This window comes from Bidens hawaiensis, unplaced genomic scaffold (assembly GCF_021521415.1).
Source record: "Bidens hawaiensis isolate Kalapana, Puna unplaced genomic scaffold, B.hawaiensis_p1.1 tig00001412_1, whole genome shotgun sequence".
NCBI lineage: Eukaryota > Viridiplantae > Streptophyta > Magnoliopsida > Asterales > Asteraceae > Bidens > Bidens hawaiensis.
Window position 1 is genome coordinate 3,676,426 of NW_027491079.1, and position 144,179 is coordinate 3,820,604.

The window sequence follows — 144,179 nt, forward strand, 5'->3', positions numbered from 1 at the left end:
ATGTAAACTCGGCTCCGCGCTTGGACTCCCAACGAACTTTCACGATAGGGATACGACTGCGCTTGGTTTGCTTAACCTCGCGATCCATAATCTCAACAGGCTTCTCAACGAAATGCATAGATTCATCAATTTGAACTTCATCAAGTGGAATGTGAAGGTTCTCGTCAGCTAAACACTTCTTGAGATTGGATACATGGAACGTTGGATGCACATTACTGAGCGCGGGCGGCAGGTCAAGTCTGTAGGCAACTTTTCCCACACGCGCGAGAATCTTGAATGGACCAACATAACGAGGAGCAAGCTTACCCTTCTTCCCAAAGCGGACAACACCTTTCCAAGGCGACACCTTGAGGAGAACAAGATCACCAACTTGAAATTCGAGAGGCTTTCGCCTACGATCTGCGTAACTCTTCTGTCGGCTTCGGGCAGTCAGCAGATGATCACGGATCTTGGCGATTTTATCGGTTGTCTCTTGAACAAGTTCGGGTCCTGTGATTTGAGTTTCACCCACTTCGCTCCAACAGATCGGGGAGCGGCACTTACGACCGTAAAGTGCTTCAAATGGGGCCATACCAATACTGGAATGATAGCTGTTATTATAAGAGAACTCGATCAAAGGCAGGTGCGAATCCCAATTACCTCCAAAATCAAGAACACAAGATCGGAGCATATCCTCAAGAGTTTGAATAGTTCGCTCAGACTGACCGTCAGTCTGAGGATGATATGCCGTACTCATGTCCAAGCGAGTTCCTAGCGCAGATTGGAGAGATTTCCAAAAGCGAGATATAAAACGGCCATCGCGATCGGATATGATGCTCAAAGGAGTACCATGGCGGCAGACAATATCCTTGACATAAAGCTGCGCGAGTTGCTCAACACGGTAGTTTTCACGAATGGGCAGGAAGTGAGCAGACTTAGTCAATCGATCCACTATTACCCAAATGCTATCATGTTTGCTTGCTGTCAAAGGTAACTTGGTAATAAAGTCCATCGCTACACATTCCCATTTCCACGTAGGAATTTCTGGTTGTTCGAGCAAACCAGATGGGCGTTGGTGTTCAGCTTTAACTTTAGAACAAGTCAGGCACTTAGCTACGAACACAGCAATATCCTTTTTCATACCGGGCCACCAATAAGTTATGCGCAAATCCTTGTACATCTTATCAGCGCCGGGATGAATAGAATACCGAGATTTGTGCGCTTCACACAGGATATCAGCGCGAAGATTCTCATCAAAGGGAATCCAGATGCGATTAAGATAGCAGAGAATTCCACTCAGATTAGGGACAAAGAGTGCTTCCGCGCCACACGCTAACTCGGCGCGAAGATTACCATTACTGATGGATGCGCGCTGCGCGTCACGAATACGCGATTCAAGGTTGCTTTGAATCGGCGCGAAGTGAAGATGCGTGCGCGGCAAAATACAGTTAAGCTGGCAGGGTTTTCGGCTGAGCGCATCGGCTACCACATTAGCCTTACCAGGATGATACCGGATCTCACAATCGTAATCGCTGATGAGTTCGTTCCATCGGCGTTGCCTCATGTTAAGTTCCTTCTGATCAAAGATGTGCTGAAGGCTTTTATGGTCAGTGTAGAGGATACACTTAGTACCATAAAGGTAGTGTCTCCAGATCTTCAAGGCAAAAACAACTGCACCAAGTTCGAGGTCGTGAGTTGTATAATTCTTTTCATGAACCTTAAGTTGCCTCGATGCGTAAGCGATAACCTTGCCTCGTTGCATAAGAACACAACCGAGACCTTGGTTGGAGGCATCGCAGTACACGACAAAATCATCATTACCCTCAGGTAGTGCAAGAACAGGAGCTTCACACAACAAACGCTTGAGCGTTAGAAAGGCTTCTTCTTGCTTCGAGCCCCAAATATACGGTTTACCTTTGTGCGTCAGAGCTGTTAAAGGCAAAGCGATCTTCGAGAAGTTCGAAATGAAGCGCCGGTAATAACCAGCTAAGCCCAGAAAGGAACGGATCTCAGAAGGAGAGGATGGCGTAATCCAGTTCTTGATTGCTTCAATTTTGGATGGGTCAACATGAATACCCATCTTGTTAACAACATGGCCAAGAAACTGTACTTCATCCGACCAAAATTCACACTTGGAAAGCTTAGCATAGAGCTGCTCGGTTCGGAGCTTTTGCAACACCAACCGAAGATGTTGCTCGTGCTCGGCCTTGGTCTTAGAATACACCAGAACATCATCGATAAACACGATCACGAATTTATCCAAGAAAGGCCTACACACCCGATTCATAAGATCCATGAAAACGGCGGGTGCGTTGGTTAGACCGAAGGACATGACCAAGAATTCAAAATGGCCATAACGAGTTCGAAAAGCAGTTTTCGGAACATCTTCATCGCGGATGCGCAACTGATGATAGCCAGAGCGGAGATCAATCTTCGAGAAACAAGAGGCACCTTGGAGTTGATCAAAGAGGTCGTCAATACGCGGTAAGGGATACCGGTTTTTAATGGTGAGTTTGTTCAACTCGCGGTAATCAATACACATGCGAAACGATCCATCTTTCTTTTTAACGAACAACACCGGAGCACCCCAGGGCGAAGAGCTAGGGCGAATGAATCCTTTAGCAGTCAACTCTTGAAGTTGGCTTGCCAATTCTTGCATCTCAGCGGGTGCAAGACGATAAGGAGATTTAACCACGGGGGAAGCGCCAGGGACAAGATCAATACGAAACTCGACTTCACGAGCGGGAGGGATACCAGGAAGATCATCAGGAAAAACTTCAGGGAAATCACGCACAACAGGGATATCGCGAAGCTTCCTTTCTTCAGCAGGATTAACCACATGGGCTAGAAATGCAATACACTTCTTCCGCAAGAGTCTTTGGGCTTCGGCGCAAGACATAAGTTTAAGACCACTGGAGGGTTTTTCGCCGTAGATGTGAAGGTCACCATTTTCTCGAGGAATGCGAATCAACTTCTTGGCGCAATTAACTTCGGCGCGATTCTTCGAGAGCCAGTCCATACCAATAATAACATCAAAGCTTCCAAGAGGCACAGGGATGAGGTCGATCAGAAAATCGTTTTCGTTAAGATTAAGCGTACAATCTTTAATCACCGAGTTAATTAAAACAGTTTCACCGTTAGCCAATTCAACTGAAAAATCTTCTTTTAAATCGTTGCGCGGTCGCGCAAGCTTCTGCTCGAAGGCGCGAGAGATAAAGCTTCGATCGGCGCCAGTATCAAAAAGTACAGAAGCATAAAATCCGTTAAGTAAAAATGTACCATTAACTACGTCATTATTCGCTTGCGCTTGGTGCGCGGTTATGTTAAAAGCTCGTCCACGCGTCACTTGGTTCGAAATCTGGTTCACCGGATTTGCTTGTGTGATTTGCACTTGCAGTCTCGGGCACGCGTTCCGGAAATGACTGGGATCACCGCAGTTAAAGCACGATCTGGGTCGTGGGTTTTGGTAGGTTGGTTGTGGGTTCTGCGGGTAGACTGGTGGTGTTGGCGCAATCGGATTGGCGAGAAGGACTCTACAGTTCTCAGCAGTGTGACCAGTACGGCCACATCGGTTACAAAGTCGACACGGGGTTTGGGTTGGGTGGTGAAATCTACAGGTTGGGCAAAAGGGATGGTTTCCTGTGTAAGGTTTCTTAGGAGGCGGGGCAGGGAGTGCTGGATTGGTTAGGGCATAGTTGTGAACTACAGGGGGAGTTGGGTAGGCTGACAGAGGGTTAGGCGCGTAAACTGGGGGTTGGTATGCGGGTTGCTGGACAATGGGCGGGTTGGTAAGCGCATAGGCCTTGCGCCTGCGCTTGAGGTTGTTACGGTTTGAGGGTTCAGGTTTGGTTTCTGCGGGTTCAGGGGCAGTTTTGGTGGGTTTGGTCTTCTCAGATCCCCGCAGGAACAGGGTTCCTGCTCTGACATGGTTGTCGCTGAGCACAGCGGCCAACTCAATGGCGTCAGAGAGGGTAACTGGGTTTCTGGCCCATACAGAATCTTGAATTTCCATGGGGAGACCCCCAAGGAATTTCTCGATTGCTCGGCGTGAAGGGGTAACAAGGTGAGGGACCAGTAAGCTTAGCTCGTGGAAGCGCGTCGCGTACTCGCGCGCTTCACCGCTGTATTGCTTCAAGTTCCAGAATTCTTCCTCCAGGCGCTTAATTTCGTTGGGAGGGCAGAATTCTCGCGTAAGAATTTCCTTGAATTCCTCCCATGTCATGCTAGAAGCAGCTTCTGCGCCACGCGCATGGGCTACTCCATTCCACCATGTAAGCGCTCTGGATTCCAGGACACTGGAAGCATATAGGGTTCGTCTTTCTGAGGGGCATTGGGTGTGAAGGAAAGTGTTTTCTATCTTCTCGAGCCACTGGAGCATCACGGTGGCTCCTTCGAGACCTGTGAACTTTGGAGGGTTACCCGCGTTGAAGGATTTAATGTTATAACTGGAGGTATTGGTATTGTTTTGGCTCAAGGCTTGGGCTATTGCGGCGGCCATTTCCTGGGAACGTTGCTGTCTACGCATGCGCGAGGCTTCTCTTCTCTGAAATCGGCGAGATAGCGGAGGCATTCTATAAAAATTTTAATTTTAGTTAATATCTTAGTTTTAGCACAAAGTTTAACCTCGAAAAGCTTGGTTTCACGGAGTTAGATACTATCAAAAGTTAAAGTAAAATAAATGACCCTAAATGCAGACTTAATAAAGGTAACAAATTCGAATCAGAAATCGACAATTCATGTATCACCATGACTTTCCGAATTCCCAATTTAAAATATACGAGTAAACGAGTATTGGAGATTGACGATTCATGTATCACCATGACTTTCCAATCTTCAATATAAAATATACAAGAAAATGAGTATTGGAGGGTGACAATTCATGTATCACCATGACTTTTCAAGTCTCCAACCTCAGAACATAATCGTAAATGGAAATTGAAAATCAACTATTCATGTATCACCATGACTTTTCGGATTTTCAATCCCAACAAACGAATATGTAAGTAAAATCAATAAAAATCGAAATTCACAAAAATCGAAATATCGCGGAATAAAACATAAAATCATATACTGCGCAAGTGCGAGCATATTCATAAATAACGAGTAATTAACAATAAGCGCGCAAACATGAGATTTCTCTCATGCGCGAGAAGGGACTCTTAGGTATTCTAGGCCGTTACGTCTAACCACCTATCCTAAAGTCAACGAGCTCTGATACCAATCTGTAACACCCCGACCAAAGGCGGATTATACATCGGGGCGCCACATATTGTTTCATTACTCGTGACACTATTGGTGTCAATATTTATTAATACACATTTTATCGCGCACGCGCAGCGGGGAAAATAAAGAACATAAATCAAACATAAATCAATATATTATAAATTATAACATTCAAACAACATTAACTTGTCTTGATACATTTTAATTCTAGGTCCAAAAGTAAAAACGTCCTACGTGTCCACAAGCTCCAAAACAGCTACTGCAAACCTGAACATGTGTTAAAATAAACGTCAAACACTTGCGTGTTGGTGAGAAATCAAGTTTAATACAATACATAGATAACAATAAATCTGCGCGCAACATGTGTATGTCTGGTTTTCAACAAGGGTGTAATCTGATCGGGACCAACTCTAAGAGACAAGACTGCCAGTGCTCACAATTGAGCTCACAAACAAGACTAACTGTGCATGTGTATACAAAAGAGAAAATCATAAACGATAGTTCTCCCGTGTTCATCTAATGGTACCATGAAAACTGCGGAATAGACCGTCAATACGGTTAATGATCCACACATACAAATAAACAGCCAAGTCTACGTCCTCAACACATGGGATACTGCGCGACTAAAGTTCATAAACAGTTTAAGACTCAAGTTTTGTATGAACACATGAACATCCCAAAGCATTTAAAATAAAAAGGGATTAGATACGAGATAACTCACTTGATAAACGATGCGGTGTAAGATAAAGCAAGAACCAACTTTAAACAAGCACAAGTTAACCTATAAATAAGATTGTTGTTTTAATGATCTGTTTTAAGTCTAGATAATAAGTTAGCATAATTAATAAGTAAATTATTATATAATATATATATATTACCGGAAAAGCAGGGAAGAACAGGGAGGAAGACGGAGGCAAGAGAGGAGACGGCAGGAGGACAACGGCAGAGAGCAAAAAGGGAGGAAGAGATAATAAGAGAGATTAAGTGTTTGTGTGTGATGTGTTATGAAAATATTATTATTATTTATAGGAAAACCCTAGGAGACATAAACCCTAGAAAAAGGGGAAAAGATTTCAAAAAGTAAAAGAAAAGATATAAACGGTAAAAAGTTCTGAAAAGTAAAGATATCAAAAGATATGGCAGCTGCAGAGGGCAAGATAAAGCTGACAGCGAACAGTAAAAAGGCATGGGCAGGTCAGATAAAGGTACTGGTCAAGCATGGCAAAAGCAGATCTCAAAAGATAATGTCAGTCACTTTATCTGCCAACCAATGGGGTTGGTGCGCATGCTGCGCCGAAAGTAACTATTCAGACATAAAGCAGATTAGGTCAACAACACAAAAGATAAGACAACACAAAAGCAAACGGCTAGATTAAACAGAAGAAAAACTCAAAGGGTTAAGCGCGGGAAGGCTGAGTGCGCGAGCGCGAAGGCTGGCACAACAATCCTTAGCGCACTGCGGGAAGAATCACAAATCCTTCGCGTGCTGCGTGAAGAACAAGAATTCTAAGCGCATCGCGGGAAGAACATACATTCTTAGCGCATTGCGGGAAGAACATGCATTCTTAGCGCGCTGCGAGAAGAGTTCTCTTCACGCATCGCAGGAACAAGATGTCTTCACGCAGGCTTCCTATGTAAGGAGTCTGGCGCGTGGAGCTGCAGACATCCTTAGGCGGGAAGAACCAAAGGACAAGCAAAGAGTTAGAAGAAAAAGAGGAAACAAGGCTTAAGGGCGGGACAGCGACAAGAGGGAACAGAAGGCGGAAAGAGAGAAGAGGGATGGGACGGCGGAAAGAAAGAGAGAGAGAGGCGGGAAGGAAAATATATATATATTATTATTAAAAGTAAAATATAAGTATAAATAAATATTAAATCATAAAAGAAAGAGATCGGATAAGAGAAACGGGTACCTGGGTCGGGTCGGATCAGGGCAGATGTCACAAATGTGTCTTGTGTAGCAGCTGGTGATGTAAATGGTGGTGAATGTGGGACGGTTAACCTAGGTTGTAAGCTAAAAAGAAAGTTAGAACCACGTTTTGAATCATGTGTGGATCTAACCAAAACTATTAACAATCCAGTTTGTAATAAAGTTTGTGAATCCATGTTGGGATGTTTGATGTCGGAATCAAAAACTGTATTTTGCGAAACCACTAGTGAAGACAGTTGTAATGATGTACGTAATGAAAGTGAATGTTCTTCTTTTGACTCAGCTTATGAAACCGTTTGTGATGAAACTTTTGTTGAAAAATGTGTCAACGAAAGTAGGCCTGTTGAGGTGAACATATCAAGTTGTTCATCATCAAGTTGTGAGACTGAGGATAATTCATGTAAAAGCAAAGTTTTTGAAAATGAAAAGACAAGTACGTCGTGTAAATATGTTTCACCAAATAAACGATCATTTTCTCAAACAACCAATCAATCAAGAAACCCTCAGTCATACAACTTCTGTGATAACAACTACTATGGTCATTATCAACAAAATTTTGTTGATCCATATTATACAAATGTGTTTTATAATCATGTTCCTTTCCATGGATCACCTTTCCCACCACACCAACCACATTACAGTTCAGATGAGCTCTTTGGCACTCCCAGGAGAAAGTGTTGTTTTGTGTGTTGTCACTCTTCTCACCTTGCAAGACATTGCAAGCACTGGTTCAAGCAACAGCTTGATATTCAAAGGCGGCTTAGTCAGTCCCCAAAATGAGCTTTTAGTAGCCCTGATTCAAGAACTGATCAAGCTGATAGTGAACCTAGTGAAATGGATGTGAGATCCAAAGTAAATAAATTAAAACACAAAAAGAAACCTTTTTGGAAAACCAAGAAGGATAAAATCAAAAAGGATCCAAAGACTGTAAAGTCTGAGGATTTACCAAAAACAGTTTCAAAAGCAAGAAAAGAGAAGTCCAAAATTGCCAAAACCAAGGAATAAGTTTTTGCTTAGATTCCTAAGGACCGCTCTTCATCAAGTGAGGCTCCAACAAAAAATAAATGGTTTTCAGGAAATAAAATCAAGTTTGGTCGATTTACGGTTGACCTTCCCAGGACAAAAGTATCCCGGGAACCCATGTCTATTTGAAAGCTTAGTGCATGCATGGTCAATCAAGGAGGACTATCAATAGTATTAGGTACTCAGATAGTGATTGCACCCGGCATATGATGGGAGACGAACTCTTGCTATTTGATGTTAAACAATTTGATGGCGGATTCGAGTCTTTCATAAGTGACATGGGAGGACAAACTTCATGGAAGGGAAGCCTTGTTTAAATGGTTCAACAACTTTTCGAGCGTTTCTCAAACCAACCTCGTCCAACTGCTTCTCTCAAGTGATGGATCCAGCATCAGCTGTTGGATCTCGGTTTGAATCTCTTCAACTTTGTCATACAATGTGATAATGCATGCTTAAGATAGTCCATCTGACAACAACTTTGCTGACCTTTTCGCTAAAACCATCGATCATGCTCGATTTGAATTTCGGGTCGAATAGATCAGCATGATCAATTTTGATTAAAACAAACTATCTATCATTTTGTATATAAAATTGTAAATATTTTTCAAATATGTCACAATTTTAGAGGGAGAAAATGAGTTAAGTTTAACTCACCAAAAAGATTTTCAATTCATCTTAAGAAAAGCGAAAACAAATCATTCGATTTACCAAAAAGATTTTATCTTACTTTTAAGAAAATCTAAAATGAATTGTCCCGTTTAGAGGGAGCTCCTGCTTAGAAGGAGTCGGATATTTACCAAAAAGATTTTATCTTACTTTTAAGAAAATCTAAAAGGAATTGTCCCGTTTAGAGGGAGCTCCTGCTTAGAGGGAGTCGGATATTTAAAATTTTTAAAATTTTGAGAAATTGATCCGACCATTGGAATATGATAAGAAATTATCTCTAACGATTCTAGCACATGAAAAGAGTAGATAAAAAGCCAACAAGATAATTGCGTGATATGTAGATAGGCTTGACAAATGAATAAGTGTCATATTGATATAAACTTAAATATCTGCCTATGCTAGTGATTACACGTTATGAAGCGGTTGCCGACTCCAACTAAAGTCATATTAATGAAGGCTGAAATGAAATCAAACATGTCATACCCAAGCCTCTCTTTATCTTATCATAGTTGTCTTATGAAAAATCAGTGTCATTTTTAATTTTTATTGAGTCTAATTTTTATTGAGTCAAGAAAAGAGTCAAGTAAAGTGTTAAGAAAAGCAAGAAAAAGAAAAACAAAAGAGTCAGAAAAGAAAAAGGAAAAGAGTCAGAAAAAGAGTCAGTTCTAGGAATTTTAACTTATGCGTTATTTCTTCATTTATTTTGATTCAAGCCTTGGACTTTCTCCTGCGCGATAATATGGTATTATCCGACCTGATTGTTAAGGCCCTGAATCTTCTGCTTTGTTTTATTTTCTTTCTTTTGTTCAAGCCTTGGACTTTCTCTGCGCGATAATATGGTATTATCCGACCTGATTGTTATGGCCTGAACTTCTGCTTTATTTTAACCTTTCTTTCTAGATCGAGTTAAGTGCACAAAGTTTCAAGTGCACAAAGTCAAAGTGTCAAGTGTGTTAATAAGATTATTGTGATCAACTAAGAAAGGTTTAAGTCAAGTTGAGGTGACATGTGAAAGCAAATTAAGCCCGAGGTATGATGGAGTCTGTAATTTGTCGGATTAAATGGGGACCACACAAGCATTGTGCCTAATTGTACCTTAACGTATCATGTTGACATCAAAATACTTGTTAAGTTTAAAGTGGACAAATTATATCTACAATCGACTTTGGGTTCTTGGCATAATAATGTCCAAATAGAAGTGTGATCTAGAACGTTAACAGATAATGTGATTCCATGTTGTGATCTTTCTCAGAAAAATAATTTAGTAAACGTTTTCTGTAAATATTATTGATATATAATATTAATTTCATATTTACTTCTATCTTTTATTGTTTATTTGGATTTTGTTTTATTTTAGTTTTAACTTCAAAATGTTATCTATGTATTTTCATTATATTTAAAATATATGAAAATGCCAAAAAGATTTTAAGTTTTTATTATGTTCGTACATATTTTGTTAAACTTTGTTTCATTCAAAATCATGTGTTTTGTTGTCAAGGTCGTTCATGCAAAGTTCGTTAGAAATCTGGGACTTAAACAAATCATTTACAAGTTGAGGGATTGAAATTGGGAGGGCCTATGAACGATTTCTTCTTGACCCTCGAGAGGGTCTGTGAGCGAATCTTATCGTTCTAAGGTTTGTGCAGCTATACATGGACAGGTAGATCAAGATCAAGTCTGCTTGGAGTTGCAGATGTTGAAGCACTTAAAAAGAAAACGAGAACGTGAAAGTTGGTGGTTGAACCTAAAAAAGAACTGATTGTATCTGAAGACAAAGAAAGAAACCAGTCGGCTCAAGAAAGTCAACAAGAGAAAATTAGATGTCGAGCCTCCCGCATCTGATGTTTCTAAAATTTGCTGTTGCCGATCCTTCCCAGAAAATAAGATTGAAGTTCAAGTCTATAAGACTGGAAAATAAAGAACTGTTCAAGATCCAATCTGGTTCAAGATACTGGATCAAGACAAGTACTAAGTTTCAAGAGGTTCCTCGACATACTCAATCCTAGAGGGAGATTATAGGGCCAATATTCTATATTGTTTTTAGGATTGTATATGTTGTTTTAGTTTGCTTTTAGTCGGTGTAGTACGTACTCGGTACGTTTAGTTTGTATGTTTATTTTGTAAGTTTTGGATAAATGGGGACCCTATAAAAGGGCCACTTAACCCATTTATCCAACTAACTCCAACCCCTTTTCACAACTCTTGGAAATAAAGAAGTTTCTTTCTCTCATCCACTTCTCTCATTTTCTCTCTTTCAAGCAAATAAACCAAACAAACTAAGATCCGAGTGTCGTTGGTGATTTCCGCTAACCAACAACACGGATTGATCCGAGTCAAGTCTTGAGATCCATTTAGAGGACCTACAATATAAACGTAGAAAAGCCAGAAGAAATAAACGTCGGCTACCCTACTATATGATATATCACAAGAGGATTGATAAACTAACAAGAAACAAGTATCGTGTTGAAAGTTATCGGCGCCGTCGCATCACGTGAGTTTTCTACTAGTAGATAATTAAAAGCTGCTATATTAATTACCAAAACATGCTATTTTATTATAATAACAAAGTGAAACAAAAACCTGGGATATTAATTACTATAAAATTTCCGACCAAAAATATATAAATTTTCCGAATTCAATAATACGAATGTTATACAAATTATTCACATTCAACAATATCAAAATACATAAATCTAATTTAGCGTGGGCATTATTCTCACTACTGTATCGTCGATCTCCATGATCGCAGCAAATCCCGGTCATGCTAAATCTAACTGACAAATAAATAAAGTTAGAATAACCCGAGCAAACCACAATCTTATATCTAAGAAGCCGACAAACCTCAACAAAATAACTCAAACAAACCACAATCTTATATCTAAGAACCCAACAAACCTCAACAAAATAACACAAACAAGCCGACTAGTAGAAAAATCTCGGAACAAAAACTAGAACCTTTTATACTTTTCCTTTTACCTCTAAAACCGAATCCAACTCAACATTTACTGTGGTTTTGACTAAACAAGCATAAATATTTACATGGGTAATGTAATTGAAAATTTAAAGCTGACTACTTTAGTTTATTGTGGTTTTGACCATAGTTACGTAAATCGCTCATCAAGCCACGATTTTTGTATTGATACAAAATGTACCAAAATGAATACGCTAGCGTACCAATTTGTTCCAAATTATGATTTCAATCGCCTGGTACGTATCGCACCTATGAAACAGGAGATATGAGTGCAGCTCTTGGTAAGTTTTAATCAAGAGAACTAGAATCTACACTTCTACGATTCTATAAATTCTAGATAAAACAAAGTAATTAAAAATCTTTTATTTAATTCAGTCTAAACTTCAAATCCCACATCATGCCACACTGCCTCTTCCCCAACTAAGGATATAAGGTCCATGTAACAATGGGAACTCTTAAGGTACTAGTTTCGCAATAGCGAGTAAAAAAACAGTAAAGACTCATAATATTCTAACCCGCTTAACACATTCTATTCAAAAAACAATCTAAAAACCATCAGGATTCCGGTAATAGAGGTTAGTGCATGTGATGATCTGATACAAAAACTCGATCTACTAAACGTCACATAAACACCTAAAAGACTAATTAGATAAAGTTACAATTAAACATGCAAGTAAACTTCTCTTAACTTAATACCCATAACAATATCCCAAAAACAAAAGCAAAATCATCCCAAATCTACAAGTAAACCAGCTGATTTTGGCAATTAAGCGTCGTACGCGTAATTATATATATGCCAACAATTTGCTCCAACAACAAAAATCCCCAGTCACATGCTAATCTTTCTGTTCAAAACTTTGATTTGGAAGAGGAATAATAAGAAAAGCCTTATGCTTTATTTATTTGTTTTCCCATAATATACGTAGATTGTTCACTACACTAAAACCACCACCATGCACTAGGTGTGTTTGCCGCAAATGCAAACGAATTCGTCGCTAACTACCCCAAGCACCTTCATCTCCGCTCGTCCAACCACCTAACCACATACTGCTGCTCACCTAGTCGAACAACCGCCGCTGCATGTTGGCCGGAGGGGCACTGGTTCCAATCTCATCTCACTCTCTTTCTTAGGCAGGTGGTGGTGGCTGGCTGCAGTGGTGGTCCACGTAATCATTTTTGTCCCATTAGCATGCCATATCATTAAAAAAAACAAAGAAAACAAACTTACAGGGTTAATTTTCAGTTAGTGTGGGCCTGTTACAAGAAAATAAGTTGAAAATTGGAACTGTGACAGAAGATACCGACGTTACAATACCGAAGGCCAGTTCAATACCGACGTTTCAGGTGACCCTCCATTTCACTCTGGCTACTTCATTGCTAAATTGCCGTTACAGCCCTTTCAATATCGGCTTCATTGTGCATAGTCAAATTGAATCTGATAAGAGGATTAAGGCAGTGTTACTCAAATTCAATGATATAAACTATTCTCCAATCCACTTGGCCATGGACACAAACGTACGTCTGGAGTTTAATTATCTATTTTATTTATTCCTTCTAGTTCGTTAGCGTTCTTGTTCGTCTCTTTGATTTGGCTGAAATTAGGGCTTGTAATTTTCTTTTGAGTTTCTTGTAATAACGGTCTCATACAGAGTTTTATATCTGTATATAGAGAGAGGTTTTGACAACCATGGTTTAGGAGGATGCTTACAAACTAGCATATCAAAGTGAGTCATCTACAACATTTGTAAGTTTAATGGGTCCATCTATGGTTCAAATGCAACATAATATGCTAGACGTTACAATGTTATTTTGTGCATTTGAAAGAACTTGATTGAAACTAGCACCAAGGGGTAGGGTAAATTTGTTTTTACCTAAATTAGTAAATGCTCAACCTACATGCATACAATTTCTTTAATGGATCTCATAAGTTTATAGTATTGCGATGTGAATACTATATATCAGGTTAAGCATGGAGCCAATCGGGATAGTATATGGCTGCAATGCGACTTTGGTATATACATTTATTTATATTTGATACTTGACAAGTTATCATTTATAATTTTATTTCATATTGATTATACTTAATTTGATTGTGAATTTCGAATTGTATAGGCTTTAAAGGTTTTGAATCTGGAGAGAAATCCCTTAAGTACCTATTGAGTACACTAATAAAGAGTACGCTTCCTTTGTCCAATTTTACACATACTAACGCATAACATATATTTCATTATATTTTATTAAATTGAATTTTCTATTTCTTTATAGATACCAAAATGCAAACTGGCGATTGCAACCATTAATTGATTTAATGTTGAGGTAATAGTTGCTTTACATGAATTTACTCTTTTTTTTCCCTTTTCATTACAATTTTCTTCATACATATACGCGCCTTTTATTTTTAATTTAGTAAATATGCTAGAGACACACACATTACCTTATATACATCGTCAACTGATCCAAACTGCTCCTCTTTGTACGTTATTTATGTTTATTTCTTGCATTTGTATCCGTCTTGTATTCCAGATTTGTTATCTGAAAACATGTTAATCATATTGGGTCATTAACAAGGAAAATTCCCTGAATTTGTGAAAGCTAGAGGCTTACAGGCGGATCTAGATACTTATGTGATCGATAAAAGGTAAAATATCTAACTTGAGCGTTTTAATATTGAGTTTATACTTTTTAATTCATCTTTTTAAATATTTTGCATTTTAATCCAAACTGACGTAAAAGTTCAATAATTTATTGAATCGTGTTTGAGGTCACGTTATGTTTCCATTTGTAGGTACGTGCTAGGATGGAGGTGGATATACTCACTGCACATGCATTGTTAGACCACAATACACATACTGAAGACAATGTTTCATTATTCTTTCTTGATATCTATTCACACTATATTGAAATTTGACCATTTCAAACCTATTTAATTGATAACGAGTCAAACGGGTTCAGGGTGCCTAGAAGTTGCTTTGCTCTAAACTGGTTTGTGCAAAAAAAATTGTGTTATTTTTTTTTAAATCAGTAATGTAGTTTCATTAGTCATAGTAAATAAACTAAACATATATAAAAAATGAAAATTCACGTGTATACACACACAAACATAAAATAAGTTACCATACATTTTTAGCCATGTTATCAAGCTTCACGTGAAAAAAACAAAAGATTGTTATAAAAGAAGGGTTGACATCTTTTCAGATTCAGCATTATCTTCACTTACAACTTTTTTTGACAATAGGAGCAAAACCAGAAGATATCACCTAGTATTCACCTAAGTCCCCTTGTGCTTGTAGCTTACCATCATCTAAATTTGTTAAATTCAAACATAAATAATAATCAAATTAAATAAATATACCCAACATATGTTACTAGAGGTGGGGCCCCACATTACACGGGTCGGGTCCCAGGACCCCGATGTTTTTTTAAAAATTTCATAGAAACAATATGTTACATTTTTAAGGATCCCATAAAAATTCCATATACCTGAGTTTAGACACATGTATTTAGAATTTGTGACTTAGTTTTGTCAAAAGTTAAATTTTAGGACTAATTATTCAAAGATCATTGAAAATAAAGTTCGAGTCCTTTATTATAATATTGAATTTTATTATGTTTCTCGCCCCAACCCAACCTGAACGGTGACATGCCCGAAAATTATAATGTTTGATTGTAAAAAGCTTGAACACCGAAAAGATGGACCTCATTGGGAAAAAAATTATGGGTCTACCACTTTATTTTACCAACAATTGTGACATCACATGTCCCCTCATGATATTTTTCTTTAAAAACTAAAAAACTACCAACGCTTTAGCCGTTCTTGTATGTTTGAGTTCGCTTGGTTAAACTGTAAAGAACACATTAGAATTTCATTTTAAATATGTTAAAAATATATGTGGGTCGGGCGAGTCAGGTAATATATCATAACATATAACTTATTTATAGGTAAAATAGATTATTGATGGCAGATTAGCTAAATATAGCTGGCCTATTTCACCCATAAATAAGTTATATGCTGACATATAAACTTTTCATCTTTTGTAAATACTTGTAGAAACCTGAGTCTTTTGTAAGGTGGATTTGGGACGCTTAGTGATATTAATTATAGGTGGTTTCTTTTTGAAATGATATAAACAACTATATTAGATGCTATCATAGTCATACTATACATGGTTTCCTTCTAAATTATGCATGATTTGCTTCTTATTAAAATCATATTTTTCGTCATTAAGACATTTTTTATTTTTTTAATATACACAATTTGTTTACATATATCACTACAAGAAAATTGCTCTGATAAGACCGCCTTTACCGACCACATGTGGTCGGTACAGGTTGGCCACTAGAAAACGGTCGCAACAAGTCAAATTTGTGGCGGTATACGTATACCTTTCCCGACCACAAGTGGTCGCAAAAAAATCTGTCGCAATTTTTTTTCTTATTTAAAAATAAATGTAAAATAAAAAATTAAAAACCTATTTCCGACAACATGTGGTCGGCATAGTTTTTTTTTTAAATACTTTTACTAACAACATGTGGTCATTATAGGTATTATAAATTTTCAATTTTTTTTTAAATTTATAATTTTTCCAAATTTTTACCAATTAAAACCTAATCGTAAAGCTGTAAATTTTCTAGATATTTTAACAAATAAAACCATAAACCGTCAAATTACAAAACGTTAAACTAAATAGTTTAAAAAATTGTCATACAAACCGGCAAAATATTATAACTAATAATTCACTATATCTTCATCCATTGATATCGGTTTCTTCATCATCTCGACTCGGCCTTCCTTTGTTTTGTCATTCACTTGATTTCATCAACCTTAGCGTGCAATTGTGTAAATTGTTCTTGCATGACGTTTCATTGTGATGGTATTGGTTGTTGGACGCATGCCACATTGGTGGTTGTATTTTCACCTTTTGCCGAATATCCCGTTCCCAACCACGGCGTACGTAGACCGAGTAAACGTCTAAGACGACCGACCACATCAACCGAACAAATCACCCTCTTCACTTTGCATCCGAGTGAGCTCGTCTTGAATTTTATTCTGTATTAAAGATACAAAAAAACATGTCAGGTCAAAGGGCCGTGATTATAATATTAACATAAATATGCATAAATGAATTATAAATGAACTCTGTGCGTGGGACCTTTCATACCTTGGATGGATAAGAACATAGACGGGGATTAAATAGAAGATTGATATGTAAAAACAACCTGCATATGAACAGCAAATAAAAAACATAAATCAACTCTACATAACAGGTTATCTATTACACACACACATCCTTATTCATTCATGATGACTATATCATTTTTTGACATTCAAGATCAAACCTAACACTTTAAACATAGTTATGAATAAAAATGTTTAATTGTTAGGTTGTAAATGAGCCGAGGCGGGGTGAGTTCGGGCTCGGTTCATTTAAAAACCAGGTCGAGCAACTGGCTCGTTTATCTTAACGAGTTCAAAATGTGGGCTAGATTCAACTCGTTAATAAACGAGCCTAGCTCGAGCCGCCTCACAAGCCAACTTCTTTATTAAAAAAGGAATATATGTCACCATCTTCTCTCGTTGATGGATGACCTGCATAACACTAAGTGTGAAGTTTAATATTACTTCATTAAAACTCTTATGAAAGCCAAATTCAAAATGAAGGACATATACAATAGACTATGGTAAAGTAAAATCAACACGTATAACAATACCTCCGGTAAATATGAGTTGCAAAAGAAATGGCAGGTATAGGCGCTATATTCTTTACTGAAAGCCCATTTGCGTGCTGCATATTTGATGTTATTTCCAGTTCTGCCCCTCTGTTAGCAATTGTTGGAGGTTGCTTTTCTTGTTTATTGATGAAGTAGCAGGATTCATATCTGTTTTAGGGGAGCAGTCGGGACTATTTCTATTGCAGATGCAACACCAAACGGTATTCCCACATGCAACAAATAGAACCTGGACCGTCTTAGAATCTTAATTAGAAATAAGCTTAATCATTAATAGCAACACAGATGATAAAAATGACATTATTTTACAAAGATGGTAATTGAAATACTAGTCAAATAAATCAACACGATCAACAACTTTTGTATGTTTTAAATAATACTATTAACCTTTTTTAATCAGCAAATGATGTTAACTAATAATTTGAGAAAAAATATTCACACTGAAGTTACCATATTGACTTGTAGGGGTCGACAAGTAACATCAGTACATTCTACAAATGAAAAAACTAAAGGTATCTAATCATCCTATGAATCAAAGAATTACACAACAAGCCAAAGTATTTAAGACAATGTAAATATAAAACAACTAAAGGTATCTAACATCGGTACAATGTTAAAAATTGTCCGAGTTTCTTACCAACAAAAGAAAAGCTCAACTTTGGCGCGAAAAGTACCTGCAAATGTCTGGACTGCAACACCAAAACTACCTGAACTGAACAAAGATTATAAGAGGTTAATACATGAAATAAATAACTATTGTAAGGTATAACTCAATTCAGAATTGACCCACAACGCAATGTCGTTTAGTGAATACACTGAAACAAAGGTATATTCTTAACATATGCTTTAGATTTACACATCCTCTAAGTTGAGACCCTTAATTAAACAAAGCCTAAACCAATCCAATGCCTAGTCTAAACATACATCAAACAATAAGCAAAACACAAAGAGCACAATGTAGTTCAGCGTGATCTTTTCTTAACAAAATAAGCAGGTAAATACATTAAATTAGCATAAGTATTTAACCTCTGGTTCAGCAAACCATGTCATGAACTTGAGTGTAGCAAATCCAAATTTGCACATGAATCACGAACCTACAAAATCCCAAAGAAACAGAAACCAACAGAAATTAATCAATTTTACTTAGGAACAAAGATGTTAGCATATACCTAATCGATGGTGGTGATAGCATGACCCAAGACGGTGGATGCGGCTTGTGGCAGTGGAAAACGGTGGTTGGTGGTGGCTAAAATCAAAAACTGGTCGGAGGGGTGCTGCAATCAGTGAGATATGTGAAATGAGGAAGAAAGGGGACGACGGCGCTCAAAATTTGAACACTCCCGCCTAGGTTAAAATATATAAAAATCAAAACCAACCTGTCCAAACCACATGTCTTCGGTATAGGGTTTCACAAACTACGTAGTGCCATTTCATAGATAACAAAAAATTTTCAAAAAAAAAAAGAAAAAAAGTAATAACCTTATCCCAACCACTAAGTGATCGGTATAGGTTAGGGGTGTGTTTTTTAACCATACCCGAATAATGAACTCGACCCGAATTCACCCGAACCAATTAAGCTCCTAACCCGAACCCGAGATAAAATATTTGGGTTGGTATTTAGGTTGAAATACCCAATTTCGGGTTAACCCGAATAACCCGAAGTATGATACATTGGAATGCATGCATCCCTAATTTTTATAAGTAGTTTAGCGGTAAAGTAACACAGTGACCTTATGTATTCTTGTTCGGCTGTTCTCAAGGCTCCAATTAATATTGGATCTATCACATCCCAATGTATTAATTACCATAAAGCATGCTGAGAATGTATCTTCAATTCAAAAACCTAAATAGTATAGTATTTAAACCAATATGTATTGAGCATGTTTCTTCAATCTACACAAATATTGATTTATAGGATACAACACTCCTTCATCCCGTCTAATGCATGCTTGTATGATAAATTTTATTTTTTGCTAAATAATATATGTTATTGTTGAATATGGCTCTATATTATGGTTTTATAACGGCTTGGAATATGGTTTTTTAATTTATGATATCGTTAAAGGTGGAAATTTTTTTTAATTTGTTAAACCCGAACAAACCGAACTTATTTGGGTCGGCTCTTGGGTCAATTTGTTTTGAGCTCAAACCCGAACAACCCGACCTGAACATCCTGAAGAACACCCCTAGTTTAGGTGAGCCTTTCTGATACAGAATGTTAACTGCCCATACCTGAGTGAGTCTTCCTGAAACGTGATATCAAGTGTCCATACTGATTTTGACGCCCTTGTTGGTGCATAATGTCAGTAGTTCATAGTCTAGTGTCTGTAATCGAGTCTGTAATGATTAATTATGTTTTATATGTCTTAAGCGAAGTTACTAACAAGTTTGCTGTTTAGGCGAACTTGTTAGTCAAGCGAAGTTATGGACAACTTCGCCTGAACATGCCAGGCGAAGTTGTCGTGAATATATATGCTAGGTTACGGCTGGTTTGAGAATATTAGACATAGATCGTGATATCGTGTGTAACGTGTAAACCAGAGAGTTTCTTGTAGTTAGTGATTCATATCACGTGTTTCGGTTATAATATAACGTGTTTGTTTATCGTATCGTGTTTGATCTATTCGTGTCTTCTACGCTCGTAACGACCTACGCAGGGATTCCGCACCTGGAAAAATTATAGATGCTATGAAGGAGTTCTTGGCATCTCACGGGGAGACGAGCTGTAAAGGCGACGAGCTCAGGACAAAGAAGAAGAACGACAGAGACGATAATCCCAATGCATCAAAAGGTGCAGGTGGTGAGTTGCCAAGAACTACTCAAGCTCTTGGGACTTCCACAGCTCAGGGGGAGTCTGCAGGTGCAGCTGGCGGTTCTGGTGATGATGAGGTGGTGATGGTAGATGACGAGGAGATGGGAGATGATGTGATCGATGCCTTGAAGGAGTTGGATGATGATATGTTGAATGATGAGTTTATGTGTGAAGATGATGTTCTACCAGTCGAAGAGATTGAAAAGGTTGGTGCAGAAATTGTGATAGAAGATGATTTTGAAGAAGGTGAAATAGTTGAGGAGAATGTTGAACACGAGATCCCTGAAGTTGAAAAGTCAGATGTATGTCAAGATACAGTAGATGATGATACAGAATGGGAGGAACAGCCTTGATGGAAGGAAGGCTATGCTCATTGGTTTATCAAAACGAAGAAGCCTGCTGTTCCAACCATGTTCAAGAAAAGTTATAATATCAAAGGCTATGCTGAATCAAAGAAAGGAATTATCTGTTGGCTATATGATGAACAGTTAAAAGTGTTCGTGGTGAAAAGATATGATGGGATCCAATACTTTAAGAGGACGTTGAGATCTCTCAATACATTGCCTGAATGTGAGGTGAAGGATTTGGCTAGATTGGGGTTGATTAATAGAAGCGACGACAACATGGCCAGAGTTATTGGGAAGATCGTGTGGAAAGAAAGTATTAAAGAAAAGAAGTTTGAGTTATTAAAGCCACAGAAGGGAAAGCTAGTGGAAGATAAGGAAAGAGGAATGAGAGCAGATGGCAAGCCATGGATGGTAATGAAGTACAAACCGATTCGATGCATGAAAGAGGTTCCAATGAAGACTATGCCTCAAGATGTGTTGAAAGATCTTAAATGGTGGTATGTTGATTGCCAGACTGCTGAAGCCGTGATGGAAGACGAAGACGAACAAGAAGTGCTAAGAGTGTATGATCCGATGCATCTTGTTAATTTATCGAAAGCTGATCTGCAAGTGTTAAACGAGAAGAAGATATTTTATATTCCTGCTTGGAAAGACGAAGCGAGGAAATATCAGCGAGTAGTCACGGTATGCGTGAGAGAAGGAGTACATGCATGAAGACCAAGAGCATGAAGATTACAAGACAAGTACCTAAAGATAAAGACATGAAGCTACTGCCAAGGGGGAGTCTGTTGGTGCATAATGTCAGTAGTTCATAGTCTAGTGTCTGTAATCGAGTCTGTAATGATTAATTATGTTTTATATGTCTTAAGCGAAGTTACTAACAAGTTCGCTGTTTAGGCGAACTTGTTAGTCAAGCGAAGTTATGGACAACTTCGCCTGAACATGCCAGGCGAAGTTGTCGTGAATATATATGCTAGGTTACGGCTGGTTTGAGAATATTAGACATAGATCGTGATATCGTGTGTAACGTGTAAACCAGAGAGTTTCTTGTAGTCAGTGATTCATATCACGTGTTTCGGTTATAATATAACGTGTTTGTTTATCGTATCGTGTTTGATCTATTCGTGTCTTCTACGCTCGTAACGACCTACGCAGGGATCCCGCACCTACGTAGATCGAGATATCTCGTGTTGATCCATCCATGGAACCTACAGCCCTGTGTCTGAATCACTCATAAACACCAAAAAAAAAAAAAGAAACCCATCATTGCGGGACCCCTCAGGTGTCAGGTTTCAAACCTAAGACCTCAACATTCCCAACCATTAACCATCACCCCCATGCCATTGACCCAAATTGCCTGTTACACACACATATACGTATACTCATACAAATACATTCTTATGCATATACACATAAACATAAGCATACGTCTATGTATATGTATATGTATATGTGTATGTGTATATGCATAAGAATGTATATGTATCAGTATATGTATATGTGTGTGTGTAATGACATGGGGTTATACATAATACATATACATGCACACATATGCATATACACATACACACACGTATCAATACATGTATCCATACAAATGCAAATACATAGTTTTACATAATACACATACATATGCGTACACTTATACATATACATTCATATCCATAGACACATACACATATCAATACGCGTATCCATACACATACAAATACAAATACATAGTTATACATATTACACATACATATGCATATACACACAAATATGCACACATACAGATACATTCATACGTATATACGAGCACATATGCATATACTCATACATACGCATAAATACACATACATACATGCACATATGCATATACTCATACATACACATTCATATATGCACACCCTTAAACACACGCACACATACACTTATCAATACGTGCATGTATCCATACACATACAAATACATAGTTATACACAATACACATACATATGTATATAGGACGATGGAGGTGGCTCCATGAAGGATGGCGTGTTCTCCGGCGAAGATGATCTTGTCCCTCTATGCGGCCGAGTCTAAGTTAATGCAGGGCCACCGCCACTCAAAAAGATATAAAACTGCTTGTTGCGGCAAAGTCGATACCGGCGGTTGCGTTGCTGCTTGTTATGAAGGATCGTACTATGGTAGTTGCAAACATGGTGGTGGTTTCAGGTGTTGGAGGTTGCAACAATCATGGTGGTGTAGGCTTATAGGACCTCTCGTCGAAAAACAGGTTTTGGTGATGATGATGAAGATGATGGGGGAGGGGATGGTAACAGTGGATGGCAGAGGTGGGTAGGAAACATTTTCGTTTCGTTTAATTGCAAATATATAAAAGAACTTTTCCTAGTCAACATGTCTTCGGGGAAACGGATAGCCAAATTGTCGTCATTTTATTTAATTTATATAAAGAAAATCAAAATAAAAAAACCTTGATAATATGTCGTTGGGATAGAAGCTATTAAAACAATCTCGTTTATTGCTTTCAATAGTTCATGATACAATAAAATCCAAATTAAAATAACAAGCAACCTATCCCAACCACATGTGGTCGGGAAAAGGTTTTCAGATGGCCCCCAAAAATTTGGCGATCTAGTTACTGAAAATAAAATCAAATTAAAATAGAAAACCTATCCCGATCACATGTGGTCGGGAAAATATTTTTAGATGGCGCTCAATTATTTAGTGTTCCCGCTAACTTAAAATAAAAGAAAATTAAAATAAAAAACGAATCCATCTCGACCACATGTGGTCGGTATAGGGTTGCCAAACTGCGTCATGCCACTTCATAACTAAGAAAATTAAAAAAAAAACAAATATTACCAACCCTATCCCGACCACATGTGGTCGGTATAGGTGTCGCGAAAACATCTTCACACGGTCAAGGATTTAAAAAATTTCAAAAATAAAATATATTTATTTTTTCTGACCACATGTGGTCAGGATAAATTTTCATGCGGCGCCAATATTCCCGCTAAATCTATCCCGACCACCTGTGGTCGGTAAAGGGTTGGTAATGAGTAAAGTCTGGTCAAACCCTATACCGACCAAATGTGGTCAGTACATGTGTTTTATAGCGACCACAATTGTGATCGGTATAGGGGTGGTCCTGTCAGGTGAGTTTTCTTGTAGTGTATAATAAAACCGTTAAACTTCATACCGACTAAATCATATATGATTGACGTAGGGAGCCCAATAATGGATGGAATTAACGTACCAGACATACACTCATACGCATCATACAAACTACTACACATATTTTTAGATAAACGGATAAAATGTTTAAAACCATGAATGATTTAACCGGGTGATACACAACAAAATTGAATCTAACATCAGTTGGGACCCCGTGTATGTCATAATACACGGACTCTTCTACTAGTCTTATATTATTATGTTTTATATATGAGAGCATCCACAATATCGTTGTTTTCTAATGTGTTTTTAATAGCGCAGCATGACACCTTAACTCCCACCAATTCAAATTTTTCTCTAACCTGTCCCACTCACAACCTTATAAGCGTTACTCTCACAAATATGTTTTTAAGTGTTTATATGGAAAAACAAAATTCTCATCTCTCACCTTCACATCATCATCTATTTCTTCCACCTCGCCTCGCCCTCTCTCTTCTCTGAAAAAAAATCCTATTATGATGCTCTGGCATTACTTTACTTCTATTTTAGTACTAACTAGTTTTTTACCCGACGCGTTGCGCCGGGCAAGTCGTTAAAACTCAAATGGTGGTAAAACTCAAATATTGAGCTAGTAAGTTGACGCGTATTCAGTCGGTTTTGGCAACGTGCGTTATTGTACCGAAATTAAAACCAAATATAAAACAAAAAATATAAAAATTGAGGTTGACCAATGTGGTGGTGTCGGTCGGTAAAACTCGAGCGTTGATAAAACTCAACTGTTGTTGATCTCAGGCGTTGATGCGATGAGTCTACAGGAATTCGGTCGGTTTCCTTCACGTTTGTTATGATACTTGAACTAAAAAATAAATAAACTGTCGTTCGGTCGATTTCCGTTACATTTGTTACAGTTACTAAACTAAAAAAAACAAAAACAAATTTACGGACCAGTTTGATACCGCCAAATGGCCTAATAGCACACTTGCAGCACCAAACGTGTTATTAGTTATATAGTAATAATAAATGTTAGATTGTTGCATTATATTTTGTTGATGTTTGAAACACCTATGTTATCCCATTTATGAAGTTATATATTCTTACTTTGTTGTCCCTATATGAAAACCAATAATATTAGTACGTAGTCTACTTAGGTCATTAATGATTGATCAAATAATTGAGGAGTGATTGCTTCATGCATGAAGCTTAAAAGCGGCGTGATTTTTGGGTCATACTGTCATTTCCTTGACTTATACTTCTTGACCAAAATACTTTATATAAAAAGAAAATTCTATATTTACCTTTTTTTTTCCTTTTGTTACATGAAAATATTTATAAATATATTTTTACAAAACTACAATGCAACATGGTTTCATATGCTTTGTTCTTTTAGTTTTCGAACTTCAAATCCATCATGGATATTCCATTATCATACTAACCAAACAAACATATATACATTTATATCCATATTAATTGTTTCGTTAGTGATGTATTTCTACATCCATATTAATATTTAATAAAACATTCTGCCTAAAGAACCTCAAGTTTTATATCTAAATCGAAGTGTCAGATGCCTAAAAATTTATACGCCTACAATCGGCAAGGTCGGCTAGCTTCGTGAATTGAAAATTTATACATCAATTTACAAGGTTGGCGAGCTTCATGATCGAAGTGTACAGCAAGCTGCTCCTTTTTATGCTTCCTTCCCTTTTCTTCTTCATTTTTAGTTTCAAGCTGATGGTATGCACCCGCCTTTACCACTGGCGTCACACGGCGCCACGATTGTTTTGAAGACAAAGGCAGTGTGGATATTTATTACAAAATTGGGGAATTTTCATTTCAACAAAATAATGAGGTTGATGAATAGATTGTAAATGGCACTAGTATTTGACCATTTTCTTGTTCCATAATTTTGTAAATAACTTTTTTCTAAACATAAGTATTTTTTTTTAACAAAAACTAGCTAGTACTATTAAATCAAGAATTTTTTATATTTAATATGAATATAGTCCTACAATATTAAAAAAAAAAACTTTCTTAATATCTTAAAACTTGGTGCGTATAAAGTGACATCATGCTTTTTTTAAATTGTGTGACAGGATTTTACAACGGTTTGTTTGGATGGTACACTGGTTTTTACTTAGTTTTTTTTAGAAAACCAATATATATATATATATATAAATAGTGAAATATATTATTAAAATAAAAAACATTATATAAAGGAGATTTAATAATTGGTTGGAAACCTAAGAAGGTGATTTAGCATGAGAAGGGTAGTGTGCCAGGCTTGCACTCCAAACCTGGAAAAGGAATCCTCCAACTCCTCAATTAGGTTAGATTAGGTTGGGTTTGCTTCAAAGCCAACCTGATTCCCTCCCTTCACTTCTTACTTGCATCCATGCACATGGAATATATATCATAACACATATATAATATTATTTATTAATCATCATAAAGCATTTATACATTTATATATACACATATATTCCTAAATCAGACTTTTTCTTGAAAAATGGTTAATAATTCATACATATAATTTCAAAGCTATATAAGTTTCCAACATATTTTATAACTAATTTACATGAAATCTAATGCTATACACATACATGTGTAGTTGGTTGTTTTTTAATATAGTAACTTCCAAGGTTGGAAAGGCAAAGCTCAATCGGTGGACATACTCAATAACTCACGGGGGCGGCTTTTCTTTCTTATTCTTAACACCTTCACACAACTAGACATATATACATATATATAATATATAATGCAACATATGCATACACATATGCATATATTATTCTTATTCTTATATTTTTTTTTTTTTTTTTTTTTTTTTTTTTTTTTTTTTTTTTTTTTTTTTGCCATTCAAAAAAAAATATAACTGTAACCCTAAACTCTAACTTGACAACCCACCCTCCCCTAAAATATGGACACTCATGATGGTGGTGATATTATGATCATAAAGGGAAAGCGTACGAAACGCCGGAGACCGTCATCGGCACTTACACTAACCCTTGCCTCCACATCCACCTCCTCCTCCACCACAGCCACCACCACCACAAGCGACACAAGTGCTCCGGTGAACCACGGTGGGTTCTTCCAACTGCCACCCACAACCTCCATTGAGTTCACCAACATTCTTGATCAAGATAACCATGCCAACAATGACCAAGACATAGCCAACTGCCTCATGCTTTTGGCACATGGGCATCATGATCTACCTCCACCTTATCCATTAACCAAGGTGGCGCCACCTCGATCATATGTTTACGAATGTAAAACATGTGATCGTGGTTTTTCCTCGTTTCAAGCCCTTGGTGGCCATAGAGCCAGCCATAACAAGCCTCACAAGGATGTGCATGAGGATTCTAAAAATAGATCATTTAGTTTGGTTAGTCCAAACAAGAGTAATGTGTCATGTAACACTAGTGGTTCCACCAAAAGGCCTAAGGTTCATGAATGTTCAATATGTGGTTCGGAGTTTACATCTGGCCAAGCACTTGGTGGTCACATGAGGCGACACCGGTCCATGACCATGGCTGCAACAAGTTCTAATACATCAAATGGCCATCATGAATCCAAGAGGCACAAAACTGTGCTAACGTTGGATCTAAATCTTCCGGCTCCTATCGAGGCTGATTACAAGGAAACCGATAATTCTTTTGGATCAAGCAACCAGATCATAGTCTTTTCTGCACCTAATTTGGTTGATTGTCATTTCTAATCAGACCATCTATTATTTTTAACCATTTGTTATTGAAAAACTCATGTACCGTCAAGACCCGGCTAACCAATGGGATCTGGTATAGATTATAGCAATCACGCGATCTATCAGGGTATGCTAACACCGTTATTCATTGTAATTTGATTCTTTGAAATTCTTTTAATTTGTTCATATGAATATACGATTCATGATGATTGTAACATTAGATTGTTTGACAAGGTGGCATGATGATTGTAACATTAGATTGAAATTTGTTTATTAACACAATCAACACAATTAGGTCAAGGAGGCTTTTGTATCGGTTTTGTCGGGTCTTCTTTTTAGTTGTGGTTTGTTTTATCTGCCTTTGTGTAGTCCTTTCTTTCGTTGTGTTTTTAAACGTCAGTTTGTATTGATATGTACTGTCGTACCCAGTTTCTTATAGTTTTTTACAACATAGTTACGAAAAAAAAAACACACACACACAATTTCACCCATTGGCCATTGGATTCATTGAAACCTTGAAAGAACCTTGATGATGTTTCATTATTTACAACAAATATGTAAATGCTTACTGATTAGATACGGCATACCTTGTGGCATTACTTAGGCAGGCTACCGGATTCTCTACGTTCGTTAAAAGTCAAGGTTCAACACCAAATGGTTTGTAATGCTTTTTTTTTTAATTATGTTGAAAATTTGAAATTGAACCAAACCAAAACAAATCCTCCCGACTATGTTTTTCCTTCACAATCATGAGTTTTAGCACCAAAGGGTTTGACGTAAAACTTATAGGAATACATACAACTACTAGTTTATTACCCAGCGCGTTGAGTCGATGCAGTTAAATATGTTTATGTACCTATCACGTTGGTACCGACACAAATTAAAAAAAAACAAATTAAGCTGTTAACACAGAAAATAGTAACAATGCTCGTATAACTTATAATAAAAAATTAACATATTAAAAAGTCCATAATAGTAACGATGGATAATTCGTTCGGTAAAACCCGGTGTTGCAGCGGCAAGTCAACGCCAATTTGGTCGTTATTAGCTACGTTCATTACGGTAACCACCTAGAAAATAAATTTGTTAAATTAGTATATTTAAAATAAAAAAATGTAGTGGCATTCATATAAGATACTGTAAAAAGAATTAATATATTTAAAACAATGTTTATTTGATCAGTAAAACCTGCGTGTTAGGTTACGCCCGAGCGTTACAGCGGCGAGTCGATGCATATTCGCTCGGTATTGGTTACGTTCGTAATGGTACCAGAACTAAGCCCAAAAAATAAATTCCTCAAATTAACACATAAAAAAAAGTTAAAACGAATTAAATTCGGCCAATAAAACCCGAGCATTGTAGGTCCCCGGGCTTTGTTTGGTATAAGTCGGGTGTTGGTAACCTGAGCGTTGTTGGTCTCTAGAGTTGAGATGGTGAGTCGACGCGAATTCTGTCTGTTACGTTCATTATTGTACCATAAATGAAATAAAAAGGTCAGCAAAACGCAACCATTGGTAAAACCTGAGTGTTTTCGGCCCCGGGCGTTGAGATGGTGAATGTACGCGAATTCGGTCGGTTTCTGTCATCTTCGTTATAGTACTGGAAATAAAACAAAAAAATAAAAAAAAAACAAGGTAGACAAACAGAGTGGGGCCAGTTGGTAAACTCGGGCTTTGTTGGTGCCGAGCGTTGGGGCGGTGAGTCTACCTGAATTTGGTTGGTTTCCCTCACATTTGTTATGGTATTGAAACTAAAAAAAAATGGCGTTCGATTAGTTTCCGTTACGTTCATTTCGTGGTAACTGAATTAAAAAACAAAATTTGCTTACAAATACGGTGCCGCCAAGTAGCCTAATAGGAGCCTTGGCGGCACCAAAGTTCTTAATATTATATAGTAATAATATAAGAGTTAATTGCAGTTATGTTTTATGTGGTAAAACCCAAAACGCATCTTTCAATTCTGTGGTGGCCATTTCACAGATATAGATCTTGTGGTGGTCCTTTTTTTTGCAATCGGACCACACCGTGAACCCAAAGTTTGTTTTTCTATAAAAAGACCATTATACCCTTGCAACCTTGTGGTTTTAAATACATGCAATTTGGACCATCAATCTGTTAAAATATTTTCCCTCAAGCAGGTTCAACCAATCGAATATTGACTTTTTATGGTTGACTATATGTGACCCGTTGACTTTTATTATAAGCTGTTTATTACAATCTGCTTAATATAAACAAATCATAATCTTGAATATCTAAACTGATTATTTGTATAATACTAACCAAATTGGCATGAAATCAAAAATTTACATAGTTTAACAATATACATACACACTACACAGATATGCACACACAGTCACAGTCATACAATCTACTTAGCATAAATCGCGGCTATAAAACCAAATACAGAGCATCGACCTAAACTAAATTTAATCAAACAAATGAATTAACACGTAAATGTGAATTTCGATACATGTGAAAACATAGCATTAAGGTTTACATAAAAATCCAAGCCATTGTTACGATCGCTGGGAAGGCGATGAAGACGGGTGACAATGAAGATATGACGACGGGGTGATGTTAGGGTTGTAAGTCGCAGGGGGGGGGGGTTATATTGTGTCAGAGTTTCTTTTGTGTGTGAAAATACTTTGTTGCCCCTAAAAAACTAATGGCTGGTCCTGATTACAAAAAAAAAATGACCACCGTGGGGTTGAAAGCTGCATTTTAGGTTTCACCACAGAGACCATAACTGCAATTAACTCTATAATATAATGTTTCAACATATGATAGAAAATTACGCTTTTGGTCTTACGATTTGGTATGTTTACCCCTTTTCAGTTCAAAAATGAATCTTTTGACATACCATGGTCTCACGTATGAATTCTATAATCCTTTCGGTCTCTTATGCAAGAGACTAAGCCCGTCCATTTGTTAAATAAAAAAACGATTAAGCCATTTTACACCTAAACACTATTTATGTAATTTATAAAGATCATTTTATAGTGAAAGGACTTAGTTCGGTATCATGAATAGAGAGGCATCACGGTTAACTTGTTAGTTTTCAATGGTGATCAGCCAAACTTTATTTTCAAACACCGGTTTCGATAAAAGTTAGTAAATTAATTAATCTGGTTAATTAATATAAAACACGACAAAATAAAGTAATCAACACCAAAACAAGAACCCGACAAAATCCGGTTACAGACAATACGAGCATGAAAAAATAAACAATTTATAATTTAACTACCGATGAGATAAATTATACCACGGTTAATGAATAACCGGTTGAGATACCGAGGCTAAAAAGCTTTGCTAGGTAATGATATGAACGAGACCCGATGGTTGTGGTGCGCGGAGGGAGCCGACAACAGTGGTTTTTAGCAGCGGCAACGGCGGAGCGTGGCTATGCAGCGGGGGCAAGGCAGCGGCGGTAGTTCTCCGGTGGGCAGCGGGTGACCGACGGCGGTGGTAATGTGTGACAAGAGATGGAGAACTTTGGTGGCTAGGTTAATCTCTTGATTTTTTTTAGGGTTTCACTAAGGTGTTGTTTGTTTTTACTTAAAATGTCTGCAAAGGGCTTACGTCTGCAGGCGCGCAGTCATAAGCTTCTGAAGACTGTTTGTTTTTTAAAAAAAAAAATATTTGAAAAATGCTTTTATGGTCTTAAAAAATAAGCTATTATTCAACTTCTTCACACTTCTTCACTCCTATCAACACCTAATGTCCAACACCACCACCACCCACTGTGCACCACCACCATCACCATCCACCACCACCACCCACCACCACCGTCCGCCACCACCACCACCCACCACCACCAATACTGTCCATCACCACCACCCACCGTTGGCCACCACCACTGTCCACTACCACCACCCACCGTTCGCTACCACCATCGTCCACCACCCACCACCCACCGTCACCGACCACCACCACCGTCCACCACCCACCACCACCACCGTCCACCACCCACCACCACCACCACCGTCCATCACCACCACCACCACCCACCGTCGGCCACAACCATCGTCCACTACCACCACCCACTGTCCGCCACCACCACTCACCACCACCTTCCATCACCACCACCACCTACTGTCAGCCGCTACCACCGTCCACTACCACCAGCCACCACAACCGTCCATCACCACCACCCACCGTTCGCCACCACCACCGTCCACCACCCACCCACCACCACCACCGTCCACCTCCCACCACAACCATCACCACCACCCCCCACCGTCTGTCACCACCACCACCCACCACCAATGTCCATCACCACCACCACCCACCACAACTGTCCATCACCACTGCCCACCGTCCACCACCACCGTTCACTGCCTACCACAATTGTCTGCCGCCAATCGTCCACCACCACCAACTTCCACATTTCGTACACCACCACCAATTTATTTTAGCAGTCTACAGACGTTAAATAAATTCTATCTACTGTGATATGTATGATAGGCAACTAATTTTCAGCTTAGGCTGACGATATCCAGTTTATAAAACAAACAGTATTATATTTTCAGATTGCATACCTTCAGACCACATCTTCAGTTGCAGACATCAAATCAGATGAAATCAGATTGCAGACAGTTTTTGTCTTCAAAAAGAAACAGCACCTAACTAGATAATAATATACTAGTTAGTTTAACCGGGGCCCAAGTCCATTAAAGTCCATCTCATCCTATTAGCCTAGTCCATATTCATTTATCAAATAAAAGAACATTATAACCTCGTTATAATTGTCAATACCAGTTAACTAGTTTAAATGGTTTTATACTTGTTACCCAAGGTGTAGCTCTCACGAGTCATAGCTCGGTCAGCCACGTAATCGAACCGGGCCATAATATCCAGCATAACATTACTTTGGAGTTTTATAACACCCTGAAATTTGTGTGCCCTAAATACTAACTTTGAAAGCTGAGAGGCCTAAGTGTTATAATGCCAAAGAAACGTTTATGCTTTAAAGTTTTGATAACATTACAAACAAACGGATCTTAGGTGTATAAAAAATGTCTTCAATCAGCATAGGTCTATTTTGACGGCTAAAGATTCTCTATCTATCCTAATAACCCATCTAATGCATAGTATGGTTAAAAGTAGGGGCGAGAAAAAAACGGTTCGGAACCATTATAATTGAGGAACCGAAACCGAACCGTTGCCTCGAAACCGCTAATGTGTGTAACCTTACGGTTCTCGGTTCTCAGTATTTGCATTAAACGGTTCCCAGTTCGGTTCCGCATAAAACCGATGGTTCTAGACGTGGAACCGAAGAACCGGAATACTAAAAACGTTTTAAATAAATTTGCCAGTCAACATTTTTATAAGGTAACTTATTAACCAACATTCATTAAATCATTCTTTAATTCAAATCTTCTTTTTTTGCGTTCAATATCTAGCAGCCAAGATCATTTTGATTCAAGCTTTTAAGTTAATATAATATAAAATAAAATGATCTTCCTTCAATCTAACGTCACTAATGATTTATTTAACTTCAACAATTAGGTTTTAGTAAAAAATATAACGGATGTTCATGTTGAAATATAAATTAATTTTGTTATGAAAGAAGACATACAATTATATAAACTTAGATTTGCAAAGTTTGCATAACCCATTTGATAATAAATGATCGAACCAGTTCTAGCATAGAACCAATTAGCGAGAACCGACTTTACCGGTTCTGGAACCGAACCGTTTACTATAAAGGTTCTTATTCCAGTTCTATTTTCAGTCATTTTCGGTTTCGATTCGGTTCTCGCGGTTCTGAACCGTTATGCAGCCTTAGTCAAAAGACAAGAATGAATATTTTATTAAAGGTTTTCAACCCACTAAACGAACTCAACATTTTAACAATGTTTGAATCTTCAAAAGTAGGCCCAAAAAAGGTTTAGGATTAAAGCCAGACTGTGTAAATGTCAGAAGCTAGATTCTACGATAATCAGCATAATTGATACAAATCTTTAATTTATCTATAGGTCCAAAAGCATAAATAGTTACCGGCCAAAATTGTCTTTCAAGATTATTACAAGGTGAATACACTTACTTCTTTTAAAACAAGAATGCATTTAACTCTTTCAACGACTTGAAAATGTCTTTCATATTTTAAAAGGAGTTGAATTACCTTTAAAACCATTTGACAAGTAAGATAGTTAAGGAGACAACGCTCAAGTTTTGAGTATACATATACTTGGATCTAACAAATACGGTGTATTACAAATAAAATGACTAGTAAAGAACCCAGCATAGGTATAATCAAATCATACATGATAATTAGGGTAACCTGGCTATATAATACGAGCCATAAATAACCTAGTTGTAGGCGTAAGTAGCATATGCATGATAAGTAGGGTAACCTAGCTAAACAACTTAACCATCAAAGAACCCATTCATACGCATAATCAAATCCTACAACGGGGGCGTGACATCTACAACCATTAAAATTCAATGATGCTATAAATTTTGCACCCTTGGTGGCAAAGAATGCAAGGGATTGAGTTGTCCAGTTCAGATTTATCTCCAAGATGGTGTGACGTATTTACTCCTTTCATTGGATCATAATACAAGTCGCAACCACATAATATCCTGTTAGAGGGCGCAGCAACTTGAACCCTCGTGGGTATGCTGGTCGGGGACACATTGCAAATCATATGTGTGGATGTATGCATATAACATAGAGTTTAAAGACATAGAAACAACATGTCTCTTGTTGCGGGTGAACCGCCCATTTGTAAAAGGTTGTTGGACTTAATCTTGCTGATCAACCTTAATCTAGACTTGTTAAAGTTACGTTAGGCTCACATAAAGTTGGGCTAACATGTTAAGTTTTGTTCCAAATATATTCATGTTGTGAGAGAGTTGAACCATGGTTTATTTGTATTGTTAAAAAGTTAAAACAATAAAGATTTACGGTGAGTGCCCTATCAAATTGATTGAGTCATGGTGTCAAATCTACCGGTATGTTTGAATGCCTAATTTTGATTTTCGATTTAATTTTGTCCCAAAACCGCACCCCACGCAACCCTAAAAAAATAAACATATTCCTTTTAACCCTTACATAAACTCCCATTCCATTGTTTATAATAATAATAATAACCCCAGTTATTCATTTTCCGGCGTTAATTAACAATAGTAATACATCCAATGGCGGTTCCCGGTAGGCACAACATCGACGGTGACGACGATGAAGACGGAATCCTTTTCGTTGAACAAGGCGCCTTGCCAGACTCCGATTTCGAAGACACGCCTCTTCACCTCCGTGACCTAGCCGCCGCCGCCGCCCACGGCAACGTTGATGCACTCCGTCAAGCCCTAGGTTTATTATTCTTTTTTCTTTTTATACGTTCAATTTACCTGCCGATTATTAATCGAATTGTTTGTATAGATTGTTATTGTTAGATTATTTATCCTACGGTTTTAAAAATGAAATTAGGTTATCGGGGAACTTGAATAGGCGTATAGTTTTAATTCACACGTTCTCAGATTGTTGCTTCTAATTAACTAGCCGAGCCTGGGCTCCACTAGGCTCGTTTTGACTTACAAGAGCTCGAGTTCTTTATCTAAAGCTTGAGTTATTTTTTCAGCTCGAGCTCATTCATTATTTATTAACTAACTTATATACATTTATAATATTTTTATACGTTCTGAGAAAGGTCTTAAGCGAGCCTAAGCTAGGCTCGAGCTCGTGTGCAGTATCTTAAACGAGCTAAGCCTGAGTTCGGCTGTGCAGTGTGTAACTAATACATTAGAAGTTCGGCTCGTGATTTCATTTTTTCTAGCTCGAGCTTGGCTTGGGCTTGTTTATTATTTAGTAATTGACTTATATACATTTTAACTATTTTATATATTTTGAGAATAAAAATAATATTAGTTAACTAATTTTAAAAATGAAATTAGGATATCAGAAAACTCGAATCTGCTTACAATTTCGTTACAAACATTAGTAATTAAGGAGATGAGCTTGACTATTTGACTTACAAGAGTTTGAGCTCAGCTCTTTAGTCATTTTTCCAAGGTCGAGCTTGACTCAGGGTTGGCTTTTTTATTATTTTTTAATTAACTTATATACAGATTAGCTATATTTATATATTTTGAGAAAAATCTTAAACGAGTCTGGTTTCGGCTGTGCAGTGTGAAACTAATACATTAGAAGTCCGAAAGAGTTAAAACATAAAAATTTACACAAGGCTTGACGAACCTAAATTTTTGAGAAAATCTAACGATCTTCCCAGACAAGGCTCGAGCTCGGGCTCGATATCAAAAAAGCTTTACTTGTGGCTCAGGCTCAATAAGGCTCGGTTCTTTTTAATAATTGATTGTTATGTATAGATCATTATTGTTCGATTAGTTATCTTAGGGTTTGGGAACTCAAAGTTCAAAACTAAAATTAGGATTTTGGAAAACTTGAATTGGTGTACAGATCCGACTATGATTGAGCTCGTCTAGTTGTGACTTACAAGAGTCTTTCTGCTCGACTTGTGAGTCATTTTTCAGGCTCAGGCTCGGCTCGCTTATTATTTATTAATTAACTTATATGCGTGCTAACTATTTTTATATATTTTGAGAACACTCTTAAACGAGCCTCAACTCGGCTCGAGCTCGTGTGTACAGTACCTTAAAGGCTTAAATGAGGAGCTAATGCTAGGCCTGAACTCGCTGTGCAGCGTGAAAATAATATATAGAAGTCCAAAAGACTGAAAGAGTTAAAACTTGAAAATATGCAAGGCTCGAGCTCACGCTTGATATCTAAACGAGCTTTATCCGTAACACGTTTGTTTATACAATTTGTTGCAAGGTGCTGTCGGTTGATGAATAGTTGCAATCCTTAGTTTTCTATTTGGGCAAATAAAGATCTTTTGTGGCTTTTATAATGATTTTTTTCTCATTGATTCAACCAAAATAGATCATTTGGAAGGCAGCATTGATGAACCAGTTGAAGATGGAGATTCTGCACTTCATCTCACCTGTCTCTATGGCCATCTGTCTTGCGTTCAGGTATGTTTAGGTGAAAATATATAATCCGACTGTTTAACCAACTACAAACATGATTGTTTTCATTTAGTTATTGCTGGAAAGAGGTGCTTCGGTGGAGGTTAAGGATGAAGATGGTGGTATTCCTCTGCATGATGCGTGTGCTGGAGGTTTGCTAATAGTCATAGACACTTGCTATTTATTTTATAAAACATTATTAGATTATTGGTTTATAATTTTTGTTTGCTTGCAACTTTAGGATTTATGGAAATTGTTCAACTATTGATTGGTAAAGCCGATTCTCCTGAATGCGTGAAAAGAATGCTTGAATCAGTTGATGTAGAAGGCGACACCGTAAGTTACTTTTCATTTGTAGCTAACTATATTACATTCGTAATTGGCTATCTTATAAACCTTGATTATATATAATTAATTTGATTTTGGGACAGCCTCTTCATCATGCTGCTAGAGGGGAACACAAGGAAATTGTTCAACTTTTACTTTCACTCGGGGCATCAACTAGTAAAACAAATGTGTATGGAAAGGTTGGTGTTTGATTGGTTTGAGGTTCATGTTTATGTTTGATTTATGGTCGTGTGGCTGACGTGTATCACTTGGCAGACACCCGGAGAGCTAGCTGAACCCAATACAGAAGCATGGGTGATCTTGGAGGCTGCAGCTAGACAGAGTGCAGCGGTGGCTCAGGTTTAATATTAATATCTTAAAGTTTTGTTTTTGTTTGTTGAGACTTGAGATATCTTATCTTCATGATAAAAGGATTGTATGATTCAATATTATTTTTGGTAGTTTATGACATGGTACCGGTATCGCATTGTCACCATAGTGTGCCTTTTAGTACTATAAAATGGAGACCATCGGGTATTTGATAAGTGGACCATAACAGGTCGACTCACCAATACACTTACGATCTGTTAGTACAACCTTTCAACTTGCCTCATGTTTACAACTTGATTATAACCACTCTTAACATGTTTGAGTAGTTTAGATAATTGGGTTAGAATGGTGTTCGGGTTCAATGATTCTACCCGTTAAACCTAACATGATTTACACACCTAAGAATCACTTGTTATTACTAGACAAATTCACAACACATCACCAATGTGAATGGCAAGTTATTTACATACCATAACTACATAACATCACAAAACATTGTTACTTTCCGGGCCAACTCGACAACACCATGATCACAACTTTACATGAGGAATCGGTTTTTTTTAAGCTTTTTTTGGAGCGTAGAGATGCCTCAATAACAAACCTAATTACATGTATTTTTTGGAATTATTAAGAAGCTCACAAGACCGGGTTAGATGGATGGAACCGTGGAACCATAAGACTTATTTGGGGGCGTATTTTATGAGCAACAACAACCATTAGGCGTTCTAGCCTGGTGCTCTGGTTTCTGCTTCATTATGCTTCTCTTCACCACTGTAGACCCTTCTTCTAGAAGACTCGGGACTTCCATTATCTGCAATATTATCATGTGTCAAGAGTCAGGACCTTGTCAATGTAGACAGCTCACTTTAGTACACAGGTTTGAGTTGGGGTTGATACCGTGAAAGTTTTGGCTATAAAAGAATCTAATTTTTAAATAATAAAACGTTACCTTTACTGCTAGCTCTTCAAAACATTGATGTACATTTTCTTGAGTTCTAGCACTGCATTCAAGAAACAAACAGCCAAGTTCTTTTGCAAGAGCAACGCCTTCTTCCTTGCTTACAAACCTTTCCGAGTCCTGAACAGAATATCTTAGAAATAAAGCCACAAAAAAATAGACACAAATAGAAGCATATTAAATATTGAAATGGAATGTGGGCATTACTTTGTCAACTTTGTTTCCAACAAGCATCTTCACACAGTCTTGATTAGTGGAGTAAAGGTCCACTTCTTTGGCCCATATTTCAGACAAGTTTGTGAATGTTTCTCTCCTTGTAACATCATACACTGTAACACATAATGTGTTCAATATATCACTAGATGTTAGCTGTGGTGCAAGAGTTAATACTAAGGGTGTGCATTTATAATACTAGTGCACAGAATTATGTGTATGTATTTTTCACAGTTTTGGATATAAATAAAGTGATTGTGTACCAAGAATAATCCCTTGGGCGCCTCTGTAGTAAGAGCTTGTCAATGTCCTGAATCTCTCCTGTCCAGCTGCAACAAATATCAGATTACAGATCAGGAACTATCGATGGTAACTTGATATAACCGCATGCACAGTTGCAACATTGATCAAATCAACCTTTTAGAGTTATTGTTGGAAAAAATTTAGTAAAAAATATATCTATGGTTAGTTAATCAGAGGAAAAATATATGTATGGCCAGTTAATTGTGTTCCCGTGTCCAAATGAGAGCTAAGATAAATGATATGATATTTGAAATGGGAATTGAAAGGAGAATATGAAATGGCTTGATTGGCTTGAAAAAATTGAGCCTGTGAGTAGGCGTGACGTGAGGAACAGAATTTGGCCTCGTGCGAGCTTATCAAACACAAACGGCTGGGCTTTGATCTAATTAATCTGTACAACCAAAGTTGTTTAACTATATTTTCAAAATTTTTAAATACAAATTAAGACATTTAAGTGCAGTTGTCAGGCAATTTGGTCATCTCTAGCAATGTCAAACCCTGTACTTAGTCAATCCTGATTCTTTTATTTTTATGTTGCTACTTCTTTCGATTTGATTACTGTTTATTTAATTGTGTTTACTTTTCTTTGAACTGTATTTTATTAATTATAAACATTATTAAAATACAATGCATAGTTGCATACCTGTGTCCCATATTGTAAATTTTAATCTTTTCCCGCCAACTGTAAACTGCTTGATTTTGAAGTCAACACCTGCTCAACAAATAAAGAGTAGAAGCTAAAGCTGTTAACAAGATACATAATCTGATAATCAGTTATTGCTTTTCCAGCAAAATGAGAAGATTTGCAACTTATATAAACATATAGCAATGAACCATTAGGGCAATAATACAACTTAATTTTTGCTTGAAATGGTCATAACAACACAGAAATAGCTCATCATAAGTTCCAGAAACTTGCTTAGACACTCAATAATACTGAAGCAGTGAGCTAGAAAGATGAACATAAGCATAACATGTCATTAAATCGTTAAAATCAACCGAACCAATCTTGTCAGTTTGAAACTTGGAGCCGGCCGTTTCAACACTTATTATTTATATTTTTGTTTGTTTTAGGAAAATGAAGTTATGCATATATACTATTCAATATTCATGGACCACCACTCTGTTAAAAAAGAATAATACAAAATTATGCTTTCGCAAAAAATAGTTCAAAACCACCGAGACCGAATTGTCAAAACCATCAAACCACCAAAACAGGCCAGTCCTGCCGACCCAACCAACCCAACTGGTTTAGTTTGTCTTTTCCTGAAACCATAGCTAGCAGTTCGGCCCATACTTTTTTTTGGGTCAAAACTGGTCAAACCACACCGTGAACATATCTATAGTCAGATACACACACTTAAAACAACAAATACAATTTTCAGCAGAGAATGCAGGGGGGAAAAGCTTTACTCTTCACTCGCCACTACTCCATCGATCCACATTGTAAACAACAAATACAAATGCAGGGGGGGAAAGCTTAATCCTTTTGGAAATATAATTAGAGTTAATTAATATCATATATTTCTACAAATTTACAACAAAATCCACACCTACTTGCTAAGAAAATTGCACAGAAAAACTGATTATCTTTGGAAAATCTAAGAGTCGTGTAATAGCACTTTCAGATCAAAACTATTTGTGGTTCCCAAATGTTTTGACCGGATAAAACTCAGATTAATTTGATCAAAAAGCGAGTATGGATTCGAGAGAGTTTTGTGAACCAGAAAGTTTCATCCTATTATCAAGCGATGGTTATTAGGGTTATGGTCGATGATAACCGTTTCGCAGTTATCATGTTTTGAATTTCAAATAATATAAAACACACTCCTATTTTGACACTAAAATTACTTATGGAATTTAATAACATTAAACTTGTAATACATTTCCTATAATGTAACATATTTCAAAATAAAAAAAATTACAAGCTGACTTGGCAGCTCGACCCCATCCAGGAATTGAGCCCCTTGGACACTGCCACCACGGGCGTTGCCCCCTTGGAATCCCCAAGACTATTAAATCATAATAAGATCAAATAAGTGTGCACCGGATTAACTTGATCAACAAGTTAATCCAATTACACTGAAATAGCTTCACTTGATTAAATACTAAAAGCTTAGCATATTATTTCAATTAAAAAACACACATCCAAACCACATGAATTGATTTACTAAAAAGTGAGTAAAATTACCAATAGTGGGAGGTAGATCATCAACGGTGTTGGAAATGAAACTGACGAGCAGACTACTCTTGCCGACGCCTGAATCTCCGATCAATAAGATCTTGAACGACAGATCGTACTGACCGGAACTTGAACTCATACTGTGTCTGTGTGTTCAGATCAAATGAAATGAATATATCTGCAGAAACAGTTGTTTGGTTAATGGTTATGCAGAAGAGATGAGTGGTTACTTTCTGGAGTGAGATGCGAATCCGGTCATCAATGAATGGCACGTTTCAGTTTGTAATCACTCACTGACACAACGTTTATTATTATTATTTATATATTTTTTTAATGGAGACTTTTTTGTGTACAAGAAACCAGAAAAACGATCCGAAACTTAGAAAATCGAATAGAAACAAAGTGAAGGTTTGGTTTTATGTTTTGTAAAAACTAAAAACCAAACCGAACTGAATTTCTAGATTTCTGTTTTTTTGTTTTTTATTTTAAGTAATTTATAGGAGTCAAATAAATATGTAGTTCAAATACCTTTGGCTAAATATATAATAATCTATTAATTGATAATTAACAAAATTATTTATACCTAAATCTATTATTTTCGGCTAACTTTCTTTTCGGCTTAAAATTTTCAAATTCAAATGGCAAAAACCAAAAAAACCGAAACCCAAATGATAACCCAAAAAACAGAAATCAAACGGTTTCGAAAATCCAAAAACCGAAATTTTGGTTGTCGGTTTGGTTTTAGCCCCAAACCGCACCGAACCGCACCACACACACCCCCCTACAAACTCCTCAAAGTAGAGAGCTCTGTTGCCCCACTCTGGCTGGTTTATGTTGTCTTAACCAGACCAACGTTGACTTCAAAATTTGGCTTGGGCGTTCCCCCGGTAAATCATATCGTCGACTGCCAGATGAAAGTCGTTGTGCCACCACAAGAGCAGAACTCTTTGGCGTAACACATGATGGGATAAAAACCACGATAGGTTTGCGATTTGAACTGACAACATTTCACAAGATAAAAGTAACACAAGTTGAGATCGAACTTAGGTCTACACTGAAGAACTCAAACCTTCTGCCACCAGGCCATAATCGGAGGATTTATTATTTGCTAATTGCTCATTCCGCTTATTATTTTTTATTGAATTTAACTTTTCAAAAGTTTTTTTATATAACATAATAATATGTTTCTAGAGTTTAATTTAAGATATCTTATGTTTAATATTATACAAGTAGGCCACCAAATTATGTCGAAGAAAAGAAAATAATCGTTATATCGTTTGAATTAGTTTTAGTATAAAAAGTTCTTAGATATTATAATAGTTTGTTTTTATTATGGGTAATATTACCAAAAAAGAAATCAACATATTTTTCTTAATTTTTACAAAAAGATCTCTTGACCCAATTTTCATGGATTAAAGTCGTTAGTACATATAAAGAAATCAATCCAGTTTGGTTAGGTAGCCGTGTACTACACGGGTTGAACAATTAAAAAGATATAATAACAAAATATGTAAAAAAAATTCATATAATAAATACCATGTTACATGTAATAATAAAAAATAAAGTTGCAAGAATGTACCCTTAAATTATTGTAATTCTCTTTTACTTTTAGCTACATCATATCTAGTAGCATCTGAATTTTAAAAAAATGTCTTGAAATTTCTTGCAATCAAACTACCCAATTTAAACTGAAAATGATAACCTTTAAAAGCCTGTAACCAAACAAACCCAATTAAACTTAACATCACAAACAAATTAATGAAGAATTCATTTTAAGTAATGAAACTAACCACCATAAAATAAAATTTAGAGAGAAGAAAAGAAATGCAGTTGCATCTCCTTCATCAATCATGTAGCTTGCTCTAGTTAGCTCTTCAACCAATTTTTTTACAAACATTATACAGAACAAAAAAGTCAACTAAACCTCTAAATACGTCATCCAATTTATTTTGCAAAAAGGTTACAATTAACGATTTTCTGTACAAATTTCTAGAAAACATCACATTCCCGTTTCTTGGTATATCCTTTTTCATTATTTAGTACATAACCAAAAGACATCCGTTTGTAAAACCAATTGGGCTGACACGATTTTACCCGTAGCAACCTGTTTGGCACCTCAATTCAAATTTTTTTGAGAGAAGAGTTTACTTGTACATTGAAAACAAATCAACTAAACTTTATAACAATCATCTTCAATCTTCGCCCATTTCAATCTGAGCCTCTAGCTTGTTATAAAATAAAATTCTGCAAAAAACTTTGCATTGACACAAACATTAAAACACTAAAAGAAAAAAGGCTAAACATAAAATTGTATAAAGCAGTTAAAAATAGCTACATAAAACTTGTGCATATAAGCTCATAAATTGGAGCATATAAGTTGCATAAAAGCTATCATAAAAACTGCATAATCTATCATCATAACCACAGTTAAAATACATAAAATTGAAGTAGATGAATTTTAATTTTGCTATAGTTAATACAACTTGCTAATAAAGTATCTCCCCGAAAATACCGATACTAAAAATGGATATCGATACCGGTACCGAAAATGCTGGGTACGATACCGATTTGGTACTGCACATTGGTAAAATATCGGTACTATTCCGATCCTGATACCTCAAAAAGTTAGTGACGAATTGGAATTGAAAGTATCCGGTTTGGTATCGGTGCCTGGTAGCATTTGCTCATCCCAACATTTTTGCCTTAATTAAAACACATTAAACATAATAATTCGTCACCTGTTCTTATTACCTATTCCTTTAAAATAAAAAAAAAAAAAGAACCTTAGTACACAGGGGAAAAATAGGACCAAGATGACAAAAAGTAACATATATGAGATCACACAATCTTCAAATTAGTAGAACCGACCTCATAGTAAATCAAATATTCTATATACACTAACAAATAACAAAATTTGAGACTCACTATGATTCCTCTCTTAAATTTGAAGAACACTGTACAAAAGCATGTAATTGTAAAACCTCTCTAAAGTTGAATGCATACTCCCCATGTGTGTCACTATCAAATAAAGAAGATGCTTGTGATCTCCCAAATCATGCTCAATATCATTAGACTTGAATAAACAAATTAATACAATTAGTAAAAAAAAAGTTAATGTGAAAGATAATTACCGTATTCATTTCAATTCAACGTTGATTCAACCATCTTAAAGTCTCCAATAGCGATGCAAGCGGTGTAACTCAAGGCTATAACATCCAAAGCAGTAGCTTATTGTATGCTTTTATCTGCGGTATTCATTTGTTCTTTCACATGTTAATAATTTGCTTCAAGTATGGTTTAAAAATTGTTTTAATACAGTCTCAGGGTTACTTGTGACATTTACTCCGGTATGATAATGTAAACCGGTGGCTTTTTACATGCGGCTGTGAAAGCAAAGCAACTTATACTTGAAGCATAACTTGGATCATTTTCATTAACGCGCAAACTGGAACCACACAATGGCCAAACATAACTGTTCAGATAAACTCCACACAATGGTTTTCACTTTTCACTACCACCTTCTTTTTAAAGTTTACCTATGCTATTAACAGACACATAAAAATAACGGTTAGTAGGGTAATTATATGTATGAATCAATTGAAATGATATCCATTGAAGATAATAAAAGGCACAAATTCACAATCTGAACTTTGAAGGCAAGATTCATTCTCGAAATAAACGATTATTATAAATACAAAATATTATATAGTCAATGCATTAATCAAGAATCATTTCCATGGATACAAAACAATCATTTCCATGGGAAAATTCACGATTGTAGACAGAGAAGAGAGAAATCGAGAACCTTACCAGTATTAGCCCCAAATTGGAGCAACTGTTAATGGTTGATTAGGGTTTGTGCACTACAGCTGTGAATGTATTGACGGTACTAAATCAGTACCGAACCGGTACCGGTACCGGTTCGGTGCCTGTACCAATCGATACCATATCTATTTTTGCTCATCCCTACAAGTGACTATGATATATGGACCAATGTTTGGTCATCAAGTAAATACATGTGCACAAGCTAGAGGTAGTAGAGAGTATGATGCTTATGTGGATATGTGAACACACAAAGTTGGATAATATAACAAATAAGGTTTTTAGAGAAATATTAGGATGGCTAGTATATAATAGAAAATAGGGAGGGGAGATTGCGATGGAACTCTCATTTGGTGGCGCTTCTTAAGAGTCGTTGAAACTCTCATTGTAAAGGACAAGAGGCAAACCCAAACTGGTTATGATGAGCAGATTAAGAAGGATTTTTACACTTGCACTTATCGGAAGACATGGTCGAGGATAAAACTTTGTGGAGACATAGGATTAAGGCTAAGGATTTTTAGGGCCATACAATTTTGCGTTAGCGTTGTCTTAGGGTGTGGTGGCCTTAACATGTCACATTCTTGTCCTCGTCTCGCTATGAACTTTTTTATGTTACCCCAATATTTTCTTACCATTTTTCTGATATTAGTAGCTTACTAATGCAATATATTTAGTTTCTTTTGTTATATTTCTATGGTTCTGACATACTTTGTAGGCCTTGGAATGATTTTGAAGTCGGGGGGCTCACTGAAAACAATCTCTCTAACATCTACATGTATGGTTTGCCCAAATCTCATCATGCCCAAACCTTACCAACAATTTTGTTATGTATAAGATTTTACTAGATATGGTTATTTTTTTAAGGATTTTACTAGGCACGGTCAATAACTTTTCAAAGTGGTTCAATCATAGTATTTGTTTTATATGACTAGTTAAAGAGGTTCGAGCTGTCGGGCCACCCCATAAATCAAATACTCTTATACATGTAATAAAAAAATGCCTTTATTATCAGCATAAAGATAAAGGCAACATATAAAAATATAAGGAATATCTAATAGAATAGTAATCAAGTTGTAAAAGTGTTTCAATTAGGTTACTCATGCAATTTTTCCTTAACTCGAGTCACTAAATCTTCAAATCGAGTCTCATCTATTTTTTGTGCATCAAGAAAGAAATGGAGGATAAGATGTGGGGGTCAGAATTTGCAATATATGTAGTTAAATTTAAAAAAAAAATAAAAAAACGTTAATTATATTAAAATTTAAAAAATAAAAAATAAAGTTCACGTCGCCACTCAACGTCAACATAAAAAAAAGATTTCCTATGTAAAGCAAAAAAGAAAAAAGACTAAAAAACATGTTAAACTTTTAATTTAATAAAATATAAAAGTTAATATTTTTAAAGCTGAATGACTTAATTGGAACGCTTTTAAAACTTACTATTATTATATGAAATTGCACAAAAATAACATAGTTTCAAAGTTCTTTTAAAGAGCAATACTTTTTTACACATGATTATAACTTTTATCTTATGTGGTCTTAACCTTACATCCTAGTGATAGTAACGTTACATTCTTAAATAAATAATAAAATAAAAATATCGTTCCATCTGCTTAAATACATTCTCATGTAGAATTTTTTCTTTTTGTTTTTGTTGATAAATATGTTAAAATGTTTAAAAAGATGAGAAATATGAAGTGACCAGGGCCGGCCCTAAGGGGGGTTGGGTGGCCGACGGCCACAGGCCCGACACCTTGCTAGGCCCGATTTTTATTAAAAAAAAATATATGTGTATTTTTATTAAAACAATATTTATATTTAGTGTTTAAACTTAATTAAATAATCACTAGCTTGATCTAGTGACAAAGGGTATTACTCTCAACCAAAAGATTATGGGTTTTAGTCTCATGTGGGATATGTTTAATCCTACTTTTATACAAAAGTTTTTACACAACCTAAATTATAATCAAGTAAACCCATACTAAAATTAAATTGTTTAAACCCAACAAAATACTCATTTTACTTAAGGGTCAAAAATTTTTCATATTTGACCCAAAAAGTTTTTTGCTTTCTCAAAACCAGAGCTTAAGTGAGCATGAGCATGGGTACGATATGACAGGGAGTGGCAAACCCCACAAGCTAGTCAGGCGGAAAGAGAGTTATGATGTGAAGTTATTATGGCTTGTAGGCCTACCATATTTAATGTCGTTTACTCAAAATGGGCCTCCATTTATACTTTATTTTTAGCTGTTGGGTGGGTCACTTGTTCGGGTTGCCTTTGCTCCTTTTCTTTTTCTAGTTAAAGGATAGCATATGTAATCAATTTAATTACATAATTAATTGTAAGAAGCTCATAACCAATTAACCCTTGAAATACATCTAAAGCAATAGGTATTTAACCCTTGAAAGGGTCACATACCCACATGTAGTACATGTAAATTGTATTTTATCTGATCTCATTGGTTAGTAGAATATTGATGGGGTCTCGTTGGTTTGTCAGTCATGTCCAATGGCTATATTAAGCGCTGAAGTGGTCTCTGTGGTATAAATCATCCAAACGATTTTTATTTCTTTTCTGAATCTAAGATTGTGCAATCACTCTTTTTCTTTTTAGGTAACCATGAGATCCCGTTATCAAAGGACCCCACTAATTGCATGTTCTCTCTCAAGGTGCTCTAGATCAAGTTAGAAATTTTTTTCTTAACTATAAGCCTCAAACAGGGCCGTCACAACGTTCATGGAGGCCTAAAGCGAATTAAAATGTTAAGGCCTTTTTCAAAAATTTATTTGATGTAAACCCTCCTTTTTCTCAGACTTGGGACCGGCAATTCGCCATAAGTTTATAGGTGGCAGAGTTATAATTTTTTTTCTTTAATCTTTTATAATGACCCGATTCAAACTTTCGAATTCTATTTGGCATTATAAAAAATATAACTATAAATAATCTAAGATTCTAATTATCGGCCGCCATTAGCTTATATCCTTATTTTTATTTTATTTTTTATACCATAATATAAGGATGAATCATTAATGACATGGTGTCACTCTTAACTTGTGGCCCATCAATAAGTTCCTAACAAAAAAATCTTAGTTTTAAAGATATAATACATAACCTATATAAAATTGGATGCCTAGAAATAATTGAGGCCCAAAGCCACTGCCTTATTTGGCTGGCCCCGCCCATGGGCCGGGCCTGGCCTCAAACCGCGAACCCTAAAAAGTATTTTCATTTAATAGGAATGAAAATTTCTTTGTTACCAATAACTCAATAAGCAATTGAAATCAACAAGAAAATAGAAAGAACCATTTGTATGCAATAAAAAGGTTTAAGAACCAAATGTCAAACAAAGCATGTTACAAAATTCATAGTATTCACTTTCTGTACCTTGCAATGTAGCCTCTCTATTCTTACGGGGTAGAGGTAAGGCTGTCTACATCTTACCCTCCTCAGACCCTACCATAGCTTTGCTATTGGTGGGATATACTGAGTACGATGATGATGATGATGATGAATGAAGTCATGAACATCGAATGCTCAATGTAGACCGGTCTTAGTTCACGGCACCATTATGAGGGAACACTTTCTGAATAAACTTAAGAAACCGTTGCGAGTAAAATGTGGGGTCCACGGCTGATATCGATAGAGAATCAAATTGAAAAGATTTATATCTATGTTCAATCTTCTTTGTTATATTGTATTCTTGTAATATATCGATGATGCCCAGGTATAATACGACGTCATATACCTCGTGAAACATTTGTTTTTGTTCTTCACCTGGAAGAAGCTCGGCTCGTGCTGGCATGTTCACTCCTAACTGTATTTGTAACCTGCCAAAATAAAATTTGACAAAAATAATTTAGTGTATCGAATATCAATCCATTTGACCCGTTAGAGATTATATATGTACCTTGCTGTACCAGGTAGAAGGAGATCCACTTCCGCATCACCAGTAGCTGATGATCTCAAGCGACTTCCTCGTATATGTGGGCCCACAACAACACTACCATCTTCAGATCCGCGTGGCACCAAAACAAGTCCTTCTGGTGATATCTCATCCTCCATAGATTCTGTAATTTGAACATCACATGACTATTTTTTATGTTTAAAAAAACAGAACTATGAAATACAAAACCGAATAATATATCACCTTCTTCTGCAACGACTCCTAGTCCGTCTGCAGTTACACTTTGGTCGTAAGACATTAATGATTTCAAGTGCTGAGGGGCTCGATAATGTACACCGAGCAGAAGACTGTAATCCATAATATTCTGAGCTTCTAGAAATTTGCTATCGATTTCAATTTGACTGCATACAGAAAGTCAAAGATGATCATGCGGTCCTAAGTGGAAACAATTTACATAAACGAACGTAGGTGTTGTTGAATTAGTATACAACACCTATAGAGACATAACCTAACCATAATGGGCTTAACCCTTGTTACAATACATATTACTTACTTTAGCAGTGCACCGCGCCAAGAAGGTTCTAGATAAAAGCAATAATTTAGATCAAGGTCTTTGAGTATTGTGTTTTCATCTATTTCAACTTTGTCCGCAGACCGCCCAAGAGAGGAACCTTTTAGATCAAATCTTCTATGGATTCTTAATTCTGTGCAGAACATGTTTCCCATCACTACAAACCGAAACTGAAATAATCATATAAAATATATTAAGCAAAAATTAAATACAAAAAGGTTCCTCGTTAATTAAATAAATAGCATGTTACCTTTTGACCACTTGATGGTTTTATCCTGTGAAGACCAAAGAATTTAGTTATGAGTGTGTTGTCATATGTCTTCACGTGACGGTGATAGTCTGGAAGCATCCGTAGAAGAACCTACGCGCTAACACAAGTCAGTCGAGCCGTACACACAACTGCTTAAAATGGTAATAATGGAATTCAGTTATTATATGTATCAGAATGTAAATTTCTAGAAATACATAATGCATGCATATGGTACACTAAGAAGTAATGTGGCAAGTCAGAGTTGACTTTGAACAGTCACGAGTAGAGGTGGGCAAATAAACCGGTGAACCGAACCGACCCGAAAATTGAACAGAAACCGAACCGGTTTGAAACCGATTATGTAGAAACCGGTTTGGAACCAATTGAAACTGTAGGTTCGGAACCGGTTTGTAATTTTCTCCACCAAAACCGGTTAACCGAACCGAAACCGGGCAAAAACCGGTCAAAACCCGAACCACAAACCGATTAAAATCCGGACCGAAACCGATCGTAACATTGTATGAAACCGGTTTCAACCCGAACCGAAACCATCATAACCGGTTTTGACTTTTGTTGACCAAACCAAACCGGGTTTAACCCAAACCGATTTTGAGTTTTAAACCAGTTTGTGGACCTCTAGTCACGAGTATTGAGTCGGCTAATGGTGGCAAAAATGCTTGGGAGTTGGGATGGTAATGGTAATGGGTCAAAATGGGTAATTTTTGTGCAGCGAAAGTGGTTCGGCTTAGACGAGACACTTTTTGTCCAAATTTTATTAAAAATACTATATTATCAAATCTGTTTTTTTTATAAAATGATTTAGACAGTTTTTATAAGTAATGGGTATAAATTGTCACCTGTACTTCAGATTTCCTCAAAGTCTTAATCATGAAACGGTCATCTTGAGAAAGAAAAAACACGCTGCCACTTTTCCCGGGAGACGAAAGCTCTCTAAGAGCATCATTGCCACATATAGACATCATGTAGTCAGCAGCATCAATCTTAAACATTTCTCTCAAGTTCCTAGTGTAATAATAACAAACAAAAAACATTTCAGAAGCTAAAATAATAACTTAAACAACAATATAATCATATGATCCTAATAATGAGCACGTGAACAGTGAACCTGAAAACCATTGGACAGTAATCCTTCCACTTAAAATCCTCTGACTGATGTGTAGGTGTTAGTTGAGATCCTTCTTTAGGGAATTGCATCCAGAAGCTAGCTCTCGGGCCAAAATCTGATCTGCGTACTTCTCGCTTTTGAACTGGTGTTATTTTCCCAACAGTGTACCTACTCGTATTTTAAAACTTCAACGTTCATCAGTTCGGCATAACAAATGTAAAATATCATATAATTTCAGGTGACCAGTCCGAATGGTCACATCATACGGATCGTGTGAGTAGGGATATAAACGGGCCAGTCCAGTTCTTGGGCTACTCGAGATTGGCTCACTAAAAGCTCAAATCCAGCCAAGCTTAAATGAGCTCGAGCCCTAAAATAAGCTTTTTTAATAAACGGACCCGCACCTTAAAATAAGCTTTTTTTAATAAACATGTCCGAGCTTCACTTATTGAGCTCGAGCTGGCTCGTGAAACTAAACGAGCGTATTATAACAATTTTTATTATTATTATATATATAATATGATAAAAAAAATACTAAAAATATATATTTTGTCATATATAAAAAATAAAACAAAAAAATATAAAAATAACTACAAATTACATAATTTATTAATAAATAAAAAAAGAGCCGAGCTCAAGCTTGAAAAAATTACTCACAAGCCGAGCTCGAGCTTAAGAAAAAGAGCTTGAAACGAGTCGAGCTCGAGCTCTCGTAAGTCAAACAAGCCGTGCTCAAGGCTAGTCGAGGCTCGGCTCATTTGCACCCCTACGTATGCTTCATTTACACCCCTATTAGGGTGAAAAAAGCTTTGTCAGTGGTCTAATCAGTCATTTTATTTGGCAGCCAAAACATCATACGGGCCCGTATGGTTTTGCCCTCGTACAACCCATTTGACCATTTTCCGCCCTATAATACAGCCATATTGCCATTTTCTCCCTAGCATACGACACGTATGACACGTCAGTGGTGTCCGGATAACACATCAGTGGTGCTTGTTTTATTGTTTATTTGTCCCCTACAATTTCTAAGCTAATATGTACCTGATCCCAAGTTGTAAACTAAGCATTAAGTCATAACTCCTATGACCCTTAATAATGGCTTCTCCGGGCCTCTTAACTTCCTTCACAAGTTTCTTCTGTCGTCTCATTTCTCGTTTCGAACCCGATGAAAACCGACTATCAACCACAAGCTCACTAATTAATATCCCTTGCATATATTCCCTTTCAAGAATTGGAGTCTGCGTCTCGCTCTCCCCCCCGGGATCAGACCTAAATGAACCAAAATGATCATGTCCCATAAACTTATCTATAGCAACCTCTAGACTCCACCTTCTTTCTAAAGAAACATTATTATTATTATCATTGTTATTATTACGCGTTTCATCCAGCTTATTAGACGTGTTATGATGAGACGACCGACTACCACCACCGAGTTTAAACAAGCCCATATCAATCGAAGAAGCATGTTGAATACGCGACACTTGTTTCACCTTTTGCCAGTCAGACAACAAACCGCGTTTTCTCAAAGATTTAAGGTATAACTCTTGTCTAGCAGGCAACCGACACCCGTTCGGGTAAAAAGCGCCTTTCCCATCTTTTAATCCTAATGTCCACAACCCGATATACCGACCGCCATCAATCCATGTATAAGCACCAAAGCCATGCTTAACACCATTAGACCAACTGCCTTCATAACAATCACCATTAGTCCATTTGAAAACACCTTTACCCGACATCTTCCCGCCTTTCATATTCCCAACATACTCATTCCCATTAGCCCATGTATACTTACCCGGCCCGTCCGGTGAACCCTGAATCCAAGACCCTTCAAACACATCTCCATTAGGAAAAGTTTGATACCCCAACCCGTGCTTCCGGTTCATCCTCCAACGACCTTTATAAACTAACTTATCAGCCCGAATATAAGTCCCAGTCCCTTGCATATACCCACCTGAAAACTCGCCTTCATAATAAGCCCCCGATGGACAATGAAGCTTTCCATAACCATGCCAGATTCCTCTACTCCATTCTCCTTCGTACGTACAACCGTTTGTCCAAACATACTTTCCAGACCCCTCGGGCACGTTCCCGAGCAGTGAACCGGAGTAATACTCCCCGTTTGGGAGTGTGAATTCTTCAAATCTTAACGGGATTGGTTCGGTTGATGATCTAGATATTTCTCCATTTGTTATGTGAAATGATAATGAACCGAGGGATGTCGTTCTGTTAGAAAGTGATAGTGTGTTTTCCGGTATGGCCACAGGGCCAGACATGCATATCGTCTTAAACGTTCTTCAATACCTTCAGAACTGTATGTGCCCTGAAACGACGGTTATAAGTTTGTTATAACTGATATGTGAAGCAATTAAAGAGCTATGAAATCTGGAACATTACCAAAATATCTTCAAAATAGACAAAGAACAAAACTCAACCAAAACAAGCATAACAAATATAACTTCAACACATAACTGAGTTGGATACCTAAGGTAGCCCGGACGAAATTCCATGCGAAAGTGAGTTGGCACCTCCAATGTCATGACATGTGTCTAAGCTGGGCTACATTGGTGCCTAAACAAGAATAAGCGGGCTACACAGGTGTCTTATATTTGCCATGGCTACATATGTGCCTAACAGGCCCTGCCACGGCAGCCGTGGCAAGGATTGTCTGACACCTCTAGAGCCTTGGCAGACAAAGCACTTGTATAGCCCGTTTATTCTTGTTTAGACACCTATGTAGCTCAGTTCAGACACATGTCATGACAATGGATGTGTCAACTTGCTTTTGAATGGAATTTCGTCCGAGCTACCTTGGTGCCTAGAGGTGCGCGGGTGGGTTGTGTGTCAACACCTTTTTTGTTTTTTTGTTGAGAATATATATATTTTAGTCAAACATGCTTATTTTGATATTAGTTTTCCCTACGAAACTCCATAAACAGAAGCCGGGGGTTTTAGATCTTCAAAAGGGGTGGCGATGCAGCTTATTGCCCGGCCTTTTTATTATAAAAATAGTGGTAAATGATTCTTAAAAAAAAGTTTGTTGTAAGTTATAACGGAAATGAATTAATAAGCATTTGGGATTGACATTTCTCTAATTACAGAAAATTATTGAAGATGAAATCTAGTGACGTACAAGTTTTGAAGCGTACAGTACAGGCAGAAGGCAAGCAAATTCAAACGAAACCAGCAGCACCGATTCCAATAATCCTACGTTCCTTCCGTTTTAGAAGGTACCAGATAATATTATTATTATTATTATTATCCAAATATATAATATATCCAAATTATGAACACCAAGTCTTATCAGCAAGCAAGATAATAATATTGCAGCCAGGTGAAATCAATCATAATTAATAAACAAATATTAATATATATATAGTTATAGAGAGAGAGAGAAGGTGTACCTGTAAAAAATGTAGAGGGAGAGAAGATTTTGATGGATTGTGTAGTGAAGCTAGAGCTAGAAGTGTAATATACATATACATATGTGAAGAATCGTGGATCTGCTCACTGGTAGCAGATCTACTTTCCTCGGGTGTGATTATACTATTTCACCGATGGTTTTTCTGGATCTGTGTTCTTCCACCTACAAAATGAACAGCGCCGTTACTTACCCCTCAGAAAGGGACAGAGGGGTCCTCTTTGGGGTAACCCTCCGGCGTGAGAATAAGTATATATAGGAGAAGATGATAATGTGAGAGTAAGGGAATTTGGAGAGTATTGCTTAATAGCTGAATACTGTATGTTACTCTGTATGATTGTGTGATTGAATATGCTTCAATGTGAATCAATGTGTCTGTAACTGTGTACGTTATGATGTATTTGTAGTGCTAGGGTTTCCACTGATTGAGCTGAGACCAGATTAGGGTTTTGTTGGCCTCCTCCAATCGATTTGCGCCACGTGTCCTCGGAGACACCTGGTGCTTTTTCATTGGTTATAATCACGTGGTAACCCATGAGTCATGCTGAGCTGTCCACCTTTCATTTAGCAGCTGTCAACATCAGCATATCCTTATTCCTTAAAAAGATGCCTTCTGGAAGGTTGTCTGACGTGCACAATCAAGGTTGCCATAATCCTGATTTGGATAAGGACGAGGTTGATTATGTGCATGTGTGATATGCGCCCATCCTGAGGATGCGCGAGGTCTTCTCTTTATTCTCACGCGCAGATATTTCATGCGCAGATGTGATACGCACAAGCATGTAATACGCGTCACGCGCGGATGCCCCACGCGCAGCTGCGCCATGCGCAACTGTGATATGGGTGGGCATGTATGATGCGCGAGCATGTGATATGCGCCGCGCGCGGATGCGCCACGCACGATGTGATATGCATAAGCATATATGATGCGTGAGCATGTGATACGCGCGAGCATATGTGATGCATGAGCACATGTGATGCATGAGCACATGTGATATGTGCAAGCATGTGATGCTTGAGCATAAGTTTTGGCTTTGTACCTTGATAATATCTTTGACTTCTAATGTCTTGTATACATCTTGTGGATTGACCCGCCCCGCTCGGTGTTGAGGCGGGTACATACCTCTTCAATATGCATATACTGCAGTTGACTTCTATATATGGATTGAAATTAAAATCAGTTTGTCGCCTCAGATGGTTTGTATTAACTAAGTTTTAAAGCTACCTTTTTTTATCTCCGGCACTCTCGGCTTAAGTTGTGTAATACGTGTATTAATTTATTAACAAAACTAGTTTTATAGACCGTGTCACACACGTGATAATTCAAATTATAAAATTATAAGTAAAACAAATAATTACATAGCGTATATAAAAAAAATATATTACATCTATGCTTGTGTCTATACAATGTGTACATAAATTGATTTTATTTATATCACAAAATTATTTTTTTAAATGAACTTAATAAAAAAATGCTCGTGCAAAAACGTACATGAGAATATTTCTTTCTATTGAAAAGTTCATTCTCGGTGCCATATATGTATAATTGAAAGACTTTTGGTTATGAACCAATTTCGAAAATAAAGCTTCTCATACGATAGTAGTTCTAACCACTCAGTCTAAATACAAAAGGAGCGTTACTTTTATTGATATATTTATCAATTTACCACTCAAGAGCTATGTTTTTTTGAGCTACACCATGAAAAAGATTTTGATAAGTTTCAGAGAGCTTCTCGACTTTGTCATAATGACAACATAAAAAATAATATGTTAACCCATCCAATTTTGTGAATATTTTGTTTTATTTAAGTATAGTTTTCCATGTCATGCTTTCCATACAACGTTCCGATTACCATTGAATGAAAAATTAATGTTAACAAATTTTGACCTAAATGTAGTTAAATCTATTTTGCATTCTCAAACTTTTAAAAATACTCAAAATTTTCATTTTTGACCCGTAACAAATTTTGACCTAAATGTAGTTAATTTGTACCAAATAATCTATTTAGCAACTTTTGACCTATAATATCAAATTTAAGTTCCATAAAAAACCCGAAACAATTTTCATTTGAGAAACATGATTTATTGTTGATTTTTGAAATTCACCCAAGTATTTTGAAATATGTAGTAAAATAATATGTTAATATTTATATTTATAAAAATATATAGATATTATATAAATATAGTGTAAAAGGAAAGTGAATAATTATTGATTTATTACATATATTAGGGTACATTAGTTTTGGAGGGGAAAAATTGTGAGAATTAGCCAAAACATGACAAGTGTCCACATTTATTTTACTTTATTAGAATATGTAGATGTAGATATTATACTATATATTAAAGCAAAACTTGCTGCTACAGTATTTTGGGGCGGTCCAATCAGTGGTTGCCATATGGCAGCCACTAAGTTTCTTTTTTTTTCTAGTATTTTGAATTCGATTTTAGTATTTAATATTTGAAAGTAGCAGGTATAACAAACATGGAAGTTAGTGTGGTGGTTGTAACATCTGCCCCGATCCGACCCGACCCAGGTACCCGTTTCCCTTATCCGATCTCTTTCTTTTATGATTTAATATTTATTTATACTTATACTTTACTTTTAATAATAATATATATTTTCCTTCCCGCCTCTATCTCTCTCTTTCTTTCCGCCGTCCCGTCCCTCTCCTTCTCTCTTTCCGCCTTGTTTCCCTCTTTTTCTTCTCTTTGCTTGTCCTTTGTTCCTTCCCGCCTAAGGTTGTCTGCGCAGCTCCACGCGCCAGACCCCTTACAAGGAATCCTGCGTGAAGACCACCTGTTTCAGCGATACGCGAGACGAACTCTTCTCGCAGCGCGCTAAGAATTGTAATTCTTCTCGCAGCACGCTAAGAACGGTAGTTCTTCCCGCGACGCGCTAAGGATTTGTAGTTCTTCTCGCAGCACGCTAAGAATCGTAGTTCATCCCTCGACGCGCGAAGAATTATAGTTCTTCCCGCGGCGCGCTAGGAATTTTAATTCCTCCCGCGGCGCGCTAAGAAATGTGATTCTTCCTGCGGCGCGCTTAGAAATGTAGTTCTTTCCGCGACGCGTTAAGGTTAGTTCTGTCTGCCTTCGCGCTCGCGCTCTCTTGACCTTTTGTGTCAGCCTTCTCGCGCTGAACCCTTTGAGTTTTCTTCTGCTTAATCTAGCCGTTGCTTTTGTGTTGTCTTATCTTTTGAGCTGTTGACCTAATCTGCTTTATGTCTGAAAAGTTACTTTCGGCGCAGCATGCGCACCAACCCCATTGGTTGGCAGATAAAGTGACTGACATAATCTTTTGAGATCTGCTTTTTCCTTGCTTGACCAGTACCTTTTTCTGAACTGCCCATGCCTTTTTACTGTTCCCTGACAGCTTTATCTTGCCCCCTGCAGCTGCCATATCTTTCCATATCTTTTGCTTTTGTTTTCTTATGCTTTTTGATATCTTTTGCTTTTGGAATCTTTTGCTTTTTGAGATCTTTTCCCCTTTTCTAGGGATTGTGTTCCCTAGGGTTTCCCTATAAATAATAATCTTATTTTTCTTAACACTACACACACAAACACTTATTATCTCTCTTCCTTTGCTCTCTGCCAATTGTCCTCCTGCCGCCTCCTCTCTTGCCTCCGTTTTCTCCTCTCCTCTGCCCTGATTTTCGGTAATATATATATTATATATAATAATTTACTTATTAATTATGCTAACTTATAATCAAGACTTAAAACCAATCATTAAAACAATAATCTTATTTATAGGTTAACTTGTGCTTGTTTAAAGTTGGTTCTTGCTTTATCTTACACCGCATCGTTTATCAAGTGAGTAATCTCGTACCTAATCCCTTTTTGCTTTTAATGTTTTGGGATGTTCATGTGTTCATACAAACTTAGAGTCTTAAACTGTTTATGAACTTTAGTCGCGCAGTATCCCATGTGTTGAGGACGTAGACTTGGCTGTTTATTTGTATGTGTGGATCATTAACCGTCTTGTCGGTCTATTCCGCAGTTCTCATGGTACCATTAGATGAACACGGGAGAACTATCGTTTATGATTTTCTCTTTTGTTTACACATGCACAGTTTGTTTTGTTTGTGAGCTCAATTGTGAGCACTGGCAGTCTTATGAATCTTAGAGTTGGTCCCGATCAGATTACACCCTTGTTGAAAACCAGACATACACATGTTGCGCGCAGATTTATTGTTATCTATGTATTGTATTAAACTTGATTTCTCACCAACACGCAAGTGTTTGACGTTTTATTTTAACACATGTTCAGGTTTGCAGTAGCTGTTTTGGAGCTTGTGGACACGTAGGAAGTTTTCTTTATTTTTGACCTAGATTAAAATGTATCAAGACAAGTTATTGCTGTTCGAATATTATGATTTATAATATATTGATTTATGATGATTTATGTTATCTTATTTTTGCTTTGCGCGTGCGCGAATGAATGTATTTATTAAATATTGACACCCAATAGTGTCACGAGTAATGAAACAATATGTGGCGCCCCGATGTATAATCCGCCTTTGGTCGGGGTGTTACAGATTGGTATCAGAGCTCGTTGACTTTAGGATAGGTGGTTAGACGTAACGGCCTAGAATACCTAAGAGTCCCTTCTCGCGCATGAGAGAAATCTCATGTTTGCGCGCTTATTGTTAATTACTCGTTATTTATGAATATGCTCGCGCTTGCGCAGTATATGATTTTATGTTTTATTTCGCGATATTTCGATTTTTGCTGAATTTCGATTTTTACTGATTTTACCTACATATTCGTTTGTTGGATTTGAAAATCCGAAAAGTCATGGTGATACATGAATAGTTGATTTTCAATTTTCATTTACGATTATGTTCTGAGGTTGGAGACTTGAAAAGTCATGGTGATACATGAATTGTCAACCTCCAATACTCATTTTCTTGTATATTTTATATTGAAGATTGAAAAGTCATGGTGATACATGAATCGTCAATCTCCAATACTCGTTTACTAGTCATTTTAAATTGGGAATTCGGAAAGTCATGGTGATACATGAATTGCCGATTTTTGGTTCGAGTTTGTTACCTTTATTAAGTCTGCATTTAGGGTCGTTTATTTTACTTTAACTTTGGACAGTAACTGACTCCGTGAAACCAAGCTTTATAAGATTAAAACTTTGCGCTAAAACCAAGATATTAACTAAAATTAAAATTTTTATAGAATGCCTCCGCTATCTCGCCGATTTCAGAGAAGAGAAGCCTCGCGCATGCGTAGACAGCAACGTTCCCAGGAAATGGCCGCCGCGATAGCCCAAGCCTTGAGCCAAAACAATACCTCCAGTTATAACATTAAGTCCTTTAACGCGGGTAACCCTCCAAAGTTCACAGGTCTTGAAGGAGCCACCGTGATGCTCCAATGGCTCGAAAAGATTGAAAACACTTTCCTCCATACCCAATGCCCCTCAGACAGACGAACCCTGTATGCTTCCAATGTCCTGGAATCTAGAGCGCTTACATGGTGGAATGGAGTAGCTCATGCGCGTGGCGCAGAGGCTGCTTCTAGCATGACATGGGAGGAATTCAAGGAAATTCTGACGCGAGAATTCTGCCCTCCCAACGAAATTAAGCGCCTAGAGGAGGAATTCTGGAACTTGAAGCAATACAGCGGTGAAGCGCGCGAGTACGCGACGCGCTTCCATGAACTAAGCCTGCTTGTCCCTCACCTTGTTACCCCTTCCCGCCGAGCCATAGAGAAATTCCTTGGGGGTCTCCCCATGGAAATTCAAGATTCGGTATGGGCCAGAAACCCAGTTACCCTCTCTGACGCCATCGAGTTGGCCGCTGTGCTCAGCGACAACCATGTCAGAGCAGGAACCCTGTTCCTGCGGGGAACTGAGAAGACCAAACTCACCAAGACTGCCCCTGAACCAACAGAAACCAAACCAGAACCCTCAAACCGTAACAACCTCAAGCGCAGGCGCAAAGCCTATGCGCTTACCAACCCGCCCATTGTCCAGCAACCCATCTACCAACCTCCAGTTTACGCGCCTAACCCTCTGTCAGCCTACCCAACACCTCCTGTAGTCCACAACTATGCCTTAACCAATCCAGCACTCCATGCCCCGCCACTTAAGAAACCTTACACAGGAAACCATCCCTTTTGCCCAACCTGTAGATTTCACCACCCAACCCAAACCCCGTGTCGACTTTGTAACCGATGTGGCCGTACTGGTCACACTGCTGAGAACTGTAGAGTCCTTCCCGCCAATCAAATTGCGCCAACACCACCAGTCTACCCGCAGAACCCACAATCAATCTACCAAAACCCACGACCCAGATCGTGCTTTAACTGCGGTGATCCCAGTCATTTCCGGAACGCGTGCCCGAGACTACAAGTGCAAATCACACAAGCGAATCCGGTGAACCAGATTTCAAACCAAGTGACGCGTGGACGAGCTTTTAACATAACCGCGCACCAAGCGCAAGCGAATAATGACGTAGTTAATGGTACATTTTTACTTAACGGATTTTATGCTTCTGTACTTTTTGATACTGGCGCCGATCGAAGTTTTATCTCTCGCGCCTTCGAGCAGAAGCTTGCGCGACCGCGCAACGATTTAAAAGAAGATTTTTCAGTTGAATTGGCTAACGGTGAAACTGTTTTAATTAACTCGGTGATTAAAGATTGTACGCTTAACCTTAACGAAAACAATTTTCTGATCGACCTCATCCCCATGCCTCTTGGAAGCTTTGATGTTATTATTGGTATGGACTGGCTCTCGAATAATCGCGCCGAAGTTATTTGCGCCAAGAAGTTGATTCGCATTCCTCGAGAAAATGGTGATCTTCATATTTACGGCGAGAAACCCTCCCGCGGTCTTAAACTTATGTCTTGCGCCGAAGCCCGAAGGCTCATGCGGAAGAAGTGTATTGCATTTCTAGCCCATGTGGTTAAACCTGCTGAAGAGAAGAAGCTTCGCGATATCCCTGTTGTGCGTGATTTCCCTGAAGTTTTTCCTGATGATCTTCCTGGTATCCCTCCCGCTCGTGAAGTCGAGTTTCGTATTGATCTTGTCCCTGGTGCTTCCCCCGTAGCTAAATCTCCTTACCGTCTTGCACCCGCTGAGATGCAAGAATTGGCCAGCCAACTTCAAGAGTTGACTACTAAAGGATTCATTCGCCCTAGCTCTTCGCCCTGGGGTGCTCCGGTGTTGTTCGTTAAAAAGAAAGATGGATCGTTTCGCATGTGTATCGATTACCGCGAGTTGAACAAACTCACCATTAAGAACCGGTATCCCTTACCGCGTATTGACGACCTCTTTGATCAACTCCAAGGTGCCTCTTGTTTCTCGAAGATTGATCTCCGCTCTGGCTATCACCAGTTGCGCATCCGCGATGAAGATGTTCCGAAGACTGCTTTTCGAACTCGTTATGGCCATTTTGAATTCTTGGTCATGTCCTTCGGTTTAACCAACGCACCCGCCGTTTTCATGGATCTAATGAATCGGGTGTGTAGGCCTTTCTTGGATAAATTCGTGATCGTGTTTATCGATGATGTTCTGGTGTATTCTAAGACCAAGGCCGAGCATGAGCAACATCTCCGATTGGTATTGCAAAAGCTTAGAGTTGAGCAACTCTATGCTAAGCTTTCCAAGTGTGAATTCTGGTCTGATGAAGTACAGTTTCTTGGCCATGTTGTGAACAAGATGGGTATTCATGTCTACCCATCCAAAATTGAAGCAATCAAGAACTGGATTACGCCATCCTCTCCTTCTGAGATCCGTTCCTTTCTGGGCTTAGCTGGTTATTACCGGCGCTTCATTTCGAACTTCTCGAAGATCGCTTTGCCTTTAACAGCTCTAACGCACAAAGGTAAACCGTATATTTGGGGCTCGAAGCAAGAAGAAGCCTTTCTAACGCTCAAGCGTTTGTTGTGTGAAGCTCCTGTCCTTGCGCTACCTGAGGGTAATGATGATTTTGTCGTGTACTGCGATGCCTCCAACCAAGGTCTCGGTTGTGTTCTTATGCAACGAGGCAAGGTTATCGCTTATGCATCAAGGCAACTCAAGGTTCATGAAAAGAATTATACAACTCACGATCTCGAACTTGGTGCAGTTGTTTTTGCCTTAAAGATCTGGAGACACTACCTTTATGGTACTAAGTGTATCCTCTACACTGACCATAAAAGCCTTCAGCATATCTTTGATCAGAAGGAACTTAACATGAGGCAACGCCGATGGAACGAACTCATCAGCGATTACGATTGTGAGATCCGGTATCATCCTGGTAAGGCTAATGTGGTAGCCGATGCGCTCAGCCGAAAACCCTGCCAGCTTAACTGTATTTTGCCGCGCACGCATCTTCACTTTGCGCCGATTCAAAGCAACCTTGAATCGCGTATTCGTGACGCGCAGCGCGCATCCATCAGTAATGGTAACCTTCGCGCCGAGTTTTCGTGTGGCGCGGAAGCGCTCTTTGTCCCTAATCTGAATGGAATTCTCTGCTATCTTAATCGCATCTGGATTCCCTTTGATGAGAATCTTCGCGCTGATATCCTGAGTGAAGCGCATAAATCTCGGTATTCTATTCATCCCGGCGCTGATAAGATGTACAAGGATTTGCGCATTACTTATTGGTGGCCCGGTATGAAGAAGGATATTGCTGTGTTCGTAGCTAGATGCCTGACTTGTTCTAAAGTAAAAGCTGAACACCAACGCCCATCTGATTTGCTCGAACAACCAGAAATTCCTACGTGGAAATGGGAATGTGTAGCGATGGACTTTATTACCAAGTTACCTTTGACAGCAAGCAAACATGATAGCATTTGGGTAATAGTGGATCGATTGACTAAGTCTGCTCACTTTCTGCCCATTCGTGAAAACTACCGTGTTGAGCAACTCGCGCAGCTTTATGTCAAGGAAATTGTCTGCCGCCATGGTACTCCTTTGAGCATCATATCCGATCGCGATGGCCGTTTTATATCTCGCTTTTGGAAATCTCTCCAATCTGCGCTAGGAACTCGCTTGGACATGAGTACGGCATATCATCCTCAGACTGACGGTCAGTCTGAGCGAACTATTCAAACTCTTGAGGATATGCTCCGATCTAGTGTTCTTGATTTTGGAGGTAATTGGGATTCACACCTGCCTTTGATCGAGTTCTCTTATAATAACAGCTATCATTCCAGTATCGGTATGGCCCCATTTGAAGCACTTTACGGTCGTAAGTGCCGCTCCCCGATTTGTTGGAACGAAGTGGGTGAAGCTCAAATCACAGGACCCGAACTTGTTCAAGAGACAACCGATAAAATCGCCAAGATCCGTGATCATCTGCTGACTGCCAGAAGCCGACAGAAGAGTTACGCAGATCGTAGGCGGAAGCCTCTCGAATTTCAAGTTGGTGATCTTGTTCTCCTCAAAGTGTCGCCTTGGAAAGGTGTTGTCCGCTTTGGGAAGAAAGGTAAGCTTGCTCCTCGTTATGTTGGTCCATTTAAGATTCTCGCGCGTGTAGGAAAAGTTGCCTATAGACTCGACCTGCCGCCCGCGCTCAGTAATGTGCATCCAACGTTCCATGTGTCCAATCTCAAGAAGTGTTTAGCTGACGAGAACCTTCACATTCCACTTGATGAAGTTCAAGTTGATGAATCTATGCATTTCGTTGAGAAGCCTGTTGAGATTATGGATCGCGAGGTTAAGCAAACCAAGCGCAGTCGTATCCCTATCGTGAAAGTTCGCTGGGAGTCCAAGCGCGGAGCCGAGTTTACATGGGAAAGGGAAGATCAAATGAAGATCAAGTACCCGCACCTGTTCTCTGCGCAACCTACTTCGAGATAAATTTCGGGACGAAATTTCTTAAAGTAGGGGAGACTGTAACATCTGCCCCGATCCGACCCGACCCAGGTACCCGTTTCCCTTATCCGATCTCTTTCTTTTATGATTTAATATTTATTTATACTTATACTTTACTTTTAATAATAATATATATTTTCCTTCCCGCCTCTATCTCTCTCTTTCTTTCCGCCGTCCCGTCCCTCTCCTTCTCTCTTTCCGCCTTGTTTCCCTCTTTTTCTTCTCTTTGCTTGTCCTTTGTTCCTTCCCGCCTAAGGTTGTCTGCGCAGCTCCACGCGCCAGACCCCTTACAAGGAATCCTGCGTGAAGACCACCTGTTTCAGCGATACGCGAGACGAACTCTTCTCGCAGCGCGCTAAGAATTGTAATTCTTCTCGCAGCACGCTAAGAACAGTAGTTCTTCCCGCGACGCGCTAAGGATTTGTAGTTCTTCTCGCAGCACGCTAAGAATCGTAGTTCATCCCTCGACGCGCGAAGAATTATAGTTCTTCCCGCGGCGCGCTAGGAATTTTAATTCCTCCCGCGGCGCGCTAAGAAATGTGATTCTTCCCGCGGCGCGCTTAGAAATGTAGTTCTTTCCGCGACGCGTTAAGGTTAGTTCTGTCTGCCTTCGCGCTCGCGCTCTCTTGACCTTTTGTGTCAGCCTTCTCGCGCTGAACCCTTTGAGTTTTCTTCTGCTTAATCTAGCCGTTGCTTTTGTGTTGTCTTATCTTTTGAGCTGTTGACCTAATCTGCTTTATGTCTGAAAAGTTACTTTCGGCGCAGCATGCGCACCAACCCCATTGGTTGGCAGATAAAGTGACTGACATAATCTTTTGAGATCTGCTTTTTCCTTGCTTGACCAGTACCTTTTTCTGAACTGCCCATAGCCTTTTTACTGTTCCCTGACAGCTTTATCTTGCCCCCTGCAGCTGCCGTATCTTTCCATATCTTTTGCTTTTGTTTTCTTATGCTTTTTGATATCTTTTGCTTTTGGAATCTTTTGCTTTTTGAGATCTTTTCCCCTTTTCTAGGGATTGTGTTCCCTAGGGTTTCCCTATAAATAATAATCTTATTTTTCTTAACACTACACACACAAACACTTATTATCTCTCTTCCTTTGCTCTCTGCCGATTGTCCTCCTGCCGCCTCCTCTCTTGCCTCCGTTTTCTCCTCTCCTCTGCCCTGATTTTCGGTAATATATATATTATATATAATAATTTACTTATTAATTATGCTAACTTATAATCAAGACTTAAAACCAATCATTAAAACAATAATCTTATTTATAGGTTAACTTGTGCTTGTTTAAAGTTGGTTCTTGCTTTATCTTACACCGCATCGTTTATCAAGTGAGTAATCTCGTACCTAATCCCTTTTTGCTTTTAATGTTTTGGGATGTTCATGTGTTCATACAAACTTAGAGTCTTAAACTGTTTATGAACTTTAGTCGCGCAGTATCCCATGTGTTGAGGACGTAGACTTGGCTGTTTATTTGTATGTGTGGATCATTAACCGTCTTGTCGGTCTATTCCGCAGTTCTCATGGTACCATTAGATGAACACGGGAGAACTATCGTTTATGATTTTCTCTTTTGTTTACACATGCACAGTTTGTTTTGTTTGTGAGCTCAATTGTGAGCACTGGCAGTCTTATGAATCTTAGAGTTGGTGTAACACCCCGACCAAAGGCGGATTATACATCGGGGCGCCACATATTGCTTCATTACTCGCGACACTATTGGTGTCAATATTTATTAATACACATTTTATCGCGCACGCGCAGCGGGGAAAATATAGAACATAAATCAAACATAAATCAATATATTATAAATTATAACATTCAAACATCATTAACTTGTCCTGATACATTTTAATTCTAGGTCCAAAAGTAAAAACGTCCTACGTGTCCACAAGCTCCAAAACAGCTACTGCAAACCTGAACATGTGTTAAAATAAACGTCAAACACTTGCGTGTTGGTGAGGAATCAAGTTTAATACAATACATAGATAACAATAAATCTGCGCGCAACATGTGTATGTCTGGTTTTCAACAAGGGTGTAATCTGATCGGGACCAACTCTAAGAGACAAGACTGCCAGTGCTCACAATTGAGCTCACAAACAAGACTAACTGTGCATGTGTAAACAAAAGAGAAAATCATAAACGAATGTTCTCCCGTGTTCATCTAATGGTACCATGAAAACTGCGGAATAGACCGACAAGACGGTTAATGATCCACACATACAAATAAACAGCCAAGTCTACGTCCTCAACACATGGGATACTGCGCGACTAAAGTTCATAAACAGTTTAAGACTCAAGTTTTGTATGAACACATGAACATCCCAAAGCAAAAATAAAAAGGGATTTGATACGAGATAACTCACTTGATAAACGATGCGGTGTAAGATAAAGCAAGAACCAACTTTAAACAAGCACAAGTTAACCTATAAATAAGATTATTGTTTTAATGATCTGTTTTAAGTCTTGATTATAAGTTAGGATAATTAATAAGTAAATTATTATATATAATATATATATATTACCGGAAAAGCAGGGAAGAACAGGGAGGAAGACGGAGGCAGGAGAGGAAGACGGCAGAGAGAGCAAGGAGCAAGAGAACAGGAGAGATTAAGTGTTTGTGTGTGATGTGTTATGAAAATATTATTATTATTTATAGGAAAACCCTAGGAGACACAAACCCTAGAAAAAGGGGAAAAGATCTCAAAAAGTAAAAGAAAAGATATCAACGGTAAAAAGTTCTGAAAAGTAAAGATATCAAAAGATATGGCAGCTGCAGGGGGCAAGGTAAAGCTGTCAGGGAACAGTAAAAAGCATGGGCGGGTCAGATAAAGGTACTGGTCAAGCATGGCAAAAGCAGATCTCAAAAGATTATGTCAGTCACTTTATCTGTCAACCAATGGGGTTGGTGCGCATGCTGCGCCGAAAGTAACTATTCAGACATTAGATAGGTTAGGTCAACAGCACAGAAGATAAGACAACACAAAAGCAAACGGCTAGATTTAAACAGAAGATACAAGGGTTAAGCGCGGGAAGGCTGAGTGCGCGAGCGCGAAGGCTGGCACAACAATCCTTAGCGTACTGCGGGAAGAATCACAAATCCTTAGCGTGCTGCGTGAAGAACAAGAATTCTAAGCGCATCGCGGGAAGAACATACATTCTTAGCGCATTGCGGGAAGAACATGCATTCTTAGCGCGCTGCGGGAAGAGTTCTCTTCACGCATCGCAGGAACAAGATGTCTTCACGCAGGCTTCCATGTAAGGAGTCTGGCGCGTGGAGCTGCAGACATCCTTAGGCGGGAAGAACCAAAGGACAAGCAAAGAGTTGAGGGAAACAAGGCTTAAGGGCGGGACGGCGACAAGAGGGAAAAGAAGGAGGAATGAGAGAAGGAAGAGGGAGGGGACGGCGGAAAGAAAGAGAGAGAAAGAGGCGGGAAGGAAATTTATATTATTATTAAAAGTAAAATATAAGTATAAATAAATATTAAATCATAAAAGAAAGAGATCGGGTCAGAGAAACGGGTACCTGGGTCGGGTCGGATCAGGGCAGATGTCACAGTCTCCCCTACTTTAAGAAATTTCGTCCCGAAATTTATCTCGAAGTAGGTTGCGCAGAGAACAGGTGCGGGTACTTGATCTTCATTTGATCTTCCCTTTCCCATGTAAACTCGGCTCCGCGCTTGGACTCCCAACGAACTTTCACGATAGGGATACGACTGCGCTTGGTTTGCTTAACCTCGCGATCCATAATCTCAACAGGCTTCTCAACGAAATGCATAGATTCATCAACTTGGACTTCATCAAGTGGAATGTGAAGGTTCTCGTCAGCTAAACACTTCTTGAGATTGGATACATGGAACGTTGGATGCACATTACTGAGCGCGGGCGGCAGGTCAAGTCTATAGGCAACTTTTCCCACACGCGCGAGAATCTTGAATGGACCAACATAACGAGGAGCAAGCTTACCCTTCTTCCCAAAGCGGACAACACCTTTCCAAGGCGACACTTTGAGGAGAACAAGATCACCAACTTGAAATTCGAGAGGCTTTCGCCTACGATCTGCGTAACTCTTCTGTCGGCTTCTGGCAGTCAGCAAATGATCACGGATCTTGGCGATTTTATCGGTTGTCTCTTGAACAAGTTCGGGTCCTGTGATTTGAGTTTCACCCACTTCGCTCCAACAAATCGGGGAGCGGCATTTACGACCGTAAAGTGCTTCAAATGGGGCCATACCGATACTGGAATGATAGCTGTTGTTATGAGAAAACTCGATCAAAGGCAGGTGTGAATCCCAATTACCTCCAAAATCAAGAACACAAGATCAGAGCATATCCTCAAGAGTTTGAATAGTTCGCTCAGACTGTCCGTCAGTCTGAGGATGATATGCAGTACTCATGTCCAAGCGAGTTCCTAGCGCAGATTGGAGAGATTTCCAAAAGCGAGATATAAAACGGCCATCGCGATCGGATATGATGCTCAAAGGAGTACCATGGCGGCAGACAATTTCCTTGACATAAAGCTGCGCGAGATGCTCAACACGGTAGTTTTCACGAATGGGCAGAAAGTGAGCAGATTTAGTCAATCGATCCACTATTACCCAGATGCTATCATGTTTGCTTGCTGTCAAAGGTAACTTGGTAATAAAGTCCATCGCTATACCTTCCCATTTCCACGTAGGAATTTCTGGTTGTTCGAGCAAACCAGATGGGCGTTGGTGTTCAGCTTTAACTTTAGAACAAGTCAGGCACTTAGCTACGAACACAGCAATATCCTTTTTCATACCGGGCCACCAATAAGTTATGCGCAAATCCTTGTACATCTTATCAGCGCCGGGATGAATAGAATACCGAGATTTGTGCGCTTCACTCAGGATATCAGCGCGAAGATTCTCATCACAAGGGATCCAGATGCGACTGAGATAGCAGAGAATTCCACTCAGATTAGGGACAAAGAGTGCTTCCGCGCCACACGCTAACTCGGCGCGAAGGTTACCATTACTGATGGATGCGCGCTGCGCGTCACGAATACGCGATTCAAGGTTGCTTTGAATCGGCGCGAAGTGAAGCTGGGTGCGCGGCAAGATACAGTTAAGTTGGCAGGGTTTTCGGCTGAGCGCATCGGCTACCACATTAGCCTTACCAGGATGATACCGGATCTCACAATCGTAATCGCTGATGAGTTCGTTCCATCGACGTTGCCTCATGTTAAGTTCCTTTTGATCAAAGATATGCTGAAGGCTTTTATGGTCAGTGTAGAGGATACACTTAGTACCATAAAGGTAGTGTCTCCAGATCTTCAAGGCAAAAACAACTGCACCAAGCTCGAGGTCGTGAGTTGTATAATTCTTTTCATGAACCTTGAGTTGCCTTGATGCGTAAGCGATAACCTTGCCTCGTTGCATAAGAACACAACCGAGACCTTGGTTGGATGCATCGCAATACACGACAAAATCATCATTACCCTCAGGTAGCGCAAGAACAGGAGCTTCACACAACAAACGCTTGAGCGTCAGAAAGGCTTCTTCTTGCTTCGAGCCCCAAATATATGGTTTACCTTTGTGCGTAAGAGCTGTTAAAGGCAAAGCGATCTTTGAAAAGTTCGAAATAAAGCGCCGGTAATAACCAGCTAAGCCTAGAAAGGAACGGATCTCAGAAGGAGAGGATGGCGTAATCCAGTTCTTGATTGCTTCAATCTTGGATGGGTCGACATGAATACCCATCTTGTTTACAACATGACCAAGAAACTGTACTTCATCAGACCAAAATTCACACTTGGAAAACTTAGCATAGAGTTGCTCGGCTCTAAGCTTTTGCAATACCAATCGGAGATGTTGCTCATGCTCGGCCTTGGTCTTAGAATACACCAGAATATCATCGATAAACACGATCACGAATTTATCCAAGAAAGGCCTACACACCCGATTCATAAGATCCATGAAAACGGCGGGTGCGTTGGTTAGACCGAAGGACATGACCAAGAATTCAAAATGGCCATAACGAGTTCGAAAAGCAGTTTTCGGAACATCTTCATTGCGGATGCGCAACTGGTGATAGCCAGAGCGGAGATCAATCTTCGAGAAACAAGAGGCACCTTGGAGTTGATCAAAGAGGTCGTCAATACGCGGTAAGGGATACCGGTTTTTAATGGTGAGTTTGTTCAACTCGCGGTAATCAATGCACATGCGAAACGATCCATCTTTCTTTTTAACGAACAACACCGGAGCACCCCAGGGCGAAGAGCTAGGGCGAATGAATCCTTTAGCAGTCAACTCTTGAAGTTGGCTGGCCAATTCTTGCATCTCAGCGGGTGCAAGACGATAAGGAGATTTAGCTACGGGGGAAGCACCAGGGACAAGATCAATACGGAACTCGACTTCACGAGCGGGAGGGATACCAGGAAGATCATCAGGAAAAACTTCAGGGAAATCACGCACAACAGGGATATCGCGAAGCTTCTTCTCTTCAACAGGTTTAACCACATGGGCTAGAAATGCAATACACTTCTTCCGCATGAGTCTTTGGGCTTCGGCGCAAGACATAAGTTTAAGACCACTGGAGGGTTTTTCGCCGTAAATGTAAAGATCACCATTTTCTCGAGGTAGGCGAATCAATTTCTTGGCGCAAATAACTTCGGCGCGATTATGCGAGAGCCAGTCCATACCAATAATAACATCAAAGCTTCCAAGAGGCATAGGGATGAGGTCGATCAGAAAATCGTTTTCGTTAAGATTAAGCGTACAATCTTTAATCACTGAGTTAATTAAAATAATTTCACCATTAGCCAATTCAACTGAAAAATCTTCTTTTAAATCGTTGCGCGGTCGCGCAAGCTTCTGCTCGAAGGCGCGAGAGATAAAGCTTCGATCGGCGCCAGTATCAAAAAGTACAGAAGCATAAAATCCGTTAAGTAAAAATGTACCATTAACTACGTCATTATTCGCTTGCGCTTGGTGCGCGGTTATGTTAAAAGCTCGTCCACGCGTCACTTGGTTCGAAATCTGGTTCACCGGATTCGCTTGTGTGATTTGCACTTGCAGTCTCGGGCACGCGTTCCGGAAATGACTGGGATCACCGCAGTTAAAGCACGATCTGGGTCGTGGGTTTTGGTAGGTTGGTTGTGGATTCTGCGGGTAGACTGGTGGTGTTGGCGCAATTGGATTGGCGAGAAGGACTCTACAGTTCTCAGCAGTGTGACCAGTACGGCCACATCGGTTACAAAGTCGACACGGGGTTTGGGTTGGGTGGTGAAATCTACAGGTTGGGCAAAAGGGATGGTTTCCTGTGTAAGGTTTCTTAGTTGGCGGGGCAGGGAGTGCTGGATTGGTTAAGGCATAGTTATGGACTGCAGGAGGTGCTGGGTAGGTTGACAGTGGGTTAGGCGCGTAAACTGGGGGTTGGTATGCGGGTTGCTGGACAATGGGCGGGTTGGTAAGCGCATAGGCCTTGCGCCTGCGCTTGAGGTTGTTACGGTTTGAGGGTTCTGGTTTGGTTTCTGCGGGTTCAGGGACAGTTTTGGTGGTTTTGGTCTTCTCAGTTCCCCGCAGGAACAGGGTTCCTGCTCTGACATGGTTGTCGCTAAGCACAGCGGCCAACTCGATGGCGTCAGAGAGGGTAACTGGGTTTCTGGCCCATACAGAATCTTGAATTTCCATGGGGAGACCCCCAAGGAATTTCTCGATGGCTCGGCGGGAAGGGGTAACAAGGTGAGGGACAAGCAGGCTTAGTTCATGGAAGCGCGTCGCGTACTCGCGCGCTTCACCGCTGTACTGCTTCAAGTTCCAAAATTCTTCCTCCAGGCGCTTAACTTCGTTGGGAGGGCAGAATTCTCGCGTAAGAATTTCCTTGAATTCCTCCCATATCATGCTAGAAGCAGCCTCTGCGCCACGCGCATGAGCTACTCCATTCCACCATGTAAGCGCTCTGGATTCCAGGACACTGGAAGCATATAGGGTTCGTCTTTCTGAGGGGCATTGGGTGTGAAGGAAAGTGTTTTCTATCTTCTCGAGCCACTGGAGCATCACGGTGGCTCCTTCGAGACCTGTGAACTTTGGAGGGTTACCCGCATTAAAGGACTTAATGTTATAACTCGAGGTGTTGGTATTGTTTTGGCTCAAAGCTTGGGCTATTGCGGCGGCCATTTCCTGGGAACGTTGTTGTCTACGCATGCGCGAGGCTTCTCTTCTCTGAAATCGGCGAGATAGCGGAGGCATTCTATAAAAGTTTTAATTTTAGTTAATATCTTGGTTTTATCGCAAAGCATAACTTTATAAAGCTTGGTTTCACGGAGTTAGATGCTATCAAAAGTTAAAGTAAAATAAATGACCCAAAATGCAGACTTAATAAAGGTAACAAATTCGAATCAGAAATCGACAATTCATGTATCACCATGACTTTCCGAATTCCCAATTTAAAATATACGAGTAAACGAGTATTGGAGATTGACGATTCATGTATCACCATGACTTTCCAATCTTCAATATAAAATATACAAGAAAATGAGTATTGGAGGTTGACAATTCATGTATCACCATGACTTTCCAATCTTCAATATAAAATATACAAGAAAATGAGTATTGGAGGTTGACAATTCATGTATCACCATGACTTTTCAAGTCTCCAACCTCAGAACATAATCGTAAATGGAAATTGAAAATCAACTATTCATGTATCACCATGACTTTTCGGATTTTCAAATCCCACAAACGAATATGTAAGTAAAATCAATAAAAATCGAAATTCAACCAAAATCGAAATATCGCGAAATAAAACATAAAATCATATACTGCGCAAGTGCGAGCATATTCATAAATAACGAGTAATTAACAATAAGCGCGCAAACATGAGATTTCTCTCATGCGCGAGAAGGGACTCTTAGGTATTCTAGGCCGTTACGTCTAACCACCTATCCTAAAGTCAACGAGCTCTGATACCAATCTGTAACACCCCGACCAAAGGCGGATTATACATCGGGGCGCCACATATTGCTTCATTACTCGCGACACTATTGGTGTCAATATTTATTAATACACATTTTATCGCGCACGCGCAGCGGGGAAAATATAGAACATAAATCAAACATAAATCAATATATTATAAATTATAACATTCAAACATCATTAACTTGTCCTGATACATTTTAATTCTAGGTCCAAAAGTAAAAACGTCCTACGTGTCCACAAGCTCCAAAACAGCTACTGCAAACCTGAACATGTGTTAAAATAAACGTCAAACACTTGCGTGTTGGTGAGGAATCAAGTTTAATACAATACATAGATAACAATAAATCTGCGCGCAACATGTGTATGTCTGGTTTTCAACAAGGGTGTAATCTGATCGGGACCAACTCTAAGAGACAAGACTGCCAGTGCTCACAATTGAGCTCACAAACAAGACTAACTGTGCATGTGTAAACAAAAGAGAAAATCATAAACGAATGTTCTCCCGTGTTCATCTAATGGTACCATGAAAACTGCGGAATAGACCGACAAGACGGTTAATGATCCACACATACAAATAAACAGCCAAGTCTACGTCCTCAACACATGGGATACTGCGCGACTAAAGTTCATAAACAGTTTAAGACTCAAGTTTTGTATGAACACATGAACATCCCAAAGCAAAAATAAAAAGGGATTTGATACGAGATAACTCACTTGATAAACGATGCGGTGTAAGATAAAGCAAGAACCAACTTTAAACAAGCACAAGTTAACCTATAAATAAGATTATTGTTTTAATGATCTGTTTTAAGTCTTGATTATAAGTTAGGATAATTAATAAGTAAATTATTATATATAATATATATATATTACCGGAAAAGCAGGGAAGAACAGGGAGGAAGACGGAGGCAGGAGAGGAAGACGGCAGATAGAGCAAGGAGCAAGAGAACAGGAGAGATTAAGTGTTTGTGTGTGATGTGTTATGAAAATATTATTATTATTTATAGGAAAACCCTAGGAGACACAAACCCTAGAAAAAGGGGAAAAGATCTCAAAAAGTAAAAGAAAAGATATCAACGGTAAAAAGTTCTGAAAAGTAAAGATATCAAAAGATATGGCAGCTGCAGGGGGCAAGGTAAAGCTGTCAGGGAACAGTAAAAAGCATGGGCGGGTCAGATAAAGGTACTGGTCAAGCATGGCAAAAGCAGATCTCAAAAGATTATGTCAGTCACTTTATCTGTCAACCAATGGGGTTGGTGCGCATGCTGCGCCGAAAGTAACTATTCAGACATTAGATAGGTTAGGTCAACAGCACAGAAGATAAGACAACACAAAAGCAAACGGCTAGATTTAAACAGAAGATACAAGGGTTAAGCGCGGGAAGGCTGAGTGCGCGAGCGCGAAGGCTGGCACAACAATCCTTAGCGTACTGCGGGAAGAATCACAAATCCTTAGCGTGCTGCGTGAAGAACAAGAATTCTAAGCGCATCGCGGGAAGAACATACATTCTTAGCGCATTGCGGGAAGAACATGCATTCTTAGCGCGCTGCGGGAAGAGTTCTCTTCACGCATCGCAGGAACAAGATGTCTTCACGCAGGCTTCCATGTAAGGAGTCTGGCGCGTGGAGCTGCAGACATCCTTAGGCGGGAAGAACCAAAGGACAAGCAAAGAGTTGAGGGAAACAAGGCTTAAGGGCGGGACGGCGACAAGAGGGAAAAGAAGGCGGAATGAGAGAAGGAAGAGGGAGGGGACGGCGGAAAGAAAGAGAGAGAAAGAGGCGGGAAGGAAATTTATATTATTATTAAAAGTAAAATATAAGTATAAATAAATATTAAATCATAAAAGAAAGAGATCGGGTCAGAGAAACGGGTACCTGGGTCGGGTCGGATCAGGGCAGATGTCACAGTTGGTCCCGATCAGATTACACCCTTGTTGAAAACCAGACATACACATGTTGCGCGCAGATTTATTGTTATCTATGTATTGTATTAAACTTGATTTCTCACCAACACGCAAGTGTTTGACGTTTTATTTTAACACATGTTCAGGTTTGCAGTAGCTGTTTTGGAGCTTGTGGACACGTAGGAAGTTTTCTTTATTTTTGACCTAGATTAAAATGTATCAAGACAAGTTATTGCTGTTCGAATATTATGATTTATAATATATTGATTTATGATGATTTATGTTATCTTATTTTTGCTTTGCGCGTGCGCGAATGAATGTATTTATTAAATATTGACACCCAATAGTGTCACGAGTAATGAAACAATATGTGGCGCCCCGATGTATAATCCGCCTTTGGTCGGGGTGTTACAGTGGTAGTGTAGTAATCTGGTGAACCATGGGTCACGAATTCAATACTGCTGACACTGTTTTTTTTTTGTTCAATTTTTTGTTTTTTTTTTTAAATATAAATAGGTTTTTGTATTTATAGATTTCTTACTAAATCAAGTAACGGAAAAGGTGGTGTGGTGATAAAGCTATTATAACGTACTATGTTTTATGTGTGTTTGAATCGTGTGACCGGTGTGATTGTTGCAAGGTGGGAGATAAACGGCAAGCGTTCGTGTTAAACGTACACCAAATTGCCTAGCTAAACGTAGCACCATAAATGGAAGGAACTTTTGTAACAATTAATAAATCGTACCCACTGGCTAGCTAAACAGAGAAACAACTACAACGAAGGAACAACGGCGCAACCACCCCGAGAAACAACTTTAACGAAGATACACCGGTGCACCGCGTCGGGATCACACCTAGTTATATTTATTTGTGAATTTAAATTTAATTATTCTTTTATTAAAATATGATTACATATATTAATCAATCAATATATATATATATATAAGTAAAACAATTATTTTTTTTGGCTAAAGATTTAGGAGTAGAAAAGAGAGTGTTTAAGTTGTCGTTCAAAAGAAATCGAAAATACTATACTAATAATGCTTATTCCCCACTTAGTCGTAACACATTTTTTTTATATAACTATCTACCTAATGTTAAATTATTTTTTTCTTAAATAACTGGTTAATCGTCACAATAAAACAACGAAGTTTAGAAAAACAAAGAAAACCGTCAAACCTTACGCCGCTTTCTTTTTTCGCATTCAACTGTCATCAGCTCTTAGTTTGGGGTTTTATATGTTTTTTAGTGGTTAGGGTAAATTAGTTATCTCTTAAAACTTAAAAACAAACTTTTTATGTTACATAGTGATAGTGGCCAAAAGTGTTATAACTGAGTGAACAGTAAGACATGAGTGTAGTTTTCAAAACTTAAAACCAAAATCGTAATATAAGTGTACCACTTGGGCACTTGATCTGTATCAAAATCGTAATATAGTCTCATTATGTTTTAACCATTTTATATCACATGCAGCATTAACGGCACATCAACTTTTTCCTTGTTTCTCCGTTTTTCCCCAACCATCACGATGTCACCCCACTTTTTTTTTCATCTTTCCACTTTTCTTTCCAAAGCCAGAGTCCAAAAAGATGATACGGGAAAAAACCGGCTTATACATTCCAAATTCTATTAAAAAAAATACCTAGCATAAACAAGGGGGCGGTATTCCCGACCGGTCCCCTTTTTTCCACCCTTTCCTTGGCTCCTCAAAACGCCACTCCGTGTGCTCTAACTTCACCCTGCATCAGGGCAGAAAAGTATTCCAAGTTGCAATCACTTGGTGCTTTGATAAAGAAGACTCATTAAACTACAAATGAAAACAACATCAAATCTTGATAATGTCATGATATCAACAAAAGTTTGCCTTGGTCCACCGTGATTTAAAAATCCAGAAACACCTAGCAAAAGATCCAGTTGCAATTTTGGGATGATCCCCTCTTAACTATTTTTTATCCTATTCAAGTATTCGACTACACAATGGCGATTCGTTAATACCATATATATATATATATCAACAATATAACCAAGGAGTTTCAAGAAATTTTGTCCAATATAATAAACTAGTTGGAGTTGCCCCGCTAGATGCGGCGAGAAGTTCGTACATGTATTTTTAAAATCTGGACTACCAGAACACGTAAGGAAGTTGTTTATGATACCATAAAATATTGTATTTTGTATAAAACTTCGTTTGAAATAAAATTCGTTTCACTGTTTCAGGATTTATAGAAAACAAATTAAACATTATTCAACTTGGCCCAAACGATGCGATTAGAATTTTGCACATGTATATTAATAATCTAACCTATCAAATCATGTGTGAAAGTCATTCATAACACCAAAAGGTTTATTTTTAATACAACTTCGTTTTCAATAAAATTTATATCAGAATGTTAAGAAAAATAAATATGACTGTGTATATTAATTAAAAGAATACAAAGAAAAGTTTTTAGGGGAAAATAAAATTAAATATACTAAAGAATTAAATCAGTTGCATCACACAAACAAATTAGAATAATAGTTACGCTAAAGTTTACAAGTAACATAACTATTAGTACAAGTAGTTATCTTTTATCATAACTATTAACGCCGCCGCTCCTTTTTCCATTCATTTTGTAGAGTTTGCATGTTATAACTTTATTGTATTTGATCCTAGCACAGTTAAATAGTTAGTATTTTTAACTGAAATAAACGAGTTAAACATGTTAATTCGAGGATCCATCAGGTTGGCCGAACCAACCCGTTTACCTAAACATGTACCTATGTCGATCTTAAAAATAACTGTAACCGATTTAGACTAAACCTAAACCTGCGGCTTTCATATTGGATTCCTGCTTGATTTCGGTTACGTTGGAAAATAACACCTTGGCCCTGCTTGATTTAGGTTACGTTGAAAAATAACTCCCTGGCCTTGCCGAAGGTTGAGTGTCCACCAAATAATTCTTATTACCTTTTAAATTTTATTTTATAAAATTGTTTTATCTTATAAATTATTTTCAATTATTTGAGGCTTTATTTAAAACTGTGTATGTAACACCCCGACCAAGACGGAAACGTCGGGGCGCAACCGATTGTTCATCGCACACGACACTATTAAGTGACAATATTTAATCAACTCATTTAAATTCATAAAAACACAAAGAGTCACATAACTTGTTCATACAATAACCGAATTCAAATAATATTAAATAATATATTGTTCGTTTTGCTAATATCCTAATAGTCTTGATAACGTTTTTTTTTCTTCAAGTCCTCGAGTCAACCTAAAGTCAAACCTGTAACATTGCATAAATAGAATTTGTCAACACAAAAGTTGGTGAGCAATTTCATAGTTTTTGAAAAATAGATATATAATATGAAATTCCACAACTTGTATACAAAACAATGAATAATAGCAACAATTGAGATAAATGAAATCGTTAATAAGAATACATTAACGACACCTTTCTATAAGGGGATGCCAAATATACTCGGATTTTGTATGAAATCGTTAATAAGAATACATTAACACCTTTCTATAAGGGGATGCCAGATATACTCGGATTTTGTGAATCAACCATCCAAAAGCGGTAAACACATTAGCACTTAAGCATATAAGCATATAACACCAAATCGAGCATTTATTTAAGTAAAGTATACAATAAAGTTTGTGGTTTAAGACTCAAGTATAAATCATTTAGATTTGAATAAGTTTGCAATGTCACCCCCAAAATATAAAAGAGTGAAAACGGGGGATGAAAGTACTCACGTTCAAGTAATAAACTTGAAAGATTTGATGATTTGGAGATTAACCGGAACGATGAGTTTAACGAACGAAGCCTAAAGGAGAAGAAGTCTTCTATTAGAAAAGTTGTCTTGGAAGTCTTTAAATGAAAATAAATGATAAGAAATGTAAACAATTTAAAGTTTAAGGTTTAAAATGTAAATATTTAAGAAATTATAATAATAGTCCTTTAAAAATATAAGTTTGCTCGAAACCGGGTTAAAGTATCTAGCCCTTAATTTTACTCAACCTATGTTAAGTAATAAGATGGGTAAAAATGCAAGAAAGCAAATCCCTTTATAATATAGATACTAAAACGGGTTTTAACGAGTGTTCGGGTGGTCGGTTCGGGTCTTGGTGACTTGACCACACCCAAAGTCAACTTTCCCAAAATAATAAACGTATGAGATAACTCAATAAATCTTAAAGAGACTTAACCAAGTGTGTAGTTCTATTGTTTTAGAACTAACAACGTTCGTTAAGCGAGTGTTCGGTTTAATCGGTCCAAACTTTGTTATAAGATCAAGTTGGATTCAACATTCCGAGTACTTTGTGAAAATAATTAAAATCAGTTTATAAAGTATTTTTAAAGAAATATAGAAGCTTTAATGGTTAAAAAACACACTTGTGTGTCTTAAGCGAGTAAACTTAGTTTAGTTCGGTTTGGTTCGTTTTTATCTTGGAATAAGGCCAAGAATGGTTACCACATGTCCAAACATCATAGAACTTGTAAAATAATTTATAAATAATAATACCAAATTTTTACATACAAAAAGTCAACAACAAAGTCTTTAAACGAAAATTCGGCATCCGGTTCGGATCTTGTTTCGGGATAAGACCGAGGTTAGATTCTACAAACCCATAACCATGGAACTAATTAAAATGATTTTAGAAAATCAAATCTTACATAAAACATGTTTATACATCTATTTAAACAAACTAGTAAACAAGAGTTCGGCTTCCGGTTTGGAGCTATTTACGGAATAACCGAGGCTAGTCTCTACAAACCCATAACCATGGAACTCAAAATGTAAAATAGAACTAAGATAAGCAGATGTTAAACAAGTATAACAAGTTAGATGGTTAGATGCGAAAAATATATAATCAAGGACTACTACGAGTCCTCCATGTAGCTTTGTCTTATAGGGACACTTAACCGACCGAGACCGGAGAAATGCCCGCCGAAGGTACAAAGGGTGCTATTATATATATGTTGTATAAAAATCTTCAAGTATTAATAAGTGTTAACAAGTTGATTATAATGTAAGACTATGGTCAGTTTGACTTTGGAAAGTAAAACTGCCAAAAAATATGAAGAACACCTTTGAATGCTTGAGAATTAGGAGAGAAAGAGATGAATGAGCATGGATTAATGAAGGAGATAGGGGTGTATATATAGGGTGGGTTGAAAGGGTCAAGCATGGGGTTAAATATCAAGGTTTGCATGCAAAAGGGGGGGTCAAGACAAGTCACAAAACAACAAAAAAAAGGAGATGAAGCTGCTGATCTGCTGCGAGTCGGTTCGTGTCCGGAAGTTCGTTTTTGTTGTATTTTGAGCGTTTTCAGTCCATTTTCGAATCCGTAAAAGGGGTTTTTCAAATTAGACAAGCGGGAATGTTTTAGTAACATAAAATCCAATATTTTATATATTTGAAATGTTTGGGATATAAATCGGGTCTGTTTACAACATAAAAACAAATACAAAATAAATAAAATTTGACCCGAAATCGAGGGATGTCACAGTATCCCCTACTTTAGGAAATTTCGTCCCAAAATTATGATGATGATGATGATGATGATGATGATGAGGCAAATAGATGTGGATACTTATCTTTCTTTGCATCTTCTCGTTCCCAAGTAAACTCTGCGCCACGCCGTGATTCCCATCAAACGTTAACTAACCTGATGCGACTACGTTTGGTTTTCTTTTCGTTTCGGTCCATGATTTCGACAGGTCTTTCAACCATGATCATCGTTTCATTGACATGTACTTCGTCGAGAGGTATATGGAGATTACCTTCGGCTAAGCACTTTTTGAGATTCGAAACATGAAAAGTTGGATGAACACCGGTAATTCGAGTTGATAAGCCACCTTTCAAACCCGTTCAAGAATTTTAAAAGGACCAACGAATCGAGGAGCTAGTTTTCCCTTCTTTCCAAAATGAACTACCCCCTTCCAAGGAGATACTTTGATAAGGACAAGGTCGTCAACATTAAACTCGATAGGTTTCCATCGTTTGTCAGCCTAACTCTTTTGACGACTTCTAGCGGCCAGAAGATTTTTACGGATTTGATCGATACGGTCAGTGGTTTCTTGAACCAGTTCGGGACCAGTGATTTGAGCTTCACCGATCTCGTTCCAACAAATCGGGGAAAAGCATTTACGACCGTATAGGGATTTGAAGGGAGCCATGCCAATGCTAGAGTGGAAATTATTATTGTAAGAAAACTCAATAAAAGGGATGTGGGAATCCCAATTCCCACCGAAATCAAGTGTTTGAATTGTACGTTCGGATTGTCCGTCCGTTTGAGGATGATAAGCGGTGCGAAGATCGAGACGTGTTCCCAAGGTTTCTTGAAGAGATCGCCAAAAATGAGAAGTAAAACGAACATCACGATCGGAAATGATAGTCAATGATAAACCGTGTCGGCACACAATTTCCCGAGCATAGATTTGAGCAAGCTGCTCGACAGAATGCTTCTCGCGGATCAGAATGAAATGAGCAGATTTGGTTAAACGATCGATAATCACCCAAATGCTATCGTTTCCTTTTTGGGTGTTGGGTAGTTTAGTGATAAAGTCCATAGCAATGTCTTCCCATTTCCAAACGGCAATCGGTGGTTGCTCGAGTAAACCAAAAGGTCTTTGATGTTCGGCTTTGACTTTTGAGCAAGTAAGACATTTAGATACATACAAGGCTACGTCCTTTTTCATACCCGGCCACCAAAAGGTAGCACGAAGATCGAAGTACATCTTATCCGCACCGGGATGAACAGAATACCGCGACTTGTGAGCTTCGTCGAGTATACAAGTACGAAGGTCATCGCGATCGGGAACCCACAAACGATTGAGAAAGTACAAAAGACCATCGGGTTTGGTTTCAAGTTGAAGTTCGGCTCCACACGACATTTCATCGTACATGTTGCCTTCTTCAACGGAGGTACGCTGAGCTTGAAAGATACGAATTTGATGATCGGTTTGAATAATGACGCTAAGGAGCAAAACGGATTTGACATTAACCTTTCGACTAAGGCATCGGCGACAACATGTGCTTTACCGGGATGGTAGCGAATTTCACAATCGTAGTCACTAAGTAATTCGGCCCAACGTCGTTGTCTCATGTTGAGATCTTTTTGGTCAAAAATATGTTGAAGGCTTTTGTGATCGGTAAACACAACACATTTCGTACCGTAAAGGTAATGTCTCCAGATTTTGAGAGCGAAAACAACAGCACCCAGTTCGAGATCATGAGTCGTGTAGTTCTTCTCATTGACCTTTGGTTGCCTTGATGCGTAAGCGATGACTTGACCTCGTTGCATGAGAACACAACCGAGACCTTGATGAGAAGCATCGCAAAATACAAAAAAAAAATCGTCGTTTCCGTCGGGAAGAGTTAGAACGGGAGCATTGCAAAGCATGTCCTTGAGAGTGTGAAAGGCTTCTTCTTGTTTGGATCCCCAATCGAATGGTTTTCCTTTATGAGTTAGGGAGGTGAGGGGTAAAGAGATCTTGGAAAAATTCCGAATGAAACGCCGATAATATCCGGCCAAACCGAGGAAGGATCGAATTTCCGTGGTAGTTGATGGAGTCTTCCAATCGTTAACGGCCTCAATTTTAGCGGGATCAACATGAATACCTTTGTCATTTACGATATGTCCCAAAAATTGAACTTCTTCCAACCAAAATTCGCATTTGGAGAATTTGGCATAAAGTTGTTCTTGCCTTAAAAGTTCAAGAATGGAACGCAAGTGATGCTCATGCTCGACTTTGGATTTAGAGAAGATGAGAATGTCATCAATAAAGACAATAACGAATTTATCTAGAAACGGTTTGCAAACGCGGTTCATGAGATCCATAAATACCGCGGGTGCATTGGTTAACCCGAAGGGCACGACCAAAAATTCAAAATGTCCATATCGAGTACGGAATGCGGTTGATGATATCCCGATCGAAGATTGATTTTGGAGAAACACGTTGCGCCTTGGAGTTGATCGAAGAGGTCGTCGATTCGTGGCAAAGATAATGATTTTTGATAGTAAGCTTATTGAGTTCACGATAATCGATGCACATGCGAAACGAGCCATTTTTCTTTTTCACGAAGAAGACTGGAGCGCCCCAAGGAGAAGAGCTTGGACGAATGAAACCTTTATCGGAAAGTTCTTCGAGTTGGTTAGATAATTCTTGCATTTCCGACGGGGCTAAACGATAAGGAGCCTTGGCCATGGGCATTGCGCCGGGCACAAGATCGATTCGAAATTCAACCGGACGAATGGGTGGAAGACCGGTAACATCATCTGGAAAGACGTCGAGGAAATCACAAACAATGGAAATATCTTGGATTTTTCTTTCCTTGTGGTCTTTTACCACCGCTTGGGCTAGGAACGAAACATAATTTTGGCGTAAGTATTTTTGCGATTGAGAACACGACATGAGATTGAGCCTTTTAGGAAACATTTTGCCATAGACCTTGAGAGTTTTACCGTTGACAAGAGGAATCCGAATGAATTTATCATAACAAACGACTTCGGCAGGGTGCAAAGATAACCAATCCATGCCTACTATGACATCGAAACTTCCCATTTGCAACGGAATGAGATCGATGGAGAATTTACGCTTACAAAGAGTGAGAGAACAATTACGAAGGACCGAGTTTATGGTGATAGAATTTCCATTGGAGACTTCGACAGAAAAGGGTCGAGAAAGCTTAGTGCGAGGTACGACAAGAGTAGATTCAAACTTTAATGAAATAAAACTTCTATCGGCACCCGTATCAAATAATATAGAAGCCAAATGCTCGTTCACTAAAAACATACCGTTCACAACATCGTTTGCCACTTGAGCTTGATTAGCATTCATCTTAAAAGCTCGTCCTTGGTTACCGGGATTTTCTTGAGGTGCATGAGGTGGTGGAGGAGGAGGTGCTTGGATGGCTTGCATGGGTTGGATGAGTGGTGCATTGAGTTGGGGAAGTTGAGGTTGGTAGGTTTGGACTTGGTAGGCTTGGGTTTGATAGTAGGGTATGGTTACGGTTTAGGCTTGGTTTGCAAAAGTGAGTCGTGAGCAATTGTTGCGGAAATGATTTGGGTCACCACAGTTAAAGCAAGCTCGGGGTTGTTGAGGAGGGTTTACTTTCAGTTTTTTAACAAAATAGTGACATACTTAGGATTTCTTTGCTTAAAAATGTAAAACAACTAGAGGTGGTAAGTTGGCCTTAAAACGGGAATTGAGCAGAAGTAGGTTGTCATTTATGCAATTTGTCTATTTTTGAGGGCTTTTAAAGTTTTTTTCTAGTTAATTTTTATATTGTTTATACGATCTGTAAGCTAAAGTAAGAATTACTTGCTTGAATATGCTTTTGGATCTTAGGTTACCGATCTTGCCTTCTTGGATTCTGGAAAAAAACTCGTTAGTGCCTCAAAAGGACAAATTTTTAAGGGTTTGGGATCTTGACACACAACATTGTACACAAATAATTGGTTGCCATCACAGTGAAATTTGGTCTATAGATGTTGACCCTGAACAGAGATATTTGGTCACTGGATCAGCAGATTCAGAGCTCCGGTTTTATACCATAAAACACGAAGTTACAGATGGTCAATCTGAATCAAAACCTGATCAAACCATCACAGACGGTAAAGATTCATCTGCTGGAAACAAATGGGAAAGTTTGAAACTTTTTGGTGAAATTAACCGACAGAGTAAAGACCGAGTTGCAACTTTGACATTTAACAAATCTGGTAACCTTTTGGCTTGTCAAGCTGCAGGGAAGACAGTTGAGATATACCGTGTATTAGATGAAGCTGAATCTAAACGTAAAGCAAAACGAAGACTTAATCGGAAGAAGGAAAAGAAAAGTTCTAAGGTTGTTGATGCCACTGAAAATGAAAAAACAGATCACGAACTTAAAGATGATGGAAAACAAACCATGGTTACTGTTCCTGATGTTTTCAAGCTTTTGCAAACTGTAAGAGCCAACAAGAAAATATGTTCTATCTCATTCTCTCCCATTACTTCCAAGAACTCATTAGCTACCTTAGCATTATCATTAAACAACAATTTGCTTGAAGTTTATTCAATTGATAGCAATTCAACCACAAAAACAAGTGCTATTGAGCTTCAAGGGCATCGATCTGATGTAAGAAGTGTTACACTTAGTTCAGACAGCACACTTTTAATGTCAACGAGTCATAATGCTGTTAAGATTTGGAACCCTAGTACTGGTTCTTGTCTTAGAACCATTAATTCTGGATACGGATTGTGCAGTTTGTTTGTTCCTGGTAATAAGTATGCTGTCATAGGTACAAAAAGTGGCAATCTTGAAATTATTGATGTTAGAAGTGGTACTTCTGTTGAAGTAGTGAAGGCTCATACGGGTTCGATTCAATCAATTGTTCACACACCAGATGGTGGTGGTTTTGTAACAGGGAGTACAGATCATGATGTTAAGTTTTGGGAATATCAAACTACACAAGTTTCTGGTCAGGTGTGCTTATACTTTGAAACCACAAAATTCAGCATTTTTTTACTTTAGATGGATTTTATTTTATTATTTTATCATCTGTCTCTATTTTTTTGGATTTTCAGGATTCCGTGCATTTGACTGTTTCTAATGTGAGGACTTTACCTATGAATGATGATGTCATAGTGCTGGCTGTAAGCCCTGATGGGATGCATATTGCGGTTGCTTTATTGGATTGCACTGTGAAGGTCGGATTTGCTTACAAGTATTGTGAAGATATATGAACGAACATAGTTGAGCAAAAACCAGTCATAAGTAATCTTAAGAACGAACATAGTTGAGCAAAAACCAGTCATAAGTAATCTTAAGAACAATGTGTTGGGTCTAAAAAATTATTAAAACCAGACTAGGTTGTAATGGGGCCACCTTTTTTAATGAATATATTAATGAACGAACTTAAACAAATGTAAACGAATGAACTTAAACAAACGTAAACCTGAATGAACTTAAACAAACGTAAACGAACGGACTTAAACAAACGTAAACGAATTGACATAATCGAATTTAAACGTGCATTCATTCACAAACATAAATGAATGAAACACGTGTTTATATTAGTTCACTTAGCTAAAAGAACAAAAAAAATTGTTCATTTTCTTTTGTTTGTTAAATAAAATAACATAAACGAACTTCCCGCCAAACAGTTCATGTAGGTCTTACATGTCTTTTCTGGCGTTTGTTCATGTTATTTTTTTATTAGTCACTAATTATATCATTTAAAACTCTCAGGTCTACTACATGGATACTTTAAAATTCTTTCTTACATTATATGGTCACAAGCTGCCAGTATTATGTATGGATATCTCGTCTGATGGGGACCTTATTGCCACCGGTTCTGCTGACAAAAACTTGAAAATTTGGGGTTTGGATTTTGGTGACTGTCACAAGTCTTTATTTGCTCATGCTGATAGGTACAGTTTATTATTATAAAATACTTACATAATCCAACAAATTCATATATGGATCAATTTTAGTAAAAGTTAATTTTTATGCCAGTGTAACATCAGTCAAATTTGTTCGCAACACACATTACATGTTTAGTGTTGGCAAAGACCGCATGGTAAAATACTGGGATGCTGATAAATTTGAGTTACTTTTAACTCTGGAGGGGCATCATGCTGAAGTTTGGTGTGTCTCTATAAGCCATCGTGGTGATTTTCTTGTTACTGGGTCCCACGATCGATCCATACGGCGGTGGGACCGCACTGAAGAACCATTTTTTCTTGAGGTATATATTTCTGCATATTGCTTATATGTGGGTAGGCCTGTAAACGAATTGAAGGAACACAAGCGAAGCATGTTTGTGTTCGCTTGTTTAACTTTAGCCAAACAACGGGATTTTCTTGTTCGTTCATTAAGAAAAAGAACGTGCTTGCTTATGCCTGTTCGTTAACACTCTAAACGAGTGATTAATGAACATAAATTTATATTACGGGTCGATTTGCGGGTCACAACTACCTTTGTTGTTATAGAATCATGGTTCTTTGCATACAACGTTTGCAACATATTTTTCATTCGTTGTTAAAACTTCCAGCATTAGTGTCAACGAACATTATAAACACAAGTTAACAAACAAATGTGAACAACAATATGTTGTGCCTAAAAAGTTATTAAAACTAGACTAAATTTTAGCTGGCTTAAAATTTTTAATGAATATATCAATGAACTTAACGAACAAATATACATGAACCTAAATGAACAAAAGTAAACAAACATAATAGAACGAACAAGACATGTGTCCGTGTTCATTTACTGAACATTGGGTTCGTTTACATGCTTATCAATGGGTTGAACCAGGCTGTGCATTATCTCAAACAGGCCAAATTAAAAAATCTAGATAAAAGGAGACTTGAGTCAAATGGGTAACCTTTAAAATGTTCTGTAGAAAATTGTTTCTGTTATTGCATTAATATTTGTAGAAGTTTTAAAAAAAATGTAGAAATGATATATATTTTGAATTAAATTCAGGAAGAGAAAGAGAAAAGATTAGAAGAGATGTTTGAAGCTGACCTGGACAATTCATTAGAAAACAGATATTTACCTCAACAAGAGCTTCCGGAAGAAGGAGCTGTAGCTATAGCTGGAAAGAAGACACAAGAAACTTTAACAGCAACCGACTCGATTATTGAAGCACTCGACATTGCAGCCGAGGAATTGAAACGATTGGCTGAACATGAGGTCTGTCTGTTTATTGCTGTTTATATAATATATATATTACACATTTATGTTTAAAATACCATTTGTGAAAAATCAATGTTTTGTAAATCTCAGGAGGAAAATAAAAGGGGAAAGCATGGAGAGTTTCGGTCCAATATTCTTATGTTGGGGCTCTCTCCGTCTGATTTTATTCTTCGTGCAGTTTCAAAAGTTCATACTAATGATCTGGAGCAGACATTATTGGTAATAAAGATAGTGTTTTATGCAAGTTAAAATTTTTTATGTGATTTTATCCTTTGTTTAGTCTCATTATTCCCATGATAAATCATATGTTAACTTTGCAGGCTTTACCGTTTGCGGATGCCTTAAACCTCTTATCATATTTGAAAGAATGGTCTTCGAATCCTGATAAGGTATGCCATTGACTATGTTTGGTGAGAAGCTTCTATGTTTGTCCTAGAAGATTCTAGAACACACACGTTACTTTCTTATTATGTTTCAATCCCGATTTTCTAGAGATGAAAACAGTCAATAGTAAGATTTCAGTATTGTTAACTTATTATTGTTTTTTAACATGACTTTTGGTCATTTTGTTAAATTCTTTTAGCAGGTCGAGTTGGTTTGTAGGATTGCCACGGTGTTATTGCAGTTGCATCATAATCAGCTAGTTGCTACCGCAAGTACCAGACCTCTTTTGGCTCTTCTTAGAGACATACTTCATGCTAGAGTCAAGGTAATTTTAACAAAAGTTTAAACGCATATAAAGGTTATCTTGTTTTACCGCTTTTAAAAGCACGAAGTAACATTTTCTTGGCTTTCACTTGACATTATATTTGATATAAGCATCCATACATATGAATGAATTTTCAATTTTTTTTTCAGGAATGTAAGGATACTCTTGGATTCAATCTGGCAGCCATGGATCATCTCAAGGTTTGATTTTTTCTCGAAACATGCTTTATTATGTTCTTATCATCAAGTAATCGGAGTTTGATGAACTTGCTGTAATTAACTTATTACAGCAACTGATGGCTTCAAAATCTGATGCACCCTTCCAAGATGCAAAAAGCAAGTTACTAGAAATACGGGAACAACAATCGAAACGTGCTGCAGCGAGGGCGGAACCGAAAGGTGAAAAGAGGAAGAAGAAGAAACAAAAGAAGGATGATGGGTACGTGTGGTCTTGATTTGTGGCGCATAGAACGTGTGACACAGATGTGTAAATGTTTGATTAAGTTCATCATCATCATCATCGTACTCAGTATATCCCACCAATAGCAAAGCTATGGTAGGGTCTGAGGAGGGTAAGATGTAGGCAGCCTTACCTCTACCCCATAGGGATAGAGAGGCTACTTCCGGTGAGACCCCCGGCTCGATAGTAGTTTTGCATCAAGCCTTGGACATAAGACACATAGCACTCAATCATCGGGACACCGGCTGATCGGTGCATGTACCCTTATCTTTCAGCTATCAACGCCACTACATGATGCCTGATTAACCGTCCGTCACTTTTAACGTTATCTTCACGAGATTAGTAAAATAACGTCAAAATTAGTGCAATTTCACTTTTGCCCACCCGAGGGTTCACACATATATACATCATATGTGCGCACCGCAAGCAGGGCTAAAATGTTTGATTAAGTTGTATTCTTTAATTTGGTGATGCTATGTTATAGATAATGGTGGTCCAAATTTTGTAGGTGGACAATAGGGTTTTGGTGAAATTATGAGTTATTTTGTGGACTATTTCAAGGTAGACGTGCACAAATCGGGTATTTAAAAAACCCAGAACCGGTTCCGGAACCGGGTAGGAACCGGTTCCGGGTATGGTCAACAAAAGTCAAACCAGGTTCGGTTCCGGAACCGGTTCCGAGTATAGTCGGGTATTTGACCGGTTCCTCCGGGTTTATTTCGGGTTTTTGACCGGTTCCTCCGGGTTTTTTCCACCGGTTACGGGTCGGTTCCGGTTCCGGAACCGGCTCCGAAGAGAAATCCTATACCCGGTCAGGAACCGGTTCCGGGTCGGTTCCACCTGTTCGGTTCCGGAACCGGTTATTTTGTGCACGTCTATTTCATGGTATGCTATATCTATTTTTCATGGATAGAAACTTGCATTTGTGCTTGGTGCAAAGCACCTTTTTGAGTTTAAAGTCACCTAGTAAATAAGCAATATTATTAAACCTCTTTTTTGCTCATATTTTACAAAGTGTTATCAACAATATGAGAGTAGTGAGTTGAAAACTGGGCAAGCTCTTTTGATCTAGTTGTAGCTTTCCATATGAGACCATAATGCATTGATTGCATGAAGTTGCGAAGTTGGAGTCGACAATTTCTTGTAGTCCGTTAGGGTTCGGTGAAGACTTATGTTTTACACGGATATCTTAAACATATTTAGCAACCCCTTCAAAACAAACATGCTTGTGTCCCATGATATAATATTAATTTGGAGCAATACTTTTACCGTTAGGAGAATAATGTGGTGTGGAACAATTTACAGAAAAATCTTTTCTAGTTTTTTGAAAGATTTCTTGGTTTGTACGTGTGGTCTTGTTTTGCAAATTTAATCTTGCAATAAACAAGATTAAGATTAATAATATGGAGTCATATGGTGAAATTTTCTTTGATGAAAAAGTTGATCATTAGGTCATCGGTAGTGTTTACATAAAAAAAAAAGTGAAAATGTTTTGTCACGTTACAATAACATAGGTGAAAACATCCTAAAAAAAGGGTGCATAATGGTTTCACTCATCTGGTATAATTAAAATGATATTTAATTATATAAATTAATTATTTATTTCAAGAAAAGGATGACGGGGACATGTGATTAGAAATGAGCTCGGTACCGGGACCATCGAAAGTAGTGGTACCGAATATCCCCAAATGGGTACTGGTACCGAAAATTATCGGTATCAAAGACAAATTTGGTAAAATAGTTGTATTGTACCGATCCCGAAGCTTAAAAAGTTGTACTGATAGTACTCGGTTTGATACCGGTACGCGGTACCCTATCGAAAGTAACCATGAGTAATAATTGTCTAATTGTGTCAACATTGCCTTTAGTTATGATATTTTGTGTTTAAAGATTTATATGAAGAGGAATAATAACAATCTTTATAATTTTTTCAACCTTTAAAAAAATGAACCCGGGTTCAAAATTATTCCGTTTTTATAAAATCTACCTATAGTGTGGTACAAGCTTTTGGTGTTTAGTTGGTTGTTTTCCTTTTTTAAAAAGATTTTTTTTATATTTACTGGGCTTTTTTTTCCCGGCGAGTAGTCTTTTTTTCATTTTATAAAATTTGGCCTTTGAAAATAGAAAAGAAAAGGAACAATTATGAAATATTGGTTATTATTTTGTTTTTGTTATGATATTACCACTAAATTATAACAAGATTATCAATATATTTTTTGAACTTGAAAGATGACAAAAAACAAGAGAATAGAAGATATCTTATATCTTATCTTATCTTATCTTACAATACTAATAAAAGAAAATGTTAAAGCTTAGGTGTCAAGCCTACATTTCACCTAATTCCTAATCTCTCATCTCATTCATTCTAGCTATTAATGGGTCATGGGTTAAATTCATTTTATCAAATGAGTTATAACATAGTGTGGATTATATTCATTATTAAATCAAGTGTCATTTTCAAACCTAAGGTTTGACCAACTACACAACTTTAGTACCTTTTTTTTTTAAATTTTCTTGCAAATCAACACCTGGTGTTTCCAAAATCATTGTTATTTTAGTACTTTTCGTTAACCCTGTTTGTTTTTTCCATTAAGTCTACATTAAATTAATTCACAAGTATTTTGAGAATCACAACTGAAATAACAGACCTTATTTATCTTTATCATTTGACAAAACCCGTGTAATGCACGAGTTCAAAAGCTAGTATATAATAAGCAACTTTCGATTGTACGTATTTTCATTGTTACATGTGACAGATATATATGCACTTTATAATTACTATTTAGGAAACAAAAGTAATTAATTGGGTTGAAAATCTTTCATCCATTCACATGGAAATATTTTCATCCATTCACATGGATAATACGTTTATACCAGCTTTTGTTTTTTCGACATAATTCTCTCGTCTCATATGGTCATGAAACTAGACAAATAACCAAAGCTCAAATATAATATATTTTAATTTATGTCATCTAATTTTTACAAGAAACGAATAGTTTATTAATTCATTTTACAAAGCATTTTACTTCTCATCATCACAGATCACAGTAATACTTGAAAGTCATAATTAAATCTTTTAAATGATCAAAGTTGAAACAAATTCATAAACATAAAAAAATAACAAGAAAAATAGGTGAAAGTCACCTAGAAGTGTATTTTTAACGCATTAAACCTCCTAAATCGTTTTGTACAAAGAACCCCATTCTTTTAATCACATTTGATGATTAACAAACTTATTATTTATAAAGCTTAAAATTTTAGGATCAAAAGTGTTTCGGGTCAACCTAACCGACCTGAACAAAAAAGTTACCTCTTTTTTCTCTCTAATATATACTAAACCAGGCCCGGCCCAAGGGGAGGGCGAGGAGGGCAATGGACCCAGGCCCACTCTCCCGAGAGGCCCATAATTGTTAAAAATAAAATTTATTTTTTATATGTAATTTTTTTTAACACAAAAGCCACAAAATGGCTCTTTGGTTGAATGGAAAGCGTTCTAGACTATTGAAACACATGTCATGGGTTCAATTCCCACAATTAGTGTTTTTTTTTAATAGAAAAAACCTTCATTTTATGTCATTTTAGTAACATTTTATTATTATTTGTTTGTTTTGGGCTTTTTAAAGGCAACTTTATTGGTAAAATTGTAAAATTATCTATTACATAACTGAGAACGCGATTTTAGGGCCCGGTTTTTTTACTCCTGCCAGCCCCCAAAATTTTAAGGGGTTCTCGGAGATAGCCCTGTACTCAACACAACCTTATTTCCACCTTTAGTTATAAATCAAGACCCTTATTTTAACAACTAACATAAATGCAGGAGGTGAGTCGCCCGTTACATACTTCAAGGAAAGTTCGTAGGTTCAAAATAATGCGCTCTCTTGGACTTGCTGCGCCAGTCGGATCTCCTTTTAACTCATCCTCATTTTGAGAGGCTGCCATCATTCCTTTTTGATGCATTTTTAGTGTTCGATTTCTGTGTATCGTTGAGTTGAGAATAGGAATAAACGCTTCTTAGCATGAATGAAAAAGTATACAGGATTATATGGAGCATGTAAAGTTCTGCATATGTTACACGCGTTTGAGCAACTAGGTTTTAACAATCTGTATTGAGTATTTGCAAGTTGAATACACACATGATCTTTATTTCTCTTATTTGCTATGTGAATCTGTAAATTTTATTGAGCTGACCAAGATTTGTTTTGGATGTACATTATCTTCTGAATTTTTTTTTAATAAATACACTCTTATAATAAGGCAAATTAGAAATAAATAATCTCATCTTTTGTGTATTGGCCGGTAATAATCTCATCTTTAAAAATCACTACCAACGGTCCCACCTTTCAACTATTTTTGTCTCATTGGTTCTCCGTTAAAAAACACTTAACGCCGTTACGTTTGTTTCCGAGTTTCAAAAGGATTGATTTTTGTTAACTGGAAATTCAAACACCCGAATTGAAACAGTGTTTTGTCATTTGGATCATCGTTTCGAGATAAGTTTTACATCAGTTGACTCGTATCATTTTTCCGATAAAAAACCCTAAAACATCGGTTTGAAACTCGGAGAAAAACGTAACAGCGTGAAGTGTTTTTTAACGAAGGACCATTGAGACAAAAATAGTTGAAAGGTTGGATCGTTGTTAGTGATTTTTAAAGGTGATTATTTTCAGTCAATACACAAAAGATGAGATTATTTATTTCCAATTTGCCCTATAATAAAACCCGTTCATCAAACTAAAATGGGTTAAGCTTCCCAGCTTGAGGTTAAACTCATCATCATCAAGAAGTCCGAATTTGAACTTTTAACAAATGCAACACTTGAAGAGATTTATTAGATGCGAATTCTTTATCACAAAATTAAAACTCCGAGAATCTGTTACTGAAAATACATACAATTGTAAGGAACACAAAAATTAACGAAATTTAATGTTACACACAAAATTGTTGTTTTTTTAAGGCAAAATATATTAAAACGAGAACATGCGAATACTAACAAGTAACTAAGAACCCAACCGAACTGACATGAGAATAACCAATAAACACGAGATTACACCCAAATTTCTTCCAAACTAAAAACTATATAACCCAAACACACAACTTTTCAAACTTATAATTCTAGAGTGTGACTAGAGAAAAAGCACATAGAATGTTTTTGTAATTAACTCAAAATGTTTCAAGAATATATATTTTAATGTTAATAAACAAAGTTTTATGAATACAACGCACGTGGCTCAGGAAATGTTAGGACTTTTCTTTGTATTTGGTTTTAAAGAATGTATTTTTGGGATCTTAGACACTTAATCAATGAAATGAAACAACTTTTCTAATCTTTTGAATGGATTAAAAACAATTAACCAAAAGATTACAATCTATTATTGTTCCTCGTAACCTTATCTAATCATATTCATCAGAATTTTTAGTGCAGAAGGTACTACAATCATGTGAATATTGTTTGTAAAAAAGTGTTAATGAAAAATAGACCATCTTCTTTATAGTATACAAGTGTGAAAGTACTGATAAGATATGAAAGCAACATTTAACAAATTCAGTTACAAACAACTGATACAAAAGGAATTCTAGGTTAACTACTGATATTCTATAACAATTAATGAGAGATCATTAGTTGTTTTATAGCATCAGCGAATAGTCTTCGGCATATTTACTAGTTATTTTGCTGTTAGCCTGCTATCACCTTTTTCTTTTTTTTTTTCTCTAATTTTCTAGTATCTCTCCTCTCTCCAATTTTCCTTTCTTTAAAATATTTCCAATTTGAAGATAACCAATTTTTTCCGCTCTTGTTTTTCTTTTTCTTTCTTCATTTAAATGAAACTTGGGAACACTAAAGGAAAGGAAAGATGGGATCGGGATATGTTAGTTAGTTTCTTATTAGAACGACTTTCTTGTATTTAGGCTATCGCACTCTTTAAATTTGGGGAGTCCCAACACCCAACTCTGGCCAGATTATGTTGTTTTAACCTGGCCCACGCTGGCATCAGAGTTTGGCTTGAGCGTTCCCCTGGGAAACCATACCACCGACTGCCTTGACAGTCGTTGTGCCACCACAAGAGCAGAGCAGAACTCTCTTACATAAGTGGGAACAAAACCTGGACGGGCTTACTTCACGACACAAGTGAGGGATGGGTATGTCAGTTCGTTACATCCATTTATTTATTTTCCATGCGCATTTTTTTTTTGTTATTGAATAAAAAAAGTGATCAAGGCACCGGCCACCTGTCAAATACTAGACACCACGGCATCATCACACGCTGTCATCACATCACATCCCCTGCACTTTTGCGATCCATTTCTCTTGTTTCTTCTTCGTCGGTTTTTTTGTTTGTTGTACCTAATTAGATTTAGAATAGATGCAGTAATAATAATAATGGCCGGTAACTCCATTCCTGCTCCCGGTACACTTCCTCCACAATCCTTCTCCTAATTCTAATTCCAATTCATATATAATTATTATTATCCTCAAGAGGCGATCCAGGTTTTGGTGTCCTCGCTGGCCGATGAATCGCCGATGGTTAAGCAAGCCTCCATGACCTCTCTTAAATCCCTAGCCCCACTGTAAGTATATATATGTATGCGTCTCCTTCACATTTCATACTTAATTGAATTGGCAAATTGAAATTGCTATTGAATTTGTTGAAATTGCGCAGGAATCCACTTCTAGTGCTTGAATGTTGCTTAACTGTGTCCCGAGGCGGCCGTCGGGTTAGTTATTTTTCGGTTATATTAGTTGTTCAGTTATTTGTGAAATTTGGAAGTGGATACATACACTAGGATAACTGTTAGGTATTGATAACGCAGCGGAATCACACTATCACACGGAAGCAAATAAACATGACACGAGAATTTTATGTGGTTCAGTCAAGATTACCTAGGGTTTAGTTTTGGAATTATTTTTCTGTTATTTTGCTTTATACTGTAGTTGTTGAGTGATATTAGGTTTGGATGTGTACAAACACATGGTTGATTGTTTGGTATCGATCAAATACAGCGAAATCACATTATCACACACACAAAAGAAAATAACAAGGACACAATGCATGACTTGGCTATAAATATAGAGAGATACAATTAGGTAGTTATTTCGTTTATTATGTGACACAGCATAGTTGTTGAGTAATGATAGGTTTAAGTTAAAAGTTGGAAGTGGATGTATACGCTAGGTTAATTGTTAGGTATCGATAAGAGCAACAATGCAGCGAAATCACACTATAATAAACGAGACATGAGAATATTAGGTGGTTTAGGTCCACGTTCTGCAACTAAGGTTTCTTTATTATTGCTCAGTACAAAGATTACAATACATGACTTGTATATGTATAGAGATACAGTTAAGTTAACAGTATCTCGTGGCGGCAGTCGGGTAGTTATATTCTGGTTATTATGTACCACACTATAGTTGTTTAGTAATGATAGTTTAATTTGTAAAATTTGAACGTGGATGTGTATACTTGGTTAATTGTTAGGTATCGATCGTAGCAACAACTCAGCGGAATCACACTATCACACACACACGCACACGAAAGCAAATAAACAGGACACAGAAATTTTACATGGTTGCAACTGCGGTTCTTTAATGTTACAACACTGCTCAGTACAATATTACAATACATGACATGGATATATATAAAGATACAATTAGGTTAAGTAACATAGGGACCAAGAAAACAAAACCGGACCTTCCTCAAATAAACGGGCCGCCCCTATTTGCCTTGTAAATTTCGACCAAAAATAGGTTCAAAAGGCATTCATGAACCTAACATAAATAAAGTTTTGTGAAGGGGTTTTTGTTAGGTTCTAGAGCACCCACGAAAGCAATAAAAGACACGAGATTTACGTGGTTCGGTTACGGTGTGTAACCTACGTCCACTAGGGCAACTAGGGTTTTATATTTTATTGAGTGATCATCTGTTACAAGTACAAGAGATTATATATAGGCTAGCTAATTAGGGTTTTAACCCTTTGCTAATCTTGCTAAACAAGAAAACTAACAAACTGGGCTTGGGCTATTAGGGCTGGCCAGGCCCGTTTCTGCCTTTTCTCTTATTTTGGCTATTCCATTAATGGGCTGGGCTGAAGAAAACATATCTCCAACAATCTCCCACTTGGTATCTTCGTACCTCGAACTGCACCATCTCTTCTGTACTTCTATAAAACGAAAAATCCCTCTGATACCAAATTGATCTTGGTAATTGTATATGTTATTGATACTGCAGATTACATGTTTATATGGAATACATATATACACATAACACCCTCTAATATAAGCCAATACATTAACTGCCTCATATTGTCTAATATTAACCTTGCGTGTTGAATCATCGATGAAAGTAACATAGTAGCGAGATCCTCCAATTGAAGCAACCGATGTCGGTCCATATACATCCGAGTGAACTAGCTCTAATTTTCGAGCTTTTGGTACTCTACCTGTCTTAGCAAAAGTAACCTTTTTCTTGCCGAAGACGCACGGTTCACAAAACTCAGGCTCGACCCTTTTCAATTCTGGAAGCTTTCCCCTGGCCACAAGCATTTTCATCCCCTTTTCACTCATGTGACCGAGTCGTTGATGCCATAACTTTGATTGACTCAGCCCACTAGTCACTACATTAACCCCTTCAGTTGGTACTTCAACCATATATAAAGTACCCCTCTTCTTACCTCTAGCAATCACCATACTGCCTTTCACTACTTTCCATTGTCCTCCACCAAAGTGAACATCGTATTCCTGATCATCAAGCTGTCCAATGGATATCAACATCCTTTTCAAACCAGGAACGACCCGAACATTCTTCAAGGTCCATATGGTTCTAAATGGTGTTTCTAAGTCTATGTCTCCAACTGCTGTAATATCAAGACTGTGATTATTAGCCAAATGAACTTTACCAAAGTTACCTGTTCGTAGATTCTTCATCTTCTTCGTGCTAGAGGTAGCATGAAACGATGCTCCCGAATCCATAATCCAATCTTCAACAGTATTTTCGACACAACAAATAAGAGCGTCATTTGAATCATCTGATGTTGTGGCAGCATTCACCTTTTTCTTATCTTTAGGTGGGTTGGTGCATTGACTTCTGAAGTGCCCGCTTTCATCACAATCCCAGCAAACTATGTCTTTTCTTGGTTTTGCTGGTCTTGATTTGCTTCTTCGTTTTGACTTTGACCTTCCTCTATTTCCACCTCTATTATTACTTCTCCCTCTCCCCTCAGTACTGAGCAACGAACTTGACTCTCCCGAATTCCTCCTTCTCGAGTCCTCATTCAATATCAAGTCATGAACTTTAATAAAAGTGAGGGTCTCAACTGCCCCACTGACTGCAGTAATAGTTCCTGAACTGTCAGGTAATGAGGATAAAAGCAAGCATGCTTGTAGTTCATCATCTATCTTGAAGTTTACTGAATTCAAACGAGACAAGTGAGAATTAAACAAATTAATATGCTCAATAACAGAACCTCCCTCTTTCATGCGGGTGTTTGATAACTCCCGTATCAGAAACACCTTGTTGGCAGTAGATGGCTTCTCATACATATTCGACAAAGCCTCTATGATTCCTCGTGCTGAGGTTTGTTCAGAAATGTAAAAATCAGCATAAAAGTTTACGTCCTGCTTCTAACAAGATATTCTTGGATTTTTGGGTTTGTTGATGACGTAAAAGCTTATGTAATAACGAGTTAAGAGTATTTGTCCACACTCCACTCTATCACGTGGTTTTGCATTTGGATTGATTGGAATTTGGACTACACCAAAAATTTATGAAAGTAAATCTACAATTAACATAAAAAATAATGAGTTGAGTTTGTGGATTATAAAAATGAGAAGGGTGAAAATGATTTTGTTTATATGATTGAGATCAACATAACGGAGATAAAGTTAATGGATAGGTATTTTAACCCCCCAAACCACCCCTTCCTCAAGAAAAAAAAAGAAAAGAAAAAACCAACACACACAAATGAAAATAATAATAATAAATAAATAGATAAATAAAACTAGATGATATAGAGAGATGGAAGATCTAAGAGCATTCTCAATCCGTTCTCTAAAATTATGTGAGAGAAATTGTAAATTATATGGTATGGTTATGAGTGGTTGTGAGTAGAAAAGAGAGAAATATTATATGAGAAAGTTAAATTTGAGGTTTTACTGTAGATACTGTATAATTTTTTATTATTTTCTTAAAATAATTGTGAGTGAAAGAAAGAGAAATAATAATGATAAAGGTATAAAAATATTATTTAATTAAACAGGAGAGAGAAAATACAGTGTTTTTTAGTGTAATTATATGATATATATGGATATAGGGTAGGGAATGGGCTAGGAATGCTCTAAGAGCATTATCATCTCACCCCCTATCTCCAAACCAAAAATTACACTAAAACTCGCTTTATTTCCTCTCTCCATTTCAATTAAATAATACTTTTTATACCTTTTATCATTACCTTTCTCTTTCCTTCATTCACAACCACTTTTAAAATATATTAAAAAATTATAGGGGATGAACTATAACTTTTCAAATATACAGAAAAATCACTACTTTTTCTAAAATATAAAACTTTTCACTCACAACACCCTGAATCACTCTCTAAATTATAAAAACACCCCTCACATAATATGAGGGGTTGGATGAGAATGCTCTAATAGTGAAAGCAGGATGATGGAAAAAGATGCGAGATGGAGAAGAAGTCAAAGCAAGATGAAAACATGATGTGACTAAGTGATAACGACGAAAACACCATCCCATTGGCCCCCTTTGGGAGGTCCTTTAAAGCCTTTTCATAGTGTCACGTCATCGTCATGTGGGTACTTAGGGTTTTTAAAGCCCCAAGACTATGCTGCCCTCTATGGTTCGAAGCCACAAGGGGATTTAAACATTTTTGTTTTTTGGTTTGTTGGATTTTAATAATTTCTATTGACTAGTATTGGCTAATAATAATCCCTATTTATTTTATCGGCACTAGTGGTCCCAATTTTAAAAAAGTTGGCTGCCAATAGTCCACCATTAAAAAGGACTTAACGGCGTTATACTTTTATCCGAATTTCAAGCTAATGTTTTAGGTCTTTTGATCGGAAGGGGGATACGAGTCGATTGATGTACAACTTAGTTCGAAACGGTGCTCCAAAATGCCGAAACAATGCTTTAATCGGGTGCTTGAACTTCCAATTAACAAAAATCAAGTCGTTTGGATTACCTTTTCAAGCTAAGTTTTACATCAATCGACTCGTATCCTCCTTCCGATCAAAAGCCCTAAAACATTAGTTAGAAATTCAGAAAAAGAAAAAAAAGTATAACGTCGTTAAGTCCTTTTTGACGGAGAATCATTGGCGGCCAACTTTTTAAATTTAGGACCGCCAATGGTTATAAAATGAATAGGGATTATTATCGGTCAATATTCGTTAATAGGGATTATTAAAATCCAATAAACCTTGTTTTGTTTTTCATAAAAAAAACCAACACAATATAATAAAAATAAATAATAATAAAAAACAAACTAAATAAAAAACTAAACTAAATTTAAAAACATATAAAACAAAAATAAAAAAATTACAATTATTTTAGTTGTCGCCACTATTTTGCTTGATCCTCCAAAGATGTTCAACCAAATCCGACCGAAGACCATGATTCGTATCCCTTTTTCGTGTATTTAATAAAATAGCAAGTTTCTCATCATTGTTTAATGTTGAGATCGCTCTGACTCATCATTATACTCACTCTGACAAATTGCTCTGTCCGAGTCCTCCAATATCATATTATGTAAGATAATACAAGTGTACATTATGTTTCTTAACTTGTTCGTTTGGTGAAAATGAGCCGGCTTCTTAATGATAGACCAAAGTTTCTGTAATACCCCAAATGCTCTTTCGATGTCCTTTCTTGTGGACTCATGTTTTTTTCTTGTAATATCGATGCTTATCATCATTCGGGCATGTAAAACTAAGAACCAATGCGGCCCACTCTGGATAAATACCGTCGACTAGATAATATCCGTATTCATAGTTGATATTATTGTGGAAAATGAGGTGTCGAGTGCAACTCCGTCTATGATGTGCTCAAAATAGGGGACAAATGTATCACATCTATATCTTTGTTTGCGCTTGACATTCCAAAAAACGCATGCCATATCCAAAGATCAAATGATTCTACCAAGCATCCCGGAAAAACTGTGTCTTTGTTGATAAGCCGTGTATATTTTTGTATGTCACTTTGAGTCGGTCTTCTCAAATATTTTTTTTTTACGATAAAGTTCATTAATACATAATGATAATAATAATTTGAACAAAATTAATAAATTTAAAACTAAAAATAATAAGGTTTAGAAATAAATAATTAAAAATGACAATAATACTCACAAAAGCAGAAAATGTGGAGAGCCTCACGACCCACTGTTTCTGACATATGGAAATACTCTTCCATGGTGTCGTTCGCAGTTTCGTATGCTAGTTGACGAATTGCCGCCATGCATTTTTACATAGGAGAAAATCCTAGCTTACCTCTCGCGTCCTCTCTTTGTTGGAAAAATACATAATCGCGTTCTAAATCACCAATAATAGGTAACAATAGTTGGCGACTCATCCAAAAATGGCACATAAATCTTTCCAATCAAAATCAAGTCGGGAAAAAAAATAATCTCTTATTAACTGGTTATGAGCACCTACACAATCCCGTTCAAGATGAGATCGTCTTGTTCGTGGTTGTGAGCTTTCGCAATGCTTGACTAAGAGCTGAGCAGCCTCTCGAATCGTACTAAATATCGCTTCATCCTCGAAATCCAAATCTGAAATAACGTCGAGCTCGGGGTAATAAAAGTCAGGTGTCGAAGATGAGTTGGAATCCATAATTTCGGAGAAAATTATAAGTTTAAAAAGGTGAATGAGATGTTTGTAAAACTGAAGTGAATGATGGATATATATAAAAAAGATTATTTTTTTTTATATTTAAAAAGTCAAATGACTATTGAAATTGAAGGAGGGCCCACCACCCACCCCCTTTGCTGTCCGATCTAGCCAGATCGTCCCCCTCTCTCGCCGCCCGCCCCTTACCGCCCCTTGGTGACTCTCCCCTTATGCCCACCCTAAAACCGCCCCATAGCGAGAGGTGTTACCAACCAAAATCTTTGACGTCCACTCCGTATGACTTAACCAACCAAAATGTCCATTTGGATCTACATTTTCGGCTTACAATTTTTAAACTCAACAAGTAATGCAACCGCGCGTTGCGGCGAAGTGGATTAAATGTATTAAATGCTCGAAAGCTATCGCGCGTTACGACGGGTACGTAATGGGAAGTCAGTAGGTACGATTTGATTTGTTATCATAAATGTTTTGTGGCAAAGTTTCATTAACATAGTTGATGGGTCAAAATTACATTTGTGAAACTTTTGTAACAAAAGTCCAATGAGTCAAAGTTTGTAACTAAAGTTGAGAGCAAAAAAGAATATACGTCAAATTATTGCGGCAAAAGTCTAAGAATTAAAAGTTTGTTGCTTGGTTTCTAACATATACTAATAGAAGAAGCAATAACTACTTGTACATGATGTAAGATGAATTATATAATTGATGAATAGTTAGTTTTGTGAGAGGGTAGATATTTGGTTTTTAAAGATTGAAGAAAGAAATAATATAGTTATTGTAAAGAAAGAAAGAAGGAAGTTTTGGCTTTAAAGATTGAAGAGAAATCCCCACCCCAACCGTCCACCCTCATTCCCGCCTTTCAAGATTTCAATCTACACTAAAACTTCTCAGCCATCGATCCTACCATCTGTTGGACTCGGTCTGCCCAAGACACATATTATAATTGATGTGGCTAGTACGTTATGATCCAAGTCGGGTCATACCCAATAACAAGCTAGACAAACACCAATTATATTTGTTTATATATGATATGATCATAAGTAAATAAATATTGACACTTATGTTATTTGGAAAAGGGTTTCTTAATACAATGTACTTGTGAAATGAATAAATCATATAGATGATTTATATTTTGAGAGAGAACATTCCATAGTGTTACTTAAGATGATTAAATAACAATATGTGAAAATGGTTACCTAGCATGTTGCCTATATATTGTGTTACACTTATAAGCAATAAGTTTCATAACACAAATATATAAATGGAAGGTTTAAAAAAAATAATAATAATAATAACAAGAAAGGAATCTCTTTCTCTCTTATTATTTTATTGTTATTTCAAATGTTAGTGGAGACATGCAAGGTTTCTAGTTGGTGCCATGGGTGGTGCCAAAAGATACACACTTACTTCCTTTTTCACTCTCATTTTTTGCAAGTAACAAAAAAGGTTTTCTACTATCTCTCTTTTCTCTCTAATTTTCGGCCTAGGGAGGAAGAAAATTTTTGAGTGGAAATCCTAGCTACAAGGTGTTTGCTTGAAGGCTTGAAGGGTATACAAGCTTGAGGAACTCCTATCTTGAAGTTCTAGCCTACCATTCATCATCCCTTTCACAATTCCTTGGTTTTGAAAGGTAGTCTTAACATGCATGGACTTATAGTGACATGCATGTGTTTGATAGTATGTATTTCGTATTTGGATCCGGGTTTGGGTTTTGCATGTATAAAATTGGTTTTATACACTATAAACTAACAAGATTTAAAACATTTATCCGTTGCGTTTTTGGTAAAAGTAAGGTTTTATCACTTTGATAATCTTGTTAAAACCTAATAATGGCATCAAGAGCCGCTTATACGAATGCATGCTTCATTAGACCCAAAAATTTTCGGGTTTATGGTGGGTTTTACCATATGGACGAAAGTTTTTGGGGTTTTGGTTTCCCCATGGTTTTTCAAGGTTATACTTTACATGTATGTGGTAATCTTGAAAAACTAGGTCATTTGGATGATTGTTTACTTTGTTTGCACAAAACCCGAAACTTTCGCTTTGGTTAAGGTTGGGCCGAAAGTTTTGAGGGAAAAGGGAACCATTTTTGATTATTGCATATTTGGATGTGTAATAGATGTTCATAACCTAGCCATGGCCTTGTGTTTGGTTGTATGATTGTGTTGTGGTTGATAATTTATTCGATATGGTTGTAATATTATTTGGGTTTTGTAATCTATTTGTTCATTCATTTGGTTTGTAATAATAAATAGGTTAGATGTATTTCTTTTACTAGAAAAATGTATTAGGATATATTTTGTAAAAGAAGATGCAAGGAAGAAACCCAAGTAAAAGATGGAGACCACAACACGGAGTGAACACTTGGAGCATTTGGGTACGGGATCAAGTGGGAGTTCACTAACACAAGTTCATGTTCTTATGGGTCCCTTAGGAGAGACTTTTTGGCACACTTGTCTTCGGTCAACAAGTGTAGTCAATAAGAGGAGGCTATAGTTATGAACATGTGGTTGTATAATGTATGCTTGTTTGGTTGATTTACTTTTGTTTGTGCTATTATAATATGGATTCTTAACAACTTAAAATCAAAAACTTGAATAAAATTGGTTCCTTTGAAATCGTTAAGCAATAAAATTGGTTTTATTTAAGACTAGTGATTTCATAATAAAATGGGTTTATTAATAGGAACTTTGAAAATGGGTTTTTCAACTAAGTACCGTACATTTGAATGCATGCAAATGGAAGCTACATAAATTGTTTTCCAATCTAGAATTTAGAAAACGAAAATCCCTTTTATAAAATAAGTCGAACACCATCCTTTTATACAACACTCGAATCACTTGGGAACTCGATATGGGATAAAGGTCACCTAACCATGTTGGAGGAAACTTGTGAGTTTGAGGTGGGTTTACCATATTTGTGGGATAAAGGTCACCTAACCACTTGTATGTGTAAACTCACACGTGTGTATAAGTAGGACGACTTAAATTGGAAACCATGTGAATAGGGTCACCGAAACATGGTGTACAATGGTGTTGATGGGATTAAACATGCCAACTAAACATAAGATGTTTAACCGATCCCATAAAACTAGAAGTTGCAAAGGGTTGCAATCGTCAAGCATTGACTACCTTGTTAATTTAAATAGTAGGATAAAGGTCACCTAACTACTATTTGAATGTAACGTTGGTTTCTAGATTTTAATCATTAATTGTCTTGGAGACATAAAGGGTATTAAAGATTAAAATAATTGATATCGAAAATACTAAAATTAAGCTTTGTTATGTTTGCAGATGGCCGCAATCAACAATCCACCTAACGTTATTATTCCACCCGTAAATAACCTATCACTAAGATCTATTTTCGATAAGGATCGTCTAAACTATACCAACTTTATGGATTGGTATCGTAACTTGAGAATCGTTCTCAAGCAAGAAAAGAAATACTACGTAATAGACGAACCTATTCCTGATGAACCTAGTGTTGACGATGCCGGAAACTATAACAATTGGGTAAAAAACACAATGAGGATTCGGTGCAAGTTTCTTGCCTCATGTTGGGAACTATGATTCCCGAAATTCAAAAGGATTTTGAACTTCATGGGGCATACGACATGTGTGACATTTGTCAATTTCGGGTTATTTTATACTTGTATTTTTAATGTAAACCCGACCCGTTTTGTATCCCGAACCTTTCGATATTATCAAAATGATGAATTGTATGTTAAATATTTGTTTTATAGTTGTTGGATAAAAAAAAACACCTTTTCGGTTCTTAAAATTCCCCGAAAACGCTCAAAACAAACTCTAGGGACTAAAACTACCAAAATGGAGACCTGAAGAACCCATTTGTAGTTTGTGCTTTCTTGGGTCTATAACCAACCCATTTTCATGAAACACCCTTTATGAAAGACCCATTCAACTTACCCTATATATACACACCCATCTTCTTCATTTGTGCTTGCTCATTTCTTCATTTATCTCTCAAATTCTTGAATTCTAAGGTTGTTCTTCATAAGCTAATCTTTCATTTTAACTAACTTCTCAATACTTAAAGCTTGATGTTACAACATATATATAATGTACACTCCTTGTTTACCTTCGGTCTTTCATTTCTCCGGTCTCGGCCGGTTGAAATGTCGGACTAATAAGGCAAGGTTACATGGAGGAATTTGTAGTCCTTGTTTATATATTTAACAAATCTAACCATATAATTTGTTATACTTGCTTAAATTCTACATATTTTAGTTTATTTTTCATATTTGTCAAGTTCCTTGGTATTGGGTCTGTGGTGACTAGCCTCGGTTTCATCCCGAGTTGAGAACCGAACCAAAAACCGAACTTTTGTTTAAAAGCATTATTGTTAACTTTTTGAATGTAAAACTTGAGTATTATTATTTATAAGTTATTTTACAAGTTCCATGGTAATTGGGTATGTGGTAACCACCTCAAGCCATCAACTACTCAAACTCTTCCCGCCACAACAACAAAAAGAAACCCAAACAAAACCACCGAAACTATGCCGTTACCCAACCATAACCGCAACAACAACAACAACCCCAAGCTCCCCTACAAAATCGAAAACCCTATACCGGTACTTTTCCACTATGCAACAATTGTCAACTTCATCACCCATCTCACTTACCTTGTCGCCATTGCACCATTTGTAACCGTTTTGGCCATCTAAATAACACATGTCGTTCTGCACAACGTACTCAACCCAACAAACCAAGAACCACTCCACAAAACACCCAAAACCGCTTTGCACCTTACCCGCAAAACCCTCATCAACAACCCCGAGCTTGCTTTAACTGTGGTGACCCAAATCATTTCCGCAACAATTGCCCACGACTCACTTTTGCAAACCAAGCCTAAACCGTAACCATACCCTACTATCAAACCCAAGCCTACCAAGTCCAAACCTACCAACCTCAACTTCCCCAACTCAATGCACCACTCATCCAACCCATGCAAGCCATCCAAGCACCTCCTCCTCCACCACCTCATGCACCTCAAGGAAATCCCGGTAACCAAGGACGAGCTTTCATGATGAATTCTAATCAAGCTCAAGTGGCAAACGATGTTGTGAACGGTATGTTTTTAGTGAACGAGCATTTGGCTTCTATATTATTTGATACGGGTGCCGATAGAAGTTTTATTTCATTAAAGTTTGAATCTACTCTTGCCGTACCTCGCACTAAACTTTATCGACCCTTTTCTGTCGAAGTCGCCAATGGAAATTCTATCACCATAAACTCGGTCCTTCGTAATTGTTCTCTCACTCTTTGTAAGCGTAAATTCTCCATCGATCTCATTCTGATGCAAATGGGAAGTTTCGATGTCATAGTTGGCATGGATTGGTTATCTTTGCACCGTGCCAAAGTCGTTTGTTATGATAAATTCATTCGGATTCCGCTTGTCAACAGTAAAACTCTCAAGGTCTACGGCAAAATGTTTCCTAAAAGGCTCAATATTATGTCGTGTTCTCAATCGCAAAAATACTTACGCCAAAAGTATGTTCCGTTCCTAGCCCAAGCGGTGGTAAAAGACCACAAGGAAAGAAAAATCCAAGATATCTCCATTGTTTGTGATTTCCTCGACGTCTTTCCAGAAGATGTTACCGGTCTTCCACCCATTTGTCCGGTTGAATTTCGAATCGATCTTGTGCCCGGCGCAATGCCCGTGGCCAAGGCTCCTTACCGTTTAGCCCCGTCGGAAATGCAAGAGTTATCAAACCAACTCGAAGAACTTTCTGACAAAGGATTTATTCGTCTAAGCTCCTCTCCTTGGGGCGCTCCCGTCCTCTTCGTGAAAAAGAAAGATGGCTCATTTCGCATGTGCATCGATTATCGTAAACTCAATAAACTTACTATCAAAAATCGTTATCCTTTGCCACGAATCGACGACCTATTCGATCAACTCCAAGGCGCAACGCGTTTCTCCAAAATCGATCTTCGAGCGGGATATCATCAGTTGCTTGTTCGCGAAGAAGACATTCCAAAAACCGCATTCCGTACTCGATATGGACATTTCGAATTTTTGGTCATGCCCTTCGGGTTAACCAATGCACCCGCGGTATTTATGGATCTCATGAACCGCGTTTGCAAACCGTTTCTAGATAAATTCGTTATTGTCTTTATTGATGACATTCTCATCTTCTCTAAATCCAAAGCCGAGCATAAGCATCACTTGCGTTCCATTCTCGAAGTCTTAAGAAAAGAATGACTTTACGCCAAATTCTCAAAATGTGAATTTTGGCTAGAGGAAGTTCAATTTTTGGGACACATTGTCAACGACAAGGGTATTCATGTTGATCCCGCAAAAATTGAAGCCGTCAAAGATTGGAAGACTCCGACTACACCCACGGAAATTCGATCTTTCCTCGGTTTGGCCGGATATTATCGGCGTTTCATCCAAAATTTTTCCAAGATCTCTTTACCCCTCACTTCCCTAACTCACAAAGGACAGCCTTATGAATGGGGATCCAAACAAGAAGAAGCATTTAATACTCTTAAACACATGCTTTGCAATGCTCCCGTTCTAACCCTTCCCAATGGAAACGATGACTTTGTAGTATTTTGCGATGCTTCTCATCAAGGTCTCGGTTGCGTTCTCATGCAACGAGGTCAAGTTATCGTGTATGCTTCAAGGCAACTCAAGGTCAACGAGAAGAACTACACGACTCACGATCTTGAACTTGGTGCCGTCGTTTTGGCACTCAAAATTTGGAGACATTACCTTTACGGAACGAAATGTGTGGTTTTTACTGATCACAAAAGCCTTCAACACATTTTTGACCAAAAAGATCTCAACATGAGACAACGAAGATGGGCTGAGTTACTTAGTGACTACGATTGCGAAATTCGCTACCATCCCGGTAAAGTGAATGTCGTGGCCGATGCCCTTAGTCGAAAGGTTAATGTCAAATCCATCTTGCTTCTTAGCGTCACCGTTCAAACCGATCTCCAAGCCAAAATCTATCAAGCCCAACGTACCTCTGTTGACGAAGGCAACATGTACGACGAAATGTCATGTGGAGCCGAGCTTCAACTCGAAACAAAACCCGATGGCTTATTGTATTATCTCAATCGTTTATGGGTTCCCGATCGCGATGACCTTCGTACTTGCATACTCGATGAAGCTCATAAGTCATGATATTCTGTTCATCCCGGTGCGGATAAAATGTATTTCGATCTTCGTTCTACCTTTTGGTGGCCGGGTATGAAGAAAGACGTAGCAACGTACGTTTCGAAATGTCTTACTTGCTCTAAAGTCAAAGCCGAACATCAAAAACCCTTTGGGTTACTCGAGCAACCACCAATCCCCATATGGAAATGGGAAGACATTGCTATGGACTTTATAATGAAACTACCCACTACACAAAAAGGCAACGATAGCATTTGGGTGATTATTGACCGATTAACCAAGTCCGCTCACTTTATTCCAATTCGAGAAAAATACTCCGTTGAGCAACTTGCCCAAATCTACGTTCGTGAAATCGTGTGTCGCCACGGTTTACCTTTGACTATCATCTCCGATCGTGATGCTCGATTCACGTCTCATTTTTGGCGATCACTTCAAGAAACCTTGGGAACTCGTCTTGATCTTAGCACCGCTTATCATCCTCAAACAGATGGACAATCCGAACTACGATTCAAACACTTGAGGACATGCTTCGAGAGTGTGTACTCGATTTCGGTGGGAATTGGGATTCTCACATTCCTTATATTGAATTCTCTTATAATAACAGTTTCCATTCTAGCATCGGTATGCCTCCTTTCGAAGCTCTCTACGGTCGCAAATGTCGTTCCCCGATTAGTTGGAACGAAATCGGGGAAGCTCAAATTACCGGACCCGAAATGGTCCAAGAAGCCACCGACTGTATCGACCAAATTCGCAAGAACTTACTTGCCGCTAGAAGTCGACAAAAGAGCTACGCCGACAAACGGCGAAAACCGATCGAATTCAATGTCGACGATCTCGTCCTTTTCAAGGTATCCCCTTGGAAAGGAGTTGTTCGTTTTGGAAAGAAAGGAAAACTAGCTCCCCGTTTCGTAGGCCCATTCAAGAATCTTGAGCGAGTCGGAAAAGTAGCCTACCGACTCGAACTACCGGAAGAACTCACCGGTGTTCATCCGACCTTTCATGTTTCAAATCTCAAGAAGTGCTTAGCCGAAGGTAGTCTCCATATACCTCTTGACGAAGTACAAGTCAATGAATCAATGATTATGGTTGAACGACCTGTTGAAATCATGGACCGCAATGAAAAGAAAACCAAGCGAAGTTGCTTTAAGTTAGTTAAAGTTCGAGGATACTATGATATTCGCCTTTACTCAAATTTACTTATGATCAATCACAAGGATTCCATGTAGTAACATTTGAGAGTGGGCCAGTCCAATATTTATAACCGATAAATATCTATGAACCTTGGCAGCAACCCTTGCTCTATATTCATATCCCATGAATATCCACCAATCCAAGTTCATAATAGTCTTACCTTCATATTTGTTCCCACAAATATGAGCGACTACGGACATTTAGAATAAGTAACTTATTCACGGATTTAAATATGCTAAAATGGAACATAACTCAAAATGTCATAATCATAAACCATAATCATATGAATGAGTCAAAATAACAATTGTTCCGATATCCAAATACAAAATTCGATCATATCCAATCACTAGAATATCGAAGTCCTAAGGCACAAGTATGACCCTCATGCTTTGGCCTTTCAAGGAGCTTCGTGAGTGGATCCGCAATGTTTTGATCGGTGTGAAATTTGCGAATACATATCTTTCCCTTTTCAACTTCATCCCTTACGTAGTTGAATCTCCACCCAATGTGCCTCGTCTTTTGAAGTGCACGAGGTTCCTTGATTTGAGCAATCGTACTTTCGTTGTCACAAAAGATCTCTAGAGGGTCCTGAATGGTACGGACTACCCCTATGTCGGCAATGAATTTTCTAATCCATGCAGCTTCTTGAGCTGCCAATGAGGCGGCAATGTATTCTGATTCTGTGGTGGACAAAGCTACCACATCTTGTTTTGAGCTCTTCCAAGAGACTGCCCCACCATTCATAACGAAAACATATCCCGATTGTGGTCTAGAATCATCTCGATCGGTTTGGAAACTCGCATCCGTGTAACCCTTTACAACGAGTTCCTCCTCACCCGAACCGTATATTAGAAACATATCCTTAGTCCTTCTAATCAATATACTCTTGACCGCCATCCAATGGCTACTTCCCAGATTATGTTGGAATCTACTTGTCATGCTTAAAGCGCATGACACATCTGGTCTAGTGCATACCATTACATACATGATGGATCCAATAGCCGATGCGTATGGGATTCCATTCATTTTCTCTTGCTCATCCTTTGAGCTTGGACATTGAGACCTACTCAATATCGTTCCTCTTTGAATAGGTACCAAACCTTCCTTAGAGTTCTCCATTTTGAACCTCTTCAAGATTTTGTCAATGTATGCACTTTGGTTTAAACCTATCAACCGTCTTGATCTATCCCTCTAGATCTTTATTCCCAAAATATAGGCGGCTCCACCAAGATCCTTGATTGAAAAATAACTTCTAAGCCATGATTTTACACCCTCCATGGTTGGAATGTCATTCCCAAATAGTAGTATGTCATCAACATACAATACTAAGAAGGTAATGATGCTCCTGCTAGCTTTCTTATGCACACAAGCTTCATCACCATTCTTGATGAATCCAAATTTCTTAACTTCTTCATCAAAACGGTGATTCCAACTTCTAGATGCTTGTTTCAATCCATAGATTGATTTCTTTAACTTGCATACTTTGTTAGGATGTTGTGGATCGACAAAACCTTCGGGTTGAACCATATAGACATCTTCCTCAAGATGCCCATTTAGGAAAGCGGTTTTGACATCCATTTGCTATATCTCATAGTCATAATGTGTGGCTATGGCAAACAATATCCTAATAGACTTTAGCATTGCTACGGGAGAAAAAGTTTCATCATAGTCAACCCCTTGAGTTTGAGTGAAACCTTTTGCTACAAGTCTTGCCTTATAAGTATCCAAGTTTCCATGCATATCGGTTTTCTTCTTGAAAACCCACTTACTTCCAACCGGTTTGGAATTAAGAGGTGGTACAACCAAGTCCCATACTTGGTTGTCATGCATGGATTGCATCTCAAAGTTCATGGCTTCAAGACATTTGTCACAATCGGATTGTGACATTGTATCACAGTATGTGGTGGGTTCATCCGAATCTACCACATAGCATTTATCCATGAAAAATCCATATCTTTCGGGTGGATGACTAATCCTACCGGATTTGCGAACGTTTTGTGTGTCTTGATCAACCATTTGATCATTCTCAACAACCCCTTGTTGATTGCTAGTATCAACCAAACGTGTATCGGCTTGTGGTTCTCGATCCTCATCGAGTTCCATCATTCTATTAGTACCTTCCATAAGGAACTTAGTTTCCATAAACTCGGCCTTTCGAGCTACAAATACCTTTTGCTCGGTTGGGTTGTAGAAATAATATCCCATGGAGTCCTTGGGATATCCTACAAAGATACACTTAGTGGATTTATTTTCAAGTTTGTTTTGGGTGTTGTTCTTTATATAAGCCTCACAACCCCATATCTTTAAATATGACAATGATGGAACCCTTCCATTCCATATCTCAAAAGGTGTCTTGTCCACTTTCTTGGTTGGGGCCATATTTAGAATACGGGCCGCGGAGAGCAAAGCGAAACCCCAAAATGATAGAGGCAATGTGCTTCTAGCCATCATAGATCGAACCATATCCAATAGAGTTCGATTCCTCCTTTCGGACACACCATTGTGTTGTGGTCTTCCAGGTGGAGTAAGTTGTGAGATGATCCCACAACTCCTAAGATGATATTGGAAAGCATCACTTAGGTATTCACCTCCTCTATCCGAACGAAGTACTTTGATGGTTTTATCAAGTTGGTTTTGTACTTCATTTTGGAAGACTTTGAACATTTCAAAGGCTTTATCTTTGTGTCTTAACAAGTACACATACCCATAACGACTATAATCGTCGATAAAAGTAATGAAGTATCTTTCACCATTCCTTGTCATTGCCTTAAAGGGACCACATACATCCGAATGTATGATACCCAATAAGTCTTTTGCCCCTTCATTTGTTCCACTAAAGGGGTCCTCGGTCATCTTTCCATTAAACAAGACTCACACTTATCAAATGAATCATCTTCACTTGATTCCAAAAGACCATTCTTTTGAAGTATATGTATGCGATCTTTGTTTATATGACCAACGCGACAATGCCAAAGATAAGTTTTACTCAAATCCATTTTGAGTCTCTTGGTGCTTGATTGGTACAACATGTTATTAAAATATGTGTTATCATGAACTAATTCATAAATTCCATTAGACGGCATTGCTTTAAAATAAAAGACACTATTCATGAAAACATAAATTCCATTGTCCACAAACATTAAATCAAAACCACATTGTCTTAATAAAGAAACAGAGATAATATTCCTAGTCAAACTAGGAGCAAATAAAATGTCTTTCAAAATAACTTCCAAACCATTTGGAAGCTTTAATGTGTAGTCTCCTCGGGCTTCAACAACAACCTTTGCTCCGTTGCCCATGAAGAGACTTGTATCTTCTTTCTTAAATCGTTCACTTCCTTTGAACCCATGCAACAAATTGCAAATATGAGTTTCACATCCGGTATCCAATACCCATGTGTTGAAAGAAACAATATTAAGATCAATGTGAATCATGAAAGTTGTACCCGAGGTTTGCCCCGCATCCCTCTTAGCTTTCAACTCTTTGAGATGGGTTGGACAATTCCTCATCCAATGCCCAATCTCCCCACATCCGAAGCATGGATCCTCCGAGCTAACCTTTAGCTTCTTTGTTTTAAGTGGTTCCACTTTGCCTTTCCCTTGATCTTGCCCTTGACTTGTCCCTTACCCTTGGCAACCTTTGCCTTGGGTTCCGGGTGATGCGTCTTATTATTGCCTCCCTCATTGATCGTGAGAATGGGTAAAACCTTTTTACCCATTCCCGTCTCGGCCGTCTTAAGCATTGCGTGAAGCTCACCAATGCTTTTGTCCCACCCATTCATGTTATAATTCATAACAAATGTCTCAAACCTTTTAGTTAAGCCCTTTAGGATCAAATCCGTGGCTAATTCGTTTGAGACGCGACAATTAAGGCGCTCGAGATGATCAATGTGGCTTTTCATCTTAAGTACATAAGATGAGACCGATGGGGTTTCTTCCATACAACATGCATGAAGTGCTCGAACCGTTTTGAAGCGTTCCACCCTAGTTTGTATAAGGAACATTTCCTTAAGTTTGGTGATCATGTCGTATGCCCCATGAAGTTCAAAATCCTTTTGAATCTCGGGAATCATGGTTCCCAACATGAGGCAAGAAACTTGCACCGAATCCTCATTGTGCTTAACCCAATTGTTATGGTCTTCGGCATCGTCAATGCTAGGTTCATCGGGAATAGGATCCTCTAATACGTAGTATTTCTTTTCTTGCTTGAGAACGATTCTCAAGTTTCGATACCAATCCATAAAGTTGGTATAGTTTAGACGATCCTTGTCAAGAATAGATCTTAGTGATAGGTTATTAACACGTGGACTAATAACGTTAGGTGGATTGTTGATTGCGGCTATCTACAAATATAACAAAGCTCAATTTTAGTATTTTCGATATCAATTATTTTAATCGTTAATACCCTTTTTGTCTCCAAGACAATTAATGATTAAAATCTAGAACCCAACGTTACATTCAAATAGTAGTTAGGTGACCCTTATCCTACTATTTAAATTAACAAGGTAGTCAACGTTTGACGATTGCAACCCTTTGCAACTTCTAGTTTTATAGGATCGGTTAAACATCTCATGCTTAGTCAGCATGTTTAATTCCATCAACACCATTGTACGCCATACTTCAGTGACCCTATTCACATGGTTTCCAATTTAAGTCGTCCTACTTACACACACGTGTGAGTTTACACATACAAGTGGTTAGGTGACCTTTATCCCACAAATATGGCAAACCCACCTCAAACTCACAAGTTTCCTCTAATGCGGTTAGGTGACCTTTATCCCACACCGAGTTCCCAAGTGATTCTAGTGTCGTATAAAAGGATAATGTTCAACTTATTTTACAAAAGGGATTTTAGTTTTCAAAATTCTAGATTGGAAAACCTTTTATGTACCTTTCATTTGCTTGCATTCAAATGTATGGTACTAAGTTGAAAAACCTATTTTTTCAAAGTTCCTATTAATAAAACCCATTTTATTATGAAATCATTAGCCATTAATAAAACCAATTTTTATTACCTAATGGTTTCTAAGGAACCAATTTTATGTTAGTTGTTGATTTATGTAGTTAACAATCCAAATTGTAATAACATACACAAAAGTAAATTAACCATGCAAGCATAAAATACACAACTACAAGTTCATAACCATAGCCTCCTAATGTTGACTACACTTGTTGACCGAAGACAAGTGTGTCAAAAGGTCTCTCCTAAGGGACCCAAAGGACATGAGCTTGTGTCAGTGAACTCCCACTTGATCCCGCATCCAAATGCTCCAAGTGTTCACCCCCGTGTTGTGGTCTCCTTCATTTTATTTGGGCCTCCTTCCTTGCATCTTTTTTTCTAGTAAAACAAATGCTCCTAATCTACTTATTATTACAAACCAATTGAAATGAATAAATAGATTACAAACCCAAATAAATATTACAACCATATTGAATGAACAAACAACCATTTGAATGAACAAACATATCAACACAATCATTCAACCAAACACAAGGCCATGGCTAGGTTATGAACATCTATTACATATCCAAATATGCAATAACACAAGACCCAAATGGTTCCCCTTTACCCCTTGAAACTTTCCGCCAAACTTGACAAAACCGAAAGTTCCGGGTTTTGTCCAAACAACACAATTAATCATCCAAATGATTTAGTTTTTTCAAGATTACCACATGCATGCAAAGTATAACCTTAAAAAACCATGGGGTAACCAAAACCCCCAAAATTTTCGGCTATATGGTAAAACCCCACCATAAACCCAAAAATTTTTGGGTCTAATGAAGCATGCATCCGTATAAGCGGCTCTTGATACCATTGTTGGGTTTTAACAAGATTATCAAAGTCATAAAAACCCAATTTTTATGAAAACGCAGTGGAAATAGTTTTAAATCTTGTTATTTTATGGTGTATAAAACCAATTTTATACATGCAAAACCCAAACCCGGATCCAAATACGAAATACATACTATCAAACACATGCATGCCACTATAGTCCATGCATGTTAAGATACCTTTCAAGAGAATCAAATCCGGGTGAATGAGATGATGGTTAGAAGGCAAGAACTTCAAAGGGAAGGTCCTCAAGCTTGCATACCCAAGCCTTCGACAATACACCTTGATTAGCTAGGATTTTACACTTGAAAGCACCTCCTTCTTGCTCCTTCCTTTGGCCGAAATCACCAAGAGAGAAAGAAGAGTTGAGAGGATTTTTCCTCTATTGCTTGTGTTACTTGTTGTGTATTGGAGAGAAAATGAGAGAAAGAAAGAATAAAGTCTTTCAAAATCTTTACCACCCAAGTCCACCAATAGAACTTATTGCATGCCTCCACTTACTTGAAAAATAATAATAAAATAATAAGGAGATTAAGAGAGAAGGGGAGGGGGGGCTTTCTTTCCCTTTTAAATTATTATTATTTTTCAAAGTTTTTATATTTATACATATCCATAATGTGTTATAACTTATACCATTATAAATATAACACATTACATGTGACATGCTAGGTATATTGTTATTTAACCATCTTAAATAACAATATGGAATACTTTATCTCAAAGTATAAATCATCCATATGATTTATTTATTTCACAAATAGATTGTATTTAGAAATCCCTTTTCAAATAACTCAAGTGTTAATATTTATTTGTTATGATCATATCATATATAAACAAACATTGTAGGTGAGTTATTGGGTATGACCCGACTTGGATCATGACATATTAGCCACATCAATAATAATATGTGTTTTGGGCCTAACGATTACAACATATATATCAAACAGTAAGTTTATCATTTTACGTCTTAATTTCTTCTAATTTACAATTTATATATCTTATGCTATATGTCATAGATTCTCTTCTAGAAAAGTTGGCCACCTTGGTGCAAACGGCAAATCCGAATCAATCCAAATACAGAAGACCACACATAACGTCACTGTATGGGGCATGGACAAGTACTTCACAATTTCTTACGTAAGCTCTTATCTCACTAACATATATGGGACTAGAGGCTGTTTTTTTAAGCTCCTCTCGTGCTAGGTTTATTATTAATTTTTCATATATGGGACTAGAGGTTAATAATTCTAGTCGAGCCCGAGCTCCGACAGAAGAAATAAAGAGGTATATATGGGACTAGAGGCTGTTTGTTTAAGCTCCTCTCATGCCAGGTTTATTATTAATTTTTCAAGTACAAGCTACGCTCGTCTTGTAACGTCAAATAAGAGTAAGGTTAGAAGAAAATTACCAAATTTCATGAGAAATGCAGAAAATAATATGAACCATTTGATAGATTAAAACACATAAGGGTATGATTGTCAATAGGTTTATTATTATTTTCGGAATTAAAATCACTAATTATTGTCATTCCTATTTGTATGCTTGATTAAATTATATATATATTTTTTAATCAAAATCACAACTAAGTAAGCATATTGATCGATCGTATATACTAATCATGATTTGCTGTTTCTCAACATCAACAACATCCAACAAAGAGATCGTTAAATCAAATCAAGTAACCAAGTTTTCAAATCATACTATTGGGTTATAGTCATACGTTTTCAAACTTTTGATTGAAAATATTGTTTTGTTATAATTTTTAAACTTTATAGTTCATACCTATTCAATGTTTGTGTTTTTTGTCCAAACTCGTTCAAATGTTGGATTTCGGTAAAAAAAAAAGAAAAGAAAAGAAAAATATTGATGTGTTATTGTTCATACTATTGTGTTATAGCTCATAGGATTTTTAAACTTTTTGTTTGAATATACCATTGTGTTATATTTTAAACTTTATAGTTCATAGTTTCATACCTACTCAATGTTTGTGTTTTTTGTCCATATTTATTCAAAACTAGTTCTTCGACCCGGCGCAACGGCAGCGGACAAAACTCCAGCGTTGAAACCAAGGCGTTGGTAAAACCCAAACGTTACGATGATGAGTCGATTTTGAATTTGGTCAGTATCGGTTACGCTCGTTAGGGTACAGAAATCATTGGTAAATTTTGAGCGTTAAAGCTCAAAAACTTAATCCGTCAAATTAACATATAAAAAGATTAATATATAAAAAACAAAATATTTAAAACGATGTTTATTTGGTCGGCAAACCTGGGCGGTGTAAAACACAAGTGCTGTCGGTCTCGGCCATTGTGGCAGTGATTCGACACGAATTCGGTCGGCTTTGATTATGCTCGTTACGGTACTGGAGCTAAAAAATATAAATATGAAGGTGGACCAATGGCCGGGGGGGGGGGGGTGTCAGACGATAAACTTGTGCGTTGGTAAAACTTGAGTGTGTCAGTCACAGACGTTGAGGCGGCAAATATACTCGAATTTGGTCGGTTTCCGTCAACTTCGTTATGGTACCGGAACTAAAAAGAAATTAACATTTGATTGGTTTTCTTTACACTCGTTATGGTAACTTAACTAATAAAAACAACCCACCAAATTCGCTGACTAATACGGTGCCGCCAAGTGGTCCAATAAAGCACTTGGCAGCACCAAAGTTATAGTTTATATATATATTTGGTCGGTTTCCGTCAACTTCGTTATGGTACCGGAACTAAAAAGAAATTAACATTTGATTGGTTTTCTTTACACTCGTTATGGTAACTTAACTAATAAAAACAACCCACCAAATTCGCTGACTAATACGGTGCCGCCAAGTGGTCCAATAAAGCACTTGGCAGCACCAAAGTTATAGTTTATATATATATTAGTAATTTGGGTTTTAGTTCGAAAGAAATTAAATATTGGTGTGTTATTATTAATACTATTGTGTTACAGTTCATACGTTTTTAAACTTTGGTTTGAAAATATTGTTACTATTGTGTTACAGTTCATACGTTTTTAAACTTTGGTTTGAAAATATTGTTGTGTTTTATTTTAAACTTTATAGTTCATATAACTCAATGTTTGTGTTTTTTGTCCATATTTGTACAGAATTTGTTTTTTCGTTCAAAATAAATATTGGTGTATTATTGTTCATACTATTGGTCTTCACTTTCTTATTATACCTTTAATGTGCCCTTGTCACCTCATTCCAATGGTAGACATAGCCAAACTCTTAGCACAACATGCCGTCAAGGTCACCATCGCCATCACCTTGCTAAACATCGAACGATATGGTTTAGTCCTCCACCATGCCATAGCTTCCGGCCTTTCTATCAAAATCCTCCAGCTGGAGTTCCGAACCTCTGATACGGATTACCGGATGGACGTGAATGTGTAGACAATCTACCCACATTTGTTCTTGTAAAGCGGGACTACGACACTGCACCTCCACTCATCTGGCATTTTTCTAGTTTTGAAGATAAGGTTGATGAAAGTAGTTAACCATTGGACTCCTTGTTCTCCCAAACTTATCCACATTTCAATCAGCATGTTATGTAAACCAACCGCCTTAGCCCTTTCCATCTTCCTAAGTGCCATCTTCACCTCTTCATGTGTAATACGCCGACAATAGCAACTATTCTGTTGCCGCCTTAGAGTAATGAGGTTGTCGCCTTCTTCATGGCAATCCCTCCCATTGTTAAAGAGATTGTGGAAATACGTTTGCCACCTTAACTTGATGTCGTTCTCCTTGACCAAGACACGACCATCTTCTCCCTTTATAAACAATACGACTCCTAAATCTTGTCTCTTACGCCCCCAGCTCTGGAAATCTTAAACATATCATGTTCTACCTCCTTTGTTTCAAGGCATTTCATACCTTCTCTCATATGCCTTAGCTTTGCGTCCGCCCTACCTTTTTAGCTTCCCGCTTAGCCTTTTTTTTGTATATCTCTCTATATCTCTCTCAATTCAACTACATACGCATGTCATATTTACAATCAATTTTACTTAAAAGTTTCCATTAACCATAATACATAATCTTCCACATTTAATAAAATCCAACATTCAAGAGTATGAACAACAATTTAGCATATACGAAGCCACTACAATTTCATTCACCATCTATTAACCATAAAATCCATATTTCATAATCGATTTAAACAAAGCTTCAAGAGCCCTAACATACATACAACTCACTCAACAACAATACTTATTAGATTTCTAAGATGGGTTTCTTCTCTTCCCGTCGTTTTTCTCAAAACATCACCAAACACCCACATATTTTTATGTTGACTAAATAAACCTACTTTTCTCTTTTTGACTCCACTAACTCGTATATCATCAAATGGCAATATTAGTCCTTTCTAAGATGGGTTTCTTTTCTTCCCGTCGTTTTTCTCAAAACACCACACACCCGCAGATTTTTATGTTGACTAAATAAACTATTTTCCTCTTTTTTACTCCACTAACTCACATATCATCAAATGACAATATTAGTCCTTTTTAGTCTTTTTTATTATGACATCTTTACTCAATCAAACTTTGTAATTAACTAATAAATAAACTTTTTAATAACCATTACAACTATTATGTAAAGTCCATTTAAACATTTATTTTATTTAAACGACTCTTAGTCGTTTATCTTTAATTCTCAAATAATCATTTTTTGATATAATATATATATATACACTAGTTTTAGATCCCGTGTAACACACGAGATAACCCAAATAATAAAGTTATAAATAAAACAAATAAGTACATACTATATATAAAAAAATGATTACATCTATACTTATATCTATATTATGTGTACAAAAATTGATTTTATTTATATCAGAAAATGATTTTTTTTAAAATGAACGTAATAAATAATAATAATAATAATAACGCAGGTGCAAAAACACACCTAAGAACGGTCCATCTATTATTTGATTCTCAGTATCATATATATATATATATATATATAATTGAGAGAATTTTGATTATGAACCAATTTTAAAAAAAACTTTTCATACAATAATAGTTCTGAGCTACACCATGAAAATGATTTTTATAATTTTGAGAGGGTTTCTCGACTTTGCCATAATGATAACACATAAAAATTACATGTTAACATGTTCAATTTTGTGAATGTTTTGTTTCACTTGAGCATAATTTTGTATAACATGTTTCACACACTATATTTTAATCACTATTAAAGGAAAAGTCAATACTGACACAAATGTTTCAAATTTGATAAAAGTTATAAGCATTGATAGGTTTGGAGGTAGAATGTCGCAAGTGTTCGCCGTCTTTTCTTAAATTTTAATAGTTGTGGGAAAAATAGTTAATTAGCCAAATCCCGAATTTTTTCATTATTTCCAAAAATGTCATTAAAAACAAATTCGAAATCTAAATCACGTTTAAAAATTCTAACTTTCATTTTTTTGACATTTTCAAGTCAGAACTTTGAACCCGTAACAAATTTGATGATAAATCTACTTGCATTCTTGTGTTTTAAAAATATGCATATGACCCATTTTTGACATGCAACAAATTTTGAGCTAAATGTAATTAACTTGTACCACACAATCTATTTACAAACTTTTAACCCGTAACAATCAAATTTAAGTACCACAACAAACCTGAACAGTCATTGATAAAAAAGACCGATAAACTAACTATAATAAACTTTATTATAGATGAAAGTGAATGGTATATATTATTGCATTTTAACATATATATAGTTTAGTAAAATTAATTGAAAAAATAAACAGATAGATTTAAAGCATATATTTATAAATTATAAGAATATTTATTTTTATAAAAATGTATAATATATATAATAAAATAGAGTTAAAGGAAAATGAATAATTTAATAATGTTATATATATATATATATATATATATATAAATGGGGTGTAAAAGTAAAGTGAATAATTATTGATCTATGACATAATTATTATTTTGGAGGGAAAAAATTGTAAGGCTTAACCACAAACTGACACGTGTCCACAGTTATTTTATTTTATTAGAATAGGTAGGTATATATATATATATGTAGGGAGAGGATCAAGAGAAAACTCCTCGTTATGGAGAAAACTAGAAAACTCCTAACTAGAGGGTTATATTCGTAAAATTGCTTTTCCAAATACATACCACCACGTTCTGGTCTTCCATCCCTGTTCCAGTCTTCCATCTGCGACGCGAATACATATGTCTCAACGATTATAAACTCTAATCCTTGATGTGTATTGACTCTCCAACTATTTGAAGATAGATCTCTGTTTGTACTTTGGTACTCTTACACAATCGCTAATTGACTATCCAGCTTTGATTTTCAATCGTTCAGCATACAATTGAAGGTATGTAAATCGTTTTACTATAAAATTGATTTAATATTGTTTCTTCTTAAAAGCATACTAAGAAAGAATGATACTTTAATTACAAAATTTGATGATCTTAGGTCAAAATGGTTAATACTCTAGAAAATACAATAATCTATTTTAGTGGAGTGCTTAAACGAGATCATCTATTGATTTTGCTTTGACTTCTGGAAATTCTACAGGTATTTCTTGTTTTTTAATGGTGTTGAGAAATAGGAAACATACTATTTACTGCGTATATGCAATATCAATTTATATACTACATATATGTAGCACGGGTCACACTTGTCAAACCCGTTTACCCGACTCATATACCATATAAGGTCCGGGTTCGGAGTTTGAAATTCCATCTAAACGGGAAAAGGTACGGTCCAGTCCTAGTCGTGCCCGTAAGCACGATGTCAGAACCCTTAACTTGTGAAAATCAAAAACCCTCTGAATCAATTTTCAAGTTTGGATTAATGTTGAATACTTTAAGTTTGGATAAATTGTTTGGATTTTTCAAGTTTGCATAATTCATGTTGCATAAGAATTTTATAATAAGACACAGTTTGCATATATTCACACTTATCAAATCAAATTAATAGTTTACATATATTCACATTCGTGTTGTGTAGGAACTTTTTGAACATAAAGTGGAGATTTTGGTCTACTGGATGCTGCAAATTAACAAGTTAGCATGTAAGTGTTTGCAACCTGCTGCAAATCCCATATAAAACCCAGTTTAAAAGATATATTAGCTACAAATTGTTAGTGATTCAACAATCCCATGAAAACCGTGTACTCAACCCATATAACCCGTTTGAAAACCCTGACCGACCCATGAGTAGATAGTTCAATTCTCATTTGAGAATTCATCTAACCGAGTCTGTTCAGGGTCAGGCGCGGTAGTACCTATTGCGTACCCTTACATATATGTAATATTGGTTTGCGCGTACTACAATTGAAGCAACAGTATTATTACAAATTTCAATATATTACACGTATGCAATATAGCTACAACTGTCTTATTAGTAAAATGTTTACTTAGTAGCTTGAACATTAATATTTTTTTAACAACCACATCTATGTAGTATAAATAAACATTTGTATCAACATTAACATTACATATATGCAGTCTTTTTTTTATTGAGTTTATTTTCCATTATAATGTGACAGATACGTAAAACAAGGTCAACCCTATGCTGGCTTTTTCTCTTTGAGTTGGAATCTTTGAAATGGCTTGAATTTATGGAGTGTCGGTTACATGTGAAGACTATTGTGAGCTGTGCATATTCAGAGCACAACCTCAGTTTAACCTCATATGCTTGTATTACTATGGTTTACTTGTATTATATATTTACTCATATTTTAAATATTGTATCTTTCTACTTCATAATATTTTAGTTTACATACACTACATATATGCACCACATAATTTACATTTTACACGCGTTCTTAACATTGTATATTTATACCGCATATATGCGTTAAATAGTCAATGATAATTTTAACTTTGTATATCAATACATCATATGCATGCATAATATATTGCATACATGCTTTTATGCACATACGAATGCAAGTTTAACTGACAACATTCAACTACAAATATCATACAAGCAACACCAACACATAAAAGTACTATAATATTCATATTCGAATTGCCATAACACGTCCGATTATAACAACCCATACCAAACTCAAAGAACTCTTCCATCCAGCTATCATAGATTTTAAACACACCCAGATAAATAATAACAAAATAATTCCAACTGTTTAATACACATGAACTTCTAAAAACATACAATTTTTTTACCCTAATCCCTTTGTATTCCAAGTCATGTTTACTTTTTTCACAATTAGTTTTTTGATCTCCGGTTTCTTTTTGAACACGTCATTTTCTTTCTTCTATGATACCTTCGTTTCTTTATGCTCTTTTTCACCTAGTTATAAACTAAAGTTAACAGTATTTACAAGTAATATAGTAGTAATATTGAATTACTGCATGTATGTAACTGTTGATACCTTCTTTTCTTTATGATCTTTATCACCCGGTTCCCATGAAACCAGTTTGCATGACTTCCTGGCCCGTTTATTGAAAAACTGCCTGCACAAGTCAAAAATGTGATTTATTGCACAAATATCTAATTTTATGCTTTATGCAGTTTGCAAATAATAATTCAAGATCTGTACTGAAACTAATAAACTCCCAAACAACCAAATAAGTTACCATGATGTAATATACCAGCACCTAAGCAAACCAGTGGTTAATAACATACATGAAAACAATTGATTATTAACAGTTGTCCCAAGCCCTAGTTATAAGAACGATTATGATTTAGGCATGTTCAGATCTTTTAGAATTGGTTCCGATGATTACGAATTTTGAAAACTGAATTTAAGCGCTTTTTGATCTTCACGGGTTTTGATGGTTCCATCCTTTTTCCGGTGGGTATGTCCCGCCCTGGAGCATTTCCTGTCCTGTAGTGTGATTCATTACCAAAGTGCAATACAACAATAATACATACGTGTAACGCGTTATGTAATACACACGTGTAATACGTTAAAACATACAACACACGTGATGCGCTGATAAATTTTTTGTATTACATATGTGTATCACATATACGTTGCTGTGTTGTGTATTCATTACCGTGATGTCGTTATGCGTATTATGATGTTGGTAATATGTGTATGTAATTAAAAAAAATATATATCAAGCATTGTGTATTCGATTCGTACCAGTTGTTTCAGCATCCTCGCCTGCAATGTTTATGTCACATGCCAACATTAGACGTCTCGGCTTAGGCGTGCGCGTTGATCTCCTCATTTTCTTTATACCCGTCGAAACTTCATGTAATGACATTTTTTATACAATATCACGTAATACGTATGTGCAACGTATTATGTAATACACACGTGTAGCCCGCCAGACATCCAACACACATGATGCACCGATAATATATTCCATGTTACACGCACGCATTGCGTATACATTACCGATTTGTACATGCATTGCGTTGTGTTAACACGTTTTACGTGGTGCGTTTGCGATATGATGCTGATGTGCATACGTGTAACACATCATCGGTGTGTGTATTAAAATGCCGACAGTACATGTATGTGACGAAAAAATATAAATCATTATTTATTAAACTCATACCAGTTGCTTCAGCATCCTTGCCTCCAGTGCTTTTTCCATCTGCCAACGTTAAATGATTTGATTTGGGCGTGCGCGGCGATCTACTTGTGATACTGACATATGCTGGAGCTGCATGCAATGTCATTTCTTATATGATAATGTGATATCATAATACTACATAATTGTGCTATATTTACCTGCGCTGACATCTGACGCCCTCGATGTCGTTGTCCCTGTTTTGCAATCCGCTTCTCTTCCTGCCCGCGCATTCTACGTACTGCAGATTTCAATAAAACGAGTATATTATCATGACTGTACACGTACATGATGTGCGTGTATGTTATATTTTACCTGTGTTAGCATTCGGCTCATCGTCCGACATCATTCCCTGTTTCCCACCATGCTTATTTTCCTTTCTGCGTGTTTTCCTACCTGGATATTCCGGCAAAACATTTTTTATATATATATATATAGGGGATGGATCATGCAAGAAGTGAAATTATAGCGAGAAGTGCGAGAAGTAGATCTGGACCATTGATTGTATTTAATTAAGGGTACACAATAAAGTGGCAATACAGTAATTAATAAGATAAAAATTTAATATGTTCTATATTATAAAGGATATATGTGACTTTTGGGTTTAGGCTTATTAAATTATATCTCAATTTATTCATCCGTTCCCCCATTTTATGCTTTAATCATAACAAATATTCATAGTATTTGTCAACGGCAAAAATTACGGATTTTGACTTTTCTAAATCAAGGTATGTCTACTGTTCTATGTTGTTTTAACATATATCTTTTATTATCTCATATAAAATAGTTACATACATGGATTCTATTATTATTCATTGTCTTTATTATAGAGAGACAATTGTTTGGACAAATATAGGGTTTTTATATACATATAAAATTGATTTTAGAGCTTCTTGTGTATGTGATTTGTTTATTGTGTATGCTTATTTAGCTAATGTGTAGATTGTTTTCTGTGTAGGTTCATTGCCTGTGTAGACGTGTATGCAACTCTTTTTTTTTTTCGTGCAAGATTAATGAGCATGTTTTGTAACTAATTTGTTACTATATAGGGGCGACTGTGGTTGTTCTATATGTATGTTGTTTACTGTGTAGGTTTACAGAGCTTCTTGTGTATGTGGTTTGTTTATTGTGTATGCTTATTTAGGCAATATGCAGATTGTTTTATGTGTAGGCTTGTTGTCTGTGTAGGTGTATTCAGTTTGTGTTCTATCCAGTGTTAATGGGACTATTGTGTAAGTAATTTGCTACTGTGTTGGGGTGACTATTGTTGTTGTGTATCCAGGTCGTGTGTTGTGTAGGTTTATTGAGCTTCGTGTGTATTGTTATGTATGCTTATTTAGACAATCTACAAATTATTTTATGTTTAGGCTTGTTGCTTGTGTAGATGTATGTAGTTTGTCTTCCGTGTACGGTTAATGAGACTGTTGTGTAGGGGTGTCTATGGTTGTTTTGTATACAGTCTATTTACTGTTAGGTTTGGTTTATTGAGCTTGTGTATGTGGTTTGTTTATTGTGTATGCTTATTTAGGTAATATGTAGATTTTTTTTGTGTGTAGATTTGTTGTATGAAGTTAGGTTGTAAAGATTTAGTATGGTCTGTGTTGACTTATTTAAAGACTTTTGGTTCACTTTAGGGATATGGAAGAGAACAATACAAATTTTCATCCTACATGATCTATTTAGGTTTGTTATAGATTTTTATCAATAGAATTGTGCAAATAGAAGAAATGGACATCGATGAAATACATGAAAGACAACTGATTCTGCATTTTTTTGTTTCAACTTTGTCCAAAAATTATAAATAAAAACAATGATTAATTGTTAAGAGTTAAAAGAACCTAAAAAATTAGAAAAAATTGACTTTTGTCGAATATTAGAATATTATTAGTGACGGTGGTGCTTGAAATTTAGGATTGTGGAAATGGTCTAATGAATTAGTAATTTGAAAGTTTTTTGAATTTATATAAACAAAGAAAAATAAATAATATAATTTGAAACCTCCTCCAATATTTAATAGTTACCAAAATAAAACACTTGCACAAATTACTAGTATACACTTTTACATAATTTAAAGATAAAATAAAAAGAAAAATTTTGATTGATTGAAATGACTTCTCGCACTTCTCATAATAAAAATACTTCTGAAATGAACCTAATCCTATATATAGGGGTGGGATCAAGAGAGAACTCATTTTAAAGAGAAAACCAGAGAACTCCTATAACCACCTTTGATTTTAGATCATCAAGTTAAAAAAATAAGGAAAGGGAAAAACAATAAACGATGGGGGGTTTAAAGCACGAAGGGTAAAATTGGAATAGACAAATATTGAAATCTTCGTTCCTCTTCCTTCACTCAGGTTGACCATTGCTCCCGCCTCTTTGCTAAAAGTTAGGGTTTTCTTCTAATTCGCTAGTTCAATCGTCTAAACCATCTAAATCTATTACGAAATCAAGCACAAATTAGAAGAACAATATCAGGTAAGCTATTAAAGTATTCATCTTCACACAATATCTAATCGATTAGGCGTATTATACACCCAATCGAGCACACACGGCTATCCTGTTAGACATGCTTTGTTTTTGTCTTTTTTGTGTTTAATCGATGATCAATACCACATTGAAGAACATTAATTTGTAATTGAAAGCCATAACTACGAAAATAAAGACCAGCTCGTGTATTTTACATGATTTTTCCAAGTATTACATATATGTATTGTTGGTTTATAACACCTATATGTAGTGGTGATGTGTTGCGTATACGCAATGCTGATGTATTGCGTATACGCAATGATGATGTATTACGTATATGCAGTATTTATGCATTAGATTTATATAGTATATAGATATTGTATTTTACTGCATACTTAGGTTATATTGCGTATATGTAGCGTTGAAAGTAGTAATAGATTGGTGGTTATATGAGTTACTGGTTCATGTGTATTTTTGTAGCCACTTCACTTGGGAAGCAGGTTTATTTGATATATCTATATTTTGCATGAATTTATGTTTTCAAAACTCTGTTTGTATTTGCTTATGATTTTTGTAATGTGTTATTGTTGAGCTGGTATGATTGCAAACCCTAACTCATGGATTTGGTGTTGCATTATGAGTGAAACAGGTGGATATGCATCATATTTGAAGTGGTTTGTCACTTTGTCTTATATTGTAGTTTGTAAAATCATCAGTGCCAATTTCACAAGTAATGTTAATATTAGTTGTTGATATAACCTAATAACCATTGTTGAGTAATGACAATAGTGTTGTTTCATACTCTTATTTCCTCATTTGTTGACCTGTGTTGAAGTATTTGACTAGTCAAATTGTGCAAGATAAATCTGAGGTGCAACATCAGATATCGACTTTGCTTTTTTTTTTGTGCGATTAACATTTGGTATAACGATGCCTTTTTTTATAAAGATACGCAGAGAATGGGAACTGATCGGTAATAAGAACTTGTTTTGATTTATTTTTCTTTGTATAACAATTCTTTTCAACTACATAGTAGACAACTTATACATAAAAAATTAGACTTGGAGCATTAAAAGGTTCTCGATCCTAAAGCACACATAGAACCATGTCAATTTGAATTTAACCCGTGTCGTTTAACCGCGGATCTGCCTATACATTTCAGCATATGCGGGAGCTAAGAATGCAGATATGTTATCAGCAGCAAACACATCCAATCAGGTTCTTTGAAATCTACAAACCCTTTTTTCATAGTAGTTGCTTGAAACATGTATATTTAGACATTTGATAACAGAAAATGAGCCCTAGATAAAAAGTCCATTACTACATACATATACATGATAACTAAAAGAATGTTGATTACAAGTTTAAGAAGAAGTGTAATCATTAATTAGAAAATGGCTGCAACAAGAAAATACAGTTATATAAATCCAATATGCATCAATGATTATTACAATATCAATGCAAAAAAAGTAAGAATGAGGTGAAATTTATACATTATGTTACCCTCGCGAAATGTGCGAAGTCTAGGCAAACCTGTGCGCTCTAGTATATATGCAGTGCATAATTGCTACATTGGTTATATATTAAGTACATATACAATCGGTTATGTTGCATATATGTTGTGCTTATCTATTATGCACATACGTAGACTGTTTTATTACATGTATGTAGGGCTTGTTTATTAAATGTATATGTTATCTATTGTATTATATATATGTAGCACTTGTCTATTATGTGTATACACAGTCTGTTGTATCACATATATGCGGCATGTATCTATTACGTATATGCAACACTAATTTATTAACTACATAAATAGTTAGATGTATTACATATATGCATTACTTTTGTTTGAATAGGCAAATCACGTATTACATAATGCGGCGTGTTTGCTATGAGACATATGAAATGTTTCAAGGTGTTGTATTAAACATATGAAGTTATCATTTATTGAATGCATATGGAATGTGTTGGAGTCACGAGTGTAATGGGATGTATTAGGGATAACATAGTCTTGTTTATTGGACTGATTTTCAGTCCCTACAGTTTAACATTAGGGACTAAAATATCATCAAATTCGAGACTAATTTTCAGTTGTTGAAGATATGTTTTAGGGACTGAAATGACGTGGTGACTAGGGAAAAATTGAGGACTGAATTTGTATGTTTTGGAGACTAACTGTTAGCCTCTGTTGGTGCTATGCAATAGGGACTGATTTTTAGTTACTAAAACCATTATCTAGGACTAAGCATCTGTTACTGGTTGGGGACTGGTAACTCAGTCTCCGATACCCATTAGTTACTGATTGTGAAGTATCAGATACTAATTTTTCAGTCCTAGATAGCAATCTTTTTTGTAGTGTTTGTTTGAATAGGTAATTGACATCTTCACGTAATGCGGCGTGTATGCTAAGAGACATACGGAATGTTTCAAGGTATTATATTACATATGTAGTTATCAGCTATGCTAAATGCATATGGATTATGTTGTGTTACATATGTGCAATGATATTGTCTGATGTATTACATATATGCATTACCTTTGTTTTAATAGGCAAATGATATCTTTATGGAATGCGGTGTGCTTGCTAGGAGGCACATGGAATGTTTCAAGGGCAAGAATAATTGTGATCTAGTTAATGAAGATATTATATATATTGAATAGTTAAAGTGTTTTAGAATATTTTATGCCACGAGTATTTTGCTTTCAGGTGTCAATGTATGCAAGCAACGAGTAATAGAAAATGCAAGAAACACGGAAATGGAAAATCCTGTTAGAAATCTGACCCAATTCCTACAAATCCAACAATGAGACTAATTAAAAGTGTGTCTTTTTTAGTAGTTTTATATTGGTGTTGTGTATGATGGAATTTGTGCATTGGTTATTTGAACATGTTACTGGATTTGAATATGAATGTTATAATATATACGTGGTGGTGTTGTTAATTGATGTATGAAATTTATAGCTAATTGTTACGGTAAAAACTCGTAATAATGCATGCATAAATGCATGTAATACATATATGCAATACATACATACATTTTATATGCGTAATACAAACATATAATGTTGAACAAATGTTGTAAATTATGGGCTGATGTGCATTTGCGTGTGTCTCTGGAAGAATTCTCCACTTTATCTCCAAATTTTCCCTATGTTTAGGTTTTCCTTTGTCCAAAACTTTAAGAATCTTCATGCACGATCAACATTTATTTCGAGCAATCAATGCTACTAACACACAAAAGATACAATGTCTAAAAGTTGGTGTTAATAAAAACATTTATTGTATTATTACAAAATATGTAATGATAACAATAATACGTACATGCAATAGATGTATTATTACGCATATGCAATACTCAATACTTGGGATTAGACGTATGCAATATCCGGTATTACACGTATATAACAATGTGATATGATCATAAGCCAAACCAAAACTGCATAATATAATGTTTGAATAATTAAAAAAGTTGTATCACAACATTCCTTTTGTTTGTATTACATATATGCATCCAGTATTACATATGTGTAACATCCGATATAACACGTGTAATACATGGTATATTTATTATTACAAATTGTGGGATACTATGACATATTTTAGTATTGACCCTTATGTATGTATATCAGTTGTGTTGTTTCTGTTAGAAGCCTTTAAGTCAACCTTGTACCAACCACCAAAGTCAACTAGCATAACTGCAAGAGCTATCTCCTTAATAATATGATACATTGTAACAGGGTCTGCCAAACAAAGCTTCAAGTATTAACATAACCTGAGAATCCATAAACATTTATAATTACTTTGCAAATTTAAAAAGCATATATGTAATACATGTATTATATAAATGTAATACTATATAATCGGGTTGAGCGTAATTAGGGGCGGACCGAAAAACCCGATTATCCATACCATAAAAGACCGAAACATGGACATGCTATATTATATTCGGGTTTTGGGTTCTTGGTCAGGTCATATCTTACTTGTATTTTGGTTTTGGGTCAGGTATCAGCCCAAGACTTTTTTTATTATTGCGTATATTTAATACTAACAGTATTACATAATATGTAATACTTGGTATGATACATCTGTAAAACATATATTGCATATATGTAATACTAAATAATAGACGGGAGCGTAATTAGGAGCGGACCGAAAGACCTGATTGCCCATACTGAAAAATACCAAAATTCGAGCTTGCTGTATTACATTTGGTTCTTGGTCAGGTCATATCTTCCTTGTATTTTTGGATTCGGGTTAGGTATTGGGCTAATACTTTTTTTTATTATTACATATATGCAATACTAACAATATTATAAACACATGTAATACTCAATATTACACGTGTGTAATACTAATGGTGAGCGTAGTTAGGGGCGGATAAAAAAACCTGGCTACCCAGACCGAAAAAAGATCGAAATTCGGACCTGCAATATTACATTCGGTTATTGGTCGGGTCATATCTCCTTTGTATTTTGGTTTTTGGTTCGGGTAGCAGGACAAGACAAGGGCTGCCCAAGTTTTTTATGCCCAAACAAATTAGTAATTAAATGTATAAAAAAATATTTATGATATATTACCATAGTTGCGGGTATCCTGATCTCGTTTCTTCACTTATGCTTTACCTGTTAAATATATAGCCGATCATTATCACATTACTTGTTTAAAAATCGAATTAACAAAGCCAAGAACAGAAGCATGAATCAAAGTTCAAATTAACAACAGTTTTCGTGCAAGAGCATCGTTAACTATCTACTTGTTTCATTGATAGCTCGTTTTCTTTTGGGACTTTCATCAAACAGTTGGTAGACATTCTCAATCAAACAATTAAGTGCGTATTACATGTATTATACAGCTTGTCCAGTTACCTAATACATGTATGTAATTCATGTATTAATACACATATGTAATACATGCTTACACATCATAAAACTTAATCCAGTAATTAGGTTAAACTGAGGGATCTATCTTCCTAATTCCAGATGAACTCATAATTAACAACTGATTATCTAATAATCATGTCGTAATTTGTGATTAATCAATTAAACTATTAAATCTATACGTGAAACAAGCTAATTATCAATCAATTTTTGATTAAAACAAAAATAAAAGGAATTAAATGTTCGAAATAAAATACCTATAATTGGCATGACAAACGATTGAAATAATCAATGATTATGGTTCAGTACAATCAATTTGTCATGATCTATGATTTGCAGATGTGAATTTCGGTTGAAACGGAGGTTTGTGTTGAGATTGTTGCACATGGAGGCTGATGAGTCTATCGAACAAGGAAGCGACGTTTGTTTTTCTTTATAGGAGGCAATTTACAATTATAACCTTAGAGTTAAGAGTTCTCTAGTTCTCTCTCTAAACATGAGTCTCTCTTGATCCTTCCCATATATATATAGGGGTGGGATCCAATGAAAACTCATATTATAGAGAAAACTTAAAATCCCATATAATCACCTTAAAACATGAAAAAAAAACACAAAGGACGTATATAAAAAAAATGGAGGTGGGTTTTTTAATAGCCAGGGGCATTTTCGGGATTATAACAAAATACAAAAAACAAAACCGTACTTGTGATTAAAACTTCATCATTCAGCCTCCCCTTCCCCTCACACGCGACATATGCGACAGAAAACTACGGTTTCGAGCAGAGTAAATCGACAGCAAAATCAGGCATCAAACAGCGATTAAACAGGTAAACAAGCACGATAGATAATCTAACATGTTATCTCCATCATTTAGCCGTATTTCGCATGTATTACAGAAGTTTTTGTTGAGCAAATACAGTCGATTAGGCTCAATACAATCGAAGATTCCGTCCGATTTGCATATAGAACGTCAATTAGGCACGTTACAAGTACCGATTGCGTGTATAACCTGACGATTAGGTGCATAAGCGATGACATCCGTTAATCGATGCTCGATTTCGCATAAACAATAAATTAGTGCACATACGCAGAGCAATTTAAACATAGGATTGATTTTACAATTATAATGCACATGTGTAGTACACTATAAATTAGGCATGTTGAAATGCATATTTGATTTTGTTGATTATTACGCGCGATTGCACTTGTCTGGATGCATATACATCAGATGTATCAAACTGAACAGAATATTGTCATTATAGGTTGAATATACAATTATAATGCATACGTGTAATACATTATATATTTGTTGTGATGTTAAATATAAACGCACATGTTGAGTACTGCACATATGCAGTACTGCACATACGCACATGTAGATCTGGAAGTTGATGCATACGTGCTATATACACGCCGACATACGGTTTTATTGCACGTGAGTATTATGACGTAACACAAATATGTAAATGATTTCATATGTTGAGTATCTCACGTATGCGTTAGGGCATATACATGCCTGTTTATAAAACATATACGCAACTGCATGTCGTTTAAGGTTATAAAATGTGTAAAAATTATACGAAACATAAACAAATGACTGTTGTTTTTTTCGTAATTTAGGTAATCAAAACAAAAAAAACAAAAGGAAGATGAAATCAAGAAGAACCGGTTCGTTAAATGCTTAATGACAACAAAAATAATATTAATGCAGTTATGTATCATGACAATAACATTTAAGTTTCAGGAAAAGGCAACCGAAAACGTGATACATACGACCCATCGAAGCCAATAACGGTCCCAATAATGGATGACAGAGAGCAACCGGCCCAAAAAGCCAAAAGAATAAAATTCGTTTACCGACTACAGGGGAACGGAGAGATGGCGAAGGACGACATCGGTACCGGTAAGTTATGTAATACGTATATTGCACATGTGACCAAACATAACGGTGTTGCTGTTATGTTGAAACAGCAGATGATAAATCACGTGGGAATAAAAGAAAACAGGGGAAGCCACTAAACAACGAGGATGTTAACGAGTTAAATATATCACATCACGTCTTATAATAAAATAACAAATGTGTGCATTACATTAGTGCATTACGGTTATATGCATATGCTACGTACGTGTATTACAGTATATCACGTATCTGTACAAGTATCATCAGTATAAATGAAAAACATGTTATATGCATGCAATACCAAAATTATGACAACTGTGTATTACATGTGTTTGCGGATACGATGTAATACGTATACGCATTACGCACGTATTACACTGTTCGCGAATATGATGTAATACGTATACGCATTACGCATGTATTACACGCACGTATCACGGATGCATTATTCTTACATGCGCTGCTGTTGTATAGCGTATGTATTTATTTTACACGTGTTACAATTGTTTATGGTGTGTTTACAACCGTTCAAGGCACGTGTGCCGTACATTAATAAACGTGTGTGTACAATCACAGCGACATATATATATATATATATATATATATATATATATATATATAAGTATATTAGTAAAAAGTTTAGGAGTTTCTTTTGGTAATTAATACTAATTAATGTTAAGTTACAAATGATTATACATTTATTTTTATTTTTTAATTTGATTTAATCTTTAAACAATTCATAAAACAAATCATCATACTCATACCATAAAAAATATAAATATATTAGCCATCATAAAAACAAATACCTACACAAATCATAAAATTAACCTACACATACAAAACTAGTTCATATTATCACCTATACAGATCACAATATTTATATACGTGCACATAATTAGTTCATGTTAACCTACACAAATCACAATAATAACCTACATATTCAAACTTACTTCATGTTATAGCCTACCCATTTATATTTACCTACACATATCAGAATATTAACCTACACAAAAAAAACCTTGCTCATGATATCACATACAATTAATAGTATTAACCTAAACTTGTAAAATATTCGCGATGTAGGAACACATCATATTTTTTTATAATTTTAATTATTTTATAATTTATCTTTTATGTGTAGGAAAATACGAGTTATGTGTAAATGAATATTATTTATATGCAAAATGAACTAGCAAGTTGTGTAGGGGAATACGATATATGTGTAGGTAAATATTAGTTATGTGTTGGTAAAAAATAAAAGAAACAAAATTAGTGTAGGAGAAAATAAGTTGTGTTGGTAAATACGAGTTACATTTTGATAAAAATAAAAATAACTAACAATTTGTATAATTGAATATGAGCTATGTGCAGATTAGTATGTTACTTGTGTAGGTGATCAATTGTAACACCCCGGCTAAAGCGAAATACGCCTGGGTGTGACGTACAGATCACTCATAAGCTCGTGACGATATTAAAGCGACAATAATTATATTTATTTTATTTCAATACATCACAAATACACAATCAAATAACAATACGATAAACATTGAATTTCATTATGTTGTATTTCTAATACCCTAATGGTCCAACTAATCTAGTCTTCAATCCTTAGACTTCAACCTGCAGCACGTTTAAAATAATATAATTTGTCAACAATAATGTTGGTGAGAATTCATAAAGTTTTGCATATGTATAATACGGAAGTGTAAAATTCACAAGTCAAGATGTATAGTCTCAATCATATAGCAAAAGAAAAGTAAATACATGATATTCCTGTTCGCTTGACATAAGTCAAATCTACTAAGGAACCCCCGTTCGCCGAGCTACTTGGAGTATAGAATATGATAATGATACCGCCATTAACAAATAGACGGCGCAGGTACGCCCCGTCGGACCCTCCCACTATGAGTATGTGTATGATACCGCCATTAACAAATGGACAGCGCAGGTACATCCCGTCGGACCCACTATGAGTATGAGTCTCCACCAACAAAAACAGTAAACAACTAACACAAAATCACATAGTTTACAAGCAATATGATACAAAACAAATACATATAAGACACGCATGTGAATTTTAGTTTGACACAAGAAAACCAAGTTTGGACGTGCTACACCCCAAAACGTGTAAAAGTAAAAAAGGGGTTATGAAAACTCACCTTGAAATTGAAACTCAACTTGAAATAAAAAGCGAAAGCGTGCTAACGAAATCAAAGCAACCAAACTTCACGAACTATAATTGAAAACAAAACAAAAAACTAACTAACGGGATTGCAAAGGTTGTAAATATTGGGTTAACGGAGTTAAGCATTATTTAATGTAGCTTTTATTATTTTATGGCATTTTTATATTATAATAATATTTTTAAGCTTTATCGGGTTTTAACGATTTATATTATTTTATTATTATTAAATTAATACTTTAATATTAATATGGGAGAATACGAAGCATGGATTAGAATTCACAAATTAAAGCTGACGAGTTAAGGCTAACGGATCGTAATATAATATAATTTTAATGATTTAATGAAACATATTAATTATTTAAGAAAATGAAAGCGTTTTCCTAAAAACTTAACATTAATAAGAGAAATATGATATTTGCAAGGCACGAGTTAAAGTTTACGAATTAAACTAATTCCTAACAGTTTTAACGAATTAAAAGTTAAATAAAGTTTAACGAATTATAGCAAAGGAGATAAGGTTTAATGACCAAAGTTAACGAACGGATTTATTTTAACGGTTTAATGTTTATGAAAGTTGGTTTTTACATTGGAAAAGACAAGATAAAACGTATACTTTATTTATAAAAATTTTTGTTTAGTTAAAAAAATGATTTTATTGATTTATTATGATTTTTAGATAATTTATTTGATTAATTATATTTAATAAAATCTGTTTTAAAAAAATATAAGTACAAAAACAAAGAAGCCTAACCAGGGTTTCAAACCCGGGTCCTTTTGTTCACAAATTGATATGCTAACCACTGGACCAAAAGTGCTTATTTGTTTTGGAACAGAAAGAGAAAACATATAACTTATAATGTGACTTCATCTTCTTCCCAAAGTAAACCCTAAAATTCTTAATCTGTTAATTGGTTTCTTGTTTGTTAATTTACGTTAGGGGTTTTGCTTTTCGGCTAAAAATGAATCAAAAGCACATATTAATTACCTGGTAAGGTGTCGGGATGATAGTGAACTCGGGTTGGCCGAAAATCGGACTTCGTCGGATTATTTCTTGATAAAAGATCATATGTTTGATTGATTTGAGGACTGGTATGAGCTTAGACGAAGTATTAGATGTTATTTGTAGGCTCAATTGGAGCGTTTGACGCTTAACAATCGTAATTTAATTTTAACGAAAAGTCCGGCCGGCCACTGTAGGTCCCAAGTCGGGTGGATCAAACAACGTCTTTGGATCAACCTAACTTAGTGCTAGCGGAAATCACACTAAGCAACCAAGAGGTCTCGGATCTTGAGTTTATTTTCAGTCACGGATAGTAGAAGTTAGAGAGAGAGAAAGTAATAGAGATCTTGCAAAAGGTTTTATGATGTATATCAAGCTTCAACAACATGCTTCTCATGGCATGCTCCCTATTTATAGGGAAGCATGCATGAGAAGTATGATATGTCAAATGCCCAATGGGCTTCTTTACAATGGACCGTGGCCCAACAGTATACAAAATGACCCGTAGGCCCAAACATATAACTTAAACAATACAAAAGACTAAATATACAAAATGGGACTAACAATCTCCCTCTAGTCTTTAGTATTGAAACCCGTCGGTGTCGTAAATCAGGCATTCGTCCTCGGTCAGTGGAAGTTCAACAAGTCTACGCACGAACTTGTTGAAGGCTTCCACTATCCGGTCGGTATTCTGACGGCCTATATCCTCGACGGTTCCCAGCGGCTTCTTGCAGAGCTTCTTCACATCTTCAATGTGGAGTCCCATAAGCTCATGCTCGTCAAACACTCTGATCTCGTGCATACCACGGCAGTGAATAACGGCCTTGCCGGTTTTGTTATCAAATTCCCAAACAATGAAATCTCGGAGAGTGTTGGGAAGATAAGGCTCGCCATGATAGATCTCGTGACATTCTTTGGGCGCCTTGTATCTCCACATCTTGCGAGGCTCTCCGGTAGCCGGGTCTATTTCTCTTGGGTTCCGGTATCTGCGACCCTTATTTGGCTTGAAGTCTTTGTAGTTGACTTTCGATTGACACTGCAGGTAAGTCGGGACCCAACTTTCTAGCGTACTCCCCGTAGCACCAGGACCTAAAGCTTTCTGAAAGTAATTCAGATCAAGCTCAGGTAGAGTCTTCAGCTCGTGATGAGTAAGATAAATAAGATCCCCGCTGTAGCGTCTGATGGCCCAAACTTTATTTCGTTGATCATATCTAGCATATACGATCAGCGAGTCATCGTGATATGGATAGTTAAGCACGCGGGCAGACGCACAGTCCGTGACTATATGTGTCTTACGCTTCTTCGTTGGTGGTGGTGCAGGGACAGGAGCTGTTGCAGGAGCCTCCGAAGCTTGAGCAGGAGGAGTATCTGGATTTGGCGAGTAATTGATGTCATCTTCTTGTTCATTCACCGCCATTTCCTTTTCAGTTCCCTCTATGAACTCCTCAAAGCTTATACCTGCATTAATAAAGTCAGCGATTACACCTGTATTGTCTGTTGGAGAGATGAGATCTTTGTATAAGCTGTCAAGTATCGAATCATCCTCTCTGACTTTACTGGCTGAGCCGGGGTTAGCAGGGTCTTGAGTATCATGTTGAGATTGTGGAGGTGATTGAGTGTTAGCTCCACCTCCACCTCCTGCCGTCCCGGCTCCTCCATCTCCTCCACCACCATTGCCACCATCGTCAGCATCATCATCAAAACTGTCATGTACGTCATCATTGTCGTCATCTTCTTCATCATCATCATCCTCTTCGTTTCCATCATCCTCTTCGTCTCCATCATATCCACCACCAGCGCCGCTAGATTGGCCGCCCTGTTGTACTAACCGACCAACAGTCGCCTCTCCTTCTGACACAGCAACCGATACTCCTCGCATGGCCACAGAAGGACCTGCGGCTGGTTGCGATCCACCAACTTGAGAAGTCTCACCAGACCTTCTCCAAGTTCTAAAAACAGCATCAAGCCTAACCTCCAGACCATGAAATTCGTCTTCCTGAATGCTCATTAGGTCTGAGGCCGCTTGGTATTTGCTCACCATCTCTTCATTTGTTTTGAGCTGTAGCTCATTCAAACGCTCTTGATATTTTAATCTTTCTTTGATGGCTTCCATGTTTGATCTGAGCAATTCAAGAGAGGTGGAGGAAGCGAGTTGATTTTCCAAATCAGCAAATCGTGAGTTTGTAGATTCCTTCTCAACATCCCACCTTTTTGTGGCATCTTCAATTTTCTTGTTAATGCTTGTTCTGAGAGCACTAGCACTTGGTAAATTTCTTTCAAGTGTGCCCAATCGATCTCCAAGTCTAGCGTGATCGGCTCTCAGATTAGCATTCTCGGACGCCTCATGATTCATCAAAGTTTGAAGATTTTGGATGCGGGTGTGGAAGGTATTGGTTAATAACCGTTGATTTTCAGCAACTTCATCACTTGCTGATTTTTGCTCTTCCAACACCCGTATCCTTTCCTTTAGGGCCGCCCTCTCCTTTTCGTCCTCTAGAGTCCTTTGCTTCATCTCCTTGATAAGCTTGAGGAGGGCAATCTCTCGTTCTGCCCTTTTGGCGTTTGATTCCTCCAGTGCGACGATCCTATCTAGGATAGGATCAGCGTATACTGGAGGTGTCGCAGACATCCCTCGTGAGATCGGTTTGGGAGAGATAATGGTGGATGGTGGGGTTGTGGTTGTTATGGGTGGTGAGGTGGTTGGCAGGGGTAGGGTGATGGCTTGAGTAAGGATTTGTGAGGCAATAGTGGTGAGTGGTGTTGGTTGTATGGTAGTTGGTGTGATGGTTTGGGTAGGTGAAGTAAGGACGGTTTTGCTCCATATGCTTGTAGTTTGAATTGGGGAGCTGAAAACTGAGGAAGTGAATATGGATGATGTTGGCTGTGAAGGTGGTGTTGAGGCTTGGGTAGGTTCAGGGTGAGGTTGTTGTTGAGGTGGTGAGTGTGGTGAGGAAGGTATTTGGGGTAGGAAAGTTGGAATTGGTTGGTCTGTAGGTGAGGGTTCAGGTGAGGAATCAGGTGAGTCATGGAGTAGGGTTTTGGTTTTCTTGGCTTTGGATTTCTTTCTGGTTTTAGTTGGTTTGAGGGCAGGGATTTGTATTTTGGTCACATCTAAGGATTTGAGGGCTTGATCTAGAGCTTCTTTGGTAATTTTTGATTGGTCTGTGGGCTTGTCTTGTGAGGGAGACATGACATGAGACTTGGTTGACTTCTGGGAGTCTCCATGTCTCCTCAAACGCTTTAGGGGCGGCTGGTCTTCCTCCTCCTCCTCAAGCTCTATTGTTTTTCCCTTTTCTGCTATCTTTCTCTTCAAATCGTGTTTGGCCTTTGTTCTATCTTCGGCCGGCTAATCGGACGAATCTTGACCTCCTTCAGCTACCGGTTCTGCATCACCTTCTCCTTCTTCAGATGCCTCATCCCCAGCAGGCTCTGTGTATTCAAACAATCCAAACTTGGGCCAGGTCGTGGTCCAGTGTATTGATGACCTCTGCCCTTGGTGCTCAACAGCACGCCAAATACTGACATCTTGATCTCGTGAACGTGAAATGGCTCGGGGTGTGACTTCTTGTCTTTTGCCTTCTTGTCTCCCGGCCGTTGAATGTCTGGGATCATATCATCCAATAATAACTGCACAAATCTTAGGTACATCAACCATGTGGCCCCACTCTTGATATTTGCGAGCATGCACAAGAATATACGTCGTGAGTAATTAAACTTCTCTTTGTTGGTCAGTGCGTGCATGACTCGAACCCAATCTGTGCTCATGCTGTCAAAACCGCCTCAAATATCTGTGAAGCAGTGTGTAATGATGTGGAAGAGGAATCTCCAATACGGTGACAGATGGCTCTTCTCTAAACTTTTCCATTTCGTATCATACCCCATTTGGGTAACGAATTCTTCCAACATCTTCTTATTTCCTCTCTTATATTTGTAATCAGACTGGTTGTCGATCTTTAGCACCCTTCTAATATCCTCCTCTGTGATAGTTAATTCTTGTCTGGCAACTGTCGTGGTGAAGGACATAGAATCATCAGCAATTTTGGTGAATGCCCATAAATCTAAGATCCACTTGTAGTAGATTGTTGGATCTGCGGTGATGGCATATGAAAGGGGCGATTGCCTGAGCCCCTTGACCATAGGAGTAAAAACCTTGTCACCCTTTGCTTTAGGCAACGCTAGAGTACAAAAGTTGTTATGACCCTGAAATGTAAAAACAAAAGATCATGAGAATCATCATTAAGTCAGACCAAGACAAACTAGATATTTACATGGATATTAATATTTTTACATTAGATAAGTTAGATTTAGCATTATGTACATTCTAGATATAATAAGTTAATAAGTTAACTTTAGCCAAATTACAAGTTAATAGGAACAAAAGGTACAAAGATCAAGTTCAGATCAGTCAACAATTTCAAACAGTGTGTTTGAGATAACAGATCAGTTGCATTGTGTTTGAATTTCTAAAAAATTTTCTAAGTATGAGTTTTTCGCATGAGAAAGAGTTTCGCTTCGCATGGTGAAGTGAAGCGAACAGAGAAGTGTTTCGCTTCGCATGGTGAAGCGAAGCGAAACAGAAAGTGTTTCGCTTCGCATGGTCAAGCGAAGCGAAAGACCCTTCAAGCGAAAAACCTGTACTTAGTCCCTTTTAGCCGCTTCTCACTTTACTCAAGATCGCCTTTAAGCGAATTGGGTTTCTGGAGGGTTTGAACTTGAAGCCCTTATGATTTCTAGGTCAATTTGTCCTATGAACAAAAACTTAAATCTACAAACTTTGTACAAATAACCCTAATACTAATAAATAATGATGATACTCAAGTTTTACAAGTCCAAAACAGATTAATCTTTAACAGATGAACCAATTGCATATGAAGATCAATTATGAATTGATCCGACGTCTCATTTGAACCGTCGTCTCAATCCATAAGAACCCATAAAATATGAAGATGAATGATTTATGAAGTTTTGATGTTATACCGAAGGGGGATACACTGGATTCAACGGCATAATTGTAATATTGAGGACCAGATGCTTTGAAGATTTGAAGAAAAATCTGGGTTTGTGTTTGAAGATTAGAGAGAGAGAGGAGAGTGAAAAGTTAAAATATTTTGGTGAATAGTAAAAGAGAATTTAGGTTTCCCTTATATATAGGGTCAGCCTATCTCGCGATAAGGTCAAAACATCGTGAGTATTAACTGAAAATGCACTCTCAGTCCTCGGTTTTTAACAATATTTGCATTTTCAAACCCGAAAAACATTTACCTACCGAATCCAAGCACTAAATTGTTTATAAAATTTTCTTTTGTTGGTCCATAACTGTTATCATTTGCACGATCGATCTCTGTTGTCAAAACACAACATAATAAAAGAAAAAAAATTTAAAAAATAAAATTTAAAATTAAACAAACAAAAATAATAATAATATTAAATTAATTTACATAGTACTTTCTTTGATTAATTTTCAAAAAATGATCGCGATATGGAATCATATTAATTTGCAAAGCTCTATAACGCGTTTCCATTATGAAGTTATTGTGATACAAGTTCATCATTGACTGTAGATATTGTCCTTCTTTTCAACTTGACAAGTGTTTTGATGCCAAAAGTGATACAATTTAGGTACAATTTGGCACGGTGCTTATGTGGTCCACACTCAATCGGACATGTTACTGATTCCGTCATATCTCAGGCCTTCTTTGTGTTAACATATCACCTCAACTTGACTTAAACCTTTCTTAGTTGATCACAGTACACTTATTAACAGACTGACTTACTGTACACAGTACACAATACATATGACACTTTGTGCTTTGCACACTTGACTCAATCTAGAGGGATTAAAATAAAGCAGAAGTTCAGGCCATAACAATCAGGTCGGATAATACCATATTATCGCGCAGAGAAAGTCCAAGGCTTGAACAAAAGAAAGAAAATAAAACAAAGCAGAAGATTCATGGCCTTAACAATCAGGTCGGATAATACCATATTATCGCGCAGAGAAAATCCAATGCTTGAATCAAAATAAATGAAGAAATAAAGCAGAAGTTAAAATTCCTAGAACTGACTCTTTTTATGACTCTTTTTCTTGATTTTTCTTTTTCTTGCTTTTCTTGACGCTTTATTTGACTCTTTTTCTTGACTCAATGAAAATTAAAAATGACACTGATTTTTCATAAGACGATTGTGATCAAGTAAAGAGAGGCTTGGGTATGACATGTGTAGTTATATTTTTGCCTTCATAAATATGACTACACGGAATCATGCAACCGCTTCATACTTGTATATCCACTAGCACCGGCAAGAATTTAAGTTTATATCACTTGACACTTACTTGTTTGTCAAGCCTACCTACACATCAATTAATGACCTTGGAGCCTTTTGATCTTTTCTTGTAACGCGCTAGAGTTATTACAAACCAATATATTATCATTTTCCATATAGTAGGATCAAATTCTCAAAAATTTGAAAATTTTAATTTTCCGACTCCCTCTAAGCAGGAGCTCCCTCTAAACGGGACAATTCTTTTTAAATTTTCTTTAAATTATAAAATTAACATCTTTTTGTTAAGTCAAATGACTTGGTTTTGTTTTACTGAACGTAAATTTAAAATCTTTTTGGTGAGTAAGAGTTAGAGTTAGAGTTAACTCATTTTCTCCCTCTAAAAGTGTGACATATTTGATAAATATTTACAGTTTTAAACTAAAAGATAGACAATAAAAATTTACTGAAAGGAGATCATGCCCAATGACTCAACGAGAAACAAAAATCGG

General features: G+C 37.0%; 5 protein-coding genes across 5 annotated transcripts; 3 read left to right on the forward strand and 2 right to left on the reverse strand.

Annotated features, from left to right (window-relative positions):
* Positions 1-26,707: 26,707 nt before the first annotated feature.
* LOC143574641 (zinc finger protein ZAT5-like) lies at positions 26,708-27,569 on the forward strand. Its single transcript, XM_077059216.1, has one exon. It carries the CDS (start codon positions 26,752-26,754, stop codon positions 27,547-27,549), a length of 798 nt encoding a protein of 265 aa, XP_076915331.1. The 5' UTR covers positions 26,708-26,751; the 3' UTR covers positions 27,550-27,569.
* Positions 27,570-34,627: 7,058 nt separating this feature from the next.
* Positions 34,628-37,309, forward strand: LOC143574650 (uncharacterized). Its single transcript, XM_077059225.1, has 6 exons — positions 34,628-34,848; positions 36,436-36,527; positions 36,595-36,673; positions 36,763-36,857; positions 36,953-37,048; positions 37,125-37,309. Exons 1-6 carry the CDS (start codon positions 34,677-34,679, stop codon positions 37,212-37,214), a joined length of 624 nt encoding a protein of 207 aa, XP_076915340.1. The 5' UTR covers positions 34,628-34,676; the 3' UTR covers positions 37,215-37,309.
* A 516-nt stretch (positions 37,310-37,825) lies between these two features.
* Positions 37,826-40,993, reverse strand: LOC143574659 (ras-related protein RABC2a-like). Its single transcript, XM_077059235.1, has 6 exons — positions 40,844-40,993; positions 39,296-39,364; positions 38,613-38,678; positions 38,344-38,465; positions 38,128-38,256; positions 37,826-37,989 (listed from the first exon to the last, which is right to left on the reverse strand). The coding sequence occupies exons 1-6, from the start codon at positions 40,971-40,973 to the stop codon at positions 37,876-37,878; spliced, it is 630 nt and encodes a 209-aa protein (XP_076915350.1). The 5' UTR covers positions 40,974-40,993; the 3' UTR covers positions 37,826-37,875.
* A 7,213-nt stretch (positions 40,994-48,206) lies between these two features.
* LOC143575712 (phosphatidylinositol 4-phosphate 5-kinase 9-like) lies at positions 48,207-52,852 on the reverse strand. Its single transcript, XM_077060005.1, has 8 exons — positions 51,549-52,852; positions 50,508-50,675; positions 50,239-50,404; positions 49,382-49,492; positions 49,114-49,301; positions 48,804-48,961; positions 48,564-48,723; positions 48,207-48,483 (listed from the first exon to the last, which is right to left on the reverse strand). The coding sequence occupies exons 1-8, from the start codon at positions 52,778-52,780 to the stop codon at positions 48,207-48,209; spliced, it is 2,460 nt and encodes an 819-aa protein (XP_076916120.1). The 5' UTR covers positions 52,781-52,852.
* Positions 52,853-83,813: 30,961 nt separating this feature from the next.
* Positions 83,814-88,447, forward strand: LOC143575435 (uncharacterized). The gene is given in 12 exon segments (XM_077059819.1): positions 83,814-83,822; positions 83,933-83,983; positions 83,985-85,049; positions 85,151-85,273; positions 85,815-85,996; positions 86,082-86,313; positions 87,054-87,263; positions 87,357-87,485; positions 87,587-87,655; positions 87,853-87,975; positions 88,125-88,175; positions 88,265-88,447. Coding segments are annotated over 12 exon segments (2,409 nt in total). The 3' UTR covers positions 88,430-88,447.
* Positions 88,448-144,179: the final 55,732 nt, after the last annotated feature.

Coding starts and splice junctions, on each gene's coding strand:
- LOC143574641 (XM_077059216.1), top strand. CDS start 26,752: ATGGACACTCATGATGGTGGTGATATTATGATCATAAAGGGAAAGCGT.
- LOC143574650 (XM_077059225.1), top strand. CDS start 34,677: ATGGCGGTTCCCGGTAGGCACAACATCGACGGTGACGACGATGAAGAC. Junction 36,858..36,952: donor TTGATGTAGAAGGCGACACC/GTAAGTTACTTT, acceptor ATTTTGGGACAG/CCTCTTCATCATGCTGCTAG. Junction 37,049..37,124: donor AAACAAATGTGTATGGAAAG/GTTGGTGTTTGA, acceptor ATCACTTGGCAG/ACACCCGGAGAGCTAGCTGA.
- LOC143574659 (XM_077059235.1), bottom strand. CDS start 40,973: ATGAGTTCAAGTTCCGGTCAGTACGATCTGTCGTTCAAGATCTTATTG. Junction 38,679..39,295: donor ATTTACAATATGGGACACAG/GTATGCAACTAT, acceptor TATTTGTTGCAG/CTGGACAGGAGAGATTCAGG. Junction 38,257..38,343: donor TTGGAAACAAAGTTGACAAA/GTAATGCCCACA, acceptor TATTCTGTTCAG/GACTCGGAAAGGTTTGTAAG.
- LOC143575712 (XM_077060005.1), bottom strand. CDS start 52,780: ATGTCTGGCCCTGTGGCCATACCGGAAAACACACTATCACTTTCTAAC. Junction 50,676..51,548: donor AGTTTACAACTTGGGATCAG/GTACATATTAGC, acceptor AAATACGAGTAG/GTACACTGTTGGGAAAATAA. Junction 49,493..50,238: donor TGAGGAAATCTGAAGTACAG/GTGACAATTTAT, acceptor GTTAGCGCGTAG/GTTCTTCTACGGATGCTTCC.